The 120,001-nt window shown below is 47.0% G+C and overlaps 4 protein-coding genes across 4 annotated transcripts; 2 read left to right on the top strand and 2 right to left on the bottom strand.

Annotated features, from left to right (window-relative positions):
- Positions 1-3,595: 3,595 nt before the first annotated feature.
- On the top strand, positions 3,596-24,568 carry LOC119377849 (mite allergen Der f 7; the record flags this gene model as incomplete). Its single annotated transcript, XM_037647147.2, is given in 3 exon segments — positions 3,596-3,666; positions 6,011-6,377; positions 24,311-24,568. Coding segments are annotated over 3 exon segments (648 nt in total). The 3' UTR covers positions 24,525-24,568.
- An 8,564-nt stretch (positions 24,569-33,132) lies between these two features.
- On the bottom strand, positions 33,133-72,976 carry LOC119377853 (patronin). Its single transcript, XM_037647150.2, has 11 exons — positions 72,531-72,976; positions 48,727-49,041; positions 47,281-47,366; positions 43,382-43,875; positions 41,606-41,699; positions 40,812-40,864; positions 39,999-40,077; positions 36,827-39,168; positions 36,566-36,672; positions 34,360-34,487; positions 33,133-33,451 (listed from the first exon to the last, which is right to left on the bottom strand). The coding sequence occupies exons 1-11, from the start codon at positions 72,603-72,605 to the stop codon at positions 33,133-33,135; spliced, it is 4,092 nt and encodes a 1,363-aa protein (XP_037503078.1). The 5' UTR covers positions 72,606-72,976.
- A 215-nt stretch (positions 72,977-73,191) lies between these two features.
- LOC119377850 (stromal cell-derived factor 2) lies at positions 73,192-78,570 on the top strand. Its single transcript, XM_037647148.2, has 6 exons — positions 73,192-73,350; positions 74,300-74,406; positions 74,489-74,571; positions 74,885-75,024; positions 77,693-77,774; positions 78,381-78,570. Exons 1-6 carry the CDS (start codon positions 73,221-73,223, stop codon positions 78,553-78,555), a joined length of 717 nt encoding a protein of 238 aa, XP_037503076.1. The 5' UTR covers positions 73,192-73,220; the 3' UTR covers positions 78,556-78,570.
- Positions 78,571-84,101: 5,531 nt separating this feature from the next.
- LOC119377851 (cAMP-responsive element-binding protein-like 2) lies at positions 84,102-96,828 on the bottom strand. The gene is made up of 3 exons (XM_037647149.2): positions 96,687-96,828; positions 93,177-93,449; positions 84,102-86,003 (listed from the first exon to the last, which is right to left on the bottom strand). Exons 1-3 carry the CDS (start codon positions 96,729-96,731, stop codon positions 85,893-85,895), a joined length of 429 nt encoding a protein of 142 aa, XP_037503077.1. The 5' UTR covers positions 96,732-96,828; the 3' UTR covers positions 84,102-85,892.
- Positions 96,829-120,001: the final 23,173 nt, after the last annotated feature.

Genomic DNA, 120,001 nt, shown 5'->3' with positions numbered 1-120,001 from the left:
CCCTGGCTACGCCACTGCTTACGCCACTGCCGTGGGCGCGGATTCGATTCCCGCGGCCACGGGGGTCGCATTTCGACGGGGGCGAAATGCAAAGAACGGCCGTGTGCTTAGGTGCACGTTAAAGAACCCCTGATGGTCGAAATTAATGCGGAATCGCCCACTACGGTGTGCCACAGAATTAAATCGTGGTTTTGGCACGTGAAGTCCCATCAATTATTATATTATTACATAAGCAATGACGCTCAGTGAGTCGACCATTTCTTTAGTCGGTGACACCGCAGCTCTTTTCTTCTCCACGTTATCGTTAAAAAGTGCCGCGTAGCGCATGTGTGGGGTCAACATAAAAATTTAAGCGGGCATCCTAGGTTCGCAAGATCTTTTATGTTCCCACACAACGGACATTATTTTTGGCATTTTTAACACGATGCTGTCTACCCAAGTAATCCCACGTGGACCGCCACGCTTGTTTAAACGTGGAACCACCATATTCTCTTTACGTATACATTGCGCATCGAGATACCAGCTTGGCTTCCAAAGTGATATACCGCGTGCTGCGCCTCGCATGTTCAGAAGTGTGGGATTAAACGTTTGCAATTATTTCCTTTGCATGGGAGATAATATTGAATCTCAAGTATGGTATCCGTTTGCGCACTGAAGACGGTCTCAGTAGCCGGCCTCTCAATATGTTTATTTCATCGGTGTGCAAGAAGTTTCGTGTAGCTGGGCGAAACCTTCTCCGCAAACTCGTCGCTATAGTGTGCCTGTTTTGTCCAATGTAGTTATCGTATACACCAGGACAGCCGTATACGTGTTCTGGTTAAGTGGTGACTACAGCTCTATCTCTCCGCCTTGTCCTCGCCTCGCGTAAAGTGCCTTCGTAGCGGCAGACGATTTGATCGACTGGTCTCGAAAGGTCTATTTTTGATTTTTCGTTTTCGTAAGCAAAAGTGAGAAGTACGATCTGTTCGATCCATTCTTCTCGCCATATGCGGATGGACCAAACCGACATAAGGCTCCCACCTGAACAATGCCTGCAATGCGCCGGTGCGGGGGAAAAAACGGCGGCAATGACGATCACGCGAAAACAAAAGGCACACGTCCCCCTGCGCTCTGTTGAACTGACCCACGAAAGTGTTGCACGCGCGACGTGTCCGACTGCGTGCGTGGTTTGACGGTAATAAAGGCCAGAACTAGAGAGCTCCCGTACGTCTCATCACAAACACGAAAATGTTTCACAGACCCCGGTGCATGTAGTCTTCGCCATGCTTACCGAAAACATTTGTTGGGCGGTACGTGTGCTCATGCTCGCACAAAGAAAAATACGTTTCCTTTGCAGCGGAATTGGAGCATGCTTGTGTGCTCTCTCTACTATTTTTGGACACGTTCAGTTTTGATGCCAGCGAAGTGAGAAGGCACTGCAGTATGTATAGTACGTTTTCGTGTAAAGATTATGGGGGTCACACGATTTATACGCACAACTATACGTGGTGTACATACCATACCGAAGCGCAAAAACTTTTGGCGCACTTTTTCGGGCAATAGACAGTTATAGCATGATCTCGCTGTCATCATTTGCGTCGCCTTATCGGATGTAATATACGTGCCCTGCCTGCAGGAAAAACGTGAGGGTCTTTTTTATGTAAATTTTGTCCTCTGGTTCTCGCTGTAGAGCAGAAGCGCACTATATTTCGACTGCTTCTGTATCTGTATCTAACTGCATCTAACCGTTTTTGAACGCCTTTTTTTGAAAGCCTGCAAAAATTTACCCAAATCGGGACAGGCATATTACAGATTAGTGGTCTTTCCGGGAGGCCATCGTGTGCAAGAAAAACGAAAGCAATTCTTTTACCGATTAACCCTATTACATAAATAACTTTTAGGTGCAAACTTTACGGCTTACGTTTATAATAGAAATCCAAACGGAATTATCACAAAAAGAGTACAGTTACAGATTTCCAAAAATTCGATCGCGGCGCAACCTTCCTGTGACGTATACAGCGCGGGGGTGAAAGAGATCTTCACTCTGTCGAGCAATAAAAGGGGCGCCCCCTGCTGCTGAAGTGACTATGCGTTCAATCACGAGTTGCGCAAACTGCAAATCGGAATGAGCGCGCAAGAAGAGGAAAATGGGACGACAGCTTCCGTTGACGTCGCACTTTTATGTCACAGAGGGGCTGAACTGAACGAATAATTCGACGCCAGTTATTCTTTGGTCTGTACATGCGTGGTCACTTTGAAACATTTCTAATTATTATATCCAACTGTCTAATATAAAAATGCGCCCGTTAAGTGTGAATAAGTTAATCAATGTAACTAGTTAGTGAATTAATTGTTGTGGCTTTTCTTGCAAACGATGCTTATCTAGACAAACAATTCACCTGTAAAGCGACGTTAATCGAGTACACTTTGTACTTTACTTTTTAGGTGTTTGAAATAAAAAGTAAAAAATGAAAAAGCTGCATTGCATATGTACCCGTGAGAGTGTTACATGCATTGTTCACTCGCATTTACGATTGTATAGTGAATTTCTTTACATTTATCTGTCACTCCTAACGACGCTATTTCGAACAAAATGAAACCTTTTGCCACTTCGGTCCAATTAGCTACATGTTGCTCTGATTTTTTAATTAGTGCAAATATTGACACGCGCGAACTCGCGCTGCATGGTCATGGTTTACGAATGTTCACGAACTTCGAAGTAAACATGTCAGTTATACATACGGTCTTTTCATTTCTTTGTGATGCGCTGCGTTTTCACTCTGAGGTGAAAAAAATGAGGCCAGATAGCCACATTATCGTCCAATACATCCCTAAATGAGTGCCGCCTCCAGGTAGTACCTCTCACAGTGCGCCAACTTCGGATTTCAGGGAATTAAGCGAAACAGCAACATTGCTTGAGCTAGTTAAGTTTTGGTGAAAACTTTTAGTAATCATGATCGCTATTTTAACGTTGAAAGGCATTTTTACGAGAAGGATGAGTTAATTAAACGAATTGATATTTGTTCATTAATCCTACGCCGCAAACGGCGACGACACATGGCAGACGGCCGAGCGCTGAAAGGTTCTGAGCACGTGGTCCTGCGTGTTCGCCCTTTGCGCTGTAGCAATCGTCCTCTTGCTCTGGCCTTTTAGCGCTAAGACATGCGACAGTGAAGTTTACTACAATTTAACCTGTGCGATTCAGTTTGTAATAATGTTCGTACTGTAAGTTAGCGATATGGCGTTTACTTACCATGATGGCACGCTCAGTCGTCATAATGCCTTCATTACTTTTATGGGTTGTATTGTTTGGATACTTTTATTCTTAATCCGTGTTCCACGTTCCTGTATATATTTCGCGCGTGACTGCCATTGTCTATACTCCTTGTACTAAAACTCCGCAGGATTGTCTAAATAATTTGGCAGTACACATATTCATCGCCTCGATGCTTGCGCTGTATACGTAGCCGAGAGGGACGGCAACACTGGCACTTAAACACCATTCGAAAAAAAAAAAAAGTCTCTTATATTTAGATGACACACTGTGGGCGTGCGTCGGTGACGAAATGTTGGTCACACTAACTCATATATTACGATGTTCTTTTTCGTTCGCAAGAGCCATGTGGAAGACCGCTGTAATGCTGCTGCCCTTGCTGCTGTGCCTCGTCGTCGCTGCTCCGGCGCAAAGTAAGCTGCATGGCGCCGACTGCGCGCAACTGCACGTGTCCCACAGTATGCTATGTCAACGAGGGAAGTTGCCAGCTTCCAGACAGAATGTAAAGTGCGGACGCGTAATACGCGACAGAAAATCTCGCGAGAAAAAAAAAAGTCAGCCATTCCTGATGCTGAACGTGTCATTATCGAAGGAGACCGACCAATGGCAATAAATAATGAAAGAAAAGCTTAGTGAATTAGAATCATGGGCCTGTACTCTCTATTTGGTTTTTACACAAGGACTGTTAAAAAGATTCCATGCCAATCAACGGCGACGTTGTACACGTTATTAGCGACAGCGACTGTCCAATGGCAAATAGCAGGTATGCAGTCAAAATGAACATACTTCGTGAATTCGTTCCCTGTTTTGTCCTATCACTTTAGGAGCCAGTACATATGGATGTCATTTTGAAATTATTTCTTGAGCCAGCGACGCGGCAACTGCCGTTCACATGCACCCTTCCTCGTCGATGCAGCGCGCAGATAACTACGCGGCTATCGGGGGCGTGGCACATGGGGCAAGCATTTGCCACCCATCCTCGCCTCTTCGAAGTTTAGCACGGTTGTTCAGTTTTTTTTTAGTTGAGTTTCAAAAAGAAACATCAGGATGTTAGGAATAAAAGCATAGTGCCTGCCAAAGGACCCAACACTCTTGTACGCAGTTGGTGCAGCCCTCATATTTATACAAAAACTCACAGGGTCCCTTGTGTATTCATAAGACGACTCGAAGGCGAAGGCCATCTTCTTTTTTCTTCTCACTCGATGTATTGATACTGCCCCGCCACCCTCCGGAAGCTTTGTGCACCTAGCGTGTTTTGCACCGCCTCCAGGATCGGAGACACCTCACCTGGTTTTGCACTGCCTCTGTGATCGGCCCACCTTTGACCAACCTACGATGTCATGTGATGACGACATCATGTGACATGACGTCAGACCAGAATTTGTGACGTCTTGATGACGTCACAGTTTTCTTAGATCTCTGACGCAATGATGACGTCATATGGTGACGTCATCACATGATGATGATCTTTTGCGTCACTCGTGCTGTGCCCGACGCCGTGGGACGCCGACGGTCAATTTTCGCGTTTGATGAGGCATCTAAGGCTCTCGCCTTGATAATATATGAATCAATATTGATAAAAAAGCTTTCACGGCATCTAGTCCAGAATGAAAAAAAGGAAGAGGAAAACAAAACAAAACAAAAAAATACAGCTTTGATACTACTTTTATTCAGGCTGGGAATATACAAAACGTCTATTTACGACACTGAAATAACCATCACTGTGGGTGGTTATTTAAGTACTCCCGCCTTGACGTAGATTTCGTCTAACATACATACATACATACATACATACATACATACATACATACATACATACATACATACATACATACATACATACATACATACATACATACACGCGCGCGCACATATATTCGTGGTGGGTGTCACTTGCGTTATTAGGGAGTTTTCGAATAGGGGCCCCAAAGCCCTTTGCGTGTGCTCGCTTTGGTCCAAGTAGGAGCTAAGAATCCTCGAATAGGGTTTGCGGTGCTTTGGACACTCCCCCTGTTCTAGGTCACTGTAGTATTGACCAAGAGCCGTCACTTCAGTGGGTGCCGTCATGTTTGTTTGACGCTTTTGGGGCAGGCTTTGGGGCTCCCGCTAAATTCGAGAAATAGCGTCCCCAACACAAATCTAAACGCTGTTTGGGTCCCGCGCATGCGCAGTAGCCTCGACGTTATTTATTTGGGGCCCCTATTCGAAAGCTCCCTATTTTCTCTTTACTTTCGTTTTTATTTTGCGCGGCATTTCTCATGGTGAAACGTATGTATACCCTGCTGTTTCCAATATACATGTTGAACCTGTACATTTTTACTAATTCATGTCTTCAAACGTGTCACATCGCATTTTTTAGATGTTGATACCTAAAATGTGAAGAAAACAAAACTTTTACTTGATTGCTTGTTTTACCTGCTTACTATAAGTTTATGCCCCAGATACCATAGTACTTGTGTACTATGAAAATTAAATATAGTTCAAAGCTCAAGCGGGAAAAAGCAAGAACACTGTTTTTTTCTTCTAGTCCTAAGCTGAATATTTTTGCATGCGTAGCAACATCCTCCTGAGTGGCATGTTGATTCACTGGTTTGGCTTCCTCAGACCTTTCCAGCGGCATGTGTGTTCTAACGTGAATAAAATGGCCGGAGTAGCATACTTTTAGCGCCGCTATAAGCTCACGATCACGACGCAGTGTGCTTGTACACGAGATTGCGGAACTCGTAATTGCGGTTGCCGCCCTTTGCCACGTCGCAGACCAGAGCGCGGCCGAGCAGCATGCCAACGAGGTGTTCGACCAGATTTTGGAGAGTGTGAGCCAGTCGGAGACGCTCGACCCGCTGCACTTGCCCGAGCAGGTGGCCGGCTTTGACCGCACTTTCCTGGTGCGCTTCCATGGCGAGGTTCGCCTCTACAACACTACGCTCACGGGCCTGTCGACTGTACAGCGCACGGGCAACTGCCGCTTCCAGATGGACGACAAAGGGCTGGACGTGCTGGCCGACGTGGGCGTGGGCGCCCTGGATCTGGACAGCAAGGCTCACGTCAAGTTCATGGGCCGCGGTCCCACGGTGGACCTGCACGTGCACATCGATTACGTGCGCGTGCTCCTCGAAGCACTCCAGTGAGTTGGGCAGTGGTGATACGGAGACAGCGCGTAGTATAGGGCAAACCTCAGGGGCTTCCATGCAGTTCGCGTTGGTCCTTTTGTTCAGCGCTGGACCATTCTACAAGTAACATAGGAATATCCGCTAATAATCTTGTTGCGAGTGAATATTCGAACGCTCTTCGTATCAAAGGAAATCAAAGTTTGCTTTCAAATACAACCGAATATTTAACGTGAAATAGCTTAAAGGGGCCCTGCAACACTTTTTCAGCATGGTCAGAAAACGCTGCCGATCGGTAGTCGAGGCTTCCGAGAACACGCGAGCCAAACATTATAGCGCAGCACGCGGTCTGGGATTTGCAATAAATTCTCAAAGTCAGCTAAAAAGTCGCTTCCTCTTCTCTCTACAAATGATGCTATTTACTCAAAATCACTGCGTCATTGACTCAAATTCCACGCCATTGGCTGATTTGAACATGGCGCGCACAATAGTTACTGTGGCCGCCGCGGGAGGCCACCACTTGCCTGCACACGCGCGTGATCGCACTGCAAGTACGCCGCGCGTTCGAAGAAAAATGAAACAAAGTGCTCAAGGTCATGACACGCGCGTGACGTACCTTCTTCCCCCGTACCATCCCTCCCTGCTTAGCTTCCAGCGCTTTCGTCGGGACGAGAGAAGAGAGGAAGCAATTACAGCGTGCGACAAATCTTTGTAACTCCGCTCGTACTGGACGGATTCTGAAAATTTTTGCGACCGTCGATTCGTGAGGCAATAAGCTCCTTTAGAGAAGCCACTCCATGGCTACTTGAAAAAGTGTTGCAGGGCCCCTTTAAGCGCGCAGCCATATGGCTACCGCAAAAGCCCTATACATGAAAGCACGTGACCTCCCTCACTGAAACTGATGCTGGCGCCAGCAACTGGCACAGCAAACGCCTGCGGCCGTGACCACGTTTCATGGTTGGCGAAAGCGCGCACCCAGCTGGCGTCGCCGCAGCGACACTCGGCGCGCGCTCCGCTGTGCTGCAGCAACCACTTGCAGGCGTGACGTCCCCGTAACTACAGCCTAGCCAAAAGAAAACGCTTTCGTGTTGTTATCTCATAAGGATATACTTAAGGATCCTCTGCAACTTTTTTTTTCTCTGTTGCTTGCTAGTAATAAATAATGCTTCAAATCGGCGGTACACGGACGACGAAATTACTCTTTGAACAATTGCTTGTATAGCTCGTTTCGAGGCCTGAAAATCAGTATCAGCCTTTGTCGAGCCTGTAAAGGGAGCCTTTTTAATTATCGCGCGTACCTTTATATACTTATCGTAACATGCTGTGCGTATACCTTTATCTCACCTTCACACGACAATATGGGTATCGGTTTCAGACCTATACTTCGCATTTCGCCGCAAAGAAACGTTCACCCCTTCTATATACGCTACAAGGACCGAATTGTTTGCTTGTTGATTTTTTTTTTTACCTCAAGTGTTCGAAAAGGCTGTTCGATATAATTTGCTAGGGAATGGAGGACGGAGCCGGAAAAAAACCAAATAGTGAACACACTTAAGGGTCAATGTGGATGACCCAGATAGAAGACAAATGCACCAAAGACGAAGCCCTTTCCTTTTTTTATATACTACTACACTAGTTTCTGGTAAAGTCAGTTGCTTGCTTCCTCTCTTGTGTACTCGCCTCCGTCTGAAAGAATCACTCCTATTTACCTTTTTTTTATACTACTACACTAATTTCTGGTAAAGTCAGTTGCTTGCTTCCTCTCTTGTGTACTCGCCTCCGTCTGAAAGAATCACTCCTATTTACCTTTTTTTTTATACTACTACACTAATTTCTGGTAAAGTCAGTTGCTTGCTTCCTCTCTTGTGTACTCGCCTCTGTCTGAAAGAATCACTCCTGTTTACTTTCTGAATCAACTTGCCGTACTGTCCGCAGCGGTGGTGCACGGTTACGGTGCCCGCGGCTGCTGACCCGAAAGTCGCCGGTTCGATCCCGGCCGGGACGGTCAACCTCGACTATAACATGCCTCATAATCATACCAGGCGTTTGGCACGTAAAACCCCAGAAATTACTTAAAGGGACCGACAACTACCCAGAATATGAAATGAGTTGACTCTACTGATGTAAAGATTGTCCGTTGCACTGACTCAAACCAACCCTGTTTTTTTTTTTTTCGTGAGAGTTGTATTTATATTTTTATTTCTTAATTGAAAGTCGCGAAAAATGACCTGTGGCGCCTCTGGCGGCAAAAACATGCATGATCCGATGAAGACGGCCACGTGACCGTTGATTGCTGTAAGCGGTCGACGATTTTATTGTTAGTATTGAAATATTGTGCGTTTCTTTATATTAAAAGGTACTACTCCATAATAATGTACATATAGGCCTGCGTTAGTAGTATGCATTAAAGTGGCGCTTCCTTCGCGTGACGTAATGATCCCATGCTCGTCAGCGCGTCTTGAGCAACTTTTCAGCGTGCTCATGCAACCGTGCACGCAGTTTTCAGGTCGCTAAAATTTTGGAGCGACATAGTTTTGCTACCTACGCTTCGTCTCAGAAATGACGCGCGCTGCTCCTCGGTGCGGCCGTGCGTATATGCACAGTTACGTTTTCGATTACTTGGCTTGGCTCGTGTATCGAGAGAGTAACGACGCCGGGACAAGCCATCCATGACACAGGCAACCTTGGGCGCAGGCGCACACAACGCTGTACAAATACCGGGAAGGTGTATAAAGCCACACATCTAATTGTAACAGCTTGCTATTTTCAAAACTGGTTGGAAAGCTTAAAATAAAGGTGGTTAAACAGTAACTCCTGGGTGATTCCACGTAAGATCGAACAATCGATGGCTGGTCGACCTCTCAAATTTATTTCAAAATGTTATATATTATTGCCTGATGAGTGGAAAGAAGAGATCCGCAATTTGTTTTGCCGCCAAAAAATTTTTTCGAAGCACAGGAAATCAATAATGACGAAGAGGTGGAGTGGAACGCTCATCCGCTCTGCTGTTTTGGCCAACTTTCGTTATGAATTGCACAAAATATATTAAAGTTAGGTAGCTGAAAATTTTTTAACTAAATATATGCATGTTTTTGCTTCTGCTCAGGTATTTTTAGTTTTGATGTGTAGTGTAGATGTTTTTATAAAAAACCTCAAAATTGGCCCAGGAAACGTTATTTTCTTTACTTTGAAGGTCTTTATCTCGAAAAATCCTTGTAGCAGAGCGACAAAAATTGCGCATTACGTTCTTCGCATGGTTATCTACCACACTGCCGAATCTTATATTTATATAACTTTTCAGTAAAGAGATATGATCGGGCTAAGTTAAAGAAAACACCGGACAATGAAAACTTCTGACGACAATTAAAAAAAAAAACCCATTTTTTATATTTCTTAAACTTTGTCCACTTATTCTCCTCCACATCAGCTTTCATAATCACTGAAAACATGTTGCATAATGTCGTTGCACTAATAGTTACGACCCCTCCAATAAGACCCTTAGGCAAGGATTGGCAATTCCGACTTATTGCCCAGCACATGTATAAAATGCAGGCAGGATTGAATTGCTTTTTATTAAAAGGCCAGCAGGTACCGAAAAAGGTGTCGCCGGCACTGAAGACGGTAATTTTGAAATTATTTGGTCACTGCAGCAGCCACGAGCGCGGGGCTACCGAGCAGGCGCGCGCGCACCCGAGATGCTCGTTGTAAGAGACCGTCGCAGTGAGAGGTCGTTTTCGCGTCCTCAGACCTATTGAGTTCGAAACAGCAACGCCTCTCCGGTGACTTGAACGCACGTGCACTGGAGCTTCGCTATTCTATCCGCCCTCTGTTCGCATCGCAGCTAGGCGCTGATAACAAGGCAGAGATGGAAGCAAGATTAAAACTCTATAAGGGAGCTATGAGCGCTCATAACTGGCTTCACGCACGCTGCTGCCAGAGAAACTGCGCTGCGCCAGTTGCGATCAGTGGAAAGCATGAACGTGGCGCTCCAGTGGCAAAGCAACATATGGAATGTCAAAGGAAAGAAAAGCAAAAATATCGGTAACCGGATGCGCTTGCCTATCTTAGATGTCGGCAGCAGACGGCCTGAACTAGCCGCGCGTTCAGAGCGCTGTTTACACTTCATTCGGCGCGGATAGTTCTTGTGCTTTGCTCTTACTCTACTCCTCCTGTGCGTATCATGGCGAGAAAGTATAGCTCGGAATGAGTGTATTGTGGAGACTACCTTTCGAAGCACAAGAAGCTTAAAGGAGTACTGACACGAATTTTTAAAAAATTTCGGATTGTTGCTCTAAATAAAATACTGGTGTCGAGAAACCTAAAACGACTATTGTGGTGCCTGGGAATGCATCGTATATATTTTATTTAGCGCCACCTTTAAAAAGACACTTTCGGTTTAGATATCGAGGGGGTGGCGTCTCAGTGTCGTTTCATAGCAGTGTGACGTCACGGAGATACAGAAACTCGCGACGTAATAGCAGCCAATTCGTCATCTGCTCGTGGTGCACAAAAACAACGTTGAGTGAATTGTCGTCCTGTGACCCTGACAGTGATTTCTACGATTTAGGCTGCATGCAGGACGCAGAACTCGCATACTCGGGGGAACTGCCTTGACTCGTCGGGATAATGTCCTTGAAGTGGGGCTGGCTTGCAGATGCTCAGCGACGAAAACTTCAAAGCCAAATTAAAATATTTTATACGTGTTCTCCGACTCCAGTGTGTGGACAGCGTTGACACTGCACAACAACGAAGCAAAAAATGTCCCTTTTGCGATGTCTCAAAATCGTGTCAGTACTCCTTTAATTATTGCAAAGAAGCGAAAATTTCGCAGAGTTACCGACCTAGGCATATACGCTTTGAAGAAACGTTTAACGCCCGAAAGATCAGTGACTTCCAGTGAGACGGACTACTTCTGCTACGCGTGCTTTTGCTACCACTGCAATGAAAGATCTTCACGGAACGCACAGTTTAACGATGACATTCTTATGCCCCCTGAAAAAGAAATCGACGTCATTAACCAGATCACTGCGACTACCGGTGCACGTGCGTTCAAGTCACCCCAGAGGTGTTGCTGTTTCGAACTCAATCGGTCTGAGGACGCGAAAACGAGCTCTCACTGCGCGGTCTCTTACAACGCGTGCCTGCTCGGGAGCCCCGCGCTCGTGGCTGCTGCAGTGACGAAATAATTTCAAAATTAACGTCTTCAGTGCCAGCGACACCTTTTTCGGTACCTGCTGGCCTTTTAATAAAAAGAAATTCAATCCTGCCTGCATTTTATACACTTGCTGGGCAAGAAGTCGGAATCGCCAATCCTTGCTTAAGGGTCTCATTGGAGGGGTCGTAACTATTAGTGCAACGACATTATGCAACATGTTTTCAATGATTATGAAAGCTGATGTGGAGGAGAATAAGTGGACAAAGTTTAAGAAATATAAAAAATGGGTTTTTTTTTTAATTGTCGTCAGAAGTTTTCATTGTCCGGTGTTTTCTTTAACTTAGCCCGATCATATCTCTTTACTGAAAAGTTATATAAATATAATATTCGGCAGTGTGGTAGATAACCATGCGAAGAACGTAATGCGCAATTTTTGTTGCTCTGCTACAAGGATTTTTCGAGATAAAGACCTTCAAAGTAAAGAAAATAACGTTTCCTGGACCAACTTTGAGGTTTTTTATAAAAACATCTACACTACACATCAAAACTAAAAATACCTGAGCAGAAGCAAAAACATGCATATATTTAGTTAAAGAAATTTCAGCTACCTAACTTTAATTTATTTTGTGCAATTCATAACGAAAGTTGGCCAAAACAGCAGAGCGGATGAGCGCTCCACTCCACCTCTTCGTCATTATTGATTTCCTGTGCTTCGAAAAAATTTTTGGCGGCAAAACAAATTGCGGATCTCTTCTTTCCACTCATCAGGCAATAATATATAAAATTTTGAAATAAATTTGAGAGGTCGACCAGCCATCGATTGTTCGATCTTACGTGGAATCACCCTCCTGCGAAAGCAGAACAACGACAGCTTTCACAAGGGCTAGCGGCATCACTATCAATTCTCAGCGTTGCTGGAGCAAGCCTCCATGCGTGTTTGGAGCCTTTCAGATCGAAAAATACTGCTTTTAAAATAACTACGTGCTTTTCGGATAAACCGCTGCAGCTACAAACGCTACGAAGGGTGAGCTTCCTGTCGCGCCGTAAAAAACTGGGTCGAGAAAAATCAGTTGTCGGTCCCTTTAAACTTGCCGTGCTAAAAAGCTACGCACTTGAATGGGCTTCTCAAAACAGCACCAAGCTGAAAGAGCACGCCGATTGTAATACACGTGCGCGATGTTCCTTGACCACCGTTGACCTCGAGAAAAATTCGCAAGAAGCCTTGGCAGTGAGAGAATATGCATAATTAGATCTGACGCAATAGCTATGGCGAGGCAAAGAAAGAAAATCAAGTCAAAGGACGCGAGAGACAAGAATTATTCGAGGCAGAATTCACCTTTTTTTTTTTTTTTTCATTCGTAAGTTTCCTTTGCCATTGGCTTACCGATATCTCTAATAATATGTCCAGCACCGGGTTCGAGAGGAAGAAGCAGAAGGAATAGACTTTATTGAGTAGAGTTGGCCGGCAGTTTGGTCTTGGAGGCCTCAGGTGGTGGCTCGGAGTCCCTGGACTCAGGCGGAACCTTCGGCCTGCCGGACGGTGCAGAGCTGGTCGTTCAGCTCCGATTTATAGGGTGCCTCGATGTTCGTCCTCCCTCGCCCCACAGAGGGGCGGCCGTGGAAGAGCATCGAGGCACCCCACTCCGAATCTTACTCCGAGCTTTCGAGGGCCGCCTCCCAGCGGCCGCGGCGCCGACAGAGAAGGTCCCCCGCGACCCCCGCAGCCGGGGCGGCGACGGCGGGAACGAGTGAGCTGAGGCTTCCTGAGGACTGCGGCGGTTTCAGGACCGTTGTTGCCGGCACATTCCCAGAGCATCCATGTGGCGCAGCGTTTCTCTGTGCCTGCACGCTTTACACAGATCGGTGGGATATAAGTTCGGGTTGCAGTGGTGTAAAGGCGCGTTTACATCAGAGCGACACGACAGAGCCGACGATGTCGCTGGACCGTCTGGTCGCACTAGGCTGACGCCGACGCCTCCAAAGACAGCATGCCGTAGTAGTGTAACATGATGGCAGACCAAAAACACCAGCAAAACGCGTCGGCAATTGGTCGGGAGATCTGTAAAGGCGCGTTTACACTAGAACGACACGACACCGATTTCAGTCTGCCGACTGTCGCCGGGAGTGTCTTTTGTCGTGCCGTCGTCCTATTTACACTGTAACGACGCCAACAATAGGCCTCCCAAGCTCGGCCAGGGGGCGCTGCGTCGCACGCGTTTCGCCGCCTTTCTTGCGAAAACCGGTCGCTCCTGTCCCCACACCAGCCTTTTGACTGCGCTGTCTCCGCACGTTCAGGCACCCTGCACGCGCTGTTCTCTGCTCGCCGTGCACGTGCAGCTTCACGTGTCGCTTGCTCTGAAGGTTTAGAAAGATCCCAGAGATGGAAAAAAAACGTTTTAACGGTGGGAATCTTACCAGAGAGGGACGGTTGATCGACCACCTTTTCGGGACCGAGCAGGTCGTCAAGGGCGATGCCGTTTGTGCGGGCGCTACGTGCGTGCAGATGCTGAACGGGCACATTTCTTTGACATGAGTAGGGAGGTGACTGCGCGAGTTCTGTAATTATGTTACCGGTAAAACGCACATTCGTTGCGGCAGTCGTGTATACTCGGAGCTGTCAGCAACCATCCAGCATGCTTTCGCGTGCGTTTTCTATTGATAACTTTTCAATTGCTTGGATGCCAAGTTTGTTGTGCGGCTTTAAATTTATTATGAGCTCAGTGTGAAGAGCATAAATTTACATCTGCCCTGTTGAGTCACTGGCTGCATCGCAATGCGCAGTGTTCAGTTTCGTGGGAGTTTCACTTTTGCCGAGGTTTGCATCGAATGATAACAACGTCGGATCGCAAGTTTAATGTCGCCTTGGATTTTTTTTACAGCTCCCTTTGACAGCATAATGATATACGCAAACAAAAAATAAATAAATATTTCATGCCCACTTCGACGATGCATGCTTCTTGCAGAGGCGTGTTTCATTTCGAATAATATCGACGCCTGATCACGCACCGTGTTCGCTTATTCGAATGTCGCTTTGGTTGTTTCGACAGCTCGCTTGGTCAGCATCATACTATACAGGGGCGTAGCCAAGGGGGGGGGGGGGGGGGGGGTTCAAACCCTCCCCGAAAATTTTCAATTTTGCTTGCGTATATGTACACGCACACATACAAACGCACGCACAAACATACATAAAGTATGGTTGGACCCCCCGCCCCCCGAAAAAATTTCTGGCTACGCCCCTGATACTATACAATACCCACTGGGATCGCGCATGTTTATGATTATGCCGAGATTTGTGCCCAATATTAAGCGCATCTGAACTCGCGAGGCCATCGAAAATTTAATTGCCACCTTGGTTCTTTTTTCAGCTCGTTTCCAAAGCGGCATGCAAGGCTTTTTATTACGTGCCGAACGCGACATTAATACGAGGCACGCCGTGGTGGATTAATTCGGATTAATTTCGGCCACCTGGGTTTCTTTAACGTGTACGTAAATCTAAGTACGCCGGTGTTAGTGCATTTCGCTCCCATCGAAATGCAGCTGCTGTATGCGTGAATCGAACCCATGACCACGATTTTAGCAGCGCAACACTTCAGCCTTCTAAGCAATCACGGCGTGTCGCATGCAAGGCCAATATAAACGCTCAGTGCAAACATACAGCTTAATTCTGTTTACAGGGAGCCGCGACGGGAAATGTACTGCAATCAGCTGAATTAAACACTTAGTACTCACGGTACGTTATTTAAACTGTGGTGTAATAAGCCCAAATGCTCCGCTGCTGTAACATTACAAATGGTTGACTCGGAAAGCCAGCGCGCAATCTCGAAACGTACAGCGGCTGTCTATTTGTTGTAACTTCGGTTCACAAACGCACTTCCCTTTCAAATGAGCACGATCATCGCGTTTCTCCCCGTTAATAGTTCGTAATACTGTGTACGACAAAAACTGCTTCAAGGTGACAAGACCGCGAAAGCATCGCGGCGAACTGCCATAATCCACTCTTGACGCCTCTGCTCCTCGTACTGCTTGCATTGGAAACGGTAGAACATGACAGGAAGTTTTCGGCTCTTCGACATTTTTAAACTTCTGTGACAGTTCACAATGCAGCAGGACTGCGTGCCTGCTTTCGAGTACGACGAAGGAACGGCACCCATAGCGTGAAAAATGCGAGATAAAAGCCCCGGGGAGCACGTTCTCCGCGCGCGCGATGGGAAAACCAAGCAAGAGCGACCCGTCCCAGCTACCGGAGTTTTCCCCTCTCTCCGCTGGGGCGGCGGACGGCGCTGCGCAAACTTGAGCGTTGGAGGCCTATCGGCCGATCGTCTATGAAAGACGCCGTCCGCGTCTTATCGTGCTCCCAGCCTCTCGTCAGACGATTCTCTTGTCACACAGATGGCGCGCACAGCGACTAAACTTGCGCGCAAAAGTTGAAAACGGGGGAACGCCTGCAGCTCATTTCGGCCGTCCTCCCTCCTCTACCATTGTCCCTCTCGGGGTAGCGGCGCGGCCCCCGCCACCCCTTCCGGCGTCGGGGACGGGGGTGCGGACAGACAAAGGGAAGCAAAGAAAAGACGTCGGAGGGGTGCGCGAGACGCCCATTGTCAAATGCCCGAGTATGTCGAGGGGTATCTCCCCCAAGATCTACCCCTTCGACGTTCGAAGCAACGACATGGGAAAATTTTCGCTCGGCCACCGATCTCCGAAGACCTTCCGACGACACGTCGGCCGATACGTTCTGCTGGCGTGGTCATCTGCGTTGTGGTCCGCACTCACACTACGCTGCGGAGGGGGCAGGTGGGGAACCGGTCGGACTGCTCTCCGCGGTGGAGACGGCGGGAGAGGAGGACGCCGGGTTGATGTGCGAGCACAAGGAGGGAGAGGGGAACTCGTGACTGCTGTTCCCGTAGCTCTCTTGGCGAGGGAGGGAAGACAGGTTTTGCTCCAGCTCCGTCTCTCCTTGGTTGCATTTGGCGGGGGCTCCTTCAACGGCGGTGGCAGACGATGTTTACGGCGAAAAAATGGCGGCGGCCGTCTGCTGTGTTGCCTCGTATTGAGGGGGAATGTCGATGGAAGCAGGAAGGCTTGTGCCGTTCTCTGCCTTGCCTCTTTTCGCCCGTGGTGTGCGCCGAGAAGGCCGAGGTTTTCGTCGCCCTTCGAGTACGCCTGGGAGTGCTCGGGGCCTCTTCCTTGCGCAGGAGGCTGGTGGCGTCTCTCAGTTTCCTCGTGCGACATTTTGCTGTGGTGGTGGTGGCTGAGAGGCGAGGTGGGCTGGCCTGTTGTGCCTCCTCCTGTCGCACGAGGCCTGCTGCCTTCTTCACAAGAAGGTCGTAGGCCCTGGAGTGCCTGGTGTTGCCGCTCAAGGTGTAGCCCAGGGGAAAGCGCGGGGGCAGGTTGTCGTCCTCCATCACAGGTGGTGGAAGGGCACCACAACACGTGCTGTCATGGAAGGCGGTGCATTAAGGGGGACGGGTTAGGGGCCTACATTGATCTTGAAGCCCTAATGAGGGCTGCGCGCTAGGCGTTTGTTCAAGAAAAATAAAATAAAGCACGCACGGGTGGCATGAAGAAGCTATACAAAAGAAGAAACTTAGAGATGGGGCGACCCGTTCGCGCTACTCTCCTGTCCGCTTGCGTGACGACGCGAAACTTGCTAAGCAGGAGCCGCTGCAACACGTGAACATCCCCAGTCAATTGAGCCTCAGACCCCGTATTCTTAAACAAGCCTCGACTCGAACTTCACCCTTCACTTGAACGAATCGAGCACAGCGCTTCCACTCGACTGAAAATGACGTAGCGGTTCTCACGAAATGATGCCGGCTATCGCTCATATGCAGTGAACATTCATGCCGAAAGGTGGATCTGCCATCGACATTCTCGAGTCAAGGTGGAGTGCCGAGTGAAGGGACGTTCTAGAATACGGGGGTCAGCCTCGGTTGGCTCCTCTGAAATGCGGGCTCGACATGCCGAAGTTCTCAGCGCCGCGATGAGGGCCAGCGCATGCGCGTCCCCTCGCCCTCTCTTTCCTCTTTTACGCTGCCTCTCTCTCGCGCGCCTGTCGACCGCGTTCCCCGCACGCCCTGTGAGAATTAACGGCCAGGCTAGAAGGAAGACACGACGCGCGTGGTGTTGCTCTTCGCGTTCTACGACGCGAGGTCGGTAGCATGCCCAGCGAACGCCAACAGAACGCAATCGTGCAAGTGCTCCGGCTTCGCATCGCCTCATGGTCCCCTTTAGCGGGAGATGGTGTAATTTTTTTCTTTGCCATCTGTTCATATCCGTGACGGAAATAAGTAAGTGGAGCCGTGGTGAACGCCGGCATAGAACACTTTCGTGTTAAAAAGCTGCATGCAAGTATACAAATAGTTTAACTTAAAAAATGCATACAAACCGGGATCTGTCATAAGAAATATTATGTTTTTGAGTCAACTGCAAAACAGACGCAGCGAGGAACATGACTTCGTATGAGATCCTATTCCAATTTTATATCCGAGTGGATTAGCCAACTTGTTTCCCATAGTTCATTAAAGTGAAAGGAAATAAAAAGAAGAACTGCTAGAGGCAAATAGTTGGCTGATTTGCGGAGTTGCGTTGTTACCTGGAAAGACAGGTTGAGAGCCGCTCTGTTCCCTTATGATGTTTTAAAACCGAGTGTCAGCGATGACGTAAGATTCTTTATAGGTTATTCTAATCAAATTAATTTATTTAGAACAAACCGGAGCGTAAATAAACGCGGAAACAGCGCGTGCATGTCCCGGATATAATGCAAACCAGCATATAGGCCTGCATAGGCGGCCGGTGAAGGCTAGGAGGTGTTGGTGAAGGTGACTTGAACTGAACTGAAACACGAACGCGCCGTCGTCATTTTATTGTATTTTTTTTCGCTGGCATGCTACTGTGATCCAACCTCACGGTATCGTCGTCACTGCGCTGTCATGTTGTCGTCATGTATACGTCACCGTTGTCACCACTCCGTCGTCATCAGGGCTTAAAGGTCTCCCTTCATCGGAGGGATATATATATATATATATATATATATATATATATATATATATATATATATATATATATATATATATATATATATATATATATATATATATATATATATATATATATCTGTGTGTGTGTGAAGCTTGTTATCCTGGGTGAAAGTCAGTTTCGTCACAACTCTCGCAGGCCACAGAATTAGGTTGTGTTTGGTACAATCACAGTGTAGTGAAGCCAATTGTCGCTAAAAATGAACGAATGCTTATGAATGTTGCACAAAGAAATATATCATTCAGAGTCTATTTCGCGTGTTTGCTCAATGTGCCGATCCAATCAACCACTAAAAAGAGGGCATTTTAGAAATAATTTTTCAAAAATAACTTGGGGTGTCAAAGGATAACGATATGCGAACTGAAACCAAATAAGTCTAGCTGCAAAGCAGAACATTTGTTCGCTCACTGCACTGAGAACCGCAGGCACGACAATGCTATATTTTATTTTTACACGTATACTTGCCTAAAAAGTAGGCAAAATACATACGTATTTCGCACTGCAACCGACCCGTAATACACAACTAAACGAATGAAGATTGACTGTTGACCTCAAGAGACGAAGGTGAACCATCACTGATTGACCAACAGGTAGCCTCACGCACAGGTGCCTCTTTGAAAAGTGTGTTGTGCCGAGAAGCTTAGTCCAACATGGACCCATGATGTACAGCGTCTCGGGCAATTGCATCCAGCAGTGCGACGAAACCTGCTTCTTTCTTCCTTTTAACACGAAAGGGTTTTATGCCGGGGTCCACCACGGCTCCACTGTCGTATTTCCGTCACGGATATGACTTTGTAAAATATAAAGACTAACAGATAGCAAAGAAAAACTAGAAGAAGTTCCGTCCCCGGGAGTCGAACCTATATGACCCCTCGCTCCGCATCGCGCGGCGCGAAACGACTCGACCACAGACGGCACGTTCTTCGCCATACCATGGTCCCTACCAAGTATTAGTCCATAGTCCAAGTCCATACGAAGTATTGAGGGACCATGGTCATACTAACGGCGAGCTATTTATATACACCATTTGCCAGTGGCGGTACTCAGAGATCGGTGGTACGTCAGCATGTTTTCGTTATCACTAGCGAGATGGCGCGAAGGGCTCGAAGGGCGTAAAGTCACTGGAACGGGAAAAGTACCGCGACCATCCTGCGCGCCGCCATATTTGGTCCAGCGCGGCCGAAGCGGCGGCGGTGCGGTGCTGATTTCACGTGGAGTAACGCATGTTTTACGCATTGCGTGCGCTTTTGCAGCCCCGAATGAAGCATACCGTTGTTCTCTGACTGATTAGGAAAGAAATAGCGGCAGTTTCCACTTGCCTACATGCGCACGCAAGCGTAATAACGCGATAAAGAAATGGTAACTGCGCGGCATTTACGCGCTCGGCTGTCTGCATTTATTAAATGCGAAACATTTCTTCGCGAATTTCTGCGACTTTGTACGTATCTATCTATCTATCTATCTATCTATCTATCTATCTATCTATCTATCTATCTATCTATCTATCTATCTATCTATCTATCTATCTATCTATCTATCTATCTATCTATCTATCCGCCCCCGACTTTGTGCTGTCCTGGCTGCTTCGTTAATGGGATGTGCACCAAATTCGGTATGGCATAACAGACTGTATGACGAATATAAATTACAGGTGATAACATGAAAATAATGACATGCATGCCATGCACGGCATGAGTTACATGCCATGCTCATGGTGCACTCGCGGCCGCTTCGATAGCTTGATCTATTTCTGTATGACGAACGTTAGTGATAGGTGGTAACATGAAAATCATGACTTCCATGTCATGTACGGCATGACTTACTTGCCACGCTTATGCTGCGATGGCGGCGGTTGGCTAGCTTGAAATGCACCCAAATTGGTATGGCGTGAGGTGACTGTATGACGAACACGAATGACAAGTGGTAACGTGAAAATCATGACTTGTGTGTCTGTATGGCATGACTTGGATGGCACGCTCTTGGTATGCTCGCGGCCATTTCGTTAGCTTGATATATAGCAAGATTGGTATTGCGCGCCCTGACTGTGTGACGAACATGAATGACAGGTGGCAGCATGAAAATAATAACATGCACGACATTTACGGCACGGTTTGCATTACACTGTCTTGGCGCTCTTCCCGCCGTTTTGTTAACTGGATGTATAGCAAATTTGGCATGGCATGACATGGGTGCGTGACGAACATAAATTAGAGGTCATGCGTTGTATATACCAGAATATACGTACGCTTAATTCGCGTTGTGATTCAACATGTATGCATGTCAAACATGCATTGTATAGTGAACTAGATCTTACATGACATGCGTACCATTATTTTCATGTTATACCGCTCGGTATTTATGTTCGTCATACAGTCACGTCACGCAATACCGATTTTGGTGCATATCAAACAAGCGAACCGGCCGCGACAGCATCATGAGCATGGCATGTAAATCATGCCTTACATGACATGCGTACCATTACTTTCATGTTACCGCGGGGTATTTATGTTCGTCGTACAGTCACGTCACGCAGTACCGATTTTGGTGCATATCAAACAAGTGAACCGGCCGGGAGAGCATCAGCCATTATTTTTATGCTACCACCTGTTATTTGTGCTCGTCATACGTCAGGCAGTACCAATCTGTAGGAGTCAGTTTTCATGGCGCGCTGATCATTATATGTGAGCCCAAAGGCATCAATTTTACGCCAAACATAATAAAGAGCCGCCCGGCAATGTTATTGCGCATGAACCGCCTGCGACAACCACGCGAAACAAGCTGCACTAGTTCAGGGAAGGCGCAAACATTCCCCCAAACAACATTCGCGAATTCTCAATGAAGCGCTTACCCCACAAAGGCGGGTATCAGACGTGGGAAAAAATTTTTTCCGCCTTATTCTGTGCAGCCACACAGCCCGTCGCTTGGCATCCTTTTTCCCACTGGGAATGGCAAAGAGGGCCTTGCCCGTCTCCCGCCGGTTAAAGTCACTGGAACGGGAAAAGTACCGCGTTCCTTTTCTCTTCGCCGCCGCGCCCTTTCGGCGGCTTCGCCACATAAATGGTCCAGCTCGCTCGCCTCGCTAGTGTCTCCCGGCCGCAGACGCACGGCGCTTTGGAGGGCGATTGTTTTTATAGGCTCAGGAAAGCGTGCAGGAACATTACGACATCCCGTATCGTTTTGAGACTTCATCGAAAGCCTATCGAGGCATCGAAGAATGCCCGGGTGCTGCGCTTTTGGGTGCAGCAACCGGCGGTAGAAGGGTGCGCTTTAAACGCCGTCGCCTGACGCGTTGAGATGAGCGCGCGCCTCTAACGGTGTGGTCGCTCGTACGCGCGCGCTGATCTCGTGATAGCGGTGGCTTGTACGTCTTGCGGAAGGAGCGCGTTGCTCACACACAAATGTGTGTATCCTGTTCGTTCTGTGCATCATTTCTGTTTGAGCAGCGTGTTGCAAGTTTCGAGCTGCTTGCCGTTCGTCGCGTGACATTTCAATTTGTTGCTATACCATTCATTCCTGTTGCTATACCATTCATTCAGTTTGTTGTGCATTGTTTCGCCCTTGGGGCGAAACAATGCACAACAAACGCTCAACTACGTCTGTGAAGACACGTTTCACTGCGTGTTATACCGATTCATATGAAAAAGGGATCAGCTATGTTTTTTTATGATGCCCCATCAACCGAATAATTGCGATTAAATCATTATTCAAGAGATTGGAGAGCTATAATTCACCTCTACAAAGCTCTACTGCCTAAAAAATCAACTCCAGTGCTTGTCAAATGGGCGCCGCGGTGCTACAGTTGACCTGCCGAAGGGGGTCGAGCCCCTCCTAAAAAATTGGAGGGGGGCGGGGGGCCCTGCCCCCCCTCTGACTTTAAGCCCTGGTCGTCATCATGCCGTCGTTGTCATGTTGTCGTAGTAGTAGTAGTAGTAGTAGTAGTAGTAGTAGTAGTAGTAGTAATAATATACTTTTATTCAGCCAAATTCATAGGCTGAGCATTTCGACCGCCTGCGCGATCAGTCGACGCTTTTCTTCTTCCCCTTCGGCGCCGATCCATTCGAGCCAGGTGTTGATGTCGTATAGCCGTGTAAATCGTCATAATTCCGTATTCACCATGCATCGTCGGTCATATACGTCGTCATGCCGTCGTGGTCATTTCATCCTTCTCAACCCCACTGTCATCTTGCCGTCGTTATCATGCCATTGTCGTGATGCCGTTATTGTCGCATGAAGCCGTCATCCGATTGTCGCCATGCCATCGTGTATAGTCATCGCCACACGGTTGTCATCATACTGTGTTTGTTGTTCCAAGGTCGTCATTCTATCTATAGATGTTTTGAGTCTCGTCATTCTGTCGTCGTCGGCATACTGCTAACGAAGGCCTATATGTACATTTTTATGGAGTAATACCTTTTAATATAAAGAAACGAACAGCATTTCAATACTAACAAAAACATCGTCGACCGCGTACAGCAATCAACGGTCACGTGGCCAGGTACATCGGATCGTTCATGTTTTTGCCGCCAGAGGCGCCACAGGTCAGTTTTGGCGACTTTCAATTAAAAAATAAAAATATAAATCTGCCTCTCACGAAAAAAACAGGGTTGGTTTGAGTCAATGCGACGGACAATCTTTCCATCAGTGGAGTCATCTCATTTCATGTTCTGGGCAGTTATCGGTCTCTCTAAGTGCGTCAGTACAAACATTTCTTGCCTGCTCGAAGGCACCGCAACATAAAAGTTTTCATTCTATATAACCCTGTGTTGCCAAAACTTAATTTTTCCTCACTACGCAGATTACATTTAAGAGTATACTGTGAACTGGGCTAGTTGGTACAGCTTCATTGTGTTACAGCGCGACAAGAACGAAGAAAAAGCTACGACATACGACAGGACAGCGCTGTGTCCTGTCGTATGTGCGCCTTAGCTTTTTCTTCATTCTTGTCGTGCTGTAACATAATGAAGCAGATTACATGCGGTACGAAGACCACCTCAGACTAATCGAGTAGAACTCTTTTTCAAATTACCGTCGCCTTGGACGTCGCTATAAATTGCGAAAAATTATCCAAATACTGCGCCATGACAATGCACGCTAAGAGCCCCAGGTGGCCGAAATATCCGGAGCCCTCCTCTATGGCGTCTTTCATAGCCTTAGTCGCTTTGGGACATTGGACAAGTGAACCGAATAACAAGTTTTACATGTGGGCGCTTCAACAGAGAATTAGGAGAAATGTACAAAAATAAGCCACTGCGAGAAGTACTGCGCAAAAACGGAAATACGTTGGAAAGACAGCACGGAAATGATTCAGTAAGAACGAGGAAAATGCTGGGTACTATAATAAGAAAATATAGAATCGAAAGCTACGAGAGTCTGTTTGTTTTTTAGAATGGAACTGCAGCCAAAAACAAACATAAAACTTCCTAATAAAAAGTCTCGGCGACCACAGCGGCACCGACAGAAAGATGATTATAAAAGCAGCCCTGAAACAGACTGTACTCAGCAGCTTTAAAGAAATCGTCCACATGTCCACAGGCGCGCGCACGGTGGGGATGGGGGGGCGCCCCCCCCCCGCCCTAGTCACCTAAGAGGGGGGGGGGGGTGCAAAATCTGTCCCACACATTGACTTATTACGGGTGTGGGGGCGCTGTGATGAACCTTCGCCCCCCCCCCCCTCCACCCCTCCCTGATTGGAGAACCCTGCGCACGCCTATGCACATGTTTGCTTTTCACCAGACTCACACTTTTTTTCTTTTGGTGTAGGGTGGACGGAGTCGTGCAGCTGCGCCGGTTCAAAGTGCAGGAGCTGCTGGGCTTCACTCTCAAGATCAATGGACTTGGACCGCTCAGCTACATGTTCAACTTCTTCTCCACTTACTTCACCAGGCTTTTCAAAGGCATTGTCCGCTCTCGCGTCGAGAAGATACTCAGCGCACAGATTGAGAAAAAGATTCGAGAACTCAAGCTTACTTTCTAAGTGTGCAGGTTACTGTGTGACCCAGCTTGATTCGCCAGGGTGTTTTACAGAGGCCAATAAACTCTTGAGCAAAGCACGCGTTTGCACCATCTTTGAACGACTACAAATTTTCTAATGTAGCCGCTCGATTTTTTTTTTTGGGGGGGGGGGGGACATGAAATAATAGGAGAGGTTGGTTCACAAAGTACTGAAAATTCCTCAAAAGGGAGGTGTTGTCGCAAAATGTTTCGCAAGAAATTTACTGTTTCAGTAGGCCAGCATGAACACAGAGTTTTCTGGCTGAGTCCTGTAACCGTTAGAAGATTTAGAAGATTTAGTTGCATATGTAAACACGTACGCTACTTCAAATTGTCCAAGAACACGTAGTGTATATATATATATATATATATATATATATATATATATATATATATATATATATATATATATATATATATATATATATATATGTGTGTGTGTGTGTGTGTGTGTGTGTGTGTGTGTGGTGTGTGTGTGTGTGTGTGTGTGTGTGTGTGTGTGTGTGTGTGTGTGTGTTGTAAGGAGTGGGGTTCGGCGGGTCTCGTTACGGTAGCTGGCTCCCAGGGAAGAGACGCGTTCTTTCAAGAAGGAACGTGTTTATTTACATGATGAAGTCAGGAGGTGAAAAGAAGAGAAATAACATCAAAAGTCTTCGGCTTTTATAGCCCCGAGACTGTCACTGCATAAGCACTGGCAAACCGGTGTCAACGTCTCCCGCCAATCCGGTGACCTGTCGTCCTGGCGTCCGGCCTCCCGAAAGGAGGCAAAGAGTCACACAATACACTCGCCACGCCCCGAAGACTCGTAGGTGAGAAGGTCGGCGAGGAGTTTCATTCCAAAGGGGAAAGGGCCGATGACCTCCGTTTCCACTGCCAGTAATACTTGGAAGAAGTGTTGAATGATGGCTGCCTCGGGTGAAGGCCCCACCTGGGTTGATGGGAGCGTCTTCAACGGCGCAGTCCCACGCTGACCAAAACGCACGACAAAGCGGGTGTGTCGAATTCCGGAAAACACGCAGACCGCTCCCTCCGGCGCAGGTTAATTTTCCCTGCTGCGGTAGGGTAGAAGGCAGATGTGGCTGGGTGAGAAACTCTCCCGCGGTGCTATCTCACGCAGAGAACAACAAGCCAAAAAGGGGTCTCCGAATTCCGACGTCCTTTTTCTGGGAAATCCGTCCACAGCGACATGTCCGCCCGCCCGGCAAAAGCTCCTACAGGAAGAATCGGCATTCCTGCCTCCGTCTAAGCGCCGATACGGGGGGAGAAGACAGCATTCCGGTAGACAGCTGTACGCTCAATAGCGTCGGCCTCGATGAATTTTTAGGCCAAACGTAACAGCTCCTCCGCCGCCCGGAAAATCTCGGCTGGCCAGCGCTCACAACCGCTGGGCACGAAGAGAATGGTTGGTGACGAGGCCGACGTCCTGTCTTGGAACCGCAACTGCGAACTCGCAACAAACTCCCAAACCACCTCACAATGATCGACAGCAGCAAAGTGAACCATACAACACAATGCCATGCCGTGATCAAGCGCCTTGGACTCGCTAAAAACTCTCCAGGCTTCTCAAGACATAAATAAATGAAAAACCCGCTACTCTAAAATATTGACGGAATTTCGTGCCGCCAAAGCTACAGCATTCATGGAAGAAGGCATGCCAAAGAGAAATAAAAAAAAAGAAAGAACAGTTTTGGTCACATAAGATAACAACAAAAGATACAATATAATGTGGCCCTTGATTCATCAACAACACTTTTCAGATTAGTCTGCTCAGACCATCCGCATTGCCGTGCAATTTCCCTTTTTTATAACGAACCTCGAAGTTGTACTGCTGGAGGGTGAGGCTCCATCGGAGTAAGCGACCATTTTTGTGTGACATTTGATTGAGCCATGTCAGAGGACAGTGATCTGTCTCAAAGATGAACCTCGCTCCGTACAAATAACAAGACAAATTCTGGGCTGCCCAAACCAAACAGGCACATTCCTTTTCGGAAGCACTTCCTCCCGGACCGTTAGTTTGCGGCTGGCATAGAGAATGGGATGTTCCTCATGATCATCACCAACTTGGGTAAGCCAGTGATGCTACTGGCTTAGGCCACTTTGGAGCAGCTTTTGGAGCAGGCAAAATTGCGTTTTGGAGCAGTAAAACTAGCTTTTGGAGCAGGTGCTCTGCCTTCAACAATTCATTCTGAGCCGAAGAATTCTTAAAAAAGTAATAAACATCGACCACAGCAGCATCGACATCCGAGCCAACAGCACTCAAGCCGCGGGCAAATGAGTTGTGCACTTTGTGCAAGCAGCACTCTCCTACATCTATGATGTCAGGGTATGCTTCCTGCATCTTTTTTCTGAAGCTTTTCATTGCATTAGGGCCATCCGTAGAAAAGCAAATGACATTTTTCTGCGGCAGGTCCATCACTGCTCTCCGCACTTCACTAGCCAAAATTTCCGAAGTCGCAGAGCCCAGCCGGAAAGACTGTAGGTGTTCCACAACTCGCTGCATTTTGTTGGAGAAATGCCTAACTACATCAAGTTGTTGGCACCTCTGTTCAAGAATAGGGGTCTCGTCAATGCTAAGAGAAAAAACCACATCCGGCTTGTTCAGCTCGTCAAGCACAAGTTTCTTGAAATACGGCCCGAGCCCATCACCAGCTATGTAGGATGCCTTGAACCTCTTACAACTAAACTGCTTCGCTGTTTCGGAATCTCCAAATAACTTGGGAAACAAGGCAGTTGCTGTGTCGGCCCCGAGTATGGGATGCCCTTGAGAGTCGTGCCAAGCACAACAGAGTTTCTGCGTTTGTCACGCAGTCACACCGCAAAACGTTCCATGGACTGCCGAATTCCAAAGTCGGCTGGATCGTTTTCGGCCGCTGCAGCTCACCTGAAGCGTCTCAATGACGACTGGTTGCATCAATGTGCCGTTTCATGGCTGCATGTCGCTTCACTGCTGCTACGCCATGTTGCCTACAGTTGATGCTTTGATCAGCTTTGATTACAAAAAAAAAAAAAAACACAAAACGCAGTTCCTTCGTCCGCTTGACAACACCATATTGACAGTATAACCTCATTACAACGGACCTTCATAGTGAAGAGGATTTTGGTCTGTTGTAAAGGGAGTATGTAAAATCCAAGTACTGTTACAACAGACTTTCATGTAAACACTGAATGGGTCTGTTATAACCGGAGAGAATTACGAGTCACAAACATGGTCTTATTTTTCACGGGGGACAAAAAAAAATGCGATTTTTGGAAAATCGCATTTTCAGTTCTGTAGCCCATTTCTATCGATTCCAAAATATCTTCAATGAAAACTACGTAGAAGTGCTATAAAAAATTTGTTTTGCGTCTGCCGACTTGGCGAAAATTGCGGTATTACCGCAGTAGACTTGGCGAAAATTGCGGTATTACTGCTTCTGCGGTATTACCGCAGAAGCAGCCAAAACGTGTTAATGCTCGCTTCGGGATCGTCGTCTGCTGCTTGTGCGTCGCGAGGTCGTGGCTGTCGAAAATTGCGCTACTTAGTGACGCGTTCGCACTCGTTTCTGTGTTTACGGGTCGATGATAATTTGGAACGCTTTAGTTGGGCAGCTGCAAGCGGAAGCTCAATCATCAGATTACGATATCGCGCCGCACTCGTCGCGAACATCGCAGACGTGCGACTAATAGCGTTGACTCGTTGGACCCGCTGTTCGGTTCTTCTTATCAGCACTTCGAAGCTTATGACGAAGACCACCGCGGGACAACTCCTTGTACTCGCAATCGAGCATGACGTACTTTGAAACATCGGGCACCGCGGCCACGCGCATTCGCAACCGAGCTTTCTACTAATGTCGCTGGTTAGGCCTAACTCCGTTCACGGTGCCGATGTACGAGCCTAAATCCCAACTTTGCGGGCAAGAACAGTCGCGCTAGCGACATGCGAAAACGAAGAAGCCGTAATGTCCTTCGTCTCAAGCAACGAATCGCATTGCCCGCTGGCTCCTCAGAACCGCGGATGGGCATTTTGCGCATCGGCAGCGGACCACCCCGGCCAAGCTCGCCGCGCAGCGAGCCGCGCGGAGAGCGGTGGCAGCGGCTCGCAAGTTTCGCGTGTCAGCGTCCCAAACGCAAGCACCAAGCACGCTGCGCGCCGTTTTTTTTTTTTTTTTTTTTTTGTCGCTACAGCTAGGCATAGCTGATCATTGACAGACCGGGGATCGGCGACCTTCGTTCTTAAATCAGGTACGTCGATATCCGCGGTGCGCTGCTCCCGTCCCGAAAGTATGCTAAGCGATGTTTGAAGTCGGAAGTTAATGACCGTGGTAGAAAAGTCCGCTCTAAAGGAGTCCTGACCACCTTGCTGGCCTGAAATTTCAGTCAATTATATCCGATGTCCGTTGTACCAGAATCCGTTGTAAACGAAGCTCAATCAATGGAACTAATACAGAGGTCGGCATAACGCCGCGAATTGGTATGTAATATCCGAATGTCTGTTTAAACAGATCCGTTGTAAAGAGGTTATACTGTATTTTGTCTCCATTTTCATCATTCTCATGGAGAACGTCCGCGTACGTCTGCGTACAGCGCGATGTCGCTCTCAATGGGGGAACCTCATGTAGTTAGTTTCATTTCTGAAAGTCGGAGTACACCCCTTTGGCGCAGCTTGGCGCAGAATCGCCAAATTGTGAGGAAATGTAGCAGGTTGCAGCAGCCAGGGCACTTTGGCGCAGTCTGGCGCAATTGGCGCAGCGGTAGCATCACTGCTAATCGAATAATTCGATTCGACTTTCGAATACTTCGACAGGACGAATATCTAAAACGCGACAAAGATCAATGGTGCAACTTGGTTTGGGTAGGGTGGCTAAAACGAATGCCAACGCCGCCGCCGCCGTTAGCATTAGTTTAAACTTTAACACATTAGTTTAAAATTTAACGAACGGTTCGTTAAAGTTTCACCGACATCCTGGTTCAAAAGCGAGCGCATGTTGATCTTGAAGGAGATTATGTCATTTCCAGACGTAGAAATACATAATGGGCAAAAAACAGCGCGCAGACGGACGGGACGAAGAAAGGGATATACAGAACAAGCGCTGTTACTCTCAACTGTGGTTTATTAGGCATATGCAAATTATTTATACACAAATGATAAGCATCAAGAACATGCGCAGAGGAGCTGGCAAGGTACCTTAACAAGGAAAAAAAGAAAGAAACTGCTTTTTAACATCGTGATGAGACTGCCCGTCCGTCTGCGCGCTGTTTTTTGCCCATTATGTATCACCAACTAGCCCAACTTTCAGTCCTGCTGTAGAAATACACATGAGAAAACTGTCCAGTCCTTCACAACTTCGCTCCCGATATGAAGGCACGGACTTCTTGCGTAGTTTGGTCGCATATGCCGCAAGCACGTGAAACGACCTCACTTTGGCCTGCGAAACCCTCGGTGATTGGCTTTGCATGTAAAGATTTGTTCACGCTGGGCAGTCGTCGCTACCGCACCGCACCACTAGTTCAGAGACTCGCTACCAGTTGACCTCCCTGCCTCTTCCTTTTCATCTATTTCTCTCTCGCTCTCTCTCCCATCGTTCCGGCGCACAGTTATAATGCTGCTGTGAATGGACGCTCGAAGACTTTTGGGCCCGGAGCACCCATGGCGATGAAGCACACCATTACCGTTGTCAGATGAGCCATGTTACGCAACCATAGGCGAAAAGAAAGACTAGCTACCGTACACCCCTCTGTTAGGAGGTTAGGAGTGGCGCTGCTGACTGGAATGGCGGCTCTTCTATCAACATGCCTGCGCGCCAATAAAAACTGAAACGAAAAACCACTCCCGAACAAGTGCTCAATGAAGCTGTCAGCACGCGGTAGCGTCCCCTGATTTTTCATTTCTCTTGCCGTACGTAACTGGCGGCACATATTTCGTGTAAAGATATACTATCGATATTCGATTCGATATTCGATATTTTTGGCCACTATTCGGCAATATTCGATTCGAATTCGATTCGATAATAAATTTCACTATTCGCACACCCCTACAAATTACCTATATAAGGAACTTTTTGGTAATCCCCTTCAGATTTTATATAGCAGGGTTAGATTGTATTTCATCTTGATTATGGCTTTGTACGGTTATTCTTATATCATAGTTCACAGCACTAGAGGTTCTTTTTACACAATTTTAGCTGGGAGAATGTCATATTCTTTTTTGATGCTGACCCAGAAACTGCTTTGTACACCACCATATTGGCTCCCACAGAACACTATGCATTAAAAATTATGCAAATCTAACATATATTGTAAAATCTCGGTAAAGCAACGCTTTTGTGGGGTAGCTGCTTATATGCAATAAAAAAACTGGCTCTCAAAGTCAAAAGTTGCAGTAAGGCTACTTCAACACCACAGCCTAGAGGCCTCAATTACAGTGCGTCATATAAACATGTATAACCTCTCCTAAGAAGTCCTTGTATACAGTCAAACCTCGTTAATACGTACCCGCTTTAAACGTACTAACGGTTAAAACGTAGTTGCGACGAATCCCTGACCGAGTTCCCATAGAGCCCAATGCATTCGCTGACCGCTTAAGCCGTAGTGGTTCGCCCTATGCCTACCGGTTAGTGCCAACTTTTTCTGCCATAAACTTTTACTGCACCGCTTAAATTCTCGACGCCACAATGTGCCGCCAAAGGTTTTACGTCTTATCTAGGAATACGGAGATCAGTCGATCACCGATTCAGACTTCCACGCGATTGCGCAACGCCTTTGCACCGGGAAAGAACGAAGGCGATGCGGCGGCCACCGACGAACGTGCCAGCATGACTTATCGCCGACAACCTTATCAAAATAAGTACTTCAGCTATCTGCCCGGGCACGCGTGCAAGCACAGCGCTGCTTTAAGCCTACTGCACGCTTTACTTCGCGACAACCTCAACGCGCTGGGCCGCCGATCGCTGCCGCCTCGTGCGGGGCTGTCTTCAAGCGCGCACCGCTTTGTAGAAACGAAAGCAGATCGCTGTTGCGGAGTTGAGCGTTGCGGGTCGCGGACGCCGCGAAAACCTCGCTGCATTGACGCTATCACGCTAAACGCACGCGTACGGTACAGCAAGGCGTAGCGCTGTTGTAACCATACTGCACGCTTTTATTAGGCGACCACCCAACGCGCCTCCGTCCGCTGACAGGACCGCTACAGCGTCGCGGATGGAAGCTTGACATCGCCTGCGTTAACCGAACAAGCTACTCGCCGCATCTGTGCACGGTCTGGAACGAAGTGGGCACGAAGAACACTCCCACGACTGAGGCGCACGTGCGGTACAGGAAGCGGCCCGATAGTGACGGCGTACGTGAGCCGAGCGAGGCGACGCGCTGCACGCAACTACCCAGAAGACGATCGACTCCACGCGGCCGTATCGCGTGTCAGTTTTCGTTTAGTAGCAGATTGCGGTACAGGCGCATACAACATATATCGCGGAATGCAGACACTGTCACGTTTTGTCGCCCTTATGTGGGTCACTGCGTATCCCGGACCCTTCAATAGTTTCGAATGCTCTTTGTGCGTGGCGGCCACCGCGCGTTATCGGGCGGTCGTGCGAGAGTGCTAGGATCTTTCTCCACTTTGGCAAAAAGAAAGAAAAGGCTTTGCGATGGGTACTTTAGGCAATATTTGCTGTGGCACTCTATTTCTTTGCTGGCGGCGATGGCGTACGCCATGAGAGGCAAGTTTGTACATGGTGGTTAATGCGTACTACCGTTTAGTGCGTAGTTATGCCGCGTTCCCGGCAGGTACGTATTAACGATGTTTCACTGTAGCGGGCTAGTTGGCTATTCATTATTGAATATGGCAGCACACACCGAATACATACACAGAACACATAAGAAATGAGCACCGGTGCTGTTAGCAGCCCTTGTGTTCAGCTTGCTTCTTAAAGGGGTGGTGCCATCAAATTTCGAGGCTATAACAAGCCTGTTGTGGGTTTCCTCTGTATGCAAAGACATTCCACACGAAGGGTCGGACACTGCAAACGTTTAGAACATATTTTAATTCACTTCCAAAGTGTACCTAAATGCCCATTCTCCCAATCGAAACCCATCGCTAGCGCGCCAACACTGACGTAGATCTGTAGGATGGTCAACGAAAGTTGTAGTGACGTCACACCAAGTCTGCTGCAGTAACGTGAGTGACCTCCGGACCTCCGCCACTTCCGCAACGTACGTACCGGCTGTAGTGAACTAGAATATATTCTAATTCACTATAGTACCGGCAAAGCATCGGTTGCTACATTGCTCGCCGAGTTTCGATCGCTTCCTGGCTAAGTGCGTCACAGCCTTGTGTGGTTACGTGACCACGCCTCCTACACTTCTATGTCACTGCCCAACCTCGGTGCCCAGAAACCGAAACCGAAAGTTGTCCACACCAAAGGCGATATTACATTATTTAGCGAGAATACATGAATCTTGGTGCGTGCATCATGCTTCCTAGAGCTATAGGAAACGCTTACAGCAAAGAATGCGCAAGCCACAAATTTAGTGGCACCACCCCTTTAAGTGTATTGTCCTTCCTTTCAGTGTGTGCTGCCATATTCCATTCCAAAACCTTCAGCCTTCAAATTGTGCACAATCTATCGGACAACCCAAATGCAATGAAGCAGGCATACAGTGACCTTACCATCAAGACTGGTATGAGAGCCGCGCTGCAACGAACATGGCCCAAGGTGCACCGACTTGGGTCGCGGTCGCGAAGAAGACCGCGGCTTGGCACTGCTGCGTGTGAGCGTAGCACCGCCATCGCCGCCACGCAAGCTCATGCTGCTGCCACCATGAACTGCAGCGTCCTTCTCAGCCTCTTCTTGGGCCTTGCGCTGCCGGTACTGCTCGAGGATCATCTGTCGCCTCTGCCGGTCCTCCTCACGTTTCCGTGCCTGCTCCTCACGTCGCAACCTGCAAGTGGTTGAACACTTCCTGCGTTAGTACTTCTGGAAGTATACAATGATCCTGAATAACTTGATGTAACTACGCAGTCAGAGCTACGGGGGCAGAACCACCGCACGTGTATCAGTACGTGCAAGTAGTCTGAAAGTGCTCGACATCACCATTGCTATTGATGGGCTTTTTCTAAAGAAGTCATCAACAAAAGTCCATCATGATCCTCTCTCGGGCAACTCCTTTTTGGCGCTGCAGCTAGTCAAAGATGAATTATTTTAAAGAATCGCATTGAGGCTGCATTGAAAGCATTCAGTCAAGCTGTAACCTCAACATTTGGTATACAGATTGGCCATGTTTTCACCTAATCAACTCTTGTCGGTTAAATCAGAAATTTGGGGGATATGGCATGTAGGTAGACATTCACCTACAGGTAGGTATCCACCTATAGGTAGATATTCACGTGCTGTCACCCTGCTCAGTGCCCTCCAACCTATCAATCAAATCGGTGATGAAAACAGGCTTATTATGAAAATGACGGTGCTCGACATTCCAAGAAAACATGTGGGCTACAACATAAGACATAGTAGGGGCCTCCAGATAACTTTTGAGCACGTTGGACTCTTTATAGCACGACCCAGAGCAAACTGCATGAGCGTCTACGAATCACACCATGTTTAAAGATGTGGTGTCAAAATATATTTTGTCACTACCCATCGTGTTTTCTGATGCAAGACATTAAAGCAACAAAAATTGGCACAAATTTCAAGAAGTTGAAGGAAACATCAGGCAGTAATTCTAGCAAGATTGTACACCACATACTGCACAATGAGGATTTTACATGTGTCCTGAGCGGTCTTTAAACAAAAATAATGCAATGAATAAAAGCATTAAGAACACTGAGGAAAGAATAAAAGGACACTGACTGCTCCTGCATTCGCTTGACAGCGTTTCGCTGCTCCTTGGCAACCCTGGCCGCCTCCTGTTCCTCTCTCCTTCGCAGTGAGACCAGCATCATCATCTCCTTGCGCCGCTGCATCTCAGTCTCCGCCTCCTGCACAGCACGCAATATAGCAATGGGATTATTCTAAAGCTGAAAGGTATATGATTGCCGCGACGTCTAGGAAAACCTCAGATGCCACATGAAAATCCTGGTGAATTCAATTCATTTCTGAAGAGAAAGTGATTACAGTAGAACCCCGCTGTTACGTTCCTCACTGCTGCGTTTTCCCGGCTGTTACGTCGTTTTCCGCCGGTCCCGGCATAGCTCCCATAGGATACAATGTATTGGGAACCCCGCTGTTACGTCGTAACTGTCGGACCGTTCCCGTATGATACGTTGCGAAGTGCGCTCGGAGCCGACCGAGTGACTACCAAAGAGAGCGGCCATGGTGCATTTTCATGCAGTTTGGCCTCGTTTGACCGTAATATTAGCCGCATGAGAGGCGCAAGCAACAGAATCTTTCAATTGATGCAAACAAAAGCATGGCCTTCGAGATTCAAATTGCAAAGATGGCGTCTATGACGTAACTGCTCGCGAAAGCAAGGCCTTCGAGATTGGCATTTACTATTGACAAAAGCATAGCCTCTGAGATTTGTATTGCACAAACATGGCGTGTATGACGTAATTGCTTGCGAAAGCAAGGCCTTCGAGATTGGCATTCACTTCTGCCATCGCGTTGGCGTAGACTCATCATCATCGTTATTTGTCGGAGAACGGGAGGAGTTCGAGCTGGTTGGACCTCGCGTGGTCGTGCGTGCGGTTCGTGGTCGGACTCGCCGCGCCGGTCGTGATTGCTTGTGCTTAGTTCTTTCATGCCTACAGCTGTTGGTGTTAAAAAAATCACATACGTTGATTACATTTCTGTGGATGAGGCCGTCCTAAGCTCCGCGTTTCTATCCATCGACTAGATCGCGGCTGAGCGCGCCAATTTTCGTGCTGCTCGTAAGAATTGAAATAAAATTCTGTACCACTAAATATTTTGCCGTTTTTCCTGTTTTTCGGCTCTTACGTTTCCCGTCTCTTACGTTTATTTCCTACGGTCCCTTCAAAAACGTATCAGCGGGGTTCTACTGTATATATTTTGACGAAGGAAAATAAAGATGAATGAATATATACGTTCAGGTTCATTCTCTGGTATCATTCATTAGGATCACTTGAGGCAAGATGCTTTTTAGACAACTGACTCTTAAGTGCACAGCTCAAAACATCAAGAGGTTGCGGGTGACAAAACCACACAATGCAGGTAAAAAATTGGTGCTCTGAAAGGCAACAGCTGCCTTGATACACTCTGTACATTTCTCTGCTCCCCTGGTCAAGTGTGGCCATGACAGTCTGGCTTCACGTGTAACGTCTTCCCGCATGCATAGTGCAGAAAGTAGTGTTGTCCTGACGTTTTGGAGACCCACTGAAGTAAGAAGCCAATGCAAGGCTGCTTGGCCACCTCTGTCTACAATGTTCACTGCTGCAATGTTGTGACAGCAAGTGTTTGCAATCACCGAATGAGCAACTAAGATCTGTTCAAGACTTCCGTGCCCAAGTGACAGCATGCTCGTTAATTTGATAAGAGAACGTTTACCGTAATTTATACAACCGATAAAACTGCGAACACTACCTTGTGTAGTTGTCCAACATGTCACTGTTGATATCAACCAGACACCACCTTCGGGAGGCACTGCAATTTATTTTAAATTTAGAAGTAGGATGAGTAGCATTCAACTGATTGCATGTTTTCGGTCTGCTTAGTCTGCAACAGCAAAGTTGCTAGCACGACATGTCGTATGACGGTTGTTAAGCAGATAAATCTGTTTGCCATCACCCCACCCAAAACTGCACCAATCGACGATCACTACAACTCCGTGATAGCGTGAGCAATTTGGCAGAGCCAAATCGTTGGTAGCTGTGACGACCACAGCAGTTGTAGAACGATGGAAATCACTGTGTCTCCCCCAAGTGAGAGTCGTGATACGTGAAACAGCCTTCATTTCTTGACTAATTCTGTGACATTCCTGGATGAACCTGTACCAACTAGACAGCAGGTCATACCCAAAAGTGTCTTACTGTCTGCTGCTGCCTGCAATTCTCCCTATGCTTAGACTTGTAAAGAACAAAGAACTGTGGCTGTCACTCACCGGGTCAGGATTCACCAAGTCAGCCCCTATGACAAAACCAACGCCTAATGGCCCACTGGGAGGTTCTTGGTTCTCTGATGGGGCGCTGTTTGATGAGTTCTCAGAGCCTGCATAAGCAAAACAAGGTTTCCCGTCACTCCATCTCCTGAACCAACTTCCAAATTTCTTTCGAGTAATTCCAGCATAACATTTCACAAAGTAACAATAGGCTCTTGCAATAGAAAGCTCACACTCCTAAGCTGAGAACAGACATGCATTTACCTTTTGTGCTTCCTGTAGATGCCGCCGTGAGGGTACCATTGCTGAGCCCAGACTCCTCCGGCTTTGCGATTCTTGGACGGAGCTTCGGCTTTGGTTTTTTGGGTTGCTGGTCATCAAAGCTGATAAAAAAGCCCGCTTCACTGCCCTCATCGGCTGGTTTGGTCTGATTCCTTGCTGGCTGTTGGCTTTTGGAAACGCGGTACGTCTTGCCGAATTCGACGCTTCGGGGCTGTGAAGCTAGGCTGCCCATCGACAGATTCTCAAGGCGTTCGGCAAGCTGCTCCTCCACGGCAGGCGCTGGCGGTGTCCGCGATGGGCATTGAGATTCGGGTTGTGTGTGTGCGGCAGCAGTCACCTGCTCTGTACTAACTGTGCAAGGTGCTTGGAATGGTGGTGGCAGTGGGTGCTGCTGTTGCTGCTGATGCTGCTGCTGCTGTTGCAGAGGCTGTTGCGGTTGCTGCTGAGATGGCATTGAAAAACTGGCATAGCCCACTTGCTGCATGGCGGCAGCGGTACCATTTTGGTAGTAAGGCGGCTGGTACGCAAATTCGTTCTGGCCTGAGGGATAGACCATGTAGCCCGGGTCCACCAGTGCAGCAGCTGGGGCCCCCCAGCGCATGGGTTGCTCCGCAAGTGTGACCACAGGAGGGCCCCACTGCCCTCTTCTTGGCTGCTGTGGCGGCATGATGGGCGCCATCGGGTATTCCCACTGACGTCGTTGATGTGGCTGCTGCAGCTGCTGCTGCTGTGGCTGTTGCTGGAATGGCGGCGGTCGCACCACCTCGGTGAGGTAAGGTTGAGGGGCAGCGTGCGCAAATGAGGGCAGGCTCTGAGGCTGCCCACCATCATTGTCACTGTGCAGGAAGAACTTCTCCTGAGGCTGTGGCTGCAATGGCATGGCCTGGGGACCGTGCAGAAGGTTCTGAATGGCCTGCTGCTGTTTGGTGATGCGCGAGATGTCGGCCTGCAGAACAGTCAGTTCCGTGCTGAGTTGCTCGATGGTTGTGGTGCTATCGTCGAGGTCCACGTCGTCGCTTTGAGGGGATTCCTCCACGGGTTGTGGGCTGCCGTTCTGCTGCAGCCACTTTTGCTGGGGAAGCTCAGAGTCGACGCTGTCGGCAAAGGCATCCTCGGTCAGTGTCTCGCCAGACGACTCGTGCGTGCTGCCACCACCTTCGGAGACTCTGCTGTCGCCGCGTGCAACAGCTTGCAAGAAAGCTGCCTTGCCGACCTTCTGTCGCTGCCTTTTGACACGGTCTTCCATACGACGCTTCTCTTGTTCGATCTTACGCCGCCTTTCTTCGAGTTTTAATCGCACATTGTTTAGCTGCGCTGCCAAAGGCGATGAACTGTCCTCCGTGCTCCTGTTTTCCTCACTGTCTGCAGCAGCTTGCTGCTGCCACGTGGTTGTCGACGGTGACGACTTACTGGCACCGTCGGTTGGCGTTGTCTTCCGCTTTTCGGGAGGCAACCGATTCCCAGAGCCATCCTGCTGCATGTAGACAATGTTGATGCTTGACGGTGCCTTGCCAGAGTCTGTGGTATCCTTCATTTTCGATAGCTGCGCAAAACTTATAGTCTGAGCTGCCTTCTTTGTTCGTTCCCTGTGTTCGGCGAACATGTCGGTCTCGAACGGGTCCGTCATTTCTAGAGCCGCTTTCTCACCAGAGAAATTGTACATGTGCGACAGGGACGACTCGCGCCGAAGTGGGTACCCTGCCTGTTTCTGCAACCCTCCTCCCAACTGGTCGTAGTAGGTTTCCAGGGTCGAAGGCTTCTTTGTTTCGCTCTCCGATGCAAGCCTACTCGTCGTCCTCCGCACGGGAGAGCCTCCATAGATGTCCGTCTGCGACGTGCTACGGCTCAGTGCCGATGGCTGGAACAGGTCCGTTCTGGAAGAGTTCCTCCGCAATGGCGAGCCAACGTCAGACTTCGAGGCACTCCTGTGCAGAGGAGAAGCGTGTTCCGAGCCGACGAGGGTGCTGCGCGACCCACTCCGATGAAGGGGAGATCCCAGCTCTGAGCGGGAGGTGCTCCTTCGAAGGCTCAGGTTTCCGCTTATGGATGATGCTCTGTGGGCCGGAGACCCCTGCTCCTCCGCTTCGCGCACTCGATGCATTGCTTCGTGCAGGCTCCGCGCGGGGGACTGGGGCGTAGGTGACGAGCCTAGTGAGGCGTCTTCACCGCGCTCCAGGTACTTTGCGACATCACAGTTATTTCTCTCCTTGGGCTCCCGCAAGCGTGCCGGCAGAAGAGGGTCCATGGCCTCACTTGAGTGCCGTCGCAGAGAGGAGCTTGGCCTCCGGTTCGATAGAAATGCATCGTCTTCGTCTGAGCGACACCTGCGAAAAGAAGTGATTGCTCTGGAGGGCCACATGAGACAGTAAGAACAGGCATTCGAAAGGAACCATAGTGGACAAAATTCCATTACTATCCTAGGACGTTACGCCACACACAAAATAGATGCTTAATAATGTACTTCTCTTTTCCCGGCCATTCTGTACAATCCTCTCAGAAGCCATGCTGACAAAGGCTTAATGTTCAACTCTTCACAAAACCAAGTTCCACACAAGTGAGATCATAATAAATTCACATTGCTATGCCTGCCAATTCTAATCATCAAGCCACTGATCACACAAAAGTTCTCAGCACAATAAGTGCATGTCTACATGTCCAGAATTTGATGAAACTGACAGAAAACCAAATGCCAGCTTCTAATGTTGCTAGGTTGTTCTAAAACAACATGCACTGTTTACGATCATCATCATTAGATAATACCAACACACCACCACATGCAACAGTAACTTTGCAGTGAAATCAGTATGCCAAAAAAATTAGGTGGTGTCCCTCCCCAAGCAAGTACCAGTGCATAGATAAACAGCCACGTAACTGTTTATCTCATAAAAAAGCTTGAATTTTGTCTTCTCACTCAACACGGATAGGGCTCCATTATGACAAATAAAAAACATAAAGGCCACATGATGGTTGGGTAAATGTTCTCCGAAATAAGCGCATTCAATCAACCATTCCCTTCAGTATTCGAGCAACAGTGCAGACGACACAATATATTTGCATTTTTCTCATAATCTGTGCTGTTTTAATGATCTGACATAATTCCAATTAGCATTTCACATTTGTACAGCCAGCGAGGCAATCGGTGAAAAGTCGTTACCTAGGTGACGAGCTCAGCTGGTCCGAATCTTCATCCTCCCGGGCAGAAGAGCGTGAAACACGAGTGACAGGCTTCGCACCTGCAATCCAAAACCATGCTCACAACAGAGTAAAAGATTCATGAAAAGCGATTTCCTCTTACAACCATATAAAATGCCCTGCATTGTGAATGCTGAATATCAAGTCGCAAATGCAAATGCATGATTGAGAAGAGCTGTTTTTAAGGCACTGATCCCGACCCTTTTCCGTTCACACCTCAAAACCACTGCCTCCCTTCCCCTATGAATCAAAGCCCCTGCTTCCTTTATCGAAGGCAACGAAAGCTTCTAGTGCAGCCTTCCTATACCATGCAATAGTGTCTAAGGCAGTGAAGGAGGTTATAGAATACCACAGTTCATTATCCCTTTGTTATTGTAAGTATCTGGGTGCCACAATCAACATATGATCAGGCAAGCAGAGTCTGGACTATTGAATGGCATGCTGTAATATGTCCGAAACCTTGATCATCCTCACACAGTAGATTCTCAGTAAACAGAAATCTCTTAAACAGAATCGCTGGTTAAGTGGAACAACTGCTTCTGATATGACTGGTCTCTTACTTTAATTCCACACCCCTGTCCATGTCTCAGTAAATGGAATTCCTGTTAAGTGGAACATATTTTCCTGGTCCCTTCAGGTTCCGTTTAATAAGAGTCTACTGTATACCAAGCGAATGGGACTGATGGGTGTTACCAGGAAGCTGTCCGAATTATTGGTCGGCACCGTTATTCCATCATTCATGCCACTGTCCAGTGCGAAACTCGGGTGCACTCACCTTGGCTCAGCCTCCGCACACCTTCTGGCCACGCTCCATTGTGCTTTGTTTGGCTGATGAAGGGAAACGAGAAGTGGTCACACAATTAACTTTGCACGTCCACAACCAGACCACACTTCTGAACAATCGCTGTGCAAGTGTACATAGGTGGCAAGCTTTTACACATTGGCTACTGTGCCAAGGCACTGAAATTCTCACTAAATCTTTGAACAATTTCTGCTTCATATACACAAACTTATATACACCATATACACCAATGAAAAAGGCTCATTTCTGCCAGAATATATTCACCGACAGGGTGGGAAGTTGGAGTAGCGTAGCTGGGGAAGGGGGGGGGGGTGTCTAACCCCTACAATTTTGCATGTGTATATATAGACATACACATACAAACACACGTGCAAACATACATAAAGAGTGGTTAACCCACCCCCACTACCAAAAAAACTATTTCTGGCCCCAGATAAGTTGCTTCAAAATGCTGCACAAGCAACACAGGCATCAATGAACGCTGAAAAAGCAAGAAGTGCACCTTCTAAAACTATTCTGAATCATACATACTGTTGCTTAGTAAATACGGCTCAAGGCCGTATTTACTAAGAAATTCTGCTGTGAGAAGCAGGACCATCATGCTCTTTGAGCTACCGGCAGCTCAACTAGCATGATGGTTATACTTTCACTGCTTTAGCGAATTAGCAAAAAATGAACAACCCCAAATATTCTCATTCCAGAATGCAATGCAGAGACTTTACCATAGTGAACAGAGGGGGAGAAGAGTAAGAGAAAGGCATCCTTACTTGTGGTCATCAGGCGGACACAAATCTGGAATGTGGCTACAGGAGTTCTGCAGGGCACGTGCCTTGCGTAGGGACTCCCCTCGATGCCGAGCCGCTACACGCAACAAACGAACGCAAATTGAATTGCGAAACATAACTCTGACGAGAACCGACGCACCACCATCAATTTACGAAAAGAAAGAATAAGGACTCGAGCAAGCAAGAACTGATTCAACACACAGCATGGCTAGTTGTACACCTCTATACCAAAATCACCAGCACAACGGAGGATTCGTAATGTCTCGGCTACATTACAAGCTTTACAGTGCATGACATTGACAACCAAGTTACTCGTCTACATAGTATATTTTAAAGTCCTAAGTCCTAAGCAAAGAAGTTCTTCTGTTTTTGTAAAAAATAATAGCTACATTTACTTCATGATGCTAACATTTCTGAAAGCCCAGTTAAGGTCAGGTATATGACATAGGGTACTGCACCTGTGCATACCTTTCTCGGTAAATGAAGCTTTATTAATATGGCATCTTTCCAGTGACTCGAGGCTTCGCTTAAGGGTATCCTAATGTACAACTTGTCAGGAGACAGTAATGCCGCTGTAACAAGTAGCCGTCTTTAGAATACCGAGCCTAGGCCTCTGACACATAAGATGTGCCAAACACAAACTGATAATTCGCATACCACCCTTGACACCTTGCATACCACTCTCCTCCCTCACCAGCCCTACTGGTCAAAGTGGATCATTCTCTAAACACCCAATACTTGAGACCTGAGCCATGATAACATAATAATTATGTCGTTATTCTCTTCCCTCGCCTGCTTTACCAGTAGTATTTGCAGTGCTTCATTCATGCTGTCTCTCTAGTTTTCGGCACGAGATGACTGCCTGTATTTCCCTTATCGCAAGGTTGACAACTGAGATAGTTGGAACGGTTTCGTTTTAGAATGAAGGAATGCAAACAATCTTTGACGTTTTTCAAGCTCTATCATCATCGTCGGTCTATTATGTCGACTGCTGGATGAAGGCCTCTCCTAACAATCTCCAACTCACCCTAGCCTGCGCAAGCTGATTCTATTTTGTTCCTGCGAACTTCTTAATTTCGTCACCACACCTAACCCTCTGCTGTCCTCTGCTACACTTCCCATTTCTTGGTATCCATTCCGTCGCTCTCACTGACCACCAGTTAACAGTCCTGCGCATAATGCGCAGGAATGTTATTTTGCTTGCTAACTAGACTGTTGGCTATCCCTCTTTGGTCTATGACACACTCTGCTGTTTTCCTACCTCTGAAACTTTAGTACCTGCAATTCTTTTTTCCATCACATGCTGTGTGGTCCTACAGTTTTTCTCAAGTTTCTTTGTTACCGTCAAAGTGTCAGCCCCATATGTTATAAGTGGTAGAATGCAATGGTTGTACACTTTCTGCTTAAGGGACAGTGGTAAATTGCCTGCAATGATTTGGGAATGTCCGCCGTATGCACTCCGGTCCACCCTTATTCTTCGGTGAATTTCCTTTTCATGTGGAGGCTCTCATGTTAGTAGTTGACCTAGGTATACATACTCTTGCACATGTTCTAAATGCTGGTTGCTAATTTTAAACCCTTGTTCTTTCGCCAAACTACACCACGCACTAAGAACAAAAATGTGCCGCAAACAAACAAGCATAGGACACGAGCAACAAGACACGAAGTACCAATAGCAATGACCTCATCACCGCTTCAATTGAACAAAGAGAGCCCACAGTTGACACGGCACATTTCAAAACAAGGATGGTGTCTTACCCTGTAGTGTGTTCTCGGCATTGGGCGGGTCATACCGCAGTCCCGGCCGTCGCACGCACTTGGCTGGCCGGATCTCGAACACAAACATGAGATCGGCGAGGAGAGCGAGAAGGTTTTGCCGGATGGAAGGGTGCACAAAGAGCACATCTTCCACCGTCAGGAAGAACACGTCATGCGGCAGGTGCGCGTCGCAGAAGCGCTGGCTCAGCTGAAGGTTGTAGAGCGAGTCAGCCAGGCTGTCGCCCGGCAGGCACAGGTCGTGCCAGGGCAAGTGCTGTGGGCAGTAGAAGCTGAGCAGCGCGGCCAGCGCACAACCGTCGCTCAGGTCCGCCAGGTCTTGAAGCATGGGCGGGCCCCCGGCAGGCGGCTGTCCGGGCCCCAGCTCGTCCTCAATGCGGTGCCGCATTTTCACAGAGCACTTGTTCAACCAGAGCAGCGCCGCATCCTCCGCGTCGACGGGAACCTCCTCCGGGTATCCGACAGCTGAAAACCGTCTGTGAAACACAGAGTGTTCTATAGGTGCTGCAATTCAACAATAAATTGCAGGACACGTAAGCTTCGCTTTTAAGAATGGAACGCAATAGCGTTTCAGGCACCGTTCGCATTGCCTTCCAATTCGCTTGCAAAGCCTTGCTTCTCGGCATACACCTTAGCCGTCCCATCAGGAAAGCAACATCTTCGAGTGCGATGTTTGCCGTTGTAGACTCTCCTAGGGCACCTACTGCAAGTAGACCTGCTAAGTATTCAGTACGCCATAATTCACCATTTTGCAAAGTAGCCAGGTACCCACTACACATATGTAAGGCAATATGTGCACCTTAGTGATGCAGAACTATCGGTAAATTGACTATCGATAGTATCGATAGTTTCTTTGAAACTATCGATAGTGTAAACAAACTATCGATAGTACTACTATCGATAAACTATCGATAGTCGAATCGGTAGTACCATCGGTAATATTACTAGCGATATTACTGCCACGCGTGTTAATTTTTGATGTATTCAGGTTTCACCCACAGACTGTTAGTAGTGTTTGACGCAGGCCGTGCCGCATTGTATTGAGAAGCTTCGCGATTGTTTGACATTTTAAGATTACGCGCCGGACGCGAATATGCAAGTTTATTCGAGAGTTTACGCGAGCACCAGCGATAACGCTGGAAGGTTTGATGACTGATGTATAAAAACACGAAGCGTTCCGCCGATCATCAGATTACTCGACAGCCGGCGACTGTTCTCGCCGCTATCGGTGCGCAGCGTGTATCGCTTGTATTCTGAGTTTTGATTTTCTGGGCACAAGTTCGACCAGAGCTTCGTATTTTCGTCTTGCTGCAGCATTCTTTGCCGTCACAACCACGTGAAAAACTATCCATAGTGGTGCTAATAACGATGATCAAATTGCCAAAATATTCGCGATAGCCTACTATCACCTTCGCTTAATTTATGAGCAAATTTTTTGGCGAGAGAAATTATTTGCGCAGTGAAAAAGGCGGCATATGTCCATCAATAAATCAATATTTAAAAGCAACCAGTTACATCTTACAAATAACAAACTTAGTTCTTGATAATTTTTTATTGGGAAATCGTCAAATGCAAAAAGTCACAGTTTCGCCGCAAGGCCGAAGCAATGAATGCGATAGCAAGAAACTAATGCTATATGAAGTGAGGCTCGCCAATGGATACTCTCAGTTTGAACAGCGCTCCTGTTGCAAAGGCGGCCGAAGCAGCGAAGGAAACTAGCGTGCTTCAAGTGTCGAGCTGTGACACTTGATAGTTCGCACTCATCTTCAGTTTGTTCGTTTAGCGGTGTCCCTTGAACTCGAGTGGCTTTCGTACGCTCCGTAACATGAGCGCGGACATCACGGTGAAAGCGTGAAACATCCCTCTTCCCCTCAGCACAAGAAAACCGCGCGAGCAGACAGCGGAAGGGCAAGGTTCTCCCTGCGCAAGTATAAGAAGCAAGCGAGCTCGCCAACGACTTTTAAATGCGCCTGTCGCGCTCCTAACGCCATCTCGCTGGTAATGAAGAAACGCTTATAAGCGCAGCCGTCTCTTTTGCGTTTCCGCTTATTGCGCTTCCGCTTATAAGTACAGCCGTTTGCGCTTATAAGCGCAAACGCTATAAGCGCAGAGTCCGTCCAGCGGTAAAGGGTGTGTATATAACGCTCGCCGTTACCTACGTGGAGGATCTGCGTTCGTAGTGGCTAGCGCCACTCGCTGCGGAGGAAGAGGTCCCTGGTTCGATTCCGCGCTTCGTAAGCAGTTTTCTGAATTATTTTTCTTTGGGGCTTTTATATATATATATACATACTTATACATATACGGTGCATGACGGCGGCGATGGCGACAGCAAAATCCAGCCGAGACTGTCCATACAATTGCTATCGCAGTAATGTAAACCTGAAGCCGCGCAGTTCCACCCCATATAACGGCTTCCTTTCCGATACAGCTGAAGAGTTTGACTTTATGACCATGTGTCAGCAAAGCACTCTGGTGAAGAACACAAGCATGTCAACTTTCTTGCTCTTAAGCCTGCTCCTCCACACCAAATTTATTCTGCAATGAGTTCGCGCTGTTGATTTATCGATAGTACTTACTATCGATAGCACTATCGATAGTATCTTTTACCATCGATAGTTCGATAGTGACTCAGCTATCGATAGTATCGATAGTACCATCGATAGTTCTGCATCACTAGTGCACCTACATAGCCCCCACATTGTTGGTACTGTGGCTGATGATGACGACGAATTATGAGCCTTTGTAATATCTGGTCAGCTTTAAAGAACGTTGCTTGCAGATGCTACTTGAGGAAAATGGAGTGTCTCCATTAACACTGATGCTGGCATTCTGACAACCGAGGGTTCAATCTTTTCTATCTTCTCTAACAAAGTAATAGAACAATTCTTGAGGTAAAATGCTCCCTAGACAACTCTTTTACAACTTGAAGTGCAAAATTTCCAACAAGGCCTTGTGTAGGGCTCTTTAAAGAAAACATTTTAATGTACTACATGTAACCTCTCCCTTTGCTGGCACTCCAACTGCAAATGTATGCTGGAGCTACGTCAACATGCGGCAATAGTAGTGGCCAAAACAATGCGAGTTTGCTGCAATGAAAAGCCAGGCAACAGGGCACTGCGATTGCTCTAAAGGGCGCAATTTCCAAACGCTCGACATCCACGTTTTCTGTTGAACAGCGGACTGCACAATACAATGACTGTTTCGCAAGAGGGTACTCATGCTACTGCAAATGAGATAATAATGAATCCTGATAAGCTGCGTATTGAAGCTCATGTCACATTGGCATAATTATGAAACACAATTTATTGCCATTTCGGCAATAAGTGGCCCTAGCTGATACTAGCTCGGGGCTAAATTTAGGATGCACTAAGACTAGAGAACTTGAATGGGTGTCTTTATAGGTGAATTGAATGGGTGTCTCCACCATCAATTATAGCTCGATTGGTGGATCAATGCATGCATCATCTAGAAGAGGTGGGTCTGGCTCCCACCAGTGACAAGCTATCCATTCGTTCACTTCATTCTCTTTAATTATTTCGCAACTTCAAATAAAAGAGCAACTATATTTTCTTTACTTTTTCTGGACTTCAATGTCTCTTGGGTTCATTTTTCTGTGACGAATAAACTAAGCTCCCCAGTTTCCTATACTCGTGTCACTGTTTACGCTATTTTTTGCTGCTATTACATTAAACTGTTAAGATTTTTTTACAGCTCAGGAGAAAGTTAACAGAGAATGAATATGCTGGCTATCCTCAGAAGCCTGGTAAACTCATGGTAAACAGCAATACTGTGTATCAAGTTAAAATATTCAGAAAACTGACATGTCCCAAACCTTGGCAAGACTCGACACCACTGGCATCATCCAACAAAAAGAAACTCACCTGACCACTTCAAAGACTTTGATGGGTATGAGCACTTCCTTGATGTACAATTCCATAATGCCATTGATGACGGCCATGTGGGCACTCTGTGAAACAAGAGGAAGAGCAATGAGAATAAGCCATAAACTAGTATTATAAACTAGTAGATATGCCCAAATATTTATCTCAACAACTGACAAGGCTCACAAGTGAAATACTGCACAAGTTGAACAGAATCTGTCAATGAGCTTTTGTTCCACGCTCTACTACGACACAGTGCTGACTTAAAACAATCCATTCAAGCTTATTAAACAGAATGAGAGAGAAACAACAAATCAGTTAATACTAATAAAGCATCTTCCTAACTTTATTCTTGCTCATTTTGCAATGACGGGATGGTAATTATGATCGGAAATATGGTTAAACATTTATCATTTAAGTCCATGAACAAATGCAATACACAAGGCTTCATGTATTGCCAAGTTGTGATTCATTAAAGATCCTTTGAATCTGATAGTCTTTCACTCTTTCAAAATATACAATCCTAACTATCTTTACAGACTATGGCCACATGAGTAGCACGAGTGTATAGAAGTATACAATGCCATCTTTAATGAGCAGATGTCCACACGAAATTGGTCACATAAGTCGCATCCCAAAACAGGACCAGCTGAAGGACTTGGCTAGGTGGCATGCTGCAATCGGTAGCGACGGATGTGTTAAAAAACCTTACAATACATTACACATATTACTCAGTATTTAAAGCGAGTCTGTTAATGATGCGAACGGCCTAAAATTGCCAAGGTTCGTTCAAGGTCCCTTTAACTCTCCCCTCATTGTTTGAAAGCATCTTCAGAGATGCTGTTGATTTTTCATTGGTTAAGTTGCACTGCATTCCATTTATAAGGAGCTCGAGGCTGAATTTACCCAGTTCATTTGCTAATAAAGCAGACATTTATTAAGATGAAGACCTTCGATGCTTCAATGAACGTGAAAATTAACAAGCGTCCCGCGTTAGCGGTGTCGGCACTAACACGAGTGATGCAAAAGATCATCATCGCGTGATGACATCAGACATCACCATATGATGTCACAGATTGCCAAAATTTGTGGAGTCATCATGACGTCACAGTAATGTCACATCATGCAATTATGTCATCACATCACATCGTTGCTTGGTTAAAGGCGGGCCGATCATGGAGGCAGTGTAAAATAGGTCAGGTGCAGAAAGTTTGCAACGCCTCCGATACTGGAGGCAGTGCAAGACAACGTTAGGTGCGTAATGCTTTCGGTGGATGGCGGGGCAAAACCAATACATCGACTGAGAAAAAAATTAAGATGGCTTTCACCTTCGAGTCGTCTTAGGTGAATGCATAAGGAACGCTGTGATTTTTTTCTTGTCAGTCTCTTTAAAGTGATGATGTGCCCTCAGCAGCCTGTCGCTTAAGAAACAAGCAAGCTACGTACCATGCGCAGCGGAGCAGTTTGGGCGAGCACGGTCTCGGTGAGGGGGGTGTGGTCGGCGGGTGGCTCAACGTCGACACCCTTGCGCTGCAGTGCCTGCACAACGCCCTGGTGGCTGAGGCTATGGTAGTTGGGGTCGGCGTAGATGTTGGCCAGCGCGAGGCAGTACAGCTCGCCACTGGCCAGTGCCTGCACAAGCTGCGGCCGCAGCCGGTCCTGCTCTGCCTGGTCTCGGTAGAAGACCTCGCGCAGCTCGGGGGGCACCCGGTTCTGGTGCGCCTTCGACACCAGCCATAGCACCGAGGCTCGCTGTTTGGCCTGCATGCGTGCACGCATATTACATATTACATATTGCAGCACTTAAGGCCTTATTTTCAACCATCAAGAGAGAGATAGAGAACGAGTCAAAGTCATAAGCAAAAGGCAGAATGGTTTACAAGACGGAAGAAACAAGTTCATGTCAGCTTATGTCGTTAACATTTCTTTCATCCTTCGTCCTCTTTGTGAGCGCTGCAGAGTCATAATTAAGAGTCTGGCTGGCTACCCTGCCATGAGGAAGATGAAAGGAGACTGAAAGACGAGAAGGTTATACTTTGCACTAATGCACATACACAAACAGGCACTTATTGTTGAGTTTGTAAAGCATGAGTGTATATGTTGGCATGTCTCAAAAGGCTTTTGTATCACTGCACGTTGCAGGCACATCAGACCATGGCACGAAGATGTTATTTTTATTAAGAGCCTGTAATCTAAGTGTGCAATTCAATGGTCTGCTGCTCCATTTGCATGCATTCCCCCTCTGCGCACTCAACATAAGTGAAGCGTGGGCTTAGTTCTTGAGTGGTTGGATTGCAAAGAGTCATGGCAAATATTGATTAGTTGGCGAAAAACCTGCAGCCATCATCTATCTGTAAGCATTAGCATAGCCAAAGGCTACAACCCTGTCTGCAAGGGTCTATGACACTTAAGACTTTGAATGCTTTGAAATAGACAAGTAAACAACACCAAAACACCGGTCTGCTCTACGGCTAATGCAACAAGTATAGACGTACGACAGGATTTTCCTTACTTCTTTCAACTTCTGTTTCGATTTTCGGGCACTGAACACGCCTTCTTGGTAAGAGGCTATATGAAAAAACATCAAACATTCCCTAAAGGAGAGGCCGTCCTGCCGCAGACGGCGAGGACGGCCACAGTGTACTACTTGCTTCCGCAGACTTCCAGACCCACGACTCTCCACAAACGAGGCAGCAGCTGACTGCCCCGTCTTTCCTTCCGCGGAGTCGGGGTGCATCGCCGGCCGCTCGACCAAAGTGCGTGCATGAAAATCGTTTCATTAGGAAGGGGGATCGGCGCGCCGCCGCCGCCAGCTGGCCTGCCCCACGCAGCGCGCCGGAATACCCGCGCGCCCATTGAGGGATTTTGCGCGCCGTGTTTTGCGGAGGCCTCAGCGACGGCACTACTGCGGTGCGTGGATATGGCCAAAGCGAGCGTCGGCCGCGGCGCGCCCACGGCACGACCCACGAGTCGGCGTCCTTGGATGGCGAACTCTCGCGCCGCAGCGCGACGTAGCGAATGCCGCGGTCGCTGGAGGCGTTCGCGGGGCTGCCCGCCCAACGCCCCCACGACCACGCGCGCCTCGGCGCACCTTCGTGTTCGCCCTCGCCACTCTCTCACGCCGGACGAGCGGTCTCAAAGAGTTTCGTGCTAGATCGTCGTCGGTCCGAGCAGCTCCCTCGACAGACTTCCAGCGATGCCGCACGCGCAAACACGCGATACCGTAAACTCTACGGTTTAAGAAAGAATCGAGCATTTGGGGAGTATTTCCGCCGTACAACTATCATCATCTGCCACGCGTATCCTTGCGTTATCACCGCGATCCTGTCACTTCTCAGTCACGACCGGCGTGCGTGATATCAGCGTGACATAGCGTTCTTGATAGGAAAGTGGCGAGTGCCGGGTTTTCAAGAAGGAAACGCGAGCAGGCCAGATGACGATTATATAATTCTGTGGCAGAAATACTCCCCAAGCACTCCATTTTGTTAGAATGATAAAAAAAAAGAAAAAGTGAGTATGTGTTACTCTTTTCGCTGAGTCCTGACTCGCCACGCATATGACTTCCTTTAAAGAGACAGGTTAACTTTATCTTGGGTCACAAGAATCTCTGACGAGCCTATATCATGATCTCCAAAGAGAGTTCACGTCTCTCTTTAAAGAGAGTCATACACGTGGAAACTCAGGACTCCCAAAAAAGAGTAAAATGACTCTTTTTTTTTTTCTTAGAGTGTAGTAGTAGTAAACATAGAAGAGTTGATATCAGATCCATGGCTCCGATATCAACTGCGGTTGGTTCACGTTGCTTGAAGAAAAGCCCTTCAATAAAGTCACAGTTAGTTCCAGCGTTGTGTGAGTCTGCCTCCCTTCCCGTGTCCTGTGCTTTTGCTGGCTTTTCTTCAAGTAGTAAACAGAGGAGTGCGCATAGGTTGAAAGGGGGGAGGGGGAAGCCCCCCCCCCCCGGTCATCTAAAGGCAAGCGCCAATTCTACCCCGCACCTTTACTCAGTCAATCATTTCCCGTCATTTTTAATGTGCAGGATTATGGCCACGCCTGTTTTTTTTGACGATAATGGCGACCAAGTACCCCCGATGTTGCACTCAAAGAACTGTGCCCACCTCAAGACCCAGGAAAGCCGGGGACCGATGGCAGGCCTTTGTGAGAAACGCGTCATCGCTTCGTTTTCATTATCGCATCCGTTGCGCACCTTGTCTCCTTTCGGACTCGACCAACATGGCGACGGGAATGGGGGAGGAGGGGGGCGGTATGCGGTGAAACTTGCCCCCTCCCCCTTCCCCCACTAATGGAGAACCCCGAAAGCAGACCGAGACCGTTCGGGCGAGGATCGGTTATCGAGAATGGGCCGGCTGTGTCACGATCTCCTCTTTTGCGGAACATTGATCGATCAGGTAGATTATATACACTATACCCGGTCAGAGGTCCGTTGGGACGTATCATTCTTCTATGGCGGGAAAATAGATCAAGAGAAGCACGCACGCATACCCAACCCGTTTCCCTCACTGCGTAGGCGTCGGACCGCAGTTCTCATCGTAGAAAAAAACGTGAGGCGCGAAGACAAGGACATCAAGTGAAAAAGGTGTCTACAAACGTTAGCTGACTACCAAATGAAAGGTCGAACTACTGTGGCAGATTAGTAGACGACAAAATCGAACGCTGATAGTCAGTTGGTAGTCCGCGTTCGCGTGTGTTGTCTCTTTCAATTCGCCTTGTGTTCGTGTCAGGACGCTTAATATACAGCGAATCCTTCAACTTTCTGTCGTTCTGAGCCGTGTATCTCATCATCCGATACAGAGCATTCGCGAGGTAGTCACAGCACATCGATTCACATGAAACAACACCTCGTTAGTGCAAGTGGAGCGTAGTTGTCTCTTCATCGGGCACGTATAATATCTACTGGCAGGTGTTTGGAAGAGGAAAAAAAAAAACTGTCAAAAGCAATTTTCGCTTCAGCAGAGCAGGTTTGTGCATTTTCTGTCGCATGTACGGATATACTTCTACACTTCGTCCCAGCGACCTTGCGCAATCGATTCAACATGTTCCCGAACGCATACACATGCCCGCAAGCAAGAGACCGTACGAAGAAGCGCACAACACCTGGCGTCTGCCAGACACCAAGGCATTTGGCGCCTTCCTTTGGCTCTTGCGTCAGGCACGAAGCCACGACTTGTGCAAGACTATTTTGTCGCGCGGAAAAGGTTGATTATCAGCGCCAATGAATCGAGCAATATAACTGAGCCTTTGGCCGTGCTCTAAACAGACGCTAATGAGAAATACAAATAATGGCTTGGACAGAACTGTAGTTCCCGCTAAGAAAAAAAAAAGGAGTCCTTTCGCCACGCATATGACTCTCTTTAGGGAGACACGTGAACTCTTTTTGGAGATCACTATATACTGTCGTCGGAGAGCCGTGGAGCCCAAAAGGGAGTTAAGGTGTCTGACACCTTTAAGGAGAGTCATATACGTGGCAAGTCAGGACTGACCGAAAATAGTAACGCATACTCTTTTTTATATATAGTATTCTTCGGAGCCAAAAGACCATGCTTAGCCAGATTCGCCGAATTTAGCTTCTCCAATGTCGCGTCTGAACCGCGGCGCTGGTGAGGTCGATGTGACGTGACGTACCTCGCAGGTAATTTTAACGTGCCTGCACTAGTGCAAGTGCAACATTTGTGAACAAGTGCTGCGAGAATGAGTTATTTCCAAATGCAGTGGGACTGCTTTTCATAAAATAATGGCCAGTCAACAAAAAATGTCAGTTAACGTTCCAATTTGAAATAATGCCTTTCCTTTATATCATATATGGGTCATTTCTGAAAGGGATTTGACGTCAGGATTCGAGAAACATGCCGATACCAATATCCAAAATGACTAAAATCTGGACGCAGATTCTGAAATATAGAGCTTTTGTTCCACGGCAGGGTTTCAACATGTGACTGCGTGTGCCTCACGAAAAAAATGCTTGAGATCGATCACGTTTCTGTAGCCTACTCAAAGCCTTAACAATCGCAATAGCCGAGAAAATAATGCGAGTACAATTTAGCAAAGACAAACGCTCGTGACCGAACTTATTAAGGAAAAAAAATATGAGTGCGCCATTCAATAAACTCTGAGCCAAAAGCCACGATTTCATCGTGAGTCACGACGTAATGAAGACTACGAATTAATTTTGACAACCCACCTAGATCTAAGTAGATGGGCGTTTTTGCGTTTCGCTCCCTTCTAAATGTGGCTGCATACCACGCAATTCTCAAACGTACGAATGTTTCTAAAAGGCTTGCGCTCTATGTGACGCGTACAACGCGCGTTCCAAAAGCATTCCACCCACTGTCATGGTTAGATATCGCGAGATCATTCTCCGTGACCCAGAGAGATAGGCAACCGTTGCGAGTTCGGAAGATAAATTTGTCGAGATCACGTTACACTTGGACGCTTCGAAAGATTAAAGAGACATGCGAACAATGCGGAGCCTTCGCTGCTAGTGACAGGGAACAAATCCGTGCGCCGTGTGCCGTTGGAACTCCACAGCTCAGCTATTTTAATCGAGACCGAGAGATCGTCGACATGTGGGCGTTTATATCTGCTCAACAAAAACTAGTCTTCAGGCCTGTACGTATACCTATTGTCAATTACAACATAACAAAATGATCTATGCTCCCCCCACCGAACCGCGAAGAGCCTTCCATTCCCCTCTGTAGAGCAGTGCCAGTTGGTAGCCATTAGAAGTTCGGCTATCTTCGGAGAAAAAATGAAGACCGCTATACCCTCTAACAAACAAACAATTATGTGCTACCCTTTTCGGTGAGTCCTGATTTGGAACATGACTCTCTTTAAAGAGTACGTGAACTCTCTTCGGGTCCCACTACTCTTTGAAGAGAGTAGAATGATCTCCAAAGAGAGTTAGCGTGTCTCTTTAAAGAGAGTCATATACGTGGCAAGTCAAAACTCTAAAAAAAGTGTCAAAGGACTTTTTTTTTTTTTTCTTAGAGTGTACACTGCATCGAGCCTTACTTAACGGCCAGACCGCGCGAAATGCGAGCACTGAGCATGCGAGCAAAAGCAGTTGGAGGACGCTTGAACTTCGCCTTCAAGAGCGAAACGCGACAGCGTAATCGGGCCCCGTTCGCGTCGCCTTCGCCTGCCATTGTTCGCTTCTCGGTGGACACCTCAACCGTACCGCGAGGAAAGGAACGTCCGTTCGCGTAACGTTGAGCCTTTTAAACTCTCCACTGCTAGTACAGCTGCGACCAGCGCAGTAGCGCTGCTCTGCTGGTAAATTAAGGCGTCAATAGTACTCTAAAAGAACATAAAACTGAAGACATGCGAGATTGCGGCACGAGGCATATTAATTTCATTTGAAAACAACCAACGATGGTGACACTGACATCTTTATGGTTCAAGCTAACTAACCTGCGGGGTCAGTATGTCATTTTCTCTAGTTCTCCCCACTAAGGCCTCGGGCTGCCCTATGTGAATAAGGAAAACATGAATTAATTAGTTAATTAATTAATTAATTAATTCAGCAATAACCAATACAGATCCTCGGTAAAGTGGAACGCCAAAATAGGACCGGAAGTACACTGGTATAGCAGTCAAATCCATGCCACTGCGAAGACGAACGGATCGGCATACCACCTCAAGCGATTAAAAAAAAGAAAGGAAAAAGAAAAGAACCAGACGCCCAGGCACAAAACAGACAAAACCGTCAGACAGCAGCAGCGCCCTGCAGGTAGCACCCGAAAATTGCGGGCACCGGCACAGGCATAACCTCCGAAATCGGAGCGCACTGGCAAATGCCGGAGGCCATGCTACACGATACACAGTATGATACCTTATACACGGCGCAAGAGTTACTCAACACGGGTGTTCCCAAAAGGAGCAGCGACGGGTACTTTGCATACTTCAACGTGTCACCGCCCGAAAGCGTGCATGCGCTCTTCCATGGCCCCCCTTTCCCCCACGTTCTCTCCCTCTCTCTCTTCAGCCCACCCCGCCCCAGTTTGAAGCGTACGCGCACGCACTACGGGGTGGCGCCCAGCGCGCTTCGCAGTCTAAACATCCCGCGGGCGGTTGGTGGATGGCTGGCGAGAATGCAGCCTACAACGAAGCGCGAGGTCAACAGAATCGGTCAGGGGTGCTCTTGACAAACTGGGGAGCGGCAACGGGACAGCTATACGCACACGAACGCCGAGTGTAGTTACACGGAAAGGAGGCGGCGCGTCGCAGCCAATCTAGGGCGAGTAGTAATGGGGCAAATATTCGCAGCAGTGGCACCGTCGGCTTGTGCCTGGAAAGCAAACGGAAAAATATGGCCTCGTTCGTCGTGATAAGAGGTCGAATACTTTCCATAATCTAGTTCCCTATTTCAAGGGACACTAAAGTAAAACAATAATTAATTTAGACTGATAGATGATACTCTGCACACTCTAGTGTCGTTAATTTCACCACCACAGGTTTATTAATAATAGTTGGGAAAATAAATGTCAGAAGTTTCACTTTTAAATTTCCCGCCGCAATCATCGACCAGATGTCACTGATTTCAGTTTTTTTTTTTTCGTATTTTGGTCATACTGGCTCAACGAAATTTTCTGAAACTTGGTATATAAGTCTCTGGCTCCCTCAGAGGACAATGTACTTCATTCTTACAGATTAGGAACTATACGCAGGCCCTAAGACGCCGTCAAAATCTACGACATTACGGCGACTGGTGCGGGAGCGTCAAGGTGGCGGCGCCACCCGCACCAAGCGTCTTACCAAGCGTCTTCTCGCAGCAAGCGCGGTGTTTTTGGTATCGTGAAAGAGTAATTTGCTAATACGAGAAAAATAATTTTTCTTTTTACTGTCCTTTTAAACCTTCATAGTCAAAACGACAGACATAAAATACTTTTTTTTAACACCCATCGCCTGGCATTACGACGATGCCATCAACGAAGCACCCTTTTTTAAAGAGGCGTTAACCGTGACTGCTTCAAACCTCTCACCCCAGCCACCGCAATAGCATACACACAAGTGCGCTCGTTAAACTCCAACCGGTGCACGCCCTGAGTTTTCTCCTTTTCTTTCACTTCGTGCACTTTGCTCGGAGAAGAAAATAAACAAACGAAAAAGACCACCGTGCCTACTCGGCAGCGCAAGCCATCTCTGTCACCTGTGTCTCCTAATGAACACATTCTCGTCTCTACGCTTAGTGCTCAAGTTTTTTTTATTATTATTCATTCTTTCTCGCACACTCGTTTCCATGACGCGCTCCGCCCTTGCGTTTTCCCTGCAGCCGTCGCGTTGTGACTGTTATCTTCATCACCCTAACTGCGTGCAGAAGCATCAAAATCAACCTTTGCAGGTATACGCCGTCGCCATACCCTGTGCAATTGCTTGCCGGTGAAAAGACCGTGAAATTACAGGAGTCTTCAATCAGTTCAGAGAAAAGAAGTAGTGTTTAAAAACTCTGTAGTCGTTAAGTGAGGCACAGCAAGCTGACACTGAAGAGAAAATTAAGGCGAACGTTCCGCCTTTCGAAGTTCGCGCCGTAACCTCACCGCCGGTTCTTCACTGTGACGTCAACGATTTAAAATTATCCTCCACTCCCCAGTTTGGTCCGCGTCGGCTCGGTAAAAGTACCTTAAGCTTGTCATGTTCAATCTCCGGTTCCCTTAGAACCAAAAGTATGGTCCATTTCTTAACGTTATACCATTAACTATAATCGAATACAGCTTAAAAAGTCCGGAGAGGCCCCGCCCAGACGACCGAAGCGCGGTAGCCGATAGCCTCCGCGACTAAAGAAATAGTTCCGCTCATGCACTTGACAACGTTCTAAGGCAGGGTCACCGGCCGTACGGCACATGACGTCAGTCTGGAGTGCGCGCCCATTGGTGTAGGCTTGTGTGCATCCGCCTTTGAAGAAGAAATGCCGCAGACTACTGAAGTTGCATCCGACTAAAGGCTCTAGCAAAATCCGTGACGTCATGTCTAGTTGGTCATGACGTCATAGCTTATATGACTGGAGTTTCGCGGCCATTCTCTGTCTTTCCGAGCGTCTTTTCGTAGTAAGAGTGCTTTTCCTTTCTTTTCTTCCTGTTTTTTTTTAATCGTAGAAGGGTACTGTACAAATGCATTTCGAATTATTTTTCTCTTAGAGTCACTTTAGGACAAGGGGAACCGCGAATTATGATATCTGCACGGGGGGCTACAAAACGTATACACGCAACGCTTTCATTTGGAGCTACAGCTACCGCCGACCTTTCCCAAACACGGATCGCGCCCGCGCATGGTCATCCGCACAAGGTCGCATACACACACGCGTCCGCGTGTGCCCTCGTTCCTGTCGCATTAAACACATCACGGCGCGCGCGGACCAAGCAGGATCTCGAAGTCGCCACGAGGGGGGCTCGGTATCCTCTCTCCTCGGAAGCGACGCCGCACAGGACGGCGCCTGCTGCTGCTGCTGCTGCAGCGCAGGTCGACCCGGAACATAACGCCGCCGTGGTGAAGAACGGACTCGAAGAAAAACGTAGTACCTTCGAGATAAGAGGCTATTCTTGGGAGGCGCCGCGCGAAGAATGCGCCCGTCGACCCTTCCGGGTCTGCGGACAAACTGCGATATTGCGATGCGGCGCGCAAGTCATTAAAGCGGACGCTTGAAAGAGAACCGCCAAGTCAGACTGATGAAGCCAGGGAAAGCACACGGGGGGGGGGGGGGGTGTTATTTGTAGTTTCTTTTTATTGAAGTATATAGTAATTAAGGAAAAATTAATTAAAGTGGACGAAAGAAACAACTAGCCACCGGTGGAGATCTAACCCCACAACCTTTGAAGAGATTGTGGGTCTTCAAAGGTTGTGGGTTCGGTCGCCGCCGGCGGGGAGCATTTTTTTCCTTCCAATTTAATGTTTTACTCTTTATCACATAACTACTACAATTCCGTTAAAAAACTACAAATAACGGCCCCTATATGCGTACCTTGGCTTTATTGCCTATTGGCTTCGTGTGGCTGTGTCTATAACAAAAAGAAAAAGAAACGGGTCTTCATGCATTCTTATTATTTCATTCACTAAATCAGTTTTAGATTGATGACAGATGGAGGTACGTGCCTGTGTACCGGGGTTCTTTCGTGTCCCGTATATGCGCTGTTTTAAAAACTATGTGCACGTATACCAATAAGCCCGCGTAACCACCATTTCAATGGACACGGTCAGCGCTAAAAAATATGGTCATACGTGCTGAAACCAAGTTAATCAAGAAACCCACCGAGTAGCGGACTACGGCTTAATTTGGCCACCTGTGGGTCGTTTAACGTGGGGGTCCTAAATGCAAGGACAAGACAGGTGGTTTTGCCAGCGTCCTCGAGCTAACCAGTGCAACCTCAGCCGCTCAGCAACTACCGTGGCAGGTTGTCAACTCATGTACTTTACGAAACCTTTATATAAACTAAACCTTTCTATACAGACTCCACGAAACCACGCAGCCTTCCCATGCATTATCACATAGCACTTTCCATATACGTCAATGTGATGTCATACATTGTTTTTTTTGTTTCTGTATTATTCTGGCTATTGCATAGCGAAGTGTAATTAAGTTTTTCAAATTTTCTAAAATCACAGTCCGCCTTCCTTGGAACACAATGTAGTATATTTTACACCAAGACACAATAACTACGCCCGAGCTGACGACGTAAAAAGTTCATGACGTCATGGCGAGCTATACTACGAAAACCACGTACACGCGGCACTGTCGTCAGACGTCACTACTTTTTGCGTCATTCCTGGAATGCCAACAAGCCGTTGACTTCACAGTAGCAGTTGCTCATTAATTCAGTAGCGTGACTATAATTATCACCCACCACTGCATTGGATTTTTAGTACATCCTTGATTTACCCTTATACATACGCGCTTTATTTAGGAAATATGAAATCGTTCGCGAATGGCATGCGTCCATCCGGAACTACGAGAATACACGAAGGCACCGTCCGTACACAATCATTCCCATTAATGGAACGAACCAGTTCAGGAATGTCGTTCACAATGTCTTTTTTTCTTCTTCTTCTTCTTCTTCTTAGACTGTGTATACGATGGTGTGCGACTTCTCTTTACTCATTTTTTTCTTCCTTCAATACACTGCGTTTCTTGAACAAAGTAAACACATAAAATGCGCCGGTTGAAAAGCGGCAGGGGTGAATGACCTTTACGTGGAGCGTTCGCGGCGGTCGCAGCAGTTTACACACCTCGCGCCGTGCACGATTCGATTTCGAGAGAGTGAGGAAGAAAGCAAGGACTGCATTTTCGGAAGCCTCTGTCTGGACAACCCGTGTCTGGAGGACGTGTTAGCTCCAGATGAACAAAAAAAAAAAAAAAGGTCTCCTGTTAATGTGAAGCTGGTTATACATGGATGTGCAGCGACACATTCCAAAACACGGCGGAAGCTCATTAAAAGAGACCGGTTGCAATCAGCGGGCTATACAAGACAATATATATATATATATATATATATATATATATATATATATATATATATATATATATATATATATATATATATATATATATAGACACACACACGATAACGTATACACTCAAGAAATGAGAAAGACTTTCTTGCGAGAAGAAATTCTCACTTCGCGGCAAGGATGCGAGATATCTCAGCGTGCTTCTCGACCTTCGTCTTAAACTTACGAGAAACATTTTTTCATATTTTTATGCCTTGCACTCAAAAAAATGCTATCGCAAAAAGCACAGTGCAGCCTATAGCTTACTACAAAAACGGGCTCCCGAAGAACAACTTCGGCGACTTGTCGATGTGCAGTGGCATCAATAAAAATTTTCCGAGTGTGTTTATATGTTCGGTTTCGTACTCTGGTGATCTATACCAAACAATACGACTGCGAGTGATTTAGTTCTTTCCTGGAAAACGAATTTTAAACATCGGCTGCACGTCCCCGAATCATGTCCACGAATGTGCGACTTTTTTTACGGGCCACCCTGCGCTTGAGATGACAGAAACCACACCTCGCTTAGCGCGGCGTCCCTTCAGCACTAATGTAATTGCTGAAATTGCCGCTGTCAAGCTCCGAAGAGCTGACACCACATGTGATGTCGTCAGGTCACATCGACTACTTCGTTTCTTTTTTTTTTTTTTTGGTAGGGGGGGGGGGAGGCATTATAGAAGCACGTGTACGCGTCAGGTTGTGACGAGATCGTCGACATACAACTATGTACAGTCATGAGCAATATGAAAGGTAACACTGAAATTACCTTCAAAAGTGTTCGTAACACTGAAGTTTCAAGCGTTAAGTATACCTCTTGCCTGCCACTACCGCACACTCGTATCTGCACATCACGAGTAAAATTACTGCCTCAGCACAAGATCCTTGTTCCCTTTCATAATGCTCCCGGCTGTACGTCCTCCGGTTTCGACACATAGTTTTTAGGTCATCTAAAATTATTGTTCAGTTTCTATAAGCAAACTGAACCATCCTATCCGTCACAGGACTGTCGATATTATTTGAAAACGGCAAAATGTTGCCATCGTTTTAAAGAGTAGAGAAGCGTACAGCGCACAAAGGGGGTAAGGGAGAAAAGATGCAACCGAAAAACACTTTTCTCGGTTTTTCCTTTCCGCCCCTTGTCCGTTCTCACGCTGTGCACTTTACCATTGAACACCGATTATAGCCCGCAGGGTCCTACCCGGATTAATAATAATTTTACGTCTCTACGGAACCTATACGAAATTCGGTGAAAGCGCCTGCAGGGGCGCACAGCCAACGAGATTTCACGTGCGAAGTCGGAAAGCGAAGTTGAACTAATACAACATATATGGAAAAAAAAAAACTGACAAAGGGTGCGCGTGGTGCTCGTCTCCCCTTTTCACCGCCTCGTTTTTAACGCGCTCTTCAAGTTCAGCTATGTGCGCCGTGATATCCCAATTAAATACCGTATCGCAGTAAAACAGCGCCGGCGAAAACAACAGACCAGATGCCGGCGCTGTTTACTGCGATTATGGACCAACTAACCCAACAGTACATCTTGTCAATACGGTAACAAACTGTCCACGGCATGGGCAAACATGAATTATGGAATATGGCAGCCTAAGCAGTTTCCACAAGGTTTACAGCATTATTTTACTTACAAATGCGAATAAAACACAATGTCTTGCGTAATAAGGAATCGATGCGTACAGCGCAGTGAGCAAAGCTATGGTAAAGCACTAGGACCTGAAAGCGTTTCTAAATTACGTTACAATAACGACAACGCCCCAGTCAAAATAACAGCCGCGCACAAAGCCAGCGTTGCGTGTGTCATAACATGCATGTCCCCTATGTTTATTTCGTTCATTGTTATTGTCCATTCATCATCCGGTACAAGGGGTCGGGGACTCGTCACCGCATTCCCCCAGGCGTCGCGACTGAAGTGGGTCACCGATTCGCTTCTCGAGCAGTAGTTTTTAAGCAGGTTCCCCAGTATAACTTGTCCGCGAATAGTACACATTGTCCTTACGCCTCCACGCGCTGCGAGATTTTATCCTAGAATTGTGTACCTTGTCCTTACACATCCATGACCTGCGAGATTTTGTCCTAGAATCATATATACCTTGTTCTTATGCATTCACGTGCTGCCAGTTATTGTCCTTGAACCGTACGCCTTTTTGTCCTAATTACGCATCCACGCATGCGAGACTTCGTACTAGATTCGTACACCTTGTCCTTAAGGATCCATGCGCTGCGAGCTTGTCCTAGAATCGCTACCTGTCCTTACGCATCCACGCAAGGCGACGTGCACGAGCGCGCGCTGTTCACCGAAATGCAGCTGTTTTCTCCAGAAGCACGTGATTTAGCGCGCTCACCACCGCGGCCACAGCTGAATGCGCTAGATGAGGCAGTTGTGAACAAAAGCCACGTGGGCGCGCCTGGCAACGAACGGCTGTGCACTGCGGGGCGCGATTTTTCGATGTGAGCGCGGGTTTTTGAACAAACGGCGCGAATATTAGCGCCGGTAAATTCCGCAATGCCGCACACCTAAGCTGCCAAGATGACGCAGCTGTCGCGACCACTGCCCCAGTCGTCTATAGTTTCTTCTCTATTATTCGCTCTGCAGTGAACCTGTATCAATATCTGTAGCGTGACAGCTGCGGTAAGAGCGCTAAAAGCATGATATGATTATGATGCACGCCGTAGTGGAGGGCTCCGGAAATTTCGACCATCTGGTGTTCTTTAAAAGAGATTTCTCTTCAATTTAGCTATTCTCATTCATATTTTATGCTTCCATAGATCACTGAAAGACAGGCAATTTGCCAGAGCGTGTTGCACAAGTTATATTGCACGAACGTGTTGCACGCTGAGGGCAAGGAGCTTACCGCATGCGTCACGACTACGCGCAAAAGGTGCTGATGATGCTCGAAAACTTCGCAGGAAAAACGTTCAAAGCCTGGCAAGTGCCTCTTTGCGTTGCATGCTTTCAGTTCCTCCATGTGCAGCTATATAATCATGTCACACACTGACAAGCTGAAGCCCAGTATGGGCAGAGGCACAGCGTGTGTCCCACCTTGGCTCATGGCCTCCAGTGGTCCGTGGGACAGGTGATGTCCCACTCGCTTTTCAGCTAACATTCTTTTATGAGGAATAATAATTGTTTCGGGGGTTCCCACATGTGGTATAATTCGTCTGGGAAAAAAAGTAGAGCAGAAACCATCGCTAGATTTTTCGCGTCTGATAAAGGGTTAACGTGCACCGACATAGCACAGCACACGGGCCTCCACTATTTCGTCTCCATCGAAATGCGATCGCCGGGATCGAACCCGCGACCTTCGGGTCAGCAGCCGAGCATCGTAACCAGTGTATTACTTCGGGAGACAAAGAGCGCTTAAATAGACACAAAAGATAAGCAATTAATAATGTTGAACTAACGCAGCATTAGATTAAGGCAAGCTTCATTGCAGACTCAAAACTTAAGTATGGGCATTACGGAAGCACTGTCGCAATGACCTAGAAATATTTATTTATTTATTCATTCATTCATTTATCATAGTACCCACAGCGCCCATGAGAATTACAGTGTGTGTGTGGGGGGAAGGGGGGGGGGTAGAGGGAGAGAATGCAATGTTTCAATAAAGCCGTGGAAGCTGTATAGGCCATTTGCGTTAGCTCGTGCGGCCGGTACAGCTTAACGTCTATCAACGTATGGGTAGAGCCTAAAAACTATCCAATCTCCGGCATATTACGCGCCAGCACAACGACTTTGAGAAACGTTGCATAGTGGTGCACCCGGAATCGCGTTTGGCCGCATGGAGTTCCTCCATGAACACGCGGCTAAACTTATTACATCGAGCGTTTTATTCTTTTTTTTTCCCCGCCCTTATCGAAATGCGACTGAGAATCGAAACCGCGAGCTCGTACGTGCCAACACAACGCTCACTGACCTATAAAAGCACGTTGGGCATAACGAGAAACACCGAGTCTATTTGGGTTGATAAAACAGTCCTTGAGGACCTATTTTCATTAGTTCCACTGGAACATTTATACTACGCATTGAATAGAATATAAGTGTCGTCGTTAACGAAAACCGCCGTGGTAGCTTGGCGGCTAAGATGTTTAAGTGCAAAGCTCGAGGACGCGGGTTCGATTTCCGTCGACGGTGGCCGCATTTCCACGGGGTCGAAATGCAAAAACACCCGTGCACAAATCATGGCACCCGGTAAAACGGTAAAAATTATTCCAGAGCCGCCCACAACCGCATGCGTCGTAATCATACCGTGGTTTCGGCACGCAAAATGCCAGAAATTATTATAAAAATCATCGTCATCGAAGACGCACCTTCGTGGTAGCAAAGATAACGAAACTACAGGAAATAAATAATAAATTCACATTTGGATTACGTCGCATTCTGAGAGAACAAAGACCAAGTTAAAAACTCGAGTATTAAACGTGAAGCAGCTAACTATCAACAATGAAAGGAATGGAAACAACGGCAAACAACGGCCTTTTCCTCGACGTCATCCTCGACGTCATAAGGCCACCGGTGCTGCGGTGGCCTTATGACGTTGATTCAACAAGTGAAAGCGATTCAACCAGTGAAAGTGTAAGCGCTTCACCTTCCGCGTTAACAATGAACTCTTTGCTTAAAAACAGAATATTCCTCTATTCGATAAGGATCTCGAACCAAACAATCACTACTCGAAAATTCGAATCGAATCGATACTTCATATCGTTAACCGAACAATGTGCGTGTTGGAGCTAGCTGGCAGTCCATGATTTCTCATAAATATGTCTCCAAATAATAGTTGGGAGGTAGTGCTAGTGTCTGTTGGCTTCACGTCGTCCCCTGTTAAAGAAGCTTTTTTTTTTTTCGCTTAGAGGAAATTGTTAACTGAACCCGATTAGAAGTGACACAAAAGCAAGAGTGCCATAACTTTCGTTCCGCTAATAGTAGACGGAAAACACGATACGTTGCGTACAGTACATGGTGCGACGCTCAGTGAGCCAGACCTCAACGATTAAACTGCGGCCACTAGCACTAAAAACTTCACTCAGACAGACATGGTAGGCAGCTGATATATTGCTTGACACTGTTTATGGAAGCAGGGGTTGCGCGTTCTCCTTGGAATAAAACTGAATACGATTCATTTCAACATTGTTTTATACAATGTTGAAATGAATCGCCAGCGGAGACCACCTCACCTAGAGAAAAGTTTGCTTTTTTTTTTTTTTTTTTTCGTTCTACAAACGCCGCTGAGGACATGCCGTTTCTTACAAGAATATGCATATGCTAACGGGCCCAGAAGACCGACGGTTAATGTGGACGGGAGTGGCAACGATGACATCACGCGACTATTTGTCCCACAACGTTTTAGTGCGACATGATGCTTCGATAAGGAGGCACACATCCTTCCCTTCAACAACCGAGCACGCGATTGGCTATCCTCCCTGCCTTTCCCCTTCGTTTATATTTCTCTCTCTCACTACCTGATCCAATCCTCTAACCTCACAAAAGCCGCAGGCCATCATTTCGAAAACGGTAGGCACTTGAAATTTGTCACGAAGTCAAGATGATGGTGCACATGTTTTTGCATCATGACAGATACGTGTACAGTTAAAGGATTTAAACAGTTTGTTCATATAAGCCGACTGTACGTTCCACCTCAGCGCCACATCATTCTGAGTACCGGTGCCTAGATCGCGAATGAAAAAAATAAAAAGAATAAGAAGAAAAATTTGACGCCAATCGACAGAGATAAACGGTCGAGTACCGAGACTGACCAGCTCGTAAGAGGGTTTAGAGTCTGGCATAAGCGAAAACTCTCAGCAAGCATCCATTTGAACGGCGCATCGTAGCATATACGAAATAATAACAATAAACAGTAACAATAACCAAAGAAAACGACACGGAAGGAAAGCAGGATGACAACGACGAGGGAGCGTCGCTTTATCAGGACGTCTCTGACGAAAGCCTAAAGAAATCGAACGCCCACTCACCCTCCGTCTTCGTATATTCCCGTTCGATTCAGCACTTCCTCCGAGATGGTGAAGAGGCGTCGGCGGCCGGAGATAACGCGTGCGAAGTGCGCCAAAGGTGTAGTGTAGTGTGCACCGGAGCGGATCACCGCAGTTAAAAGCAGGCGCAGAAGGAGGAAGGAGCCGTTAATTTATTCCGCAGTCAAAGGGCCGAGTTTTCTTTCTTTGTTTTTTCCCCTCGCTACCTCTTCTGATTCGCTTGGTTCGAACGGACGTTGCACTTTCACTCGCGCTCAAATAAGAACTTTTCAACGGAGAGAAGAGTCACCTCCTCACTGGACTGTTGCACGAGATTACGAAAACTGACGTCGCGGCCGCGGCAGTGCATTTTTGGGGAGTACCCGGATATTAACAACAGACCAGAGAGAATTATGGAGGCGTCCAGGGAGCCTTCCTCGACAGGCGCACGTGTGAAGCTTACTGCAATACGCACTGCTTTCGTGCAGGTGTGAAAAAGGAAGGTGCTTCGAAGAGACACTAAAAATGATTGCTCTCGTATCAGTAAATCATCCAAAGTTCACAGCTGTCAATACTAAAACCACTCTTGCCGCGAGAGGTCGCTTGGTAGGCGGGGGAAACACACAAAACAGAAAAAACAACCCCAGAAAAATATTATGGCAGCGTTGCACTAGTGGTGCCAAGCCTGACGGAAAAGCGGAGCTGGATGGCCTTCCTTATTTCTCTATTTTTTTCTGTCTTTCTTCTATCTCTTTTTATCTTTATTTCTCTTCCCTTTCTCTCTCTCTCGTTCTTTCTTTCTGTCTTGCTCTCTGTTTTTCTATCTCCTTTTTGTGTCTGTTTCTATCTCTTATATGTCTTTATTGCCTTTATTTCTATTTTTCTCTTTCTATCGCTTTCTCTCTCTCTATTTTCTCTTTCTCTCTCTCTCTCTCTTTCACGTGCTCCATTTCGCCGAGCAGAGTTTTCGTTTAACGTGTGGCGTTAAACGAAACGTCCTGTGGTGCGTACCCACCTGTGGAGTTCTGCACGACGGGGCACAAGTTACCGATAGCTTAAACAGTTTCAATGTTGAAATACTAAAGCCTTAGAAAATGCAAGTGACGACGCCTCCTTGAGCTTATACCGCACTAACTTTCCTTGACGTGTGATATATTTTGAAGGTGTCTGCTGGGGTTCTCTGTCGGTAAACATGAAGTGCGCTGTGATCTAAAGGGGGCTATCGAGAGCCAATGTGGCCGAAATTCGAAGAAAAAGAAAAGACCTTGAAATCCGTGACCTTACGCGCTGACATTAAGGTGCTTAAGTTAGGGCGAGAAAGTCAAAATCACGTTCTTTTGCGACAAGAAGAATAACTTTTATTGAGGGAAAGGGAAGGGGTCTAGGAGCTAGATGGGTGGGGTCCTATGTCCAAGGCTCCACTGGCTTGTGCTGCCAGCCGGACATGACAACGTACCTATGATGGCGAAGTTATAACTGCAGTAGAGATCTCAATGATAATGTCACAGTACAAAGCGATTTGGTGATTTGGTGTTGTACGTCAGTGTCTCTTTAAAGATAGGTAACGGCAAACTGCATATACTTACGCAGGTACAACGGACGTCTGAAATTGAGTGAAACAAAAGGTGCACATTTTCATAAGCTGTGTCGATGCTATGCAATCGTCGTTACGTGCTGGGTAATCGTGAATACAACATATATACGTGGCGGCGGTGCATTTACTTGCTCACCCATAGCCAGCTATCTCGTCGATACCGCGCCCTCGTTCCTATCGCAACCAGTGTGAGTCTAGCAAACTCCACTTTCTTTCCCGTCCCCCTTCCCCATCCCAACTAGAGAGGCTTGGGAGGAGTACCTGCTCGGCTGCTCTACCTTGGATGCGCAACGCTCCTTGGTGGCGACCGCCCGGGCAGAGGCCATCTCCAATGGCCGTCCCGTACTAGGGACTGCCACTCAGGCACACAGCAGCTCTCTTGTAAATTTCTTGAATAAAATGTTTACCACCACCACCACCACCACCACCACCAGTCAGGAGCCTCAACGTGGATTCCGAGCATGGTCATCGATATGTGTGTGTGTGTGTGTGTGTGTGTGTGTGTGTGTGTGTGTGTGTGTGTGTGTGTGTGTGTGTGTGTATGTATGTATGTATGTATGTATGTGTGTGTGTGTATGTATGTATGTATGTATGTATGTATGTATGTATGTATGTGTGTATGTATGTATGTATGTATGTATGTATGTATGTATGTATGTATGTATGTATGTATGTATGTATGTATGTATGTAGACACCCGCCGGCTCCATCACGCGCTAACGCGAAACGTTGCTCTGGCGTTCGCAGCTTCGTCCCTTACGTATGAAACGGGTTATCGTATGATCCGTATTTCCTAAACATCGATATTGAAATAAGGCCACTTCAGTTCGCACCACGACGTCGTTTGAAAACTGAAACACAAACAGATAAAAGTGTATTGAAGTAATATTTCCTGATAAAAGGCTATAGCCACACAATACATTCTTTCAGGTACTTTTTTTTTTGCGCTCTAGACAATTGGTGGCGTCAGATGGAAACCTGACACGAAGGGAAGGCACGCGCCGAACACAGAAGCACGCGCTACTGATTGAGAGATGCCAGCTGCGGCTATAAACGCCCCGGCGCTAATACTACCGTAAACGCAGCAATTTTCGCGAGAAATCGACAAAACTACCGGTTCTTCGGTAACGCGGACGTTTCTGCTTTTTGGTACAACATATTGGTGATTTCCAACGTATAAAAACACAATCAAGGGCAGAAATAACGAGATGACAGACCTGTGCCCTCACGCGTTTTCTATCCCTGTGTGTTGCGTTTCAGCAGCAACTTCTTCAGTGACACGCTTTATCAAACTCGCGAATGTGAATAATAAGTAGTAGACAGCTGAATCATTGCACAGATATCGAATGAAAGACAAGGTTGCTGTTTCATATAACAGCGGATAGTCAACAGCGCGGAAACATTATCTGCTGACTGTAGCACGCGAGTAAACATGGCAGTTGAATTCGGTCAGAAATTTTATCGGACATGTTCGTCACACCCATTTATAAAAAGAAAGTGGGCGCAAGAGGCCTACGAAGAGACACGTTTTCAAAAGTCGTTTGACATGGCTCTAAAACAGCGCGTCAACGCCGTCCCTCCTACACTTCGTCGCTTGCAAACGAATGAACGCGCGCCATAACAAGAACGGACAACAAAATAGACACGGAAAGGTGGGAACCGTTATGTGCACGTGCCACGAAAGCTCACGGCGAAGAACGAAACCGAAACCAGCGGATACGGATTGCCAAGTTTCGTCGTAGAAGCCACAAACTAGGGGGGGGGGGGGGCGAAGAAGAAAAGAAAAAAAAAAGAATGAGAGAAGCGAGCTATCAGCCACGCAGTGGCGTCACGATGCCAAAGCGATCGTTTTACGCCTGCGAGAGGACAAGTTCAGGCGCGGGCGCTCCGCCTCAAAATGCTGATGTGGGCGCGAGCGTGTGGGAGTCGTGTGTTGGTGACGAACGAATGCAATGCTGGGCGGTGTCCTATAAGCGCGATATTTCATTTCTGTTTGTTCCTTTTTCTCGGTCTGCAAAAAAAAAAATAAAATAAATAAAGGGGTGAAAGGACAAAAGAATGACCCTACAAAGTCCAGCACAGCTCACTTCCTCCGCCATAGAAAGAACGAGAACCGGAGTGCTTTTGTTCCACCGGATCAGCGAAATATACCGTATTCAGCCGAATATAAGCGGCCCTTCAACCAGTTTTTTTTTACATCCAAGTTGACCAAGGCACACGCATCACCAGAATCTGTTGCAAAGGCACATAGTCAATAAATTGCAACAGCCCTGTTGATTGTACTGTTCTAAGAAAGTTTTGTCTAGCCTAAAAGTGCTATAGAAAAATTATAAATTGCTAGTAACAATTTATAGGACGTGGAGAGCCAGGTGACAACAGTTTCAATGCAGTGGCATGTATTATAATGTTCTAATTCTGCAAACAAGATTGTTCAGGGAGCAGGGAGGTTTGCAGTGATCAGCAGTCGTTGAAAACGGATTGTCGCTGCAGCCAACGTTTCGATATGTGGACGTACTTTCGTCACTCACGTTGGCTCTAGCAACATTCACTGTTACACGATTTCTTATCACTTACTATTGTGGTGTGACATCGTACATGAAATATTCATAATCTCATCCTAGCAACCCACGTCCCCAGTGAAACAACTGGAAACTCTGGGATCTGATATCACTTGACAGTGTTTGTTGTGCACTTCAACTGTTACTAAAATGTTAGCAATGTTAACATACTTCTACCAAACATGACTGTGCCAACATGACAAAACCTTTCCCATTAAAATTATCAGCAACTTAATGAGTGAACATACATTTTTCAATGGCTTCACTTGTTACAGCCATGCGAAATCACGATGACTCATAACCCTTTCATAAAACGTTACCAAATGGGATTTTTAAAGGATGCTTGGAAGATGCAGCAGGCAAAAAATATAATGCTCATCCATACAAGACTATCACATAATATGTAGCTAAGTGTAATGTCTACACACCTAACCCTTTAGCATATCCAGGTACTGCAGATAATATCCAATTCTGTAAACCTTGCAATTCGTATTCAAAGCCTTGGGAGTCCAGGGCTAATCAATAAAAGCAGCTAATGCTTGAATAGATGTGGAACATAGAAACCAAATGATGTGTTCGAGATTGGCAATCCCTCTGGCAACCACAACCTTGTTTCAGGTGCTGTCTGAAAGTGTTTCCAACAAGCTGGTGCCTTCAAGCATGACTAGTCAGCCATATTTTTATGCGTGTTAGTATTGATTTAGTTAACTAGTTGGTCACTTCGATTAGTATGTCCATTTGCACGAAGAGCAGCAATAACAAATACGTATACCGCATGTGTCTCATTATATAGCATTTTTTTACATACAATGGCAGGTCATCGACACTGAGGACGGGTGTAGGGGGAGGTGCTATTTTTACCAGTCTCTTGTTTTCGTTGCAGTTTTCATGATCACAATGTGAAAGTGCTGGTGGCGCGTGAAGGTTAAAGCTGCGCTTTATATATCACAGTGATACAAACTGCACACTTTTAATGCAAATTATAACCAGTCAGTGCTCATGAGGCCAGCAGGAACTGACTGCTTAAGAATTTTAATTATAGTCATAACTATTTAATTAGCGCTACCTCAATGAACACACTGTTGTGAATAGCTATAAGAACGATATGATTTTTATCTATGTAAGTGATAAACGCAACCACGCTACTTTCGGATGTATCAGTGTTGACAGCTGCTGCATGATGACCCCACCTCCCACCCCCTCCCACATACTTCCTCTGATCTTCATTTATTAATTTCTGGACTCTTCGATACCAAAGGTCAAGACAGGTAATAAACTTAATTCATCATAGTCCCATCCAATACTTTTTTAAACGATAATGCTTTCTTAAGCCTGTGTTACAAGTTTTCCAAATGTGAGAAACTACTGACCCTTCAGTACATACGAAAACGTGAAAAAATCCTTTCTGTCAACAGGTGCTGCCAATGAATGGGCGTAGTGACATTATTAGAGATAAGAAAGTTCAGTGTGTGTGTATATATATATATATATATATATATATATATATATATATATATACGCGAGCCAGTGATAACACAAAGCCCTGCATTATCACACTGCGATAAATGCTGTGGTGGTAAAAAAAAAGCACCCACGGGGTGATTAAGTGTGAGGCAAAGTCTGTTTAAAGTGACATTTATCAAGGCTTCGCGATCTACACTCAGTAATGTGCATGAGCAGTGGTTAATCTGGTTAATCCGTGCTGCGCTAACCGCACAGGGCAGGCCGTATTTATGTAACTGCCGTTCGGCAACACTTTATCCTAATGAATAGCGAACACGAAACTTGACGAGCGTAAGCGACTCCACCTAAACTTCGAAACCACTCGAACGTAAAGCAGAATGGCAGGTGAGCACACAACTCAAGCACGCGAAGCATAGATCGTGCGGCCTTCTACACTGAATCAGTAACCCTTACAACGTGAAAAGGTGTTTCACGCTCGTGCAATACAAACGACGCTGCTCGCTAACCCGATTATCTTTCATCGGGGGAAAACGAGACAGCCATCGTCGTAGCGAGGCTTTCAAGCATTTCGGCGGATCGTGCGCTTCCGGTTGAAAAAAGGGGGCCGAATTTTTTTTCTTTCCTTTTTAATTCCCGGGCGCCTGGCTAGACGTGGCCCGGGCGATCGTGTGCTCTGCCGTAGAGCCACGAACTCGAACCGTACCACAGCGCGGTCCGCGACCCTGCTGTTTTCTTCTTTTTACGGTCACACAAACGAACGGCGCCCGCGCTGCAGAGGCGTCGAAGGAATGCCCCGAAAGGGCCACCCACACCCCATCTGCGTGCCGAAGCCCAAAGCCCACCCCATGAAGGAGAATCTCCACGCGATGCACTGGCCAGTTAACGGTTTTTTTCGGGGGCATCGCCGAAATGAGGCCTTAGAGCCGCAGGCTGGCCAAACGAAGGGACCAGTAAATGTCCAAATAAGGACCGCTCCGTTGAATGTAGGCCGCCAGTGACCCGTAGACGGCGTTCACTCGCACGCGCTCGAGAGCGGACTTTTTTTGTCGCACTATCACCACCTGTCAAAAAGCGGACGTAAACTGGCGGACACGCTCGAAATGCTACTACACCGAGCGTTTTTTTTAGCGGCCGGACGCTAGCCCGGCGGCCTGCGACGGTCGTACCTTGGCGAAGTCGTACTCTTCGATCGGCGTAAGCTCCACGCCGTCCAGGTCGTAGTCCTCGTCCATGGTGTCCATAACGGCCCGGCCGGATCGACGGGAGCCGCTGTCGACGACGTGAAGCGGTCCTCACGTGTGCCGTTGACGGGTTGCTGCCGTGGCTGTTGCAAGGCCTAGCATCACTGACTCACGGACCCGTCAGTCGTCGGCACCGCCGTGCTGCTTCGGCGGCATCGCACTTCGCCCGCGGACAGTCCCACACGTTGCTCCATCACCCTCTCCGACAATGTGCGACGGACAGCCGTTCTTACGCGTTTACGGGTGTCGTATCCGACAGTTGTTGCATTCTGAAGGCGGCCAAAATAAAAGTCATAGCCCCCACCAACACCACCAACGACAGCAACTACACCAACAACACGCCCCGAGCCGAGCAGCCAGCACGAACGGGCGAAAGAAAGCTAAACAAGAAAATCAAAACTTAATGACTTCAATGTGGCCAGGCGACTGGCTTGCGGATGGCCAAACATGGACAAAATGAATTTTTGAACTAATCAAAAGTTTAGTTACGTACTAGAAACAAAAGCACACTGATAAATTTTACAGATAGAATAAGAACTGCTGCTAAGCTAAAGTGAACTCGTTCTTGTGATTCATGCTGCTCGTTAGAGATGACGTGTGTTTCGAGTCGACGCGATGGCAACTTGGAGGCGGACGCCGGCTGCTACTGCTAGTTCCGCTGTTTATACAATGCATTCGACGTTTTGGAGCAAAATATCGCTGCTATTTATTACGCTTGTGAATTTAGGAACATTAGTGTGCGCTGGTGAGTGATATGACGTACAGTTTGTGCGTCAAAACATCATTTTCTTTGTGGATAAAGCTGTGTCGGTCGCACTCGCGATGTTTCGTCACTCGATGCTTCAGCACCGAATCTGTATCCGCGTGTTCTGTGCAGGTTGTGTGTGATAGCGAATGCAGACAATTACGGCACCGTGAATGAAATGCCGCAGTGTTTTTAGCGTGCTAAGTCCCATGCACGCTGTTTCAGCAGTACGGATTTGCACGCACAGACTTTCTGTCCTTGCATACTTTGTCTGATGGTGCTGGCGTTTCAAATTTTGATCGGCTTCGCACCTCGCTTAACGCAACGAAGCTCATGCGAACCTTTCAGCTGGTCGCGTTGTTGTGCAGTTGTAAAAGACTCTAAAAGTGTGCACGAACAAGAACCTTTGTGTCCGTGCGCGTTCTCTTTGAGTGACGTAGTCGCCGCGTTATACGTGTCACGTTTGCGAAGTGCGTAGAAAGCGCGCTCATTGATTTTCTGCGACCAATGCATAATAAATGTTCCAAATATCCGTTGCTGTTCTGGAACTAGTGGTTTGTGTTACTTGTACTATTTATGTAAAAACCCTACATAGTGTGTCAGCTGTGAGTACGAGGGCGCGGGTTCGATTCCCTACCATGGAGGCCGCACTTAAATGGGGGGGGCGCAATGCAAAGACGCCCGTGTACTGAGGATTAGGTTCATGTCAAAGAATCCCAGATGGTCAACATTAATCCGGGGTTTCCTTAACTTCGTACCTCGTAATCATATCGTAATATGACCACGTAAAACCCGTAATTTAGTTTAAACTATTCATCTAAAAGCATTTGTACCATAGTGAGATTGGCGTGGCAGCAGCCCTTAGACTTCTAACGCGCTCCTGTAAAAACTAAGTTTTGTTATCATTGTATGTAGCAGAGTAAATCGATCACACTCCCACACTTTGCAGATTTGCAGTATGTGACGTGTGGCTCAGTGCTTAAACTCGAGAACCAGCAGTACCAAGTGCGCCTGCACTCCCACGACATAAAGTATGGCTCTGGCAGCGGTCAGCAGGTAAGGTGTACGCACACTGCAAGCATATGTGGTGTTGTTTGTACGAGGACTAAACACCACTTCTCGTTTGACATTTGCACAGTCCGTCACGGGAACCACGGACAGAGAAGACAACAACAGCCATTGGGTTGTCAAGGGCAAGCGGGAAAAACCCTGCCAGCGTGGGTAAGCATCGCAAATTGTCCGCTGCTTGCTGCTCCTCTCTGACCTCGTGACCTTGTGACAACCTTTGTATGGGTTCTCTGGAAAGTCTCCACCTGTGTTTTGGTCTGGACAACAATTTCAATTATGACATGTCACTATAACAAACCATTGCGAGCCATTGAACATCATCCTGTGTCCCTGGATTTGATTGCTGGTATTGATTGATTGATGTTGCTAGGGGGCACCTCGTGGAAGCTATGCTTGTACTATCGCTTATGTAATCATGTTTGTACAAGACAGATGACCTCTGTGACTAAAGCGTATATTAATGCAGGGATCCCATTCCGTGTGGGTCACCTGTGAGGCTGGAGCACCTGGTCACGCACAAGAACTTGCACAGCCACCACTTTGTGTCACCACTGTCCAACAACCAGGAGATCAGCGCATTCGGGGATGGAGGCGAGGGAGACACTGGTAATGTCACACAATGCTTTTGAAAAAATCATGCCATATCCACGAAGTGAATGATGATGAGTGGGCAAAGCTCCGGAGGTAATCTGGTAAACCATCAATCCCCGTAAATTTTGCTCACTGGATCATCATACAAAGACCTGACACACAAACACAGGGGTCCTCATATATGATGTTAAGCACAGGGGAACGTTTGTTGTCGGCGTTGCCATTTTGCCTTTCGAGGGCGAGAAGCGCATTTACGATCGTTTTCATCCATGGCAGAAAGAGAATGTGTGGTCTGGAACGCGCTTACTTCATGGTCATCAGTGTCATCGTTCGTTATCACGTGTAGTGGGTACATTCTACTATACTGGAACGCGCTTATTCTTCATGTCATCAGTCGCATCGATACGCGCTTATACTTCATGCATCAGCGCCATCGTCACGTTATCACGTAGTGGGTACTTCCACTATACTGGCGCGCTTATACTTCTGGTCATATTGTCATCGTTACACGTGTAGTGGGTACATTCTGGAACGCGCTTATTCTTCTGGTCTCAGTCGTCACGAAGCGCACTAACTTCATGGTCTCATCGTCATCGTTATCACGTTAGTGGGCACTACATTCCAACTGGAACGCGCTTATTCTTCATGACAGTCGTCATCTTTACACATGGAGTGGATACATCCAGCCAGCTTGAGCTTGGAGGTGGCTTTAATTTGGAGGCCAAACACTGATTTCCTCGTGTGGCAGATACGTGCGAGACATGTAACTGGCTCCTATAAACACCACTGTCCTCTTACGAATAAATCTGTTGCATTTAATAACAAAGACAAACTTTATTGGGTGATAGCAGAACAGCTTTAGTTGAAGCTGTCAAGTACGATACAGGACTGGGCAAAACTAGAAATTCTGGGGGATAATTAGACATTTACCTGGTGAGAGCAATGTCATCATTCAACGTGCATTTGAGTGGAGAAATCTGAATTGGAGCTGGAGATATTAATCTGGAAGACACGTTGTGTGGTACCAACCGTGGCACTTTGGAGGCTAAGGTTTCATGCTGCTAAGCTTGAGGACGTGTGTTCAATCACAGGTCATGGTGACCACATTTCGATGGGGGTGAGATGCAAAAATACTTGTGTGCTTAGCTTTAGGTGCACATCCTTAAAGAACCCTAGGTCATCAGAATTCACTTGGAGTGCCCCACCACAATGTGGCTCATGGTAATCATAGTTTCCGTGCATATATATTGTCCAAGAATTTGTTAGGTTCAGCCATTGGCTTCTTCTAGCTACACTGAAAACTTTCACTGTGACCCACAGCAGAACACGGAAGATGCTCACTTCAATATTGGCTGGCATGGGTGTGAACACTCTAAATGAAACTAATCTATTGTCCGCAATGTCCGACCAGAAAGCATCAACGATTGCTACAAGGGCATTTATAGATTTTCTCAAGAGTACAGGATTTGACAATAGACTTTAAGAAGACCACTGTTACGTGGTTATTGTACATACGCTTTACCTCTTCCTGTTCCCATCATCATCTTCATTACTCCTTTTTCCCCTTCCCCTTTTCCCCTGTGCAGAGTAGCAAGCTAAAGTGCTCAAGCTCAGGCCGACCTTTCTGCCTTCTAATAAATTCGCTCTGTCTATATTGTTAGGTTCAGATTTTGCAGTGTGTTTTGTTTTAAAATTTGGAAACTGATGTACGAGAGTTACCACAATACTGATGCTGCATTAGAGAAGAGAGGCATTTAGCTGCTGGTTTATGTACCGTGTGGTATGACGTTTCTTTTTCTTTTCTCAAAGGATCTCTAGGGAATTCAAGACTGCCATGCTTGTTGTCACCTTGCTAGCGTCTTTCACCGTTAATGAAGTATTAATGTGCTGTGTGGACATGCTTGTGCTCTGGAGTTACTTGCCCTGACAGAGAAAAACGATAGCGTTTTGGAAGTTGGTGTCACCACCAAAGTTTTTGAGCCAGCCTGAATATGTTACCGCCAGCACTGCAATGTGCCACTCTGTGTAGGCTTTTGACTGGCGATGCTAAATTGCTGAAATGTGTGTGTATTGACTGAAGTTATCTGTTGCAGAAAATACAGTGTCCTGCTGTGGGTCACAGTGAAAGTTTTCATGTGTAGCTAGCAGAAGCCAGTGGCTGTACAGCGTTATGCGAAAAATGAAATCGAAGCATACAGGAAGGCAGGAATGCAACATCAGAAACGTCATCACAGTAACAGGCTCACATGTGTGTTCACATCGCAAGAAAAGCAGTTACATGTGCATGAGCAGTTACACGAACAGCAGTTACATGTGGTTACGGTACGTTAGAATATAAAAACGATTCTAACTTTGAGCACTTTTTTGATTTACCTGCGCTTTTCAGAGATAACCCAAATGTTATTTGAGTGAGAGGGCTCCAATTATCAACATAACATTGTAATTTATTATCATGGTGCTTATGTGAGATCTGGGAAAGATGGCTTAAAATAGATATGAAGGAAATCAATTAAGATACACTGCAAAATCATGACGTTTTCATTACACATGTTGTATTGAGTAAGATACCTGCATCATGCTTCCACTTCCAAAATTGCAGTTGTCATCAAACCACTAATTAGCACTGTTTCTTGTATATGATGTGCACTCAAATCCAAATCTTATGAGTGTCTTCTCTGTGCAGGTGATAACTGGACTGTAGTGTGCAGCTCAGACTTCTGGGAGAGAGGCTCGCCGGTGCGCTTCAAGCACATTGACACTGATACGTGAGTACCAGCCCTGTAACGCATGCCTGGCATCCCAAGTATTTATGCATGGTCAAAAAACTGACCTGTTGAGGATGTTACAGAGGGCCATATCCATGTTTATGTTCACAAGCATCATGGATGTTCACTGCCTACACACTACACTAAGTGATCTACCGTACCGCTGTCTCATTGGGATAAAGTACTTGGAAAAAGCAGGGACGTAATGACCATGTGAACTGCACAATGCAATTATACATTTAGAAGTGTGTATTGTTCATTTATCTGTTGACTGCAGAAGTGAAATTGATTCGATAAGGAAATTTCTTTGGATCTGTTTGTATGGTCAGTTGACCTGTCTGTGACTGTGAATGTAACATATATTATACCAACACACCTCCCAGAATAAAGATCTGTAGTTGCAAACAACCATTTGCTCTGCCACATCCATTGCACGTCTTTTTTTTTTTTTTTGCTATATAATACTGTATATCTGTAAGTGAATTCCAAATACCCCCTACAAGTAGTGAACACAAAGTGGGAAACGTTTTACAGTACTATATGCACTATAGTATAGATAGATGCATTTGACCTCTTTCAGTTGCATCTGTCCATTCTGTGATGCAGGTGGCTCTGTTCCTCAGGCCAGACGTATGGACGGCCAATAGGAGGCCAAGTGGAAATATGTGGGCTCAGCTACCCGGACAACTCGTGCCAGTGGAAGAGCGTCGAGGGCATCTTCATAAAGCCGACGGATAAGATATCTGCCGGTCGGCTACTCCACGACCACTCGGAGCTGTGATGCCCCCTTCCCTACACTCACAATGCATCGCTCTTCACCACATAGGCTTGCCGTGCTCTCGTCAGTTTGGTCTGCACTAGCTGTGCTTCCGCCTCGGACAGGGCAGTTTGTGTCACTTTGTACTGGCTCCCCAGTCTTCTCATCAGCCACCTGCTCAAGGATTTCAAAAGCGTCTGCACCAAAATATCTTTTCTGTGAGACTGAAGGTTCAGTACAGGGGATGCAAGCTGCAGTGATCCGAGACATTGCACTGGCTGTTTCGGTTGAGCAACCAGAATCCTGGAGTGAGTGCATAAATTCCACTTGGATTTTCAAGTCCAGACTTGCCAATGGAAAATACAGTGCCCTGCGCTGGGTCAGAGTGCAAGTTTTCACATGCAGATGGCAGAAGCCAATGGCTCACACACATACTCAAGGACATCCAGTTGAATTCACATCTCGGTGGCAGAAGGAGAGCAAGTTGATCAACCTCAACTATAGGAAATAGCAAATGTTTCCCAGATCGGTGAATAGAAAACTAACGTCTACTATGGCGCTGGGAGAGAGAGAATGAACTGGTGTACAACACGCAGCCGCAATGAGAGTGGCTAGCTTCTCCGCTCTGCAGTGGATGATCGGCTTGGTCCAGGAGTCCAGCGGCTTTAGCTTCCCTTCTTGCTCGGTAGACCAGTACAAGCTGGTCCATCAGTCGGAGCTGGACACTGTTGCCTCCCATTGCCAAGAATAAGCTTCAAGTGAAACAGCAGGGTTCACCTTTGCATTGGAAATTCAGTTCATTGCGACACCATAAGGGGCAAGCTCAACCAGTGCAATCAACAAACTGACGAGGCCTTCAGTGTTTCTGATTGAGTTCACTGGTGTTCCTGCCAAAGCCGTAAGCGGAAGTGAAATAAAACCTTACGGCTTTGATTTCATGAGTGAGTGAAAGTCCTTACAGAATGCACCGCAGTTTGGTTCCTCGTCTCACTACATCTCCCATCAAAAGAACTGTTCCCTTCATGTCCTTTGTATGGAAGCTGCCATTCATTGTCAAGTCGCTGCTGCACTAGACGGTTGGTGAACAGTTATTCAAGACTTTATTATATTATATAAGTCACAGAACCTTGTATATGAGTCATTGCTGCGACCACACAAGTATGCTGTGATGTTTCGAGATTCACTTTTGTTGCATGTTGTTGCAATGCTGAAAAGATAGCAGCCATTTTGTGTGTTTCGTGTGGTGGTATAGAAGACTATTTCAATGACAACCTGTTTTTTCATGTCTCCTCCGTCTGTCACAGTGATAACACTCGATATGTGCAAATCAATTCCAAGTTTGAGACATACGTTTAATAAAGCATATAAAAATTCAACATTGCAGTGATTTTTGTTTTTAGCTGCATCGCTAAGTATGTCATGTTGCTTGAGATTGATCTCACTGTTGCTGCAATGTACTATAAGTACAACTATGCTGTTACAAGCACTTTTACAGCGAAAGCTGTTATGAGATCATTTCACCGGCCGTTTTTGGCGCCGTAGTTGTCCGCCGCCGCCACCGCCGGTGTCCGTAACCAGTATCGCTCGAAATAAGAAAAAAAAACGAAATAAGAAAAAAATTCCAAGATGGAACGAGGTTCGAACCTGGGCCCTCTGCGTGGGAGCCCAGTATTCAACCTCTGAGCCATGCCGGTGCTTGAAACTGCTTTGCAAAAACGTCCTATACAGGCTTCATGTCGGGAAGGAACCACATGAAGATTTGCAGTATAGCGTGGTAGAAGAGTAAAATAAGCACCATTCGTCGCACAACGCGAATTCTGTAACCAGGCGTCACACAATGCGAATTGCGCAACGAGTAGGTTGTTGAATGCTTCCAACCCATTACAAAGAGCTCTGCCATAATTCTTCGTCATCAGGCACAACATCAACAAAGTGCGCATAATGTCTTACATGCGTTTAGCAGGTACCACGGCTCTCCGTAGAATGACGAAAAATGGCACAGTGCCTGCTGACCTACTTTTCAAAAATTACAATGATTTATAGCGTAGTGGGTTCCTCGCAAGTGCACTTATATTGGTTGCCAAGGAAGCCCATAAGCGCATGATCCATTTCCTCGGGGTCTCAGTAAAATTACAATGATTTATAGCGTAGTGGGTTCCTCGCATGTGCGCTTGTATTGGTTGCCAAGGAAGCCCATAAGGGCATGATCCATTTCCTCGGGGTCTCAGTAAAATTACAATGATTTAGAGCGTAGTGGGTTCCTCTCAAGTGCACTTGTTTGGTTGCCAAGGAAGCCCATAAGCGCATGATCTATTTCCTTGGGGTCTCATTAAAGTTCTTCGCCCCCCCCCCCCCCCCCGTCTCTCTCCCACGTCAACGTATGCTATACAGCATGACGGTAGAGGGAAATAGCGACCGGGCGTCACCCAATGCAAATTACATAAATGGTGGGCCGTTTAAAGCTTCCAACCCATTACAAAGGGCTGAGCCATAATTCTTCATTGTCATCAGTCGTCGCGTCAACAAAGTGCACATAATGCCTTACAGACGTGTAGCTAGTGCCTCGCTTCTCCGCAGAATGACGAATAATGGCTTAGTAGGTGCTTCCCAACTTCACAGAAATTGTGATTTATGGCGTCGTGATTACATTTCTAGTGTACTTCTATTGTAGCCCCAAGAGAGCTAGCTTACAATGGGCTCTAGAAACGCCGCTCTTCCAGCTTTTGCTGTGACTGTGCTGCGGTTTCAGCGCAGGCCTGGCATTTTTTTTTCCAGCTCTGTGACATCAAACTTGGGTATGATTATCATATTGTATGTATTACATTCGTTTCCTTGATAGAAGCTTACTAGAAGAACCTTTCCTCCTCTACAATATTTACAGAAGAGCTGTATATGACTCGAATCGCAGGATTTCTTCGTCTCTGTCGTCATAACAGTTCCGAGAAAACTTAACTAGAATTGATGCTTTGGTAAATTGGTTCATACTAAGGAAAGAAATAAACATAGCAAAACAACTCAATGCAAGGAAATACACACAGATACAGTGCTGCAGATAACTGAAAGAAAACTATTCCACAAACTGAAGCAAAATATGGTGTTCGATGCATGCATTTCCCATGGGAATTGCAAATGCAAGAGGCCCCTCAGTATTCATTTCAATAAGGAAGAACATGAAACAAGTGTTAAACATGACAGATTATGAGGTGCATTCGAACGTGAGACTCTTAGCGTTTGCTGCATGTGTTTCCTGGTAAAGACTGCGGTTGCATAAACTGCAGTTGCGGTTTATGCAGCCAAAGCAGGGAATAACATCGCTACGCTTTGATATGTACACAACATGATAGATGCTAGGGTACATTAGAACAATGCGAAGCATGAAGCATTCACTGCTTGCATTTTCTGGTAAAGATTGCGGTTGTGTAAACTGCAGTTTATGCAACCGAAGCAGGGAATAACGTTGCTACGCTTTCATATCTAAAATAAGAACCTGACGAGCAACCGATTTCATTTGCATTGTGATAGCACAATGGGAAGGCCACGAATAGTTAGTACTTCCGAAGAGCAGCAAGAGCACGATGGTACAGTGCACTGAGAGGTCTTGCTATCGATCATTTCATGTAGTGCAAATAACTCAATCATTTAAAGTTACGTAGGTCATATTGGTCCTATCAGATCTGTCAATAACACTACTTCGATGGCCAACCGCCTTCACAGCGTGGATTAGAGCCCATTTCTTTCACATAGAGCGGGGGTTGGCAACCTGCGGCCATTATGCGGCCCCTGGCACGATGTCAGAACCCCGCTCCCCCCGCCTCCTCGTGTGACTTCCTATCTGAAGGCTGACATGGCAGTTTTGACCTCAAATAGGGTTAGACAGGAACAAACAAACATCACTTCCAGTTGGCATTGTCCTCCATCTTCACACTTGGCCAGAAATTAGCCAAAAAGCTTGCCAGTTTTGTAGATTGTTGTCGATTCGGTGCATTTTTTTTCTTTGACTGCAAAGCCCCCCCTTCCCTACACCCCCACTCCCCGCCCAATTTGCCTTCCGGCCCCCGCCTCAAAAGCTTGCCTACCCTTGGCATTGAGCAACCACAGAAGGAAGCAACTGAAACACCTAAGGGCCTTGCGCAAGATGCCAAGAATGAACTCATGTTCATTTCTTTATGCTGAGCTTATTAATGCAAAACACCTATTGCATCAACATGCAGTCCTATCAATATGGCAGCCAAGTAAAGACTGCAAGATTTGTGTAAGGTTGCGCAACAATTAGATTAACACAACCGGGGAAGCGAGCTTTCTCACTTTTAAACAAGACCAAAACCAAAACTAGAGCACATTCAGCTTTAAACTAGAATACTAGAAACTTCGTTTACATGCAGCCTGTGCTGTTCCACAATTGTTCTTGTGACTTCGCTGAACTACATGCAGTTTTGCTGGTCTACCATTTTGCATAGTGTAAGCTACAGTACTATTACATAGCATTAGAATGGGTTCATCAAAAGTTTCTGAAATTGCAAAAACTTTCAATTGTGCATCATTTTGTGACATGGGCAGTTAAAATGGCACTCTTTTAATTACTTGAATCTTTACAACAAAATACAAACGACCACCCAGAGTTAAAGTGATCAGTTTGTACATCACAAAGGAACCACATCAGCAGCAAACTTTGTGTAAATCAGAAGCCAGTCTGCACATACACTCAAGGACAGAAGTTTGGGGACCCAATTGCAGCAACTTCCTCCTTTCTTTGTGCACATGCTCTCGAATGAGAAAGTCTTATATGAAGCTAAGTGTATGAGCACAGGATTAGATTTCGAACTGGTGGCTCATGCCTAGAAAATTCTTTTTGAACCATCCATGATTCCCAATCTTGTGTGTTGAATGGAGCTAACAAAGTTGGGAATCTATAGCATTAACAGGTCATACATTTGACAAACTGTAAAGTCATGAACTTAACCCATTAGCTGTCTTGATATTTTGAGAAATTTTCGCCCTAATATGTGTTTTTTTTAAGGAATATTGAATTTAATCTTTCTAATTAGCCAGCTTTTATTGTTTAAAAAATATTCAAGCACATGCCAAGTCAAATTAGCCTAATAATGTTTATTGTTAATTGCTCATGGGAGAAGGCGAGCTACCTGCTGGCAGTCAACAATTAAAAAACAAAAGCAGCACTGTTTGAAAATTTTCAGCATTCGAACAATGCTTTCAACGTTCCATGAATTTTAATCATTCTGAAAATGATGAAAAGCTGCTCTGCAATGACGGACCAACAACAACATGCCAGGTCCTTTGAACACCATTTTTGAAACACAAGTTGCCCCAGAGAAGTGAAGCAGCGACTGAAAGGAAAATAAATTGCCACATTAGTGCTGGCATCTGAAGGGACATACGAACTAGCCCGCGAATGAGTGTGTCTTGTGTAAAACACTCATTGGGAGATAACATCTCAAGTAGACGCGCTACACTCGTCCAAAACGGTTTGGCAACAGTTCGGCACGGACGAGCTGTGTTCGTCCAGAAAAGTGATGGGTTCAAGAGAGTTGAAAATAAGACATGAAGACAAGTGGTATTCCATTCAGGTTTTAATCCAACGTAATAAATCTTTCCATTCACGCAACAGCAGCAACAGGTGCCAAATAACAACATTGCACTGGAAGTGTTACGTAATTTTATGTGCCACTTGTACGACACATTTGTCTTTGGTTTACAAAACCTCATGATAAAGTCTCTTGGCAATCGTCCAGCCCAGAAAATAAAGAGCAGCAAAGCATAATCTGCGACACTGCTGGCACAAAGCAAACTGTGACTTGTACGAAAACAATTACGCACACCACCGTCAAGAACGTTGACAGGCTATGTGGTAAAGTCAAGCCACCAGCGAAACAAAGAAAAAGAAAAGCAAGCAGTGCCTGTCTCGTGGTACTGCTCGATTAACTCCATAAATCTGCCGGCGTAACTACAAGACTCCACGAACAAATTGCATCAAAATAACAACCTACTAAACACATCACCAGTAACAAATCACAGCTCCTCTTTAGAGAGCTGTGGCCAATGAATTAACGAAGAAAGCAACACATGCGTCAACAAAACATAACAATGCAACGCTAAAAATCTTGAATACTACAAACAAGTTTCAATGCAACACTACAAGTGCAGAACTAACACGATTCTTGCAAAAACGTGACGTATGAAAACAACTGTGTTTTGTGAGAATAACAAGAGGTGTCATGCGCTGCACAACATGTGATCACATTCGCTGTTCATATACACCGGTTCTCAAGGCATGGTACTATCACACATCGCTGTGCATGTGACTTCAACATGACAACAGTTTTACATTATCACATGAGACACATTCATGCCCGGTTCCAAATTGTTCCAAGGAGACAACAGAATGCCGTAATGAACTAAAAAATGTATAAAATGTATAACAAAAGTAAATGTGATTCCTTGACTATGAGTAACTAGTCTTCTCTTAAGTTAAAAAAAATACTGCTGTGCAAGCCCACTTTTGTTGTTACAAAATATGTGCTGCCAAGCCGTAATGAAGCGCAAAGCAGAAAAAAAAAGCAGTGCGGAGCATGACTTTGCATTAAGGAATTAGGCACAAAAGACATCGTGACTTTTCTTTTTTTTCCAACTCGGCAACACAAATAAGTAAGCTTCAAAATCTGCAACAATCACATTAAAATAGTTGCATCCGTGTTTTTCAAGTATTCCAGACAGCTATACGTGAACCATCAACGATACTTTTCAGATGTTCGTGGAACTGCGAACCTGAGAGGCACAATGCAACGCAGCCAGAACCCTGCGACAGTGAAGTTTCCAGCGACTCCGTTTTTTTCGATGAATACTTGCAGTTATCATAACTTCACAGGTCATCTTCATAATTTCACACCATGAGGCCTTCGTGTCGCATCACCACACACTAGACAAGAATTCTAATAAACCCACGTTGCGTTTTTGGAACTGGGCAAATCGGGGCACAAAATGCTTAACAAAAAAGGGAGAGAAACGAAAAAACGCGCGACATAAACATTTTTGTTGGGTTGGTATACTATTGTGCTAGAGCCTGCGAAGGAAAGAACAACTTGATAAAACAAGGAATGGTGCTGCCATACCGGCAGCGCAATGATGTGTATAATGCTTGGCTTTTTTCCTTCTTTTCTACGCGTCCATTTGCACTGATCGGTATGAGACTCCAGGCGAATAGATTCAATGCCAGTAAGACGCGCCAGGGGACAGTAATGAACCGCAACTCACCTCTGCCCCGACACACACACCCTGTGCTGCTGCAATTCGCTCAAATAAACCAACACTGTCACACCAGCCTGTCGCCACAAGGCTTTGCTGCATCACTCTTGTTGAGGGATTTGCTGCTCGCGCTCTTCTTGCTCCTTCTCTAGGATTTCGAGCACAGCCTCAGGAATGTTGCCCTGGTCCATCTCCTTGAAGTACTGTCGGTACTGAAACGAGCATTGAAAAGGCAGACAGACAGACAGACAACGAACTTTATTGGATCCTGAGGAGTTACGACCCCCTAACGGGAGGCCGTTGTTGTTCCTCACAAGCAAAAAATTGGAAGACATTAAATGTGCATACTGTGTATGTGCAACTAGTCTAAACCAAAGAAAAGCACTGACACAGAAATTTTGCAACTCGTATTTTCTGTTGCAGTAAGTCGCTAATGACCCAATTATCACAGATGGAAGCCTTGTTTGCTTGAGCACACTATGGTTAATGATTTGGAGAAGTTTTCATAGTGCCCAGATGAAGTATTGGTTTCAGGGAGCACAGAGAGAGCTCGGACCAAGTTTTGTAAACACAGCTGGCCACATTGCCACACAAAACATGTGCGGCTTCTGCATGCACATGAGTGCTACAATGACAACAGTGGCAGACAGCGTACACATGGAGCATGGCAGCTAACACAAACTCATGAGATTGTTGTTGCTTGTTTACATCAAAGCCAAGTTTCTGTAAATGCCGTGAGGTTTAGTGCTCAGATGTGTGTATACACTTTAAAATTGACTTTAAATGTGTTATATGATGTGCAGTAGAAACTCGTTAATTCGGATTTCACGGGACCGAAAGCAATGTCCGAATTAACCGAATGCCAAATTATTGAAAGTATCAAGAAAACCATAAACAAATGTCTGTTAAATCAACATACTTTCATTTTCTTGATGAATACGTAAATCCTGTACTTCTTTTGCATAAGAGCAGTGAAAAACCCGCAACTTTCGTCATCCTGCGACTTCACTTTCAATGAGACCATGGTGCCAGACTGCCATGTTTAATTAGCCTGAAACGTGCTCTGCAGACCTCCCTTATTACGTACCGCCACAACCACCACGCATACATGACGACAGTTCTTTTGCAGGTAAAGTGGCCAGCAACTGATTGTTTGTTCATCACGATGTAGCAAAATGTTTTATGTCAGCATACCGGCCGCGGCTTAACGCTCTTCATTTTCAACAGCTTCTGCCATGTTTGAGTTTTGTGACATTGCGTGCACATTTCATCAAGTTAAAACATAGCTGCACAGTGCCGGATGGACAAAAGCGTCGTCACTAAATGATGAAGATAGCGATGCAGAAAGCACTGCATCGTTCCGACTGTCTGCGAACGCCATTTTCACTCTTTTTCATCGATTTTCACTCGGCGAGCTCCGGGGATTGTCCAAATTAACCGTGCTGCAGCCAAATATGACCGAATTAACGAGAGTTCGATGACATTAAACAACGCACATGGTGGCCGGTACCAGGGAACACGTCTGAATCATCCTAACTAACGAGGGTCAAATTGACCAGCTTTTACTGTATTTGCCGTCATTATTTCATAGCTGATGTACGCGTGTTCACATAAATCTGTCTCACAAGTTATTTCGCATTCAAACTTTTGTTATAACCTTCATGAAAACCAAAAGATAATGAAGTCAAGGAACATATAGCGGACGTTAATTGTACTGTTTTAAGTGTATAGTACTAATTATGATACAGATGTGAAGAAAGTAAAGTGGACAAAAAGACAACTTGCCGCCGGCAGGGACCGAACCTGCAACCTTCGGGTAACGTGCCCGATGCTCTACCAATAAAGCTACTGCGGTGCTCGTTCCCTCGTTCACTTTATCGGATATTTGTGTGCATGCAAACCAGGGCGTGTTAGTCAGCGCCGCTCGCAGGCATGATGGCGAGTGTGGGACACTCTTTTTAACAGTGAAGCTGTTCTTAGTCGAGGCTTTCATGTGCGGGGTTGTGGTAGCGGTGATCACGTGGCCTTGCAGTGCGGCGAGAGTGAGGCTCGGTAGGAAGATGAGGGCTGCGTGTGCTGAGAGAGGTGAGGGCAAGGGCGGAGGATGTCAAGGGGTGAGCCTACAAGAAACGCGCCAAGATGGGGTGACAGTGCAGCGCAGTGTAGTGTAAAATAGCGTGTCAGTGTCAGTGTTCAGAAGTCTGTGCTTTCAAGATGGCGAACATTTCACATTCTCCTGATTAAGAAGCAGCCCGACGTGAGCATCAGCGAGAGCTGACGCGAGAACTGCCATGTCATCGCCGAGCCAACCGCGATGTTCGTGCAAGAGCAGCCGAAGCTGAGCGCCAACGAACGAAAGACTTGACAAATATAGAAGTACGACATAGCCTGATGAAGGACGGGTGTAAGCTTCGCTGTTTCGACAGTGTTCGTGAAGTGGAGCTGGCTGAATTTTTTTTTTTTTGAGGGCTAAACATTGAATGAAAAATAGATCACACTCAGATTATAATGCATAATGTTGAACCCAATGATTGAACTTGGCAAATTTCAAGTATACCCGTAATAGCAAAGAAGCGGTAAAATAGGCAAATGTACCGTAAAAACGCGCATATAGCTCGGACCCGCATATAGTCCGGGGTGTAATTCGGGGATAGCAAACGTGAGAAAAAAAGTTTTCACCCGAATATAGTCCGAGGAAAATGGAAAAAATGCATTTATTGACATTTCATTCATCGTCGTCGTCGGACGCACTCTCTTCCGAAGCTCCCTTGTCGGAAATGTTCTCCCACAGCACATCATCCTCAGTGCCATCAAGCGCGTTGGAGATGGAGCACTTTTTGAAGGCGCGGCAAACGAGCGCCTCTGGAATGCAGGCCCAAGCCTCGACTATCCACGAGCAGAGCATCGCTGGCGAGGCCCGTTTCAGCCGTCCGGCAGGGGTCACTTCTGGTTCTCCGGACCTCATCCACTCCACGTACAGGCGCTTGACATGGTCCTTAAATGGCTTATTAAGGCACACATCAAGCGGCTGCAGCTGTGATGTCATCCCTCCCGGGATGACGACGAGCTCGGTGCGGGAGTCGCGCAGCAGTCGCTTTACGGAGTCGGCCAGGTGACACCGAAACGCGTCGAGCACAAGCATCGAAGGGAGCCCCAGCAGTGCTCCGGGCCGTCGACACCACACGGACTTTATCCAGTCAAGGACTAACGATTCGTCCATCCACCCCTTGTCCTGGCAGCGGACGACGACATTTTTCGGGAACTTCTCCCCCTTCGGCAGCGTCTTTCGTTTGAACACCACGTAGGGTGGCAGCTTGCGACCGTCAGCCGTGCAGGATAACATTACAGTCACCCGCGTTTTTTCGTTTCCAGTCGACAGCACGATAACTTGCCTGGAGCCTTTTTGATGCACCGTCAGCGCCGAGGGCATATCCAGGTAGACCGGCGTCTGATCCGCGTTGCCGATCTGGCCCAGCTGAAAGGGGACTGCCTTTCGCAACGCAATTATGTACCTTTGAAAAGCCACGAGGTGCTCTTCGTAGCTCTCTGGTAGCTTCTGGGAGATCGACGTACGCCGACGTAGGGAGAACCCAGCGCGGCGCATGAAGCGAGACACCCAATGCTTGCTCGCTTTGAAATCCTCCGGCTGAATGCCTTTGTCTCGAGCGATCTCCCTTGCCTTCGCTTGTAGCAGCTCGATGTTGACAGCGAGATGTGCAGCTCGCTGCTCCCGCACAAAGTCTGTGAGTTCTCGTTCCACGTCAGGAAATGCTCCATTTTTTGGTCCGCGGAAACTTTTTCGCTGGCCGCTGCATGCAAAGAGGGCTTCCTTCTGCTTCCGCCAACCGCGAATGCTCCGCTCGTGGACTCCGTACTGCCGCTCCGCGGCACAGTTGCCGATGGTTTCGGCAGCAGCGATAACTTTTCTTTTAAAAGCAGCAGAGTACTGCCTGCGCGGTCCTGACATGGCGTAAAATCACAGGAGCAAAATCGAGGCCGTCGTTATGGGCACCAAGTTGAAGCAAAGGCCACTGACCAACTGACCAGTTAAGACTAACGCCGCTAACACTACCTAGCGCAGAAGCGCGCAGACAGCTGATGATGATGATAGCACCGCGCTATGCCGAAACCGAAACTGAATTTGGGCCGAAAATTCTTGGGACCCGCATATAGTACGGGGCCGAAATTTCGCACCCTAAAATCTAGAAAAAAACCCCGGGCTATACGCGGGTTTTTACGGTAGTTGGAAATCCACGACACCACACCAATACAGTTGCCTCACCAACTTCCAGTAAAAATTCAATGAATGGAAGTATGGCCTTGTTTTCCTCTCCTACAAGCAATTTATTAGCCCAAAATTAATGAAGGCAGTGTTCAGAAAGACTAGTTTATGATCCTAAATTTAGTGTTTCTCCATACTAAAAGTGTGCAAATATTCTAATATTTTTTTATATTGAATCAAAGCGTTTTTACTTGTAAATACAGATATTTCTCATATAGTTTATTAATAATTCACAGAATCAAATGCACCAAGCTGGTGCAAAAGTATGATACATTTAACCCCCAGAGGCATACTATAGCCATAAAACATGAGAGCTCACGTAGTACAGCAGCACATTAGGAGCCAAACTTTAGTGACTAGAGAATGATCTTTCACACTAACAAATTTCGCACACACTGTGAATTTGCTTGTTTGTTCCTGACATTCCGTTTGAATTTCGATGCTACACGATTTCTAGGCTGTGAGCATCATATTATATTACTTTCAAAAATTTATGTTTAACCCTTGCCCTATCGTGAAAAAAGGAGGAAATTGTACCAAATTTACTGGAGATATATTTTTAGCTCAATATGTAGAGCTTTCTTTTTTCTGAATAAAATGTTACCATTATTTCAATTCAGTGGGGTTCCTTTATTTCACTAATTGTGTAAGGAACCCCGAAGATGGCTTCACCGCATAGCAATACAATGAAAGCCGAGAGAACATGGACAAGTGTGGCCATCTAGTGTGAAGAAACACAACTACGACGAGTATAGTTGTCATTGGTTCCATGTGGGGCCAATTTTTGTTGACGACGAGTACAGTCGTCATCAGACATTTTGGTACAAAATCTCATGACTGTACTTGTCAACGGGAGGGAAAGGGTTAAAACTTAATACTGAAGAACTATTAGACAGTATTCACTACTGGCACTATTCTGTTTATATTCAATTCAGTTTGAAAGATCATCATTGACACACTGCTTCCCAACAATGTCCTTGTATACAGACGAACCTTGCTATTAAAAAGTAGCATCGGGACCATAAATTAGTTTGTTATATGTAGGGGTGTGCGAATATTCAAAATTTCGAATATTTTTCGAATAGTGTTTGCTATTCGATTCGATTCGCACTGAAATTTTACTATTCGAACTTCCCAAAGACAAATGCGGTCAACGTACGATTGAAAGTGACCCCTTCAGATTTTCAATATGCTTCACCTCATTACACTCTCGTATTGCGGCAAAGCTGCCTTTCAAACTCCGTTACGGTCGAACCTAGCCAAGAGACAAAATCCGATTGGAAGTGGTCCCTAGATTTTCAATATGCTTCACCTCACCACACCCCCGTATTGCGGCAAAGCCGCCTTTCAAGCTCCGCTACGGTCGAACTTAGGCAAAAGACAGTCAACGTCAGATTGAAAGTGGTCCCTAGATTTTCAATATGCTTCACCTCATCACAACCCCGTATTGCGGCAAAGCTGCCTTTCAAGCTCCGCTATGGTCGCAAATGTATTAACTCAAGAAAACGCTGGTTCCAATATGGAGATAAAACATGTGGCAGAGCTGGGGGCTCAATTAATGCTGTATTGGACCTGGAATTTGGGCAGGAAGTCCGAAAAATCGGACGCCGAAGCTTTTTAGCATCCAAAATTTGAGATGTTCTTATATATCGACGTCTACAAGGCAGATTTGGAACTCCGGACTTGAAGGGAGCACACCCTTCTCTGCCACATCAGTTTGGGCTTCCACAGAAGTTGAAAGAGGAGAGGCTGAGGAAATGGCATCTCTGCCTATCACGTGTAAAGTGTTGTCGGCAACACTTTGGTTGCACCAAATCATGTACATAAATACAATACGGCCTCTACATTGCCTCATTCTTGATAAGAAAGAGAACTATGAAATATGACCCCACCAGCGCTTCATCAACCTAGCGAAAAGAAACACTTTCATGTTGCTATCTCACAAGAACATACTTAGGGATTCTCTGCAACTTTTTCTGTAATTTCACTTCGAATTATTCGAAAAATGTTTGAGAAATACTATTAGAAAATTATTCAAAAATTATTCGATTCGATTCGCACCCAAAATTTTGCTATTCGCACAGCTCTAGTTATATGTGATATCCATTCTAACAATAGCGATAAAAATCGGCTCTGACAAATTGGATACCTGGGCTTCAAGCCCACTATTAACAAAGTGATCCTTACCTGTATCCTTATGGCATTTCAAACTTCAATTTAAATGGCGAAATCAATTAAGTGCACTTTTTTTTTTGTGCTGGATGATCAAAATTTACGGACTTTTTTCAAACAATTAAAAAGAATGTGCTTGTGAATGGTCTTTCGATAGTTATAGTGCTTTTTATGCTACCTTTCGCATTTTGAGCCTCATGCGAGCCAAATGTTTCTTTGCAACAGGAGATATTGCAGTGGCTCTCCTTTTTTTCGGTTTCATTATACAGGGTGTTTCAGTTAACTTGCACCAAGTATATTTTTATAGTTTCGCGCACTCTAAAGAAAAGCTGAAAATAAAAATTAAACAGGGCAGCTATCTTAGCACAGACGAAATTATTTGATGTTGCTGAACAAATGTTACAACTTTCCCATTCAATATTTTTCGTTAGAGTTACTATATTAAAGGTTAATCAAGCAATCTTTGTTAATCACCACGCTTATTGGATTGGCGCTTATCTCAGCATGGATGAAATATTCCGACGTTTCAGAACAAGTGCCGCAACTTTTGTATTAAAGATTTTTCGCTAGAGTTACTAACTAAAAAGTTAATTAGGCAATCTTTGTTCATTACCCAGCTTGGCGGATAGGAAAAATATCGTGACGTGCTACATACAGGTCAGAAAAATACTGGGCCAATTTGACACACGAAGCACATATGTTTGCTTCTTTAAAATTAGGTGCAAGTTAGCTGAGGCACCCTGTATAAAGAGTCTAAATGTCATCAAAAGCAAGCTTGACCAACCAAAATTCCTATTTAGTTCACTATAACAGATAATTCGCCATATCAGTGTTTGTTATACTGAGCTTCAACTGCATCTGATCATTCCAAGGGGCAATTATTTGTTGTGGCAAGCCAGAATGGGTGTTACCCGGAGTGGCCTCCACTCACCATGTCGAGCTCGTGGCGCAGCACCAGCACGGCCTTCTCTCGATCGGCCACCAATTCCTCAAGGTACTGGTAGCGCAGCTTCTTGCGTGCCCGGCACTCGCGCGCACTCTGTCGGCTGCGCTCCAGCTTGGCTCGCATATCACACCGCTTGCTTCCACTGCCACTGCCGCCGCTGCTGCTGCGCCCTCCTCCGCCTGACGCCGAAGTGCCAACAGAGCTGCCCGAACTGCGCCGACCCCGTCTTCCGCCGCGGCCCTCCTCCTCTGCACTCTCCTGCATGTGACAAACACAAACAATTAATGATGTCAATGTGGATGTGCTTTGAAGACATGGACAGAGATGGGCCGGGACACACACAGCGCAGCTTTCAACTTGTTTATCCGAAAAACAAGGGGAGCATCAGATAGATATGCTGAAGCACATGACACAAGGCCTGTGCTTTACAAATTACTGGGCACTCAAAAACTATCTCTTTCTCAGCTAATGTCAAGGAAGCCATACTTGATGTTATCTGTGAAGTGTGCTGGCAAACAATTAATGAGAAGGTTTGTACTACATTGCACAAGACATCAACACAGACAAGCGCTTGTCTGTGGCCCCTCGCTTAGTCCATCTAGTTTTTTTTCATGCTGTCAATGTCTTGTACAGACAAACAATACTTAGTTGTTGGGGTTGTACATCCCAAAACCACGATATGGTTATGAGAGACGCCATAGAGGGCTCTGGAAATTTTGACCACATGCGGTTCTGCAACGTGCATCTAGATCGAAGTACACGAGCCCCTAGCATTTATTTCACCTCCATCAAAATGTCACTGCCACGGCTGGGATTCGATCCTGAAACCTTCGGTTGTACAGACAAGCAAATTGCACTGAAGGGACCCCGATGTTTAATACTACAAAGCGAAAAATGTTTGCAGTAACATTCATGTATTCAAGTATGACAACATGCATCAGGGATGAAAAGCGAGTAATGTAGTATGTAACTAACTTGATTATAATGAAAGTATATTCACCCGACATGAAAATACTTTCCATTATATTATCTTATGTTTGTAATAAGCGTACATCTTTTTCACACTCATGTTGGCAAGAATCATTACGTATTTAATTTTTTATGTCCAGAAATTCGTTATAACGAGGATTTACTATAGACGACCTTCAGTTAAGATGAACAGGATGAAGCTAGAGCAGTCCACTTCATGCAACACATTAAACAGATCACTGTAGGGGTGATTAGGAAGTTCTGACATGTGCTGTGGTATGGCTAGGGCATCATGCACATAAGTTATGTATGTAAAGAAAATAAAGTGTTTCAACACAAACATATCTGCGAGAAGGTGATTCATACAGTTGCTTTCTTACTAGTCCCTGCTTTCTACAGTTCGTATAGCCTTATGAAATTTGTTGAAAAATCTCAGCAAGGCACACACAGAGAAAATGCAAGTTTCCAGGTTATATGGGCTTCAAGTCAGTAGCTTCTGATGTATTTCCAGTAAGGATCATTGCAGTTATTCTAGCTGCAAAAGTGCACACTTTATCTCACCACTGAGAGTCTGATAAGCCAATTAGTTCCCTGGGTCGCGAAGAGATTAAGCAGCTCACAAAATATGCGCTACATTTATAAAGCCAGAAATTTACTCGAAGCACATCGGATATTGTGACAAGCAACTGGGAACGTTGACAATGAAGGTTTTTACAGGGGATAAACAATAGGCGTCCGTTGAAAAAAACTGCGTTTGACAAACAGGCAAATACGCAGCAGATTTTTGACATGTGAACGTGTTCCGATCACCACGAGATCGATCGGTAGTCGCCTATCGCAACGTGACGACGAAGCAGCTAGAATAAGCCGGAGTTGGACCTTCGACAGCACTAGCCGATCTGCCCACTGAACTGGCTACGGCAGCGGAGCCTACGCAGCGCCACGCGCAGTATGACCGTATGACGCAGATGCGAGACGGCGCGTCATCGTTTACTTCGGATTATAAAGTCACCGGTTGTAGTACACAACCGGCTGGCGTACACCCCACAAAGGCCAGCGATCGAGCACAGTATACCAACAGAATTGCCGTCGGCGTCGAAGCTACGACCTCGCGCGGTGGTTTCGGCGACATGCGTCGCAGAACGAAACCGCAAAAACAAGCACAAGCGGCGTCTCGGGGATCGAGAAGTAAGGAACGCCGCGTCGCTGGGTGTATTGCGATACGCTATACATACGTGTTTCGGTTGTTTCAGTGTCGAACCTCTTTCGTTCGAGGACGTTGCCCTGTGAGCCGTCTGTTCGCCCTAAAGATAGCGGTAGTAGTACAACAACTGTGCTGATCACGACGTCAAAGGACAGCGGTGTGCGCCGCGCATGAACTTACGTGCAGCTGACCGTCACGGAGTGGTGGTAGAGAAGAGAGGGGAGAGAGGCAGTTGCCACTAGGGATAAATACGACTTCGACGACAGGCTCTTGTCACCAGGTGCCTAGTTGCTTCTCGTGACTCGACGGAAAACTAAGCTAAGCTAAGCTAAGCTCAGCTAAGACAGCTGCGCGATACGTGGAACTCTACCAGCGGTATTCTGAACAGCTGGGGGCAGCTGTGACGCTGTTGACGCTGTCTTTTGCAAAAGCAAAATAACGCCGCGGGCTCTATCTAACGTGTAAAGGTAAACGGAGACAGGGAATACAGCAACCACTTTCGATAGAAAGTGATGACGATAAGAACTTTGTTCGGGAGGGCTTGAGAAGAGTGCACGCGGTCTCTCAACACCACCACGACCTCCACACGCACTCTAGTACGTAGCACAGCACGGCGCAACCGGATCGACCGGATGCAGTAGTCCACAAAAAAGTACCTAGGCGCTAGGGAAACGTGGGAGTCGGATTCGACAGAGAAAAACAAGGCCTTTTGAATGGATTGCATAACAAGAATGTACGATTGACACCGACCAAATGCGTCCATATGCAACCCCTGTCGTGGTAAAATAAAATAGCCAACGTAAACGCGGGTGTATGTGGGCAATAATTTGGCGTAAAGCGAGATGGCCAAGAAAAAAAACGGATCTAGGGACGCGCGCGAAAGTTCACGATCCACGAGGGCACATGCATACACCTCACAGAGAACAGCATAACACGGGACAAACGAAAACCTGAAATGTGTAGCACGCACGGCTGATTTTTCAGACCAGAAAATATCGAGTGGTCATTCAAAATGGCAGCGCGAGCATGTCACGACACGCTTTGCAAGGAGATCCGCCATTCTACTATGACAACATGACAACGTCCTTTCACAGCTGCTGGAGATAAAAAAATGACCGCAAATTTCATCAATAGAGTGACTCGATAACGAAACGTGAATGAGCCGCAGTATTCAGTGCTTGGAAGCGCTCAGTTGTGCAAGGAAGACAGAAAAGAACTATTCGTGCGAACAACGTTGATGAACCGAAGGTGTACCATAACATACATAAAAAAAGATGTTTGTCGAAGTCACATTTAGAACAATCGAAGCTTGGGATGCTTACCTTTTTAACGTAGTGGAACTCGTATTCGTCCGTTTCCATCTGCATTATCCGAGTGACATATTTCGTAGCAACTGCATTTAAGCAGTCACATCTCTGCAGCCAACGTGTATCTGTTTACCTCGTCATATGTTTGGAAGTGTTTCAGCCGCTCAATGCACGAGGAAGTTTGGTACTCAACAATAACAAAACATTCAAGGTCGGTTTAATCAAACAGCTTTATACGGCATACAATTCGTCCGAACTTTTATGTTTTGCCAAATCATGGCTCAATAAAATGTATAACTCATTGCTTCTTGGCGTATCTGTGCGTAAGCTTGTGATCTCCGCCATCTTGGCACCTCTAAATTTGCGCGCGGATTTTGAACACACATTAGAGTTCCATAGAACGGTGTGACATTTTCAAGTGATTCTGCAGCTTTGTTAAGGCAAATCAGAAGTTTTAAGGCATAATTGCAGTATGAATTTTCTACGAGTCTGTCCGTGAATTAGCATTAAATACGGTTTGATTCGCGGACTATGTCTACACGGGGAAACTGAGAACGAGCGAGCATACTTTGAAAAAAAAAAAAAAAAAAAATCCCTTTGTTCCTCAGCGCCTAAATAAAAAATCCCGGTTCCACCCACACTAGACCATCCTATCTCTGTTTCAGAGCAATGTGTAATTGAAATTTGGTCAATTTATTCTCCCACAGAGGCGTGAGTAGAGGTCGCGGGACCTTCAGCTATTCAACTGGAAATCGCATCTCGAACCCCATCCTTTTCTCTCTGTTTTGAATATTTCGCACTCTTACTTTTCCTGTTCTCCTCTCTTTCTGGCCAGATTGATGTACGCACTCCCCTGCTTTCCTGAACCCATAGTGCACTGCAATGGAGAAGGGAAACATGTTCAGCCCATGTACAGGGGTGGTCAACAGTTCCCAGGAGGCCACGCTGCCATAGGATCTCTTGGGATAGCGCCGCTGGTAGGGTTGCCACCTGCCCGGTTTTAGACCGGCCCAGCCGGTTTTTTAGACAGTGGGCCGGTTGCTGCTCCGCACCTAAGACCGGCCATCATTGGCCGGCCTTTTGGACATCGTACCGCGATTATTATTATTATTATTATTATTATTATTATTATTATTATTATTATTATTATTATTATTATTATTATTATTATTATTATTATTATTATTATTATTATTATTATTATTATTATTTTGCATTTTATAAGCGTAAAATCAGCAACTTCGAAGATACTACATATTTTTCGTCAGTCACCAAAACTCTCACGCAATTTTCTACTAATTTCTATCTTGTGCCCATAAAAACGCGAAGTAATTCATCCCTCCAGTTATACCGATCACTCAACTATAGAGCGAAAAATGAACGTCAGTGGTTACGTGCTTGCATCATGAGCGTAAATTCTGCGCCTTCGAAGCAGCGAAAATTGCGCAGTGTCTGTTCCGAAAGACTGGAGATCTTAACCTGAGAACGTTGAGCTGACTCCTGGCCGTGAACGACACTTATCGGTAATAATTGCTGGGGAGCTTTGCCGTGGTGGTCTAATGGTTATGGCGCTCGACTGCGGACCCGAAGGTCGCGGGATCGAATCCCGGCCGCGGCGGCTGTGTTTTCGATGGAGGCGAAAATGTTTGAGGCCGTGTGCTTAGATTTAGGTGCGCGTTAAAGAACTCCAGGTGGTCGAAATTTCCGGAGCCCTCCACTACGGCGTCTCTCATAATCATATCGTGGTTTTGGGTCGTAAAACCCCAGGTAATATTATAATTGTTGGTGATTTACGTCCCAAATGGATGGCGTTTATTTATTTTTTTTTTTACCAAGAGAATAGCTGGTTACCTCTGTTTCCTTTCTTTTTTTTAGAACTATATTATGTTGACTTCTGAATAGGCAAACAATGTTACAATACGTGGATGGAGCTGGAGCGACTAAATTAAGGAAATTTCAGGCATAAAATGAAATTAACTCGCGCAGCACAGGGTTGGTGGACATAAGACAGGCTGATGATGATTATGACGATGATGACTTGTTGGCAGTCTTAAATGGGTCAATAACTTGCTTCATCTCCTTCATTGCACCTACCCTGGGATCTTTTCCAAGACCGGAAGTTCGCCCTCCGACGAAAAACATGCGCAAATTATAATCCCGTCTGCCTGCGCCCTTCCCCGCAACCAGGGGCGTAGCCAGAAATTTTTTTCGGGGGGGGGGGGAGGGTTCAACCATACTTTATGTATGTTCGTGCGTGCGTTTGTATGTGTGCGTGTGTATATATGCAGGCAAAACTGAAAAATTTCGGGGGGAGGGGGCTCAACCCCCCCCCCCCCCCCCCCCACCCTGGCTACGCCCCTGCCCGCAACCTTATTCGGATGGAGGAGGAAATTTGTCAGCGGAAGCTTAGGGATTCAGTGGCCCGTTATGGCACCTGCTGTCACGTGTAACCGTGGATCTGCAAGTTACACCCCTGCAACGTCTCCCGAGTGCCCATCGCCTGCGTCTACGGCGGACATTCGTCACCTTTCATGGCTCTGTCTCGATAATAAGGATATTAGTAGACGATACCCAGTGAGCCCAAACTACAACCAATTGCTTCAGCTGAATTTACATACTGGATAACGGTCATTGAATTCGCGAACTTGTTGCGGCTGCCCCTGCGTCGAACAGGTCTGCATGCATTTATTTGACGTCCTAGCCTCAACAATTGTCCATACGTACTTCCTGAGGCAAGTCCCACCAGAGCGGCCCAAGAAGGCACAAGAAAACTAGATGGTAGGGGCCTAGCCAGACGTTTTTAGATGCGAAGCAGCTTTTGCTCGGGGCTGTGTCCGTCCTTCCACTGGCGACCGTCCGCTCGGGAACCATGTGTGCTGGCACGCGCTAACGCGTTCGGGCCTGTGTAAGGGGCTGGGCAAGACGCTGTGGCCTCTCCCCCTTACACTCTCTCAGCAATCATGTGACGGCATCGGGGAACGAGATTCTACAGACGCGCGATGAACTAACTTGTTGTATCCCAGTCATAACGCGCTGGCACGCGCTAGCGCGTTCGAGCCTGAGTAAGGGGCTGGGTAAGACGCTGTGGCCTCTCCCTTTCACACTCTCACAGAAATCACGTGATGACGTCGGGGAACGATATTCTGCAGACGCGCGATAAACCCACGTGCTCCCGCGTGGCGTGGCGATGAACCCGCGTGCCATGCTCCAACAAGAGTTCGGGACGAGCAACAGCAACTAGAGTGAATTCGTGATGTGCTCCCCTATCAAGGGCGCGTTAACATCGAGCAAGGTGCCCGTGATGAACGGAACTTTAAGTCGACACATGCGCTGCTTCGCATCCCCACATGGTTCCCTTTAGTGGGAGATAGTGGTGGTGGTAGCAACTTTATGAAGAACTCCGGCAAATTCGTGGCTTGGGCCTAGGCCGCCCCCGAGGAGGACCGGAGACCCTGTCTCCTCGCCGCCTCACGGGCTTGCTGGATGGCCCACAATTGATCTTGCAGGTTTGAGCTGCGCAGCGCGGCCGTCCACCGCGCTGCAGATAGGGTAATTTCTTGTTTTTTTTTTCGGTGTGGGTGGGGGGTTCAACCATGTTATACCTACGTTCGTGCGTGTGTTTGTATGTGTGCGTGTATATATACACACAAGCAAATTTGCAAAATTTCTAAGAGGGGGGGGGGGGGGGCTGAACTCCCCCCCTCCCCCACTCCTTGGCCAGCCCAGTGCTAGATGGCACCTCTTAGAAAACTTCCAGACGTAGCCTTCGCATCCATTACACGCTTTAAAAAGAGGAGACAGGAAAAAGAGGTGACAAGTTGAGCTAGATAAGGCAACACCGTTTTCACCTTGCTGAATTTAGCAATGGTACAAGACACGGTTCCCTATAGATATTAAAGTCCCTGCTTACTCTATTCTCAAACAAGCAATACGCCGTGTTTCTTTTATTTACAACTAAATATAATATCTAATTATTAAGAAGGATGCAGATCACTGGCCGGTTATAATAAAAATGCATCACTTGCGCAAACTCAGTGTTCCTTTGTAAGCTTGGCCCCATCACACCATGTCTTGATAAAAATAGCTTGTGTAAATGAACACCACAACTTTATTATTGTTATTATCACACTTAGAACGTGTCATAATCACTGCTTGGTCATGACGACGTGACCAAACTGGACACTGCGATCAGAACTCAGTGCAAAGATGAGGTTTGGGGGGGGGGGGGGGGAGGCTGCCACCCCGGCCCCCCTGTGCGCGCGCTTACGCTTTTGGTGTCGAATGAGCAACGGGACTGTCGCTGACACAACAGCTTCGGAAAGAAAGAGGTTATTGATTGAGTAACGGAGATGCTTTCTCTGCAGTGCGCCCATAGCAGATGGGTATGATGAATGAACTAATTCACCGATGCCCCACAGGACAGGTTCGGAACATACACGAAGCCTACCGCAACACCCAACAAACAAAGGGATTAAGTGAACGGGTATGCGAATAGTAGACACTGAGGCCGAATGGAATGGAATATTTTTTTTTTCTTCTATAGTTGGCGAATAATGTACATTAGCCATTCTCGCTGCTAACATAAGATAGCTTTGTAATCCTGATATCCACAATATCAGGGGGCAGGCGATAAATATCAGCTTACCTTCGCAGCCATACCAAACATGCGTGTCGTATGCGACGATGACAAAGAGAGTGAGAGCGAGAGGGAGAGAGAGAGAGAAATCAGTATTCTTTCTATAGCCGAATAGCATATGGTGCAACTATTGTATGAGATATGTAGCAATGGTATTCCGATTTATTCCCATGAGAGAACACAGGTGTCGCCTTTATAAATAGCACCAAACAATGCCATTCGCCAAATGTTTATTTTTATAAATATAACCTTGCGGAGCCAGTAAGAGCGAGTTTACCGGGCAATGTGTGACGACGCAGAGTGCTATTAGCTTACAATATGTTCATGGTAGAAGCAACGAAAGCTGTCTCACTGCTGTTTAAATTTCGAGGTTGTGCACCGAGTGAATGATTCGGAAAATATCGAAAAATAATATTCTAATTCTTTTATTATATAGCGCCTACATATGATTCAATATTTCGAACTGTCGCTCGTTAATAGATATTTTCGAATGCTCGCACTGCGCTATTGAGAATTTAAGGCAATGTATGAGAATGAAAGCCGCCTTTATGTTCGTCACACGTGAATTTCTACGCGAATGTGTGGTTTTTCCTACCGTCACTGGTAGTATTAGAGGAGGCCTGACCAACATATACACCGATGATATAAATTTTGTTGTATAGTATAGCAGTAGTTGTAGCTGTTGTGGTCATCGTCCTCGTTGTCATAAAATATAACCATACAACATATGACAACCTTATTCTTCTCCGACTCCCCACGGAGCCGATCCGGCACCACCAATTTTTGCCGCAAACTCGAAAGACTGCATTTAGTGCAAAACAAGAGCGGCAGCATCCCGCTAAGGTCATATAAGGGATTTGCCGCGCAATTTCTGCGCACACACACACACACACACACACACACACACACACACACACACACACACATATATATATATATATATATATATATATATATATATATATATATATATATATATATATTGTAGTGAAGAGTACGAGACGACGACGAAGCAGCCAAGAAAGCAAGCCACATCGTGAGTGGTAGCCACGCGACCCGAGCTTGCGCTTGCTTGGATTTTGGACCCTCGACGTTCCTCGACGTTCCTCATCGTTCCTTCACGTTTGTACGTGAATAAACCACGTGACATTTGGTGGAGGTACGTGGGTTTCCCCTACGACCCTGGATCTTCGCTCCCGTAAGCTTCCCCCCCTTCGTGATACCAACATGGCCACCGAGACTCCTTCCCAGCCTGGCCCTTCGGCTGTCCACGTCACTTGTGGCGCCGTGTATCCTCAGCGGGACCCCCCCATCTTCTCGGGCTCCGGTGAATCGGACGTGGACGAGTGGCTGTCGAGGTATGACAAAGTCGGCGCCAGCAACAGATGGGACGATTCAATGAAGCTTGGGTATGTGCAATTCTACCTTGCCGACATAGCCCAACTGTGGTATCACAACCACGAGGCCGAGCTTCCATCTTGGTCAGCTTTCAAGACTGCTATCAAGGACGTCTTTGGACGGCCTGCGGCTCGCAAGCTTCTCGCCGAGCAGCGCTTGCGTCAACGTGCACAACAACCGGGTGAGACCTACACGGGTTACATCGAGGATGTCCTCCATCTGTGCACCCGCGTCGACCCCGCTATGCCTGAGGAGGTCAAAATCAACCACATCTTGAAGGGCATCGAGGACGGCGCCTTCCAGCTGCTGCTCGCGCGGAATCCCACCACAGTCGCTGCGCTAGTTTCCCTCTGTCAGAGTTTCGACGAATTGCGCAGGCAGCGCGCGATCGCCCGTCAGGCCCTCCCGACCCCCGACACGCTCTCCAGCTTGCAGCTAGCTGTCCCTTCGGCCGCTCAGCCGACTCTCCAGCCCACGATCAAAGACTTCATCCGTGAAGAAGTCGCACGCCAGCTGTCCTTACTGCCGCTCACTCACGAGTCGGCGCATCCTCTGGCTCCGGGCATTCAACAAGCCATTCGGACGCAAGTTGCTGAGGCTCTCCCACCCATGTTCCAACAACCGCCCGTCACTGCGCCGCTTACCTACGCCGCCGTTGCTGCGCGGCCCCCTCAACAGCCTATGCCCTCTGCTCCACCTCGACCACTGATGCCGTCCCATGCCTTGGCGACCACCGCGTATCACCAATCTATGCCTTACGCTCCACCTCGGCCACTTACGCCGCCCCGTGTCTTGCCAACATCCGTGTATGCTTCGTCGCCGCCCATCCCAAACCCCTCGGCTCCGTCTTTCCGCCGCTCCGACGCGTGGCGAACCCCGGACAATCGGCCCATCTGTTTCTCCTGTGGCCTCGCCGGCCACGTCGCTCGCCATTGCCGCCTGGTTCCTCCAACATTCGACGCCGTGGGCATGCCAGTTGCGTCGTCGTCCAGGTCGCCCCCAAACTACGCCCCTCCTCACTTCGACGCCGACGGCAGGCCGGTCGCGTCGTCGTCCCGGTCGCCACAGGAGTATGCCCGTGATCAACGACCCAACGACACCCACCGGTCACCGTCCCCTCGGCGACGCTCCCTGTCACCTATGCGTCGCCGACCTGCTGCGCAAGAGGGAAACTGATCGCTGCAGTTCCGGAGGCAAGAACTGCATGCGAAGCGAACTGCCCAAGGCCTCCGTCTTTTTCGCCGCAAAACGTTATCGACGTTAATGTTGAAGGGACCACGGCCCAAGCGCTAATTGATACCGGGGCCGCCGTTTCCGTAATCTGCGAGAGCCTCTGCCGCCAGTTAAAAAAGTGACCACGTCGCTCTCAGGTCTCATGCTCCGCACTGCGAACTCACAGTTCATAGCGCCTTCAGCCGTGTGCACCGCGCGCGTTAATATTCAAGGCGAACTTTACGTCATTGAGTTTTTCGTGCTGCCGTCCTGCTCTCACGACGTTATCCTCGGCTGGGACTTCCTTTCACGTCATCGCGCCATCATAGATTGCGCCCGAGCAGAAGTCGCCCTTACGCCGCTGCAATCTTCTGTTTCGGGGCCTACCATATCTGACGCATGTAAACTTGTCATTGCTGCCGACGCTGACGTAGCCCCAAACACGTCCACCCTTGTCGCCTTGACTTGTCCGGCCGCTCCTGACGGCGCTGTCCTGTTCGCCCCGTCAGAGCTGTTTCTCCGCCGCCACGCCCTACGACTGCCGTTTGCCGTACTCACCGTCGAATCCGGCGCTACCATCATGCCGATTGCCAACTTGCGCACCTCGCCCGTTCGTCTACTTCGCGGGGAATGTTTGGGAAGCATACATGCCGTTGACCTGCTTCGCTTTCTGGAGTTCGCTGAAGCCCCACTTCACCACCAGCTGAATGCCATGACAGCCCCTGTTGCGGCAACTCCGAAGTCAGACATTTTTCACCCTTCTGTGTCCTCAGATCTATCATTGGACCATCGACGCGAACTATTGGCCCTTCTAGAAGAGTTCCGCTCATCCTTCGACTGCGGTCAGCCATCTCTGGGTCGCACAACGAGCGTCACGCACCACATCGACACCGGTGGTCATGCCCCTTTACGCCAACGACCATATCGCGTTTCGGCGGAAGAGCGCCGTGTTATCAATGAACAAGTCGATGATATGCTCACGCGCGGAGTCATTCAGCCATCTGAGAGCCCCTGGTCGTCCCCTGTCGTGCTTGTGCGCAAAAAGGATGGCTCTATCAGATTCTGCGTCGACTACCGCCGCCTGAATAAGATAACTCGGAAGGATGTATACCCATTGCCACGCATCGACGATGCCCTCGATTGCTTGCAAGGAGCAGAATATTTCTCGTCCTTGGATTTACGATCGGGCTATTGGCAAGTTCCACTCGCTGACCCTGACCGCCCGAAGACTGCGTTCGTTACTCCCGACGGGCTTTACGAGTTCAAGGTGATGCCCTTCGGACTCTGCAACGCCCCAGCTACCTTCGAACGAATGATGGATAACATCCTTCGTGGCCACAAGTGGAATACCTGCCTGTGCTACCTTGACGACATTGTTGTATTTTCCCGCGATTTTCCGACTCATCTAGTTCGTCTTCGCGCTATTCTCACGTGCCTCGCCTCTGCTGGCCTTCAACTTAACATCAAGAAGTGCCATTTTGCTGCGCGCCAACTCACCATACTAGGTCACGTCGTCTGCAAGGAAGGCGTTCTTCCGGATCCCGCTAAACTTCGTGCCGTGGCCGAGTACCCCAAGCCCAATTCCATCAAGACACTCCGAAGCTTTATTGGGCTGTGCTCATATTTTCGTCGATTTGTGCGCGACTTCGCTTCTATCATCGCACCTCTTACCAACCTACTGACAGCCTCTAACGGCCTGTCGGCTTGGTCACCAGAGTGCGATGAAGCTTTCATGACGCTACGGCGCTTATTAACGTCACCTCCGATACTCCGTCACTTTGACCCTAATGCGCCTACGGAGGTCCATACTGACGCCAGCGGTGTCGGTCTTGGTGCTGTACTGGCTCAACGGAAACCAGGATACGACGAGTACGTTGTTGCTTACGCGAGTCGAACCCTGAAGAAAGCGGAGTGCAACTACTCAGTCACTGAAAAAGAGTGCCTCGCCATAATCTGGGCTTGACCAAGTTCCGTCCGTACCTTTATGGCCGCCCCTTCGAAGTAGTCACGGACCATCACGCGCTCTGTTGGCTCTCATCTCTGAAAGATCCTTCAGGCCGCCTCGGTCGTTGGGCGCTTCGGCTGCAGGAATACGACATTCGTGTTGTGTATAGATCCGGCCGGAAGCACTCGGACGCTGATGCGCTATCCCGCTCACCGTTACCGCCTGACACAGCTTCGCCGTCAGCCACGTCAGCTGTCTTGACGCCCCTTGACTTCGCAGACATGCCGTCGGAGCAACGCAAGGATGCGTGGATCTCCGAACTCGTCGACTTTCTTACTGGTTCATTGGTTCATCCAGCGTCAAGAACTCTCCGTCGTCAAGCCACGCATTTCGCACTCCGCGACGGCCTACTCTATCGCCGTAATTACGCACCTGACGGTCGGAGGTGGTTGCTAGTGATCCCGCGCCACATGCGCACAGAAGTCTGCACTGCTTTTCACAACGACCTGCAAAGCACTCACACTGGCGCTCTGAAGACTTACAACCGCTTGCGTCAGCGATACTACTGGCGCGGCATGTACACGTTCGTGCGCAAGTACGTACGTGCTTGTACTGCTTGTCAGCAGCGTAAAGCTCCACCTCAACGCCCAGCCGGTCCACTTCAGCCTCTACCTTGTCCGGGACGTCCATTCGACCGCGTCGGCATCGACTTATATGGCCCGCTTCCCCCGACTTCCTCTGGGAATCGGTGGATCATTGTTGGCGTGGACCACCTCACCCGTTACGCAGAGACTGCAGCACTTCCAACGGCTACCGCAAGAGAGGTTGCGTTTTTTATCTTACGCAACTTGTCCTTCGCCACGGTGCTCCCCGTGAACTTTTGAGCGACAGAGGGCGTGTTTTCCTGTCTGACGCTATTCAGGCCTTGCTCGTCCAGTGCAACATCGTTCATCGAATGACCACCGCATATCATCCGCAGACGAATGGCCTCACGGAACAATTTAGTCGCACACTCGGTGATATGTTGACAATGTACACGGCATCAGACCAGACCAACTGGGACACCGTCCATGCCGTTCGTCACGTACGCGTACAACACCGCAACGCACGCGACCACCGGTTTCTCACCTTTCTTTCTTTTATACGGACGCGACCCGTCCTGCACGCTGGACACTATGCTTCCCTATACGCCGGACTCGTCTGAATATACTGCGATTTCTGACGTTGCCAGATACGCCGAAGATTGCAGACAATTAGCCCGTTCGCTGACCACCGAGGACCAAGGCCACCAAAAGCTACGGCACGACACCGACCGACCTCTCTCTACTTTCACGACTGGTGACCTCGTTTGGCTCTGGATCCCATCGAGCACTCCTGGCCTTTCCTCGAAATTGACGTGCCCGATATCAGGGGCCCTACCGCATTCTTTCTCGCACGTCTCCTGTCAATTATGAGGTTGAGCCTCTGACAGCATCCCACGATTTACGTCGTCGTGGTCGGGAAATCGTCCATGTCAGCCGCCTGAAGCCCTATTACGACCCCGCTATACTGACAACGCCTTAGGTCGCCAGGATGGCTCCGCTATTCACCAGGGGCCAATGTAGTGAAGAGTACGAGACGCCGACGAAAAGCAGCCAAGAAAGCTAGCCACATCGTGGGTGGTAGCCACGCGACCCGAGCTTGCGCTTGCTTGGATTTTGGACCCTCGACGTTCCTCGACGTTGCTCATCGTTCCTTCACGTCTGTACGTGAATAAACCACGTGACAATATATATATATATAATATATATATATCTATATATATATCTATATATATATATATATATATTATATGGGAGAAAGTATACGCTTCTAAAAAAATTATTGTCGACGTTTTCCAGCGGAGCCGATCTTCAAGCGTAATTGACTAGGCTTCGATGTGCTTTTATACCATCGTCCTCGAGCGAGAACGGGAAAGAGAGAGAAAAGTTAAAAAAGTAAAGAAAGGGTTTGAACAGCTCAAAAAGTAAAAAAAAGATTTTGAGGAAAAGAAAGAGTCGGGAAACAGACCACGTGCACATACTTGGACACACGAAACAACCGTGTTTCTGGACAAAAAAACAGTGTGTGTATATATATATATATATATATATATATATTATATATATATATATATATATATATATATATATATATATATATATATATATATATTGTTTTCTTTTTCTTATTGCAACTAGCGTTATGCTGACGTTTATATAGAGCAGTCATGTAACTCTCACGCTGTCATGGCTTTTGTAAAGTGCGGAGCACTTTATGGGCCCGGGCTGTCGTCTCACGTCGTCGCGTTGCATCACGCTCGAAGTACCAAAACAGGAACCATCTCGCGCGAAAAAATAAATAAATATTCCTCCGGGCTGGAGTTTGAGCCCTTGTCGCCACCGGTCCAAAATCGAGTGTCTTGAACACTAGGCCACGCTCCCATGCTTGTTCATTGTGAACTGAACTTAAGCATACGAATGCGTTCTACCGACGATAAAAAAAATAACAATTGGGAAGAGCGCTAAAGGTCATGGCAATACCAAATAGGTCAAGAGAGGGGCACCACTGCATCACAAATAAAGGTTTCATTTCCTGCCGCGGACGCCGAGGAGGCTGCGCTTGCTTGTCCGTGAACGCCAGCATTGTCGAAGGGCTAATTCGTCTCTCCGAGCCAGCGAAGCGATAGCGAAACGCCAGTGCAGGGAATTAGACGCAGATCTACGGGACAGAGAAACCGAGGCGATACGCCAGCGAATTCGAGGTAGCCCTCAGCTTTGGAAGACACAGACGCAAGCCAAGAGCCAACAAACACAGGCGAAACCCAGATTCGACTCAGACAAACACAAGCCAAGCGTCAACACAGGCAGGGGAGTCCTCTGCTCTGCTCCGCAGTTTGTACAGTTTTCATGGCGTGGAGTCAAATGTTTCTTGTCTCCCGCAACATTGTTTATATTGTTGCAAATAAACTCAATTCAGTTCGACAGTTCTCCACAGAAGCGCTTTCTTTTTTTTCTTTTACAGTATTATGATTCCGAGACCACAAATACTAGGCAACTCGTCTTTAAAGCCATTGTTCATGCTCGAAGTTTATTCTCCTACATTAAAGAAACATAGAAGCTATAATATATACAACAAATACAGTCGATACGCACCACGTATCGGTGGGAACAGGGCATATGTGATACTTTCTTCGATGATATCTCAAATCCTTCGTTACTATACTTGTGCGTAACTACCCCTCTGCGCTCAAAGAATACGCTGAGTATTAGGCGAACACCAAGCAGCGAAACGCTTTACCTCGTGTTGATGTACTACCCACAGTTCACAACCCAAAAAAACCACTCTTGTTGCGACAAGGCATTTTCTATTTGTGCAAGAAAACGCGTAAAGTGAAATGGAGGTGTTGACACCACCATTAGGCTTCCACACAAACCCGCCGTGACGTCACAAATGTTACGCTGTCTACTAGGGACTGCATAGTTCTTAGTCGGTAAAAAAAAGTACGTTGTTCTCCGAGAGGGCCAGAGACCTACACTCTAAGAAAAAAAAGTCCTTTGACTCTTTGTTTGTCCTCACTTCCAACTTATATGACTTTATTTAAAAAGTCACGTGAACTCTCCTTGGAGATCATTATACTCTCTTTGAAGAGTCGTGGGACCCATGAGAGTGTTAACGTGTCTCTTTAAAGAGAGTTATATATGTGGCAAGTCAGGAATCTCCGAAAGGAGTCACACATACTCTTTGTTTGTGTTTTTCTCTTAAAGTGCAACGTACCAAGTTTCAGGACATCTTGTTGAGCCAATACACGAACAAAAGAAAAGAACACTCTTAAATACCTGACGTCAGCTTATACTGATGCGCGGAGATTTAGGCACGAAATCTAAACGTCACACTTTGAACATTTCCTTTTCTATGTATAGACTTGATAGTAATATTTCGAAGAATAGTTTATTAGTCGAAATTGATCCACCGTTTCAGCCTAGTAAAAAGCCTTTAAGGCTTTTTACTGGATGTTTTTGCACGAAAGGCAAAATCGGATGCAAGGAGGCGCGATTGCGGGACTGTCTTATTTCGTACACGTTGGAGCTACATTTATACAGAGAAGTTTTTCCTTACACCTACGCTTCACGCATGTGTACTTTCACCTTTGTTTTTAGTTTTAGTACCAAGCATTTAATCTATTTGTGGGGATGGACTAATACCAATAAATACAACTCCAACATGCTCTAAATAAAACGCTTGCTAGTTCGCGTTCCCACTCATTACAATTCTGCATGACGGCGGCTCAGAAAACCCATCCGTGAAATAGTCTATAACGTAATTATTTGTAGTTACAGATTGTCGGTAGGCCCGTGCGACTGTGAAGCTATGCCAGCACGTTTCATGAGACTATATGTCCACAATACCCTTCATCAAGCATACAATGTACGTCTGTGGTTGTTTTTTTTTCTTCTGCTTATATATTGTGCGCGGAACTGTTAGGGCACGTACTACGTTCTTGCGGGCTGGTTGGCTCATCGCATCTTTCGGCTTGATGCTTCAGCGCATCTTCTGCGCCCGTGGTGTATTGCTCGTTCCTTCCGCCTGTGCTCTTTTTTTTTCGCGCTGTTTTAACCTCACGTACTTTCATAGACATTCTTAAATGCACCAGACTGCATGCAAAAGCCATGCTTTGCTTGTTGAAGGCGACTAAACATTACGAACGAGTCTTGAGCGCTCTCGAGCTCAAAAAGTGCATGTCAGCAACACAGAACCACAGCGGCGGTTCAGGAGAAATGGCGGTGTCTAAACGTCAATTGCATTTGTCTTAATCGTGACGACGCAGACAACCTGGGAGTTTGCGGCACTTCAGTTTTACCTGCTTCCTCATCGCGTGCAGGAGAAATTTAAACATGCATGAAAGACCGCATTTCTTCAACGCGAAATACTCAAGGACAAGACAAGGGCGCGATACATTCAGTTCAATTCCATGCACTCTCTACTTACGGTATAGTGAGCATGAAAACCATTTCTCCGTCTTTGCGCAGCCACCATTTGTATTTGCGTAACGCTGAGTTGGTCGAGAGGCAGCAAATTGAACGCCATCGTGCAGGTGAGAACCAAAGGCAAATCTTTCTCGCTGTAAGTACTAAGCTCCGATGAGGGCCAGCTAATAGGCAGGAAGGCAGTGAGGTACGTCCTTTGACAGCGACAACCGAAGGGGAAATGGGAGTTTCCGTTGCAAGGATCGCTTCTGCATGCATTGATCGGCAGTGCGAGCACAATCGCTGCGAGCATATTGACGTATTGAGGCGCCTCAAGGTTCCCGAAGAAGCGCCAGTTCATCTTCGCTCAAACAATGTGATCTCGCGTTTTGAGACGTATATTTCACTCAACAGATTCGCTGTATGTACCTCGAGCAGCACAGGAGCGCATTCTGGGCTTCAAATAATAAAGCATCATCCTCGTTAACGGGAATCGCACGAAACGAAAACAACAGAATATAAATCAGAGCGAATTGTTATTTTCCCAACCGCAACGCCGGCGCAAGAAGCTTTGCAATTGTATCACGATACCATACACGATAATACTGCAATTATTGGATCGAATGCGATGCATTTCGTTTGTATCTTGAGAAACTTCAATACATTCGCATTATACTGAAATTATGCACAGGTCTGATGTAATACTCAATTGCGTATGCACAAAAATGTTCGCTTGGAAATTTCTTAACTCGCCTTCCCTCGCTATATGACGTTTGCCCTCAATTATTAAAGGGCCCCTAAACCACCCAGAGGTCGAAATTTAGTTGTGGTGGTGCAGTTGTGCACTAGGGTGCCCTGATGCGCGTTTTGCCCAAATCGAGGCACACTATTGTGCAGGAGTATACAGCGAACGCTAGCGGATAGTTACACGCGTTCGCTCGTTCCGCTCTTTCCTTCGCTACGCTGCGTTCGTCAGCTCATCTGTCCACCTCTCCGAATGCCCTTGCTCAGCGTCTGAAGTGACTACGCAAGGAGCGTGCGCATCTGCTAGCAGAGGAGCACGCGAGCGTCTATGGTGAGTTGTGGGATTTGCACAGTTTTTGTACCACGTACGCGCCATAGGAGTTTTGTGCTGACGCCATAAAATTTTCAGACCAACAAGAGGTATACAGTTGCACTGTAAAACGTAGAGGAATGCCGATGCCGTTCATTTCATTCAGGGTGCTTAGTAGCAGCAGTACCAACTTGAGAGGCGGAGTGAAGCCACCGTTTAGTGTCATACGCCGTATTTGCGATAGCAGTAATTTGTATGTTAAGATACACGACACCTACAGAGCATCTAAGCAGAGCATCTAAGCATCTACATGTACCTTCGAGATTGTCCAGCACTGCCCAGCAGGGATTTTGAAAAGTATGTGCACTGTGGTTTCGATATTAATTTCTGGACTCCAACATAATAGTAAGAAAACACCGCAGTTTTACTTTGACAACTTTGGAAAACGCAGAAGTTGAAAAGAAAGTAGGGCTAGATTATCGTCCTCAGATCTGTGATCACACGATCTCTTTTTCAGAGTGATTTGTACCCTATAGGACGTGCGTTTATCTTCTTTGCGTTGGTAAAGCCACATATACGAAGCATTTAGCAAAACGATTGCGTTGAAGGGGGTGTAAGAAGGCCCACTTAGTTGGTCTAGGTGTAGAGGTTTGTGGATAGGTTACAAACGCACGTTCGGTGACAAAGAATTCGGACACTTCAATATTTGAGAATATACTGTATAAAATGCCAGAAAAGTATTCCCTATATAAGAATAGCACTGCCCGAAACTATATGCAAGTACTTCGAAAGTCTCTAAGAGTTCGTGTGCATTCTTACTTAGGTGCTTGAAAATGGCTCTACTTCTTGTATCCGCTGATGCATTCCTTAACGCTGACAGCGAGCTCTGTCGTCATTGACGGCATACAAAGACGATGCAAACGACTACTTTTCCGGCAAAAGCTTTAAGTAGTTGTCTTGTCGCTCGTCTCTGCGTGACCTGCACGCGAGACTTTGCGAGGCTTCGAGAGACTTCGTGACTTTCGCGAGACCCACACAAAAACCCACGCGACCTTCTCTGAGTGAGTGTGCACAAGAAAGGAATTGTAGTGACGTCAGTAAGACGTCACGGATTGCCTGCATTTGTGAAGTCATCGTGACGTCATCAGCCAACATCGTTGACAGGTAACAGGTGGGTCTATCCCGGAGGCAGTACGACACCGCGTGAGGCGTAGAAAGCTTCATGGGAGAGAGGAGGAACAATGCGATCGACTGAGAACACCAAGGTAGGTTAATGCGCGTCTACAAAACTGCGGCTTGTTCTCTCGTGCAGGAAGCATCGTTCCCGACTTTTTAACTTACCGCATTACTTTTTTGTCCATCGCAGTGACACTTCGTGACACCCGGCTGCGTCACTGCCACATTGGAATAGGAAAGTTGCTCCGCAACGGCTTCCACTGGGATCTGAACCCAAGTCAGTGAAACAAGCCACTTGGGAGTAGACCTGTGCGCCGCCGCCGCCACCCAATAATTGCGACGCGCCGCCTATAGTCTTTTCTTTTAACCCGTACGGGTGATCTGGACATAAAATACATCACTTCGCCGGGGGACGTATTCTCGAACTGTCGATCTAATGGACTCTTCTGTTCAGCCGCCGCTGATTGGCCGGAGATCGTCGACCAGCGCGCCCTCTGTTTCAGGCTTTCTTCTGCAACGTCATTTTGACGTCACGAAGCTTTCACAACTATCGACGCAAATGAGAGGGGCGGCAGCGCTTTAATCATGAAAAAAAAAACAGATAGCTGAGCTAGTTGTTAGGTATTTATGTTAAAAATATCAGTTTCACCTCAAGGGCGAAGCAATAAATGCGATAGCAACAAGTTGTAATGTTATACCAAGTAAGACCAGCAGCTAACTCTTTTGCATCCGATCTCGCGTAACTCTTCATAACGCTAGTGTAAGAGAAGACGGCCGCACCAGGGAAAGCTGCGCATTTCGCACAGTCTCTTCGCGTTGAGAGTGCAGCACGTAGAAGGGTACACCAGCAGTCCGCTGATGCCTGCCGAGATAGCGATCGCGACCGCACCCTTAGAATAAAAGTTCGCAGTTGGTGCTCGAGCGACAACCCCCCCCCCCCCCCTGGCGTCTCTTCATACTCGTTCAGGACGGACGCACCGTTTCCTCTCTGCCTGAGTATCATTTCACGGCAGGTCTAGGGCGCGGGGGATTTTATAGCAAGCGCCCTCCGAGCGACGGAGATGGGGCTGAAGCGACGACGCGGCTGAAGCAGAGATCGTTTGATCTCTGCTTCAGCCGCGTTCGTCGCCCCCGCTCGCGCGCTGTCACCCGCGGGTAGAACACACGATGCGAGGGGAGATGTTATCAATTTGGGCTTTATACGGTACATGACTGCGACGGCAACGGCAAAGTCCCGTCGAGAGTGTCCATATAAGTGCTGTCGCAAGAAAATACATGCAGGATGTGCAGAGATGGAAACAAGATAGAAGTCAAGAGAGTGATCAGTTATTTCTCACGTGGACCGCCATGCGCACCTGACTGACTGGTATAGCCGCTTGCCTGAAAACGCGCAGATAAGTATTTGTGTCTACCTCTTCAGTTGTTAGCGGTGCTTGTGGCGTCTTGACTACTTTCTTGTGAACCGTGTTTGCACGCCCTGTCTTACTAAACGGCCCTAAAACAGCCTCTGAAAATGCAAAAGAAAATGCGGGCAGCTTGCACTCAGTCGCGCGAAGCTTGGCACAGCGAAGCACAGGCCCGTCACTGCTTGTACTCCCCGTTGACCGACACGTCTAGCTTCAAGATGCGCGGCTTTGTCCTCGGGAGTACGCACTTTCTTAGGACGCCCCTTGACTTTCTGGACACGATCGGGCGCAGCCAGGCTTTGCACCATAGAGCGAAGGTTGCGCGCGGTGTTTCCGTTGGTGGGAGTGGCTTAGCTAGAGCGCGTGCGTGGCTTGGCCAGGTGGTGCGGTATCTGGTCGCTAGACAACGCGATGCTTGATTCCTCTTTCTCTCTCTCTTTGTTCTCTCTCTCGAGTTCTTTCTCCCTCTTTCGTTGATGTTCTCTCACTGTCTATTTCATTTTCGTTCTGCATTTATTTCAGTCTGTTTCTCTCTTTGTCATTATTTCTGTGCTACACTTTACTTTCTTTTCCCTCCTCATTTTCCTCCTCCTCACCATCACATTTCTGCTCTTCATGCTCACTTCCTTTTCCCACCCCCTTGCTACACTATACTATACAAGGCTATGCTCTGCTAGCGTGCCTGAATAGCCGAATGGTAGCATGCTCGCCTTCCGATGGGGGTACGCGGGTTGGAATCGAGCCTCGTGAAGAATTTTTCTCTTTGTATCTTTCTTTCCGTCTTTCTGTTTGTTTCTCTATTTCCATCTTTCTCTGTCTCCCTCTCTTCTGTACTCATTCACTCACCCGTGAAGGTTATTACTGGCCACGCAATAGAAGGATTTGCCCAAATTCTGTGGCACATTACCCATTCATGATGATCGTTTTCGGGCACGGCTAGACACTTTGCGCCGAGCTAGAACAGCTTCTCTGCTAAAGAAGGAGCGCTTTATTCTCTCTTGGAGTTTCTCGGATTTTAGGCGCACTTAGTGACGCCAGAACGGTGATTCACATGACATCATCGGGGTACATACTCTCGATTGGTCCACATACGAGAAATATCACTTGTGAATGGTCTCCCACCCTGCTTTGCCATGCAGTCGGCCACCCGTTCTTCCTTCTCTCGCATGACCATCGTGCACGATCAACTAATTTCGATCCATTTTTGTGTTTCCGACTGCGCAAGCGGAGATAACAGCGTGTAGCCGACAAGCGCCAAATCCTGGTAGGTTCAACGCTTAGTGCTGACATTGTACGCGTGCTGTATAAAGAAATAAGTGGCCAGGAGATAGCGCCTGTAAGAAGGGTAGTGAAGACGAGAACAAAATGAATGGAAGAGGCGCCAGATTATTTGATTCTTCCAAAGGACGAACTTTTTACAGCGGCTACAATGAAGCTCTCCAGAAAAAAGGCGAGCCAGTATCCACGGCTTTTCTACATTTTTTTATTGCGATAGCAATTATATGGACACTCTGGACAGGTCTTCAACGTCGCCGTCATGTGTCGTATAAAGTCCAAATCGATAACATCGCTCCGCGCATCGTAAGTTCTACCCGCGAGTAAATTCTGGTGAGTGCTGGCGAGGCTTGCGGTAGATTGCCCCTCAACCAGAAAGAAAACGCCCAGTATTTTGCTGGGCGAAGGAGCATGAAGGGACGTCAGGGGAGGGACTGCGTGGCGCGAGTAGCAACTGCGAATATTCACTATAAAGGTATGATCGGGAACGCTGGTGCGCGAGCTACTTCGGCAGACATCAGCAAACGGCTCCTATACCCTTTTACGTGCCGCGATATCACCACTTCGTGCTGTGACCACTGATGCGACAAACTGCACGAAAACCGGTTCTCTCCCGGAAGCGGCCGTATTTCAATACACCAGCCTTTTGTGGGGTTACGCGAGATCGGATCCATAAGTTAGCTTCTAGCAATAGTCCGCATAACGTTACGACATGTTGCCATATCGCATTCACAGCTTCGTCTTTTTTCGTTGAAACAGATATTTTTCAAAATTCGAGGGTCAAAGTGGTCTCCCCCCCCCCCCAACTTTCGAATCTACCCCTCCCCCCCTCGTGCTACGCCACCGTCGATCCGATGAACCCCGCGCCATTCACGCGCCGCCGCCGGAGATTATGGCTCCGGCGCACAGGTCTACTCAGGAGTAGAGCACGCTACCATTTAGCTAAATTGAGCATTTTTTTCTCTTTCGCTGCATTGATTCAAATAACAGGTAACATCGACAGGTCTGATTAGCAAATTCAATGAATCAACCAATCTTTATTAGTCGCGTAAAAACGAAGAAGCTTGCACTGGCCGCGCAAGACTTCAAACAGCGAAGCTGGTCGATACAATGGCGTTCCTTGGCTGATGCTAAGCTCGAACTCGCCTGATGCAAGGCTCGAACTTGGCTATTGCAATTGCCAGGTTCGAACTTGGCTAGGTCTAAACTTGGCTGATGCTAGGTCTGAGCTTGGTTTATCCTTAGCTTATTATGACCATTGGAAAACCAGCTTCGCTGTTTCGTCTTGCGCGGTCAGTGCAAGCTTCTCAATTTTATTCAACTTTACGTGGTTAGGCTCGACCCCGCAACGATCGGTCCTGCGTATCTCACTGGCCACGAAGACTGGATCGGTTCGTCTTCGACGGCTACGCTTTCGATCGGCGACAGCGTGAGCCCCACGATAAGCAGCCTCATCTTCGGGTGTACGGACCTTCGTCGGCCGGCCCATGGCCAGAATAGCCTCGGCACGACGAGGCGCAGCTCCTTTATAGCGATTTCGAAGACACGCATATGCGCAGTAACTTTATTTATGACGTATTTTATGACGTAAACGGTTGCTAGGCGACACCAATTTTAAACTTGGCGCGGTCTCTCCACAGCTCCCGCGCGGCGCAGGCGCGGCTCGACGTGACGTCAACCCAGCTGTCGCGGTAGTCAGGCGCGGCGGCGCCGTTCGGCGCATGCGCGGCTTGGCGCGACGTCGCGGTAGCGAGGCGCGGCGAGGCCAGGTGGTGCGCAGCTGTCGCGGTTGCTGTGGCAACGGCACGGCGAGGTTTTCTCCTGACGACAGCCGTTTTCCTGGTTTTACTAACAGCTTCGCTGTTAAAATGTCATACAATGCAGGTAAATATGCGGGATTTTTACTGTTAATTAATATGGTATAACTTCAGGCAGTTCAAGAAACATGCATAACTTTTAGTGGCGGGCACACTGGCTGTTAAACGCATATGAGACGCACTAAGATGTGCAGGCTCCATTTTCCTGTGGAAATTACTTCACCACAACCCACACTAGAAGGGTGGTAACGATGAGCTCCTTGCCGAAACGTGGCACATAGCAGTCCAGTCGAATGTGATCTTCAGAAGTAAATTGTGTAGCGGAGCAGATGCACGAACGAGTATGCGCCTGTGAAAGAGGACGAAAAACGACCCGCGTCTGATTGCGCGAGAGCCTGTACCGCCTCTGTCAGCCTTGCACTGCGTTGCCGTACGGTCTTTTTTCGTTGCGACCTCGTTGCAACTTCATTACAGCAATAAACCTCATCACATTTGGTGGAGGTGCGGGGCGTTACTACAATTGTTACAAATGATGAGCGTTTATATAGTGGCGAATGCTAGCATATTAGATATCGTGAAGATAGCCGAAGATGATTGAACTTGAAGCCGGACGAGAAATCGTGAGGATGTTGCAGTGACTCGCAGTAGAGCTTATCGTCGTTTCTTCATCAACCGTTCCGTCCTCACAGCGCCACAATGCCTGTTTCGCACACCAAGCCTGCTGGGGCAGCCATCACTCAGTGATGGGGCAATAAAGCTGAACAAGGGCCAACATGGGCAAATTTTGTGCCAGAATTTAAACAAGATGTGCACTAGCATTTTAAACGAAGGAAGGTGATTGAAATACATTATTTGTTATAAGTTTTCCCAAAAACTGACATAAATTTCCATTACATCATTGTGTCGTAACAAACGAGGAAACGTGCCAGTAAAGTGATTGTTGAATGCCACAAGTTGTAACGAACAACGAAAATCCGGAATGCACTTCCAACATGCGAGTCTGTGACGTCGTTCTACAACTTCACCTCTCTGTTTCGGCCTGTAAAGACAGTTCTACGACAATGAATCTGATGAGACTGCTACTTTCTCGATGTACGTGAATGTACTGATTTTAGTATTTAAATGGGATATTCAGAACGAAATTGGGTCTCCCAGGCAGGCTCGTAGTTTTCCATTTGTAATTGAGAACTGACTTAAGAGCACTAATGTCCGTAGACGTTCTTCTGGTCTGAGCAGGACACTGTAATATCATATGTTCAATATGTTCGAGTTAATATAAGATGCCTCTCAGGAACCGCAATACAAACTGGAGAGACTGTCCACACGTCCTTGTCCGTAGAAGCGTTCGCACAAAGAAAAATACCCTGACCTTTGTAACAGTGCTAAAGCAAGAAGATTAAATTCATGACCACAAACAATAAACGACCCATTTGCAAAAAAATCTAATTTGGGTAGGTTGACAAGGTAAATATTGGCGGATTAAGAGGCGATCGTCTAAGACCATATAGGGCAGGATTGAAACAAGGAGCTACTGCACACTGCAAATGTAAAATTAAGCCCTTGAAATGATGACGTTATCAATACCCCCCAATACCTGTGATGTTGCTTTTGATTAGCGGCGTCATCACTTTTTTTAGTTAAGATAGCTATAGTCACTACGTCTGCGGCATAACCTTTGCATAACTTACTCGTAGATTGAGTGCTTGTTCATTCGGACATTTCAACTGCTTTGCGCTCTGTCCCGTCTCGCTCTTGCGCCCTCCGTGTGGTTCTTTGCGCTATCGCTCGAGTTATGTCCAACAAACTATCCCATCAGTATGTCCTCTTGAAGTTCAACTACGCACACATACAGTCCACGAGACGCAATGCTTTTATGTGCTTGCAACAGTCAGTAAACCACGTTTATTGAGTCACGGAGCAGCGAAATACATGGTTCGATCGCGAGTGAAGAATGTGATCCACATTGAACGTATAACAGTCGGTCTTGCGTGTTGGCAATTAGGGTAACGATGCTGGCAGACATGGCGCTTGAAGTTGGCACGACTCCCTCCAGCGGTGCCGTGGGAGTTGTGTATTTCGTGCTAGTAAATTATCTCACCCGTCTCCTGCAAGAAACGCTTTGGTGAAGATGCAGTTTTCTCCTTTCTTATATACACAGATACGTAGTCACATTGTTCAATGGCAAGCAGTGAATAAAAGTAAGAGGCGAAGGGAAGTGCGCGCCTGTTTTCATTACACCTGGCGAGGACGTTCGCCCGTGTTGGCGACGAGGTTGTAGTGCTAACGAAACTAAACGCCTTTACTTTTACAGATGTAGGCCGCCTGTGACTGCGGAAGACCTTAGCCTGCATAAAAAACTGATTGTTCATACTTCGAATGTCCTCCACTACTTCTGCAATGACACCGTAATGATACAGCAGATCAAC

Source organism: Rhipicephalus sanguineus, unplaced genomic scaffold (genome assembly GCF_013339695.2).
Source record: "Rhipicephalus sanguineus isolate Rsan-2018 unplaced genomic scaffold, BIME_Rsan_1.4 Seq585, whole genome shotgun sequence".
Taxonomy (NCBI): domain Eukaryota; kingdom Metazoa; phylum Arthropoda; class Arachnida; order Ixodida; family Ixodidae; genus Rhipicephalus; species Rhipicephalus sanguineus.
Note: the sequence above shows the minus strand (reverse complement) of the source record. Positions and strands in the feature narration are given on the sequence as shown.

Excerpts from the sequence above, each read along its gene's own strand:
- LOC119377853 (XM_037647150.2), bottom strand. The coding sequence starts at position 72,605 with ATGGACACCATGGACGAGGACTACGACCTGGACGGCGTGGAGCTTACG. Across the intron at positions 49,042-72,530 it reads AAGAGTACGACTTCGCCAAG|GCCAAACAGCGAGCCTCGGT; the intron begins GTACGACCGTCG and ends GCACGCATGCAG. Across the intron at positions 40,865-41,605 it reads TGTCCGCCTGATGACCACAA|CCAAACAAAGCACAATGGAG; the intron begins GTAAGGATGCCT and ends TCCCTTCATCAG.
- LOC119377850 (XM_037647148.2), top strand. The coding sequence starts at position 73,221 with ATGGCAACTTGGAGGCGGACGCCGGCTGCTACTGCTAGTTCCGCTGTT. Across the intron at positions 74,407-74,488 it reads GCTCTGGCAGCGGTCAGCAG|TCCGTCACGGGAACCACGGA; the intron begins GTAAGGTGTACG and ends ACATTTGCACAG. Across the intron at positions 75,025-77,692 it reads TGGAGGCGAGGGAGACACTG|GTGATAACTGGACTGTAGTG; the intron begins GTAATGTCACAC and ends TTCTCTGTGCAG.
- LOC119377851 (XM_037647149.2), bottom strand. The coding sequence starts at position 96,731 with ATGCAGATGGAAACGGACGAATACGAGTTCCACTACGTTAAAAAG. Across the intron at positions 93,450-96,686 it reads AGTTCCACTACGTTAAAAAG|GAGAGTGCAGAGGAGGAGGG; the intron begins GTAAGCATCCCA and ends TGTCACATGCAG. Across the intron at positions 86,004-93,176 it reads TGCGCCACGAGCTCGACATG|TACCGACAGTACTTCAAGGA; the intron begins GTGAGTGGAGGC and ends TGCTCGTTTCAG.